The following is a 144,179-nucleotide window of genomic DNA, read 5'->3' as shown; positions in this document are numbered from 1 at the left end:
AACAAAATAGTAGATAATCACAATGATGGAAAACAGTGTTCTTTCTCGCTCTCTCTCCCTCTCTCTCTCTGTAATTTTCAACAAAACAATGATTATCTTTTTTTTATTTATTTTTTTACAAATACAAGAAGTTCTTTTGACGACATTACACAGATTCAAATATGGAGGGGCATATCACATTAAATCACATTAAATAAAGTTTTTACAGGTGTACTGTATAGCAACTAGGCGGACTGCAATAGATACGGAATACAATGAATTCTTTTTACATCTTCGATTTTTCTTACCTCTCTGTCTCCCTCTCTCATGTCTCTGTCTCTCTCTCTCTCTCTCTCTCTCTCTACCTCTCTCTCTCTCTGTGTCATGCCCATGGTGGCTGTGGCTTGAAAGTCAGACGTTACCACGTTTCAGACATCCGTGTAACTTAAATCTGATATGTGTGCGTTTCATCAGTATGTAACTGGACATTTTTTGTCCCTCCTTGAAAATATTAAGAAAAAACCACATTGTTGATAAGCATGTGTCTTTATCACAACTTCCTGACACTGGGGTCAGGCGTTATTTATCGTAACAAATATTGGAACATAAACAACATAATTAAGCTAAGATTTACAAATATGATAGCAAGCACTAAAAGTAATCGGGATAATGGGCGGGCTTATATAAGTTGATGATATCAAAATCATTTATAAATTATGTCAGTCCACCGATGCAAATAAAAGGCGAAAGTTGTTGATAGTATACAGTACTCAGTCGTTTTTATTTGAATTGTCATAACTGTGACTATCCGTGTTTTTACATTAAAGATATATGTTCCGAGGGGCACTGAATCGAATTATACATCAAAGTATTGTCGCTTAAACTGAAACATTCATTTAAACATCTTTCGGAGCAATCCTATCACGTGGGCATGACAACACTTGATTAGACCTATAGTAGTATATGGATTTGTGGTGTTCTTTTTAAAGCAAAATTTGATAACAATTCGATGTATCGGAGTGTCGAATAATTGACATGCAATTGAATGATACAAAATGTAGCATAAGCTGTACATGACATGAAATAACATCATGCTATGTAATGTCATATCATATTACATTATGATATTATAATCATATTATATAATCAATCACTCTGAGAAGGTTTTGACATTTTATGCAATCCAGTATTTTGACATTACTCATAATAACTGAAAGGAGAATGAAATCGAAGTGCAATATGATAATGTAGATTTGGGGAATAATACAATGAAAGTAAAATATATCAGCGAAGGTTGAGAAAAAACGGACAAACCTTCGAAAAGTTATGACTATCAAATGTTTTTGGTTCATCCATTTATGGATGAGAAGACTGCATTTTGTGACGTCACGTATAAGCAACAATATAACGAAAATGTAAAAGAACATTAAATTGATTTCGTCTAACATTAACATACTAGTATATTCAGGTCAATGTGATTATTTACTTGTCTTATTCCAAAGATCATAACATGATATATTAAAATCAAAAGTGATCTTGAGTAAGTCCAACACAATATTTGACTTACGATGAAAAATTACTTTGTATGTAACGATTTAATATAATGTGTGCATAGTTTCAAACCAATTCAAAACCTTGTTACATTTTTCATGCATTGATGAAAGATATCATGAACGACTATGATTTAGGAAGAGCACATGACTCATGTGTTTCCGAAAGTTAAGGGAATGATAAAATATGTCAGTCTGTCAGTAACAAGTCGAGGGAATATGCCGTTTTCATTAAAAAATGGTTGCATTTTTTGGAATTATTTTTCCCATTGATGTACACAAGTAACGTCACGAGATGTAGCAGTCTACTCATCTAGCAATCGGTAGCCATGAAACTTCAAAAATTTATAACATATTTGAATGAATTGCCCGAATTTCCTTCAACTTTCACTAATGTGTTGTACTAATATTACTGCTTTAACTCAATCTACATATTGTAAAAAAACAACAACTTATTCAAACATCAAAACAATAATTTATTGTACTAATGACACAAAAATTGCCAACCTATAAACTTCCCTCGGTGGACCATTGTGACTTAAATATAAAACATTATACATGCAGGTCTATACTCAAACGTGACTGTCGGACTTTAATTTTCTTCTGGCTTGAAGGTCATGATATGAAATCTGCTGCGAGAATAGGCCGGAATGAAAACTTCATTGTAACCATCATTATCAACGTCTTGTACGGACATGGCCCCGACCGTCCCTCTGGACTCAAAGATCACGTTTCGGGTGTAGTCCCAGTTGTTCACATCGTTGTAGTCTTCGCTCTCAAAGATGTATATCTTTCCGTCATCGTCTCCTGTGACCATGAGAAGTGGTTTTCCACTGATTGAAGAAAAGACACAGATAGATGATCAAGGATTGTGTTGTATCTTTATTCTATCACCAGTCCCTGTACAATATGTTTGAAATTGCCTTCTTGTAAACAGGACCCAAAAGAAGACCATTTAGCGACAATCACAGTCACTACTGAAAACGGACCACCCTCCGTATATATACATGATATATATATATATATTTCACGACCTAATATGTAAAACACTTATCTTACTGTATGGAATATGTTTATATTTTCATAGGGAAATAAAATAAACAAAAATGAACATCTTTCGGCAACTAACGTCACTCTTGGCAACGAATCACTTAGATGTAGCATGTACAGTTCAACTGTTCAACTGAAATTGGGCATTAAGGATTGATTTAATAGTGGATGGTTGATTCATTACACATTGTTGTAAGTTATCACATTAAAGTTGTCTGCAATCCTAGTTCAAGTCATGGTCAAGCTAGCGCGTAATTTCATGGAAAAAATCAATCCTGCAAATTTCTGGCATTATGTATTTGAAATTGACACTATAGATTGTTGATAATTGTTACTGTGATTTACAAATAGTCTCGTTTGCTTTGGCCATGATACATAACTTTGATATGAAAAAAAAAAAATTATGCAATAGAAACATGCCAGGCGCTTCCAGATAATTTTATACTCAAGAATTTTGTGAATGATTCTTCGCGATGTTCAGGGAGGTAAAATACCATACTATTGAACATGAAATGATTGAAAAAAAACACCGACAACAACGATTTGCTGTCTTCGTGAATAGGCGCGACACCAAGTCATACCCCTGTGGAGGTTTGCCGTTGAGAATACTGCATTGGAAATAAATATTGGGCACTGTACTCAACCATGATTCCGTAAGTGTTCCTCTTTATACAGCATAATGGTTACTCGGTATTATTTCGGCGATGCGGGATAAAAATCAATAATTATCCATGATTACACTGCTATACGGATAGTGCCATATACTAGTAAATAAGTGATGATAGCTACTGATAGCAATTTCTTTATCAAAATTGGTCAGAAAGGAAATATTTCAAAAATTCAGCTGCTTCTCTTCAAAACGTAATCACATACAAGATATGCTATAAATGGGATGACGTCATAATACTAAGTTAGCAAAACCAGAATGAAGCACATGAAAAGCTTATACGAACTCCGTATCTGTGGTCGTTGGGTGGACCGGAAGGACAATGCCTGGTGACCCTTGACCCTCTCGCGAGATTATTGGAACGAAGCCATCGGCGATTTGGTGACGAGTCCAGTTCTCAGTTCGGAAGTCGTCGGGAATTTCAAATGCCAGAAGCTTCCCATTAACCTCACTGCAGCATGGAGAGAGCAAAAGGACGTCCGACATGTATTCATATTTTTTCAGTCCTATCTTAAATTTATATTTTCCTTTACTTTTTTTATGACCCAGGATAATTTAACCTCTTCAATTCAAATGACGGAGAAAGCAAAGATGTTTTAAATAATGAAGTCCTGTAACATTTTTGCTGCAGAAATTATCATCTCTAAAATATTGGAAACTCTGAATTTAATAATGCATATCCTATAGGCCTACTGAGAAAGATTACCCTGGTAAAATTCACTATATTAACACAAAATCATGAAAAAAGTGTAGATATTTATAAACGTGAGAGAGACCCACATATTGACTTAGATCAAAATGTGTTGGTAATATAAGAATCTATAAAATATATGTTGTAGAACTTGGGAAGTTTTTTGTTGTTGTTGATGTCATTTTGCTTTCTTTTGTTTTCTTTTTGTTTCGTTTTTTGGTTTGGGGGTTCTTATTTCTTTTCTCTCTTTCTTTCTTTCTTTCTTTCTTTCTTTTTTTTTTGCATATTACATATTAATGTACCGTCACTGTACAGGCATGCTAACCTGGAAACATCGAACTGCACATTACTTGAATATGAGACCATTCTGAAGCAAATAATTTTCACACAACAATAGATATATAATGTACTCTTAAATGAATCCCACGAGGATTGGAACAATCACCCCCAGCATTCCCACTGATTCCCACTGATCAGTTACTAGCCATCCACTTAATGGAGTGGATATGAACGATTGTAGGGCATCCATGCCGAAGATACGCTCACTGACAACTGAAATACTGACAACGAGAAATGACAATTGCGAAAATAATACACACATACACAAATAACCCAGAGACAATCAAACCTCATGCAGTAATAATAGACGGCTTCTTGGACTTGGCCCGAGTTCACGAAGGTGGTACAATTTGTATGGAGCGCCAAGTGTCGCACGGCCTATTTCGATATGAAATCAGTCATTTCGTCGACAAAATGATCAGTTCGTTGACGAAATGTTCATTTTGTTAACGAAATGATCATTTTGTCGACAAAATGTTGTCATTTTGTTACAGAATGATCATTTCGTTGACGAAATGACTGATTTCGTAACGAAATAGGCCATGCGGACACTTGGCGTCCCTACAAATTGTCCTTGGTTTAACCATGGTTCAATATTGTACCACTTACGTGACTTCGGGCCTTAGTGCTAATTACCTGCTGGCTGTCACAAGCAAATCTCTCCTGTCATCTCGGTTCACGTCAGCAACCTACGAGAGATAACGTCAGGAAATTATTTCAGGACAGTTCGAGGTATTCTCAAAGTCTGAGTAGGTTCTTTTTACAATCTTTTCACCTTTTGTGTTTTAAAGATCATTACTGCCTGCGTCTACAGGCTGACGACAGCATTATTTCACAAAATACGCCTATTCGTGCTTTGCTTTTATGCAGTCTTTCTTTTGAAACTTTGAAAACTTTAAAATAGTGTGCTCATCTTATTTGAAGTTTTGTGCGGGCCTATTGGTTGAGGACATGCTGCGTTTTAAAAATCACTCAATTCCACTTCTTCACATTACAAAGGTATGTTTCGTAAATCGTCAACAAACTCTTTGAAATACATACAGCAATGAATTATTCTTTATTTTCATGCCTGAAGTATGTGCCTTATTGCCGAATAATTTTCAAAAATTATTGATAAAGTTTGACATTTTCTTCCGATTTGGTGTTAGAGTATTAGAAGTATAGCCAGTATACTTAAAATACGTAAAATATGCGAGCTAAATAACTGCGAGAGTTATAGACTGTTAGAGGTTAGCATTTCAGAAGTAAAAAGGTTTGAGTAAAAAAAAGTGTGAAGTATTGATGGCTGTCTAATAAACTCCAAGGTATTGACGCAATTTCGTATAGCACGAATGAAACATAAAATTAGTCTTGAGTGAAACTAGAATACAACATTTTGCCTATATAGTGATATTTTCATACCCAATGACACTATACTTCAAGCATTTTACCACTGGATTTTTACCGCTAAATTCTTCACTTTTAGATTTTTGTCTGCAACTAATTCATCAATTGCAATTTTTAATTACCACAGACACCTTTGCCTTCGGATTTTTTAACCTCTGAAATTTAACCCTCGGCATTATTCTCGGTAATATTTCTGTCTCTGACATTTCTATCTTCGACATTTCCATTCTAACCTTTCTAACTCTACTCTTTTAATCACTAACATCTTTTTCCTTTGCATTTTTTATGTTTGTCACGTACACCTCATTGTAACTCTGTAATTTGTAATTTGTACGTCTGACTGTGAATGCATGATAATTACATCCTGTTAACGACTCTCACAATGGTGTGAGATGACTCGAGGTAGTCCCATGATTTCCGACATTTCAAATTGTCAGTCTAATATCTTCAGTGTCAACACGATTAAACAATATCACGGTGTGCTTTTTCCCATCGTGAAGGAACAAATTAATGCGAGCAAGTTGTCATGATATAAAACTTACATAGGCATCAAAGTACGATTCTCCTTCCACTGAGTCAATCACTCTGGAATAAATTTTGTCTGGCTGTGACCAATCCGTTGTATCACCTGTTTGACAATAGATAATAATATCAGACACAGTATTCAGGGATGTCGAATATGTTGCATAAACGTTACGATTCATCGTAGGCCAAAATAGAGAACAAGGTCCAACCTTAATGACTATAATGTCTGCGATAGAATTACTCAATATTCTGAGGTATATATGCGATATTAGTATTAACCATCTATGTTTCACTTTAAACATTGCACTATTATGTTACTCAATATTCGTACCACGTCTAATACGGTCATTATACACTTATTGATTGCGTGAAGTGGTGTTTCAACTTTCAATTATTCAGTAACTTGACCTTTGGCAGTAAACTTGTTGTATACTTTCCCTCATTTTTTTCTTATTTCTCATATTGCCTTACATAATTTTCATGTCAAAATATTGATAGGAAAGTCAGATATCTAAGTTCATACGTGAAAAGCGATATCCCAGGCAGTCTCTCACTATTTCTCATTTAATTTCTCGACCATCTCTCTTTCAGCTGAATGTTTTGGCTCTGTATTTGATTCTTCAATAGATATAGATAAATGACATCCGGAATAAACCAGTTTAGTCACAGTGCCCCTCAAAAAAAAAAAACCAAAAATAGTAATAGCCCTATTTTTCGAATGCCTCATACACGTTTTGTTCGAAGAAGTGACTAACTAGAAATGTCGCTATGGCGACTGATGCCTCCGCCATAATGCATGATTCTCCCAATAGGCGTATAGTACAATGTCTTCACAATGTGTGATCCACGACAGTTTCACATAACTGGCAAAATATTGAAATGACAGGTTTGTAAGAAATGTCTTGAACTGGGTTTGCTATAATTTTCTAAGAGTGCAGGTACGCATATTTGGGGAATTTTGGGGAAGTTTATGCATTGAGTAATTTCCAAGGTATGAAGAAAGAGTGTGATGACGGTATAAAACAGATTTTTTTTTTTTTTTTTTTGGGGGGGGGGAGGCATTGAAACCTGGCCTTTGACCCTTAACCTTTGACCTTCTGGCTGGAAATTTCCCGGAGAATCTCCATTAGGTAATGCATAGATGTATTAAGTTTTGAAACTAATAATGCCAGCATTGCATAAACCCCTATATGAGGGAATTAGTAAAATTTGAGGAGTTGACCTTGACCTTTGACCCCTGACTATTGACCCATGACCCCTAAATTCCCTAGATAATCCCTGCCAGACAGTACATGCATATGTACCAAGTTCCACGAAGATACATTGAACCATTTGCGAGAAAAGTGATATTGCAACATTTTCACATAACCTTTGACTTTTTGACCTTTGACCTTATGACATCAAACTCTCTCTGGAGAATCTTTACGCAGTATACATAGTACATGTCCACACCAAGTTTCAAGAAAATACCTTCGGGCATTGCATAGATATGGGGGAACTTAATTGCAACATTTGTAGCATTTGACCTTGACATTTTGACCTTTGACCTTTTGCCGATGTCACTAAAATCTACTCAACTAATTGTCCCATCATTTATCATCCTTGGACCAAGTTTGGTGAAAGCTGCTTCATCCAGTTTTGAGTTATCACGTAAACAGATAAATTTTAGGATTTGACCTTGATATTTGACCTTTGACCTCTGTCTGATTTCACTGAAAATCTAATCAAATAATTGCCCCATCATACTTCATACTTGAACCAAGTTTGGTAAAATTCCAGTAAATATTACTCAAGTTATCGCGTAAACGAAAGCGGACGGACGTATGGACGGACGGACAACCCGAAACAATAATGCCTCCGGCACCATTCGTGGCGGAGGCATGAAAACAGAAAGACCACAGAAACGAGCATGTAAGACAAATGCAAATTATAAGTGGGATACATGCATTCTGCGAGTGCCTTGAAATTGATGACGCCAAGTCAGTTTGAATCATACTTTTTGTGCGACATCTCCATGTTCAGCAAACCCTACTGGAAAGGACACAGTGTCCCACTGTGTGTTCACAGTGTGTTCAGTATGTTCATATAGTCGACTATGTGAAAACGCTCAAATTTAACAGTGTGATGACTTCACACTGCGCTGTGGTGTTTACAGAGTGTTCACGCAGTAATGCTTTCACACTGTGACTTGATGACGCACATTGTGTTCACACTGTTATAATAATACAATAATGACAATAATAATAATAATAATAATAATAATAATAATAGAATCATAACAAGGTCTTAATTACCCAGGGTAGCCTCTTCAGTGTTACCACTGCTCTACCAGAGGGCCCTGCCATCATCATCAACCGATAGCGTTGCCAGGTACCCATTTATACACCTGGGTCGAGAGGGGCAATTGTGGTAAAACATCTTGTCCAAGGACGCCAGCACTGGGCGGGATTCGAACTCGGGTCCTCCGATCGGGAGTCGAGAGTCTGATCCACTATGCCACAGTGCCCCCAATGTTAAAAATCTCAAATTTAACAGTGCGAATAGATTTCACATAGATTTCACATTTTGTTCACACTCTGTTCACACTGTGGGACACTGTGTTCTTACCAGCATAATCAGAAAATTCACAAAGCTTGCTGTATTTTCTCTAAGATAAACTGTTCCACATAGTTTGACTAATTATCATTCTTTGTGGCTTATCATCGCGGCAAACTAAGCTATTTTGATGCACATTATGAATTAGGTTGGGTAAAGCAATAGCAATTACAAGATACAGGTCTCTTAATTCATCATTACACGCGATTGATTACGAATGCAATAGTCAAGTTTCTTTGAATGAAGTCAACCTTCAATCCAGTGCACGATCAAAACTTGAGTAAAGTACGCCGGAGTGATGATTGCCTAAAAAAGAAGCAAATGAAATGGAAGTGAGAAAGTGATTACAAATCTTGTAAGACTGTTAATAAATGAACGTAATTGTAAAACAACGAGACATAAACACACCGCTTGGATTTCTTTTCTTTTTTTCAGTGTAGTCCTATATCAGTATATACTCAATCGCTAGGGACATCATTACATCAGCTGAACCCGACTCTTGTTAAAACCCAGGAATTCTCAGGACCACACTCATCCACGAAAGGATCCACTGGAATGGGGTGGGGCAATGAACATTGTGTCCATATCCATTATAGGAACAAGTGCTATATAGCTTTAAAGTGGATATAGATTACCTTCCATATAACTGTTCAATTAGAGTCCATTAGGAAAATGTTTGTAAAGCAGTGGCGGATCCAGCCCCCCCCCCTTTAATTTTGTTTTAAAGAAAGAATAAAGAAAATGGGGGGGGGGGCGTGCGCCCCCACCCTTAATGTTGTAAAGGCGCCTCCCCTTCACAGAATTCTTGGATCCGCCCTTGTAAAGTCACTGTCTAACAACGTTTCTGGTTTAAAAAGTCTGAGCCCTATGTCTTTCATGCCATACCAATGTATCAAGTATTTGTAGAAATAAGTTATGACACATAGAATGATTGAAAATAATGTTTACAAAATTCCCTGTGAAGTGGATAAGTCTCCTGACTCTCAATCGGAGGACCCGAGTTCGAATCCAGTCTAGTGCTTTCTTCCTTGGACAAGATGTTTTAGCCAACATGTCCCTCTCGCCCCAGATGACTGTATGATATAGGTACTTATAAAATGGGTTCAAGAATGTAGCCAATTGGAAGCGCTGAAATGAGTCACGTGTGCGTGCATTAACTTCTCACTAACATGCACGGCCTGACGTCACAATGTTTACACTAGCAGTGCGCACTCAATCAGTTGTTACAAGTGCGTCGCACGTTACTATACACGCTGCCAATCCTGTATACAACTTCTAGTTCGGGCTGCCGGCCGGCCTTTCTTGTGTGCATAACATGTGTGGCGTACGTATACTCTTATACGTACAGTACTTATATGTGCGGGATTTCCGAGTGCGACGTGCGTAAATGTTTGGGACGAACATCTTCGGACATCTTGACTCTTGAGCGAGTGCTACATGTAGCTGACTGGTATTGACCTACAAAGGTACGTGAAAAATACTGTTAGTTTTCGACCCATTTTATAAAACAAATGATGCACAGGATTATGTCGTGGCGTTAGTGGAGATGCAGCTCACTCTCGGGTATTTACAATGTAGTGCAACACTTATCCTGTGCATCATTTGTATACCGGTACTAACAATGCTGGGGTAATAATGGCAGGGGCCTCTGGAACAAAGAGACTATAAACCTTGGGTAGAGAAGATCACACTAAAAGGAGAAAAACCTGTCATTTACCATGCCCAGTATATTTCTCACTGTTCGAATAATCTATATGAAAACGATTTAGCAATACGAGTACTGTGATACATATACGTGGATTTGTTATTTTACACCTTGACAGTGACAGCATATCTTTCTAACTGAAAGTTACATATGTCTGCAGAGTACGATTTCTCTTTAGTGAGACACCACACTGATAAACAGTATTAAAAAATGGTGTAAAATACTTTCCTTTCTTACGCCAAGTGGCCTCTTCAGTGTAAGATTTGTGGTACAAGTGGGCATTGTCATTAGTATAGAACCAAGCAAAGCCAGCTTTCCAATCAATTTATACATCTGGGTAGAGAGGGGCATATAGTTTGTTAAAGGGTGTGTACAGTTCTGGTCGAGGTGAAGATTTAACTTTTAACGTTTTGTGAGATATTCAGAAACCAAAGATGTCAAAGAGCATGCAGTTCTAAGGGGTATCAAAAGTTTATTCGATGAAAATCGGTATTGAAATGGCTGAGATATCCAAAAACAAGGTGAAACAAAGAGATATTAATAAAGTTGGGGCATGTCGCCTTTTATTATTAGCACTTTTTTGGATATCTCAGCCATTTGAAAACCAATTTTCATCAAATAAACGTTGAATCCTTCTTAAAATTACATGCTCTTGCATATTTCATAAGAGGCTTTTCATTATCTCACTTAGGAATGTTCAAGACATGAATCCCTACCTCAACCAGTACTGTACAGTCCCTTTAATATCTTATCCACGGAAAAAGTGCGTCTAGTTGGATTTGATATATTCATCTTATTCCTGTAGAGTCCGATGTTCAATGCCACAGTAAGCAGTGATTATGGTCTCACCTCAAATGTACCGTCTGGCGTTGTGAGGTTTGTGAGGGTAAAAAAGGCGTCTGGTCCGTCGTACATGTAGTGGATATTCCACGGTTCTCCGTTAAAAGGATCTTCAGGATGTTCAAGCCATACCATCTCGGCTTTCTGTAGACCGTCTACGAGGCAGGAACAAACGTCATTAGCACGTTCATTAAACTTATATAGATTTACCGGTATTTAATCATGTTGAGCATTAATATTGTTCAGATGAACGACAGCAATGCCATCAGTTCATTTCACGAAGATCGAAAAGTTAAAAAATTGACGTTGGCATGGTTGGTGTCCATGGTTACCAAGAATGCATGCTTTCAACAGTGATATGTGGCATCTATGGTGGCCTTACTGCAGAGCTACTGAAGGAAGAAAATATTGCAATCAGCATGTCGTTTTCCACTAGAATAGGTAAACGAATGGTATTCTAATAGCCTTATAGGCAATATTATCTTGTAGTCACTTTTTGAACCAAGAAGAGGTGGTGTCAGTTCATGGGGGGGGGGGGCATTTCATGAAGCAGTTTGTCTGACAAATTGGTCGGACAAATTTGCTCTCAGCCAATCAGATGCAATGATTTCAGCATAGCATATAACAGTTTGTCAGAAAATCGTCTGAATAAACCACTTCATGAAATGCTCCCCCCCCCCTGGTGACTATGTACCGCCAAAGAGCACATGGAAGTTGCAGTGTATTATAACTTGACTTCGTCGTGAAGCTACATTAAGTAGGAGTCAAATCCCCGACGCTCGTTTTTTTTTTTTTTTTTAAGACACTATGCGATTACCTCGTGTCACGTGAAAAAGGATGGTATAGTATTGGCGGAGATGAGGATTGGGCTTTTAACATTTGGCAAGATACCAAGAAACAACATACCATAGTTAAGAAATACTACAGAGCTTACTATTCTGAGTGTATAATTCAAATTTTATTTGATGAAAATTGGTATTGGAATGGCCGAGACATCCGAAAAAAAGTAAAACAAAGCGATTATAATAAAATGTGGGTCCCACCTTCTATCAGGATTGCTCTGTTTTGCATATCTCATGGAGTTATTTCAAAACCAATTTCATCAAATAAATGTTGAGTTCCTTTTGGAAGTACATGCACTTTCGTATTTCATGAGAGGTTTTATCTCACCGAAAAAAAAATGTATACACTAGAAACCTGCAGTTTGGTCTCAACCAAAACTATACGATCCCTTCAACTCTTGGAGAAGACATATCAAAACTAGATCAATAAGAACAGAATGATATGACTCACAAGTAAAGTCAAATCTGGCCCTGCCCGTGATCGCGTCTTTCCTTCCGTCACCATTGACGTCGACCCATGCTACGCGGTGATAGAACCACACCCCGATGTCGCACTTCCATGTTGTGATGTCGTAATACTTTCCTGACATGGATTGAAGCAGAAAAGTTTGAAAAGTTGTATATAAGTATATATCATGATGTACAGTGTATATACATAATTATATGTTCATCTTGGAACTTTCCACTACACTGACGAAGGCCTGAGGCAGGCTGAAAATGTTGAGAATAAAAAAAACCTTGTTGGATCCATGGCTTATTTGAGACTCGTTCTTTATATACACATTATATAATGTAATGAAAATCAAGTTTAGTTGACAGGAAACAACATTTAGAGTTATGATTGAATCCTTTCAAATATATTTTAATAAACATATCGGGATGGCTTTGGGAACATCATAATTCAGGTTAGCATCAAGCTTCAAGCGATATGTATAAGACCTACATTGGATGTTTGTGGATAGCCTTTCTGTGTATAGAAATGTCGGATTTCTGACCACAGCCGTACGTATGGTTTACTCTTGATAGTGCAGATCGCGCCACTAATTCGAAGATTAAACACATCTACGACATGTCACAAACATGTTGTGCAATGGGATTCTCTTTAAAGACTTGTAAAACATCCTCTCTCTTTTTTATTTTCTTTTTTTTTTTTGCAAACTGTAGAATGTAGTACATTCAGACTATGGGGTTTATTTTGGTGTCAAGTATTTACATAAACGAGCACCCATGTGAACAGATTATCAATTACCTGCATGCTCGATCAAGTTCAAGTTCAAGTTTCAAGTTTATGATAACATTTATTTTCCATCTTTTTTTCATGTAGGAAATCACATGCATGAAATTATTGTACAGGAAGGCAGAACCTCAAAAAAGCAAAGCTTGTGGTGAGCTGCCTTACAAAAATACATTACATCACAAACACAAACACAAAAAACAAACAAACAACGAAAACATGATAATAGTTCCCATGACAACATTGAAATGAAGATCATGGAAAAAAATATTGACGATACTTCATGAGTAGATTAGTGGTGCAATAGTAAGACTGTATAATACGAAATGCAACGTTTAACTCATCGTTAAAAAAAAACAGCCACCATTGTGCATAATAAGAGGGACCTTTTAACAAATATATGAAATGTTGGAAAGAGTAAAAACACTGTAGATTTGTTTTCATGTGGTTGTTGTTATGATAATATTGCTACCTATATAAACAGGTTTTCTTTTGAATTATAGCTGAAGGACCAACATCTGCATAATCTCAACAAACAGGTTACTACGCTGCGAGATACTAAATACTAGATACGAGATACGACGAGATACTAAAGCAGGCATGCTCACCGCCGCCATTTTGAGAATCGTCAATGAGTAGAACGTTCCCTCGGCGCTTGGACTGAAGGAGGAAACCCGTCGCCGACCATCTGATTCCAGAGATGCCGAAGACATCCTCTGACATCGGTATAGCAAATAAATGCAAAATAAAACAAACCTATTGATAAGACTGATATCAATACTCATGTAAATAAATAAAACGTGATTATTACAAAACATTTATGATAATGAATGCAATTTGGCAGTAAAACAATAGAGACAAAAACAATCGTCTCGTTCCCCCAGCTTGTTTAGCACTATACTTCTGAAGAGGGTCGTGCCTGACCCCATCAGGTGCCCGAACTTGCTCCTGTAGGGACATCATGGGTAAAGCATGTTGTCCAAGGATGTAAACTTTGAGCAGGATTTGCACTGAGGAATCCCCCTATAAGTTCAGATCAAATTTCCACTGTATCATCGTGCTACCAATGAAGAATATAACCAACACAGAGTAACACTTGTTTGGTGTCTATGAAGGACAATTTCGGACAAGTCGAAAAGTGAAATGCGCAGCGGTTACAATTTTATTAAAATCGAATACTGAGTAGGAAACTTATCTCTTTTCGAACAGTATATGCATGTAGTGAGTTGATCATGTCATCGCCTCAAATAATTTTGCCATATAGCTTGTTCATGTAATCTTGACCCACATTATTTTGTTTTTCAAACGTAATCCTTTACCAATCTAAATCCTAATGTATCTTATTGATCATTATTTTACCGTGTAAATGAGTTGTGTTACCCTTTTATTGCAGAATTGACTTTTTTACGCAATCATTGAGGAATGGTAAGTTGGTGACATTAGTACACTTATCCATATTCACATCAACTGTTTGAGATCTGCTAAAAAAAAGGAATTAACGAATTAACGAATCTTTAAACATTCATGTACAATAATTGTACTTGATTTTTAATCCGATTTTGATAAAATTTCAGTCGTTGCGGTTTTAATCTTCATTTTCAGACTAACGTTTAGCTGCTACGGAATTCCTCTTTAATACTCCCAATTGTGCATTGTGGGTCTGTGAGAAATCCGAAAGTTATCATGTAATACACACAACGTGTCAGGGACTGCAATGTATGGTATTGATTCGACATTTTCCGTTATCAATCATTATTCAATAATTTTTGGTCCGTCGAGGTTTCCAGGAACTTATCATCCTATTTCGATGTTCAATTAATTGAGGAGATGCTTCAGCAATATTGTTATTTGGAAACAAAATATTAGTATACATTGTATATGCATACTATTATATTCCCGGGGAAAAACAATTTTTGCAAACAGAATAATGACCTTCAAAGTGACTCCAAGGGCATAGTATTACTAAAGCAAACAAAATACTTCGCAAAGTCACTCAGCATATTGACCTCACAATGGCATTGATATAAGTTGGGAACTTTGATCTTTGCCGATTGGAGGAGAAACCACATTATTTATCTATCTATCATCTATCTATCTATCTATCTATCTATCTATCTATCTATCTATCTACAATCTACAATGTATCTATCTATCTTTCTATTTTTACTCACCCGGGACTAGGTTTATTTCGTTCGGCCAAAGGACACGCCCGGGTAGTTCTTCCACATCAAAGTTTCTTATGTCTTTCTCCTGGAGCTGCCGCCCAATGTCCCTTACTATGAAGTTCGAATCCAGCGTCTCAGGGACAGCAGAAAATGTGCTGATGCTCAGGTCGTAGCCGCCTTGACCGCCCGGCCGCGGCTCGATCGCCGTGAAAGCAGGATTACGGATACCGAACCAGCCGAGGTCCGTCACATTCCAGGTTCGAGTTTGCGCGGAAATAAGCGCGCAGCAGGTGGCTAAGCACAGGAAGGTTGTCGAATATAGATTACATAAATATGACGCCATGATTGATGTGGGTTGCGAACCAAGTGAGGAAAACAATACTACATGCATTCAACATAAAAATATATTCTGGAAATGATACCCTGAATGGTTTGTATATTAAGTACTGCAGCGTAATCACAGTTTTTGTATATTGAGTGTTCTGCACACGTTCAAAGTTCAGCGATGACCCAACCCATGCACGGTTAAATCAGTTATAGATTAACAGATCAACGAAAACGCAGAGGGTTCTCGTCACAGGTTGGGTTAATGGCAGATTTTCGTCCCTCTGTTTGCAACCATGCGGATTATCACAGTTATCAGGGCTATCTGTGATAGGTCGAAACTGTCTGTTGCGATCCAAGGAGACCTTTGATCCTTTATTGTATATCGATTTGGATACTTCCTTTTACTCCTGCGAACCCCACATCTATTCGCGGGCATGCAAAAGGTGACAAGATTATTTGAACAACGTACTAAAGGAATGTCTGAGAATGGAATGGTTTGATTTAAGGGGAATTGATTTTATCACTCTACTATTAGATTGTAGTTTCTCCATCTTTAAGGGGGGATTACCGCTATATACATGTACAAATTAATTCCATGACTGTAAAGAGAACCGGCATCAGAAAAATCAAACAATCCGCTCAAAAGTTTTGAAGGTTTAGATGTGCCACCATCACAGCTCCATCACATTTTAGTGCCACAAATACAATTGAACTAGTATTATGTATTTCGGGGAAACATTCATGTCCAATCTAGAGCACTCGACCGGGGACCCGTTCGAGCACATGACTGTATCCCCCAAGCCCGTCCGCCGTATACCCCATTAAGATGACTTTTCAGGTCAAAATGTTGTAAATATAATGACAATAATCGCGGGATACAATGAAATCTGACGAGAAATGAGGCTGGTAGGCCTTATTAACAAGAAATAAGACATGCATCCTTTATATTGTAGGAAAGATGAGGCCGCTGTCAATGAAAACCTTTGTTACCCAGAATAACCCCCATAGACCTCCATAAGCTTTTACCCGATTCTCTGATGCATTATTTCACCTTAAATTGCAATATTCATTTATATTATACCAGAAACGCTAAGAATTTTCATATCCCAAAAGTAAGAACATCATTATTTCAGAAATCTGTGTTTTATCAAGGTCCGCTTATATGGAACTCAATACCAGATGATATTCGTAAAGTTACCTCTTTTAATGTATTCAAACGTAAACTTAAGGAGAACTTTATACAAAATTATAATTCCTAAGTTTTTGACATGCTTGGCTGGCAATACATGTATTCTATCTAATGATCGTAACTCACTTTATTCGTATATTTATTGTCTTTGTAATGTAAATGTAGTGTATTGTATATCATGCTGTATTGCTTTATGTTTTGTCTTGCAACGGTATATCTGTTCATCTCATTTTTTTTTTTTTTTTATAAATATGAAAAATTTACCACCAATGCATTTTTTTAAATGGATTTTCTGGGTCGGCCAGATTTTAAGGAAACTTAATTCCTCGTTGGCTGCTTCCCTTCAGCTTTATGTATTCCAAAGTTATGTTTTTTTTCTCTGTGTGTGTCATGATTGCTCATCATTGTCTTTCTCTGTTGTTTTTATGCTGAATAAATAAATTCAATTCAATTCAATTCAATAATAGCAAGTTTGAAATAAAATCCGACAAGAAATGTTGCTGAAATGCAAGTCGGAACACTGAGGTCATCACAAACTGCTGTGTCCTACATTTAAAATGACTACCCATACACCCTCCTTAGCAAGTCCGAATAAAATCCTTTGAGTAACAATTCCAAGTTATTGCATACCCAAAGCATTTTTTTGCAAAATTTGACCTGATCGCGGGGGTGACCTTTGACCCTGTAAAAGATGGAACAGTGGGGACAGCAGTACCAACAGGTATAGGTGTCTAGATTTGACTATGAAACATGTACATATCGAATTTGGAAAAAAAAAAAAAAAAAAAAAAAGGTCAAAAAACACGGCCGGCATCGCGCACACAAGCATGCCTTGAAATGTTATCTTTTTGTGTAAAGGCGAAACATGCGAGGGAGCCACCATCGAAAAAGATCGGCTGCTTCGTTTTACCATAAAACATCTTCATGCCAAATTTGAAGTTGATCCAAAGAGAACTGCAGCCGGTAGAGCGCTCACAAGAAAATCCCTGCGGCGGACGCGGTGACGGCAGCGCGGCGAGGCCAAATCCCGAGTATCCTCCGAACTCTGTTCGGATACAGTTAGCAACAGCAGAGTTGGTACGGACCAATATAAAGCTGGGGTATGTTAGGATGAGTTATTTTGAAACGCATCTCATTTAAGACTCAATAAGCTTTCTCAGGGATTAGAGAGGAATTTATAAGAGTTTGAGCAGGAGAATCCCTAACACTAAAATGACATAGTTGTTTTTGATATACAAAATACAAAAGATATACACCGTAGAAACTTTCCTGCATTTTACAGTTTCTTGACAATTTGCCAATGTGGGACCTATGGGAAACATTGCCCCGATATTTTTAAATGCAAAAATAATATTATGAAGTTTCCGTCAAGTTAGTTACCTTTTCGTGTATAATGATTACTATTTTCTTCTTCGCGAAATCACGTTTCTACCGCGAGACAATGGAGCATGCTTTATACGGATGTGTAGATGGTAATCTCAGTCACAAGCATAGATCAATAGTTTTAACCCATGTTAGCTTTTTACAGGTGCATTTCATTTTGCTAGAAAGCACATTTCGATTGATAATAACCATTTTCAATGCAAATTGCAATTTTCATTGTCTCCTACAAAGTTCTCCTTTCCCCGTTATAAACACTAAAGAGGCTATACGCTGACCATTTTTTACATGTGAATATTAATTCAAGATGTATTATTTGAATATAATCAGTATCATCTTATAATCATTACTATCGTCATAATCATTTTTTTTTCAGTCCAGTCTACAACACTAAATGCAACTCACAAAGTATGCACCATACTCTAAAAGATTCAAAGACACCACACGCACGCACACGCACACCTATGCACACACACACGCACGCCGACACACACATTTAAAGAGAATTATGATGGGATGTGCAATACTGAATCATTGTTCTTAGTCCTTTCTCTGTACAATGCAGCTATAACTTACTGTCAGCAGAGGTTATGTAATCACTTAACCAAGTCTCTCCTCGGTTTACACATCACTACAGAAATTTGGAATTTTCTGAAAGCGAAGTCAAATTAGAGAATAAGTGTAATCCGAAGCATCAACTCATACAGAGTATTGGCCTAATTGCAATTATTTTGAGATGATGAAAATGTATTTTGGAGATCTCGTGGCTGGATCAACGACGGGGAGAAAGACAAGAAGAAACCCAACAGAATTTTATGTCACAGTAAAAAGAGAGCTGCAAGGGCATGACGTCATCTCATTTAAATAGCAAAATGTATTTTAACCTATGCGCTTTGTGCAAACATGTCACGTAATAAGTCTTTGATGGATTGATTTTCATGAAGCTTTCACTGTTTTGTTTTGTTTTGTTTTGTTTCCTACCACATTGAAAAAGGCGTGGGGCTCCTCATTCACTGTGAGTTGTTTAATGTGAAATGTTCGTGTCAAATGTCCTGTAAGTAGTAAACTCAGTGCTTTGGGAAAATTGGGGTCTATGTGTTGTATACCAGCTGGATACAGTATGTTGAATGTTGTTGACGTCTTTCCATAGTGATGTTGGCACACGGTATGATTATGTGTTTGACCTGTATGATTATAGTGTTTGACCTGTATGTGCCGTGGAACTTAAACAAGACAGCCGTTTATATAGGTCACCGTGATAGCATATGAAAAGATACCCTGCGAACAAGAGTCTCAACCGGCTCACTTTAACTGTTCAAGTTAAATCAATCTCCATGTAATTATTGCTCTTGTCACTGCGTGCATTTAAAATGGCTTCAGTACAAATACATGTACAGTGTCCTTCCGTTCTAATGCACACGGTTATAGTGAAATTTTCGTTACAACGAAGTAAAAATTCAGATCCCAAAATTATCCTCTATATATCCCTTTATATACTTCACTGTGCGGCTATAACAAAATTTCGATTAATGAAAGAAAACTGCCAGTCTCGAGGACTTTGTTATAACGGGGAGTCCCCCTGTATTGCATCATTTTGTACAAGTGTGTTATGGATTAACTGGTAGATATGAGAACCACAAACTTCCAACCAACTTACACAATACGGAAAGCATCACAGTGCAGGACTGAATTTGGAGGCCTATTCAGTCAATTCGGTCAAGTCAGTGCGTCTCTTATCATAATCAAGATGTACATTCTGGTGTTACCGTATTATTACATGTACATCGAAGTACAAACAAGTGAGAAACACATATTCTGTCCTCATCCTGAAATAAAGTGTAATATTTTTTCATAGGTACAAACAAACAAACAAACAAACAAACTTCAAAATAGAATTTGCACAGGTTCTTTACTTAAGACACTGGAATACTTAATCACAATAAAAGATAAGTTCAATCTGTCACGTTAAGATAAAAGAGTGTGAAATACGATTAGGAAGGATAGAACAAAGTGCAGAATTTAAGAGATATACTAAGTACAAAACAAAGACATAACATCAAAGGCAATCGAGGAGATGTGATATATTACACGTTTGATAGCAGCCCCCAGTGGGAACCATATTTTCCATTATTGCTTTGACAGAATGCATCAACGAATATCAGGGTTTTCATGTCTGTTTCTTTAAATAAAAAGCAGAAATATGATATTTAAAAAAAGAAAAGAAAATAATGTCTTCTTTGTCTAGGGTACCCTCATCAGTGTAACCACTGCTCTACCAGAGGGGCCTGTCATTATTATTCCCTAGCGTTGCCAGGTACCCATTTATACACCTGGGTCAAGAAGGAAGTGGTGGGTAAAAACATCTTGTCTAAAGACGTAAGCACTGAGCGGGAATCAAACTCGAGTCCTCCACTTGGGAGTTGGAAGTCTTATCCACTATGCCACAGCACCCCCATTAATAAACAAATACAAGGCTACAATCATTAACTGCATTATTGTAGCATACTACGATGACTGTCGTGGTGTAAAAGCGCCCCCACCACTCACTTCATTCGGCCATCCATCAAATAAATATAAAATAGAGAAAACCTCAAACATACTTCAAATCTTTTAACAAATATTATTTCTTGTAACTCAATAACGCATACACATGTATCTCAAAATGCATACTCATGCAAGGTCAAATTTGTAAGGTAATTACATTTTTTACTGCGATTGTAATGTCATGATGTTAATTTTCTGACATTTTTTCTTTTCAAAATGAATTTTAGCATTATTAGAAAGCATTGTCAGATATATGTCAACCACTGAGGGCTACAACCTTCATATATTTTATTCATAAAAAAAATTGTACAAGTATTTGACATTTATTACGATGTGCTTCTCAGGAAGAAATTGTACTGGAGAATTAACATACTTCGCATATAAAGTTGTACGACCTTCAAGAGCAAACTTCATAGCACGGTCTTCTGGGCCAAATAACACACCTCTGTATGAGATGGCACTGTTTCAAAATTACAGCTGTAATTCCCAAATAGTTCATGATCATCTGTTGCGTAAAGTGGTGCACACATGCACCTTATATCTAAGGGCTATAACCCTGAATTGAGCCCTCAAGATAATATATCCCTTTACAGGAACACGCATGCTGTACCCAATGACCACCTGAGTGTGTTTGTGTGTGTGTGTGTTTGGAGGGCATGCAACCTTGTGGCAACTGCTCTTTTCATTCTCAAACAGCAAAGTACACAATCTAAGCAGATATTACCCGAGAGGTGGCTTATCACCTCCCTGATATTACAGTACTGAGTTAACCCTGCTCATTCTACACCTCCCGGTAACTAGTAATATACAAAATACACGAATGGCAAGTACATGCATGTCGTGAAATTCACTGTGATGTCATTTCTTTGAACTACAATGACAGACATGCATAATTTATCATGTGAGCCTAATTCAGCATTCAAGTGAGCTGTTGCTCATGCATATTCTTGTATTCACATAGGTCATGACTTGATTTCCTCACGACACTGAATATAACACGAACTGTCTCATTTCTGAGTTTTGGTTACAAAAAAAAAAGAGGAAGACAAGTGCACACAAACAGATACAAATAATATATTTGGTCTTTACGCCACATACCTATATTTCGCTGCTTCTTGCAGCCACTTGTGCATTCTGTGAAGGGGGTACAGTAGACTCGAGGCACAGCAAACCCCATGGAACCACTGAAATGGCTTTCTTACAATCACAGTTTGTTAATATATAAATGTTCTTCAGAGTAAGGACGCTGTCTTGAGTCATGCAACATTTTGGAGACATAAATGTGAAAATCTGAATTTCCAAATAAACACCTTTTGACACATATACAAAATCGGGCATATACATAAATTTATATACATATTTCCTATGATGTAAAAATACATTTGAATATTTTCCCAGAATAGAGTATTCAGTGTTATCAACACTCTTTGAGAAGGCCCTGTTACGATCATAATTACTGTAGCACTGCCAGGTACCCATTTACACACCTGGATCTAAACTCAAATGGTAAATCTCAGAGTACAAGTACTAGAAAGCTCATCTCCAAAATACCTAGTCACAATTCATCCAGACTTCCTCATGGTACACTATGTTGTACAACCAAAACAAAGAGAAAGTAGCTGTAAAACTTTGAGACATTGGTCCTAGGAGATTTGAGAATGGACTCTTTACCATTAAATTCTGATGCAAAAATGGACTAAACAAAAACTTGTCCATCTGGAATTTATTATAAAGACTGTAATCTTATTCACTTCACTAGTACTAAGTTTCGTTGTTTCATATGTGAAAATTCTTTACCAAGAATAGGATTATTTGTTCAATAAGAAAATAAACACCATCTTCCTGCCTGTATAGCTGTCTCTTCATCAAATTACAACACACTGCAACTAACAGCTAAGTAGCACAGTGAAAACCTCATTATTCCGTGCACATGTTCACTTAAAATCCAGATCTATATACTGAATTGCATAGCAAAACAATGTTCATTCACCCGTCTTAAAGGAGCACATCAGTGTGGCACAAATTTCCCCTAAGCTCTCTACTATACCAGGCAAGCCACAGGCATTATTTATTTGCATTCCATACATATCTTTGATCCTTTTCTTTCACAAACTTTACCACAAAGAGAAATACAGAGTGAAATGGTACATAAGCAGGCGCATTTTTACAATGTGCCTGCAAAAGAAATGAGCTGCAAACAACGAAAGAAAATGTTGACTGGGAAGGGAGTACGACTTTTATTCCGGTTGAAACAAATGTTTCAAGTAAAAGTTATCAGAAATTGAGTCATCCAGATTGCATTCCTGCCAACCTTGAGACTTAATAAATCTGAGCAAACAAAGAAAAATTATTCAAAAATCTGAACTTTCAAAAATTTCATATGCTTTATTATTACAGATATTTCCAAAAAATCAGAACACACTGAAATCAACGCATTTTCTTTCAGTGAAAAATCTGAATATTCAGATTAAAACTGAACAGTTGACAGGTATGAGATTGTACACATGTGATTTCGCATCAGTATTTTACCACAACGCATTCACGTACCACCAACAACCTCAGACTACATCTGTGCCCATATGCATTCACTGGAGACAAGTTTTGGCGCCACTGTTGTCGAGCTTGGTTAAATAACTTTTAGGTCCTAAAGGGGGCTAACTGACACAAATGGGATGTACACCATATCTTATCGAGGGGATAGACTGTGCGAGGAAAGCTTTTGTTACATGAGTTGTCCAGTATTACATCAAAGTTATTGCTAAATACCAAAGCCTCTCCTTCACATACTTAGTTTCCCGGGCTGCTACAAGGTTATCTAATACCCACGGCTACATCTTCAGTGGATATCTAGTGAAATTCCTACCTTTAGAATACAAAGCCGTCCCTGTACTTTGTAGAAATATCTGACAAATATTGTGTCTTGCTAAAACAATGTCTCCTCCCATTTTTACATTGGAAAGTTCTCACGATACTGTCCTGTTGTAGTTAGGTTCTTGATTACATACATGTTGGTCCCTTCTACTAAAACAGCAGTAACTGCATTACTTTGACCTCAATCTGTACAAAACCAGATATAGAATGCACTATAGCAATGCATCAATTTTAACATTGTCAAGTGTGCTGCTACATCATCTCAACATAATAATAATAATGATTATAACAATAATGAAACAAACTGACATATAATAATAGGTATACAGGAAAAGAGAAACTGGTTATCTTGAGTATCACAATGTAAATGACCAGTCCACTTCTGACCATGCCGGATGGTCCAAACAAAAGAAGCAGTGGACGTACAACCATGCACTCTGTTCACTATAAGTCATACACAAAGGTCATAGGTTAGTGTGTGTTGTTTTCTTCATCAATGAATCCCTAAGCACATTGTTTCCTTTATGCAATACCATTATGACACCTGCACACACAAACACACACCCTTCATATGATGTACCTAAGATACACTGTAATACCTTTCACAACCTTATAAGAAACACTGTATGCTTAACCCGTTGAGGACAAGTCCCGAGTAAGATCGGGCAAGTATCTATGGGAAATGCGTGTTGTATCAAACTCAGTCCGTCCTCAACAGGGTTAAGATATATTGCGGCTATCTTGAGCTTAACAATCATCCACATAAGACACCTCCCTCAGAAGAAAATTACGATCTAGAGTTTCTGGTAAAACTATGTCCTATAAATCTTTACAAGGACTGCTGGCTTTGAAAGAAGAAAGATGAGTGAAAAGTAGAGAAAACTAGATATATCGCTACGGCTACTGATATGCCTCCGCCATAATGCATGGTTCTCCTAATAGGTCAATAGTACAATGTCTTGACAATGTGTGACGACAGTTTCATACAATTGGCAAAATATTAAAATGACAGGTTTGACACAAATGTGCTGAATGTTCACTTTCCTAGAACTAGGTTCAATTGGATGAATGATTAAAATGTCAGAGTGCAGGTATTTGGGGAACTGATGATTTTTACTTGACTTTTGACCCTTTTATAAGTTTATGCATTGAGTAATTTTCAAGGTATTGAGAAAAAGTATAATTTCAGTATCAAATGGGAAAATAGCATTATCTAAACCTGGCCTTTGACCTTTGACCTCACAGCTCCAAAGAGAATCACTGTTAGGTTGAACATGCATAAATATGTAAGTTTCATGATGATACCTTGAGTTACTTTCGAGATATGGAGGAAAAAGTGCAATTTAGCACTTTCACTTGACCTTTGACCTTTTGACCTTTGACCTTTTGGCAAGAAACTTCCCCAAAAATATATATTGGGTAATACATGCCATACATCAAGTTTTAAAAAAAAACCTTCAGGCATATTGCATTTTAAGGAAAGTAGTGATATTTTGAGGAGTTGACCTTGACCTTTGACCCCTGACCTTTGACCCACGACCCCCAACTTCCCTAGATAATCACTGCCCATTGGTACAAGCATATATACTAAGTTCCATGAAGATACCTTGAACCATTTGCGAGATATGGAGAAAAACATGAAATTTCAAAAAAAAATTCACAAAATAACCTGTGACCTTTGACCTTTGACCCTGTGACCCTAAAATCCACACAAAGTATTATCCCCCAAGGATATACCCTCATACCAAGTTTGATGTAAAACCACCACACGGCTCTTGAGATATCGACAAAAACAAAACGGGACGGACGGACGGACGGACGGACGACCCGAAAACATAATGCCTCCGGCCACTTCGTTGCGGAGGCATAAAAAGGGGTATATCTTCACTGAAAATTACATATACGTGTCGTTCTGATAGAAACAATTATGTTTCACACAACAACATTCTACAGTCACATACAGCTTCTTACTCAATAGTTCAGAATTGTAAAGGCATATCACAGAGATTGAAATACTAAGTATGTTCATGTCAGAATTGGATGTAATCTTTATAGGTCCATCAATCACGGTCTATACTGGGTGTAGAAATGAAGGACATAAGGGGGAAAAACTTGATCACACGCATGATATGACTATATTTATACAATGTATTAACAAAACACAATTTGTGGTATCTCTTTTTTGAATTTGAAAAGATGATTTCACCCTCTTCTGTCTTAAGAGGTGGAGACTATCTTTACAGAAAATACGAAGTCAGACAAATTGCAAGGCCAAACAAGCCAAGGGACTGTGGTCAGGTATGGGAAAATATTGATTTGCGGAAATATGCCCAGGTCTTCCATTACATTTGGATTTTCACTGATCAATACACTTGTTATGTGTTTTCATTAAAAATAATGTTCCTTGCAGCCTAGATTGTTCATGACACCAGCACTGGGCCCACTGTATTGATGAATGCTGACTTAACATGGAAGAAAATAAAGGTAGACCTCAGGGTACAATCTATACAAGCTCTAATATCACAGCAAGAAGAGAGTGAAAATCTGATGCATGCAAAGCTGGACGAATGATACACAAGCCATGACTGTTAGTCACTTCACCACTCTAATGAAATTCAATGAACCTATTGCACTGCAAGGTTGGTCACATGACTAGGATATTTCATTCAGTCTTGTTTCTTGGTCACATGACATTCATAGCGTGTTACCTTGGCAACATGATCTATCTCATTTTCTTGGTCACATGACTAGGACATCTCATTCTGTAAATCATATGACTAATATCTCTGTGTATAGGTCATGACTAGGATATTTCTTGTGACTTGCGTGTAGGTCAAACGATGACTTTGATGTCATGCGACCAACATCACATCTCATTAGCATAATTACATTTATAACCACTAATATCCCTATTTCATGTAATACCTCAAAGGTCAAAATTTTAAAGCTCTCTAATCTGGGGCTCCAACTTTGGTGAAAAATTTACAGTATTCTGTTTGATTAGTTGCATATTTCTTAGAGGCAACTTCCACATGGTGCTGCATTGCACTTTTAAGTGACTGACATTCATCTGGTTACAAAATAGCCTAATCTCACATGAATCTTTACAGCATTTTGACATCTTTTGTTCCACCAAGTTCATTCAAAGTAACTTCAGCATTTGGATGATTTTTTTCCCTCACATACAATAATCCGAACATGCTTTTCAGCACTAATATCAATAGGATAATTTTCCATATTAAGGTAGACTGAGTAGATGATGCATTGTGCTGAAAAGTCTTGGATGTTATATTATTACTGTGCCATGTACTTGCTAAATCCAGACGTAGGCAATCTGTAAATGTCAGCTCTTGTCAGCACTCGTCCTTGTATTTTGAATAGTAAGCAGGACCAAGGAGCTCCATGAACATCATGTGATCAGGGCGTCATCCTCATCGTACCACGATCTTCGTCTGAGAAAATGAAACCAGAGAGAGAGAAAAAAAAAGTACAGAGAAAAGTAATTGCAGATTTTTAATACGCTGGACATCGACATAAGCCTACAGTCGAACACACTGTCTAAGCACAAATCCACTAAAACTGTGAGTTTGTGAGTTCTACTGAGTGGCACCATGGTAAGAGCACACAAATCAAATCATACCGTGTATATGGATAAGGGCTTTCTACCAATGAACTGAAGGTGAGAACCATGATGCACTTCTAAAGACTTGTCTTATTCATATCACGACATGAATGATCTTTTCTTCTAAGCACATAACTTTAAGAAGTAAATTTTGTTAACAAAAACATAGAAAACATGCACAACATTCATTATCTCCTTACAGGGGCTTTAGGATGAGAGGCAAGAAATCAAACATTCTACAAGTCTCTCTACATTCAAAATAGCTCTAGACCCTCGAACATTGCTCCAGTTACTTGTTTTATGGTCCATGCCATATTCACTGCTACGTACTACTACTATGACTACCACAACCACCCCTACTACTACCACTAATGATGATGAAAACAATGAGGATTCAATCACCTTGTCTATGGTATGGATGTTCGAACCAGACAGGTTTTGAATTCTGAACCTCATGTTTACGAGTTTGATGTCTTAGCCACTTCACCATTGTGCTTTCAATCCAATCATAGGACCAACTTCTAATGCATCCACTCACCTACAACAGCAGAGGGCACCCTGGAGCCTGTGTCGAAGCTGCCACCTCTCAAACATGCTGGATTGTGTGTGGAAGGACCCCCGACCCGGGATAGCCTCATCGCAAGTCTCCGCCATGAAATTTTGCAGCCTGCCCTCAACAAAGCCTGTCCTCTGGTACTCCTGAAATCAAGCAAAACAAATGACATAAAAAAAAGAAAGAGACAAGACCACTTAATATCAAAAGGCAAAGATTTGCAATGTGAAAAAAAAGTCTGGAAGTCTAATCAAATTGTGTTGAGGGAGGAAAAATGGATAAAAAAGAGAAGAATTGACTTGTTTGTAAGCTAGCTTACCTTCATTGTCTCATAGGTGTCCATGATGACAGCAATTATGAGACTGAGCACCACGTAGATGAAGAGACTGATGAACGAGTAGAGATAGATGCGACTGAAAATGTAGATGACCTGATTGCGATCCGACATCTCCCGGAATGTGGCGTACATGTCGTCTCCATTGATCAACGAAAACATGCATTCTATGGAGATTTCCAGAGTGCGGAACTGAGGGAAGAATCAAAGTGAATTCAAATCAAAGTAGGAAAGCACTTAGACAGCACAAACCTTTACAAAGCAGATAATTTCTACCCCTCTGAAAATCACCCTATTACCTTTCTAGTGTCTCTATATGTTGTACATTTAGCTTCTTGCTGTGCCCCAAGCATACGTTAAGTGTGTTTAATGCACACCTCAAATTATATATACAACTTGAATCCCCCTTTTTGGCCCTATTTGCTAATGATGAGAATCCACCAAACAATTCAAAACAATTCCTAGATCCACAGTGGCCTAAACCACTACCAAACTTTAGTCACCTGTTCCTTGTGTCATTAACTTTTTCTGTAAGCTTCATCCAAATCTGTTCACATCTTTTTGAATTCTTCTGCAAATAGACAAACCAACACTGTAAATAACAATAAAAAAGTAAAAAAAATAACCTCCTTGGCAGAGATAGTAATCAGTATTTTCTCAATACTCTCTGCATTCCTGCCAAGCTACTAAATGTGACCCTGCATTACAAAACCAACAAAAAGTCGCCAGACATGGATTTTTAGTTAAGAGCATATTGTGAAAGAGCACATTTTAAGCTTTAAAATGATGTATAACTCAATTCAAAAGGACTCTCCTACCCCATTATAATAGTGCAAAGAAAGCACACACTCCGGAAAGTGCGAACTGAGAAAACAGGCTCTGAAGTAAAGGGTCTATTCAAGCGCTTAATCTTAACCAAGCCGTGCTAGCTGTGCGATAAATGGAACAAGTCGTTCCAAGTGTTAACAGGTTGTTAACCACCAGAGCAACACGAATGAAGGGATTATCAGATTAAGCTGAAATTGAGCATGCTTTATTAACACATTCTGTAGATGATTAATGCCAACTTTCAATGCAGTAACATCATTCTTTCTAAAGTTATTGGAGTTGAAAGTGAAGAGTATGGACAGGGGTTTTTTTAAGAAATGAAAAGAGGACTCTACGAGAGACACCTAATCACACTTTTTCACCAAAAAGTGCTCAAGAAAAACTGCTGAAAAACAAGTTCCTGTTCTTTTTATGATCCCAACCTTCAGTATAATGTAGAAGAAGACTTGCTCTTTCAGAAAATATGAAAAACTCAACATTGGCTGGTCTGACCCATTTTACCTATTTTAAGTCCTCACACAAAATCAGTGTGTGCGACTTTTTGTTAGTTTTGTGATGCACGGACACAAATGATATTTCTGCAACTTTGTTACCTCACACTAGCTGCATGGGCACCATAGATGGCACTGATCTATCTCATAGTATTGTGCTTTCATCACACAAAAGTTAATGGTATTTTGCAGGACTATACAGAGTGAGCTGTAAATTTTGACCATTACTTCATTACACAAGCACTGAGGGTGTTTCACTCCACAGTCCAAGATGGTATAATCAGTACATCATGTCTTCCAGCAACCACTTGGTGTTACAATCACTCTTTCCCTTGCATCATCTTTTTATTACTTCATTTTGATTCCAACATAAACTATATTTTCTTTCCCCTTGACTATGTTGTATGATGATAATGGACAACCACATGCATTAACCCTAAAAAGACTGGGCTATTTTGGTAGCTCAAAAGACTGGGGGGGGGGGGCCTAAAGGGCCCCCCCTTAAGATCTCGGCCGTGGATCGCGCGATCGCCGCGGAAATTTGCACAATGGTAGTGTGCAATGTAATCTACAAGATCGTATATTCAAATTTTCCAAAATAGTCTTCTTTTATTTTATTTTGATTAATTATGCTAATTTATGCGAGAAATCAGACTTTTTTATCTAAATCAGTAAATAAAGCTCCAAAAGTGCTCATTTTTGGTCTAGATATTCTTTGTAGCATTCTTAGCAAATATACTTGAAAAAAAATTTGGTATCAAAATTAATTTCTTATTTATTTTATTGTTTTATGAATTTCTTATGTATTTCTCTGTTTTTTCGACCTTTTGTTTTTGTTGTTTTTTTCAACAAAATTTGTGGCAGACCCTTTTTGAAGCATAATACTACTAAAACAAATTGATTTTAGCCATTGAGAGTTAAAATAAGCATATTTATATGAACCATGTGAAAAAACTCAATTTGTATTGACTTTGTACACAAAATCATATTTTTGAGCCATTTTCGGTCTCGCGTGCATGTACAAAAAGTTATGTAACTTCAGAACCGTACCCCCGGGCGTCACAAATTTGGTGTCAAAATGTGCGGGTAACTCGAAAGAAAAAAGTCATAGAGCATCGCGGCGAGAGCATCGCGTGTTGCTGAGTAATCGCGCGAAATGTCGAGGGGGGGGCCTTTTAGGCCCTCCCCCCAGTCTTTTTAGGGTTAAGATGCAAATACAGCTTTAACAAACAAAATGACATTTATCATTAAAATATTTCAAAAGATTTCAAATGGTTGCCATGGTTTGCAACCATTTGGCAACATTTTCAGCATTCTGTTAAAAAAACAACAACAACAACTTACAACTACAATAAGTAATATGTAACCTGGCTCTTCTGGAGAAAAGATTACATTTTTATCTTACATTACATCTTTACAATAAGCATGACAACTGGAGAGGGGTCTTCACCCAAATGTCTGTGGTACATGCATGCATCAACGTTCATTACCTTGGGATGGTATGGTCCCAGTACAATCCATCCAAAGAAGGCGTAGGCACTGTAGATGATGCCAGCACAGATCAGGAAGCGGACGACATTCGGCATGGCATTTTTCAACGTCACTATCAAGATCTGCCGGATGTAAAAATCAAATTCACTGGGTGTACAAGCAGAAACTATTACAATCAAAGTTATCAACTCTGATCAGGAAAAGGCAACTACATGAGAAATCAAGCACTGAGAACCTAGCCACGGCTTGCACTTATCACACTCTCTCTGATTTATTTGTAATGGGGCATGAGCAAGAAATAACATAAAGCTCGAACTGTAGCAGACCGAGCTCTTCACATTCTGCAGAAAAATGAAAACTATTGCAACAAATCCACAAACAATACTGCCTTACCACTAAATAGAACTTTGCAACCTTTATATAAAGGGAAATAAAGAGACATACATGAAAATCCCTGTAAATACAGTGTAAAGTTGAACTCTTCTATACAGTACACTCTACAGGTATGTAAACCCCTTTGTAATAAGAATGAGTTTCTGTTAATTTCCTAGTGTTCTTCCCCAAATTTTGTTCTTTGCACCTTCACCTTCTAAAACCTACCACTATCACAAAGTTTAGTAGATCATACTGGAATTACACTGTTTGAAAAAGAAAAAAATAACTGTATGTGGCTTGTGTAAAATTAGACAAGGTAAAACTACAACAAATGTTTCATTATTAAAGACAACTGAAGAGGAATCAGGGATAAACTGAAACTAATTTCTAAACCTCTCAGCAAAGGACGGTTATACATATCTTTCTCATGTTTATATGACCAAGTCTCAAGTGTTACTGGGTTCATTTGGGGGAGAAAAACTGTATTGACATAGGCTTACATGTGAATGTTTTGACATAGGCTTACATTGTGCAAGAAGGGGTATCGGTAAACCACTGCCAAACAAACTGACTGGATATATTTCATATAGGTCTATTACCCTGTCTTCAAACCATGGCACGGCGAGAAAATCATCATAAAACTGTAAAACTGTTTTTTTTTTAATTACATTGAAATAGATCCAGATAAATAATATCAGGTCGTTCTTGATCTCATAGTATTTAATACTATATTCAATTCTATACTTTTTCCTTCTAGTTCAACCTATTCTGATTTTTGTATTGTATTGCTCAGATTGTAATATTTCAATGGTCAAAAAAAAAATTTATAAAATTGTCAACTGTAATTTGATTCTTTTATGTAATAAGGACTTTCTTGTGAACCTTTTTTTCTTTTCTTTTTTCAATGCATTGAAGAGGCTACCATGTATAAAGAACACACAATAAATAGAATAACCACCAGCATATCTGACATGCCGAAGTGCTAATCTCCACGGGCTGATGTTAGCCAGTGGGAAAATACACACAAACTACCAACAAGATTACTGGAGCTTGGTTTGGCAAATGACATGCAATATCACACCCAAAACAATTTACTATGAAGATGTTGCAATTTTGTGGTCAACCTATTCATACCACCTGATTTCAAATCCTAATTATCACCAGGTGCTACTGTTTACATGAAGTTAGTGCAAACACCTGAACCTAATTCTTTCCTTGAAATCACTCGGCTGTTCTTGTCTAAAAATCAAATGATACTTACATTGTACTTGTTGAAGAATCCCAGGTAGCGCAGCACCCCAAACCACACGAGGAAGCAGCCCATACCAAGCAGAAGACTGCACGAATCGTAGTCGTTGGTATTCTGGAGTGGATGAAGTTACGGTGATACATGTGTCATCCCATATATACACAGAGTTCTGAGTACAATGCACTTTATTGGTAATTCATATGAAAATTATTCCTCTTAATTCATGCTGAATATGTAAACTTCCTCATAAAAGATAAACGTGTGTAAGGAAAACTTCAGAAGTAATGGATATTCAATCTCTTGATCGCTGTTCTCTATGATAAACAGGGATCCAACTTCTTGCTAAAGTACGTCTATGTACATGATCACTTCAGAATGTAGGGTGAACTGAGCTTTAGATTATGAAGATTGAGCAGCCAAAGGATCAAATCTCAAACGTATCTGTTTCACATGCGCACACTGCAGCTTTGCAAAGGCTTTCTGCATAATTCTCACACTGTGGCTCAAGCTCACACCAGGTATGTGTACTGCTCCAGTAGATTCAGCTTCATGAACACTGTAAGTCATGATTCTACTTGACCCTAGCTTCTCAATGGCTTGAAGAGAAGACTATTTTAGAAGAAAAAAAAAAAGGTTGCAATGTCAGAATATCTTGATTGGTAATGAGCAAGGGCCATGCTTTTATGCTGATGATGTGTACATGAAGAGCTGCCCAGCCTGAAAGTTCTCATATCGCATCTGACACAGAAGTTTGCCTTGAACAGTTTTGGCATCAATACTGTTGCAGAAAAAGATCTGCCCTTGATGTGCAATGAGAATATTAAGCTTGCATAAAAATCATGAAGAAACTCTTCCACATACCAGTTATTTATTTTCACCCCACAGCCATGAATTGTGCTGTTTTCATGTAGATTTCATTGCCATGCCACGGACAAATTCCCAGATATACGACGTCTCCAGAGTGAGCAAAGACAGTAATTATAACAACACCACCATAATCCTCACCATCACCAACATCATCATAATCCTCACCACCATCATCAGTACCACCATCTTCACTATCACCACCACCATCACCATCATCACCACCACCACCATCATCACCACCACCATCACCACCATCATCACTATCACCATCACCATCATCACCACCATCATCATCACTATCATCACCACCATCATAACCACCATCATCATCACCATCACAAACATCACTGTTGCCATCACCATCACCATCATTACCACCATCACCATCACCATCACCATCATTACCACCATCATCACCATCACCATCACCCTCACTATCATTACCACAACCATCATCACCATCATCACCACCATCATCACCATCACCATCACCACCACTATCACCATCACCATCACCATCACCATCACCATCACCATCACCATCACCATCACCATCACCATCACCATCACCATCACCATCACCATCACCATCACCATCACCATCACCATCACCATCACCATCACCATCACCATCACCATCACCATCACCATCACCATCACCATCACCACTGTATACTCACCCTGACCTCAATGAGAATCTTGAAGGCAGATCCCGCTATTGTGCAGATATCATTGACGATGATCAGAACATACCAGAGGTTGAGGAACTCCATCCTTTCACTTCTACTCAGCTTGGCATTGAAGTGCTCCTCGAAGAACTTCACAGTTTTCTAGAAGAGAAATGGGATCGCCACAACAGAAATCTATCACACTCATGTAAAGAGGGTGTTATCTGAAACCATTTCATGCTTTTGCCTGTTAAATCTAAAGACAATCATAACAAATATTCCACTTTCCCTAAACCCAAGTAAAATATGAATGCATATTATACTCATCGACCTAATTAAATACATGTACATTATGCAAAAGCCATCCCATGTTACAGCACCCTTCTCATTGGGAGTATGTGTCTTATTTTTTTTTTTTTTGTACAAAAAATAAGGACCACAACCTTATCATCCCACCCTTTATGGACTCAAAAGCACATGCTGAAAATGTGCAAAATTGTTCTACCAATGAAAATCCATGAATATACATCACAGGTTTAACCAGGTTGAACACACAAAATTATTTTAATACTCTGATCCTAAGATGAGTACCAAGTGCATACATACACTTCTCTGTTCATTACTGTACGCCAGGATTGCAGATTTGACAACTTACAAAACTGTCAGGAAGTCCCAATTTGCAAATAAATTAAACTCTCTAACTACAGTATGTCCCCCCAAAAAATTACAATCAGATTTCGCAGTGATAAATCTCAATACATTGTATGATCAAACTGTCTAAATGCTACTTCAGGGTCTTAAAACATAACATCTTAGTTTTACTTTGCAGAAAATCCCATTCAATTTGGTTAAGTGGTCACAGAGAAATGTGGATCATTGTAAAGCATGTCATGGGTTTGATTCTTCCAAATCTAGCACGTGAATGTCCTTGGAACTGCATATTGTGTGAACACAATGGACAGAACTCGGAGGGAGGGATTCCTGACATGCTCTACAAACCTCCTAATTTCTCTTTGACCACAGAAGCAAATCGGATGGGGTTTTCTATAAGATGTGGGTAATAAGTTGTAGTTTCATACCCAGAAATTGAATTCGGATTGATTCACTATTTTTAAAGTTATCATTGTGGAGCGTCCCATTGTAAATTTTTGGGGGACATACGGTATACAGTGTATGACATATACAGTAGACCTATGTATGCACTCTACTGCACTGCAATAGTAGACTCCCATCTGCTTGATTTTTTTTTCTTTTTTTTTAAAGATTACAGATTACCCAGACACATACTCTCTTGAGTTTCTGGGCCTTGACAATTGACCGGATGCAGAGGATAGCGGACAGCAGACAGAGTGAGATGACCAGTATGTCCAGGAAATAGGTCATCATGGCCCGGGGATTTTGAGACTCCTCTACACATAACAGGAAAGAAACAACATGGTGAAAGGTTACACAAATCCCTAAAAATCTATGACAACAATACAAACAATTACACAATGGACAATCAATCAGTAGCAGCTCCATGTTGCTCGGAATAAAAACACTACAACTAATTTACCTTTCTTGGCACAGTTAAGATTGACTGGAAATCTATTTTGACAGCTTCATTTCATCAATTTTAATAACCAGTACAATTATTAAAATTTACAGTTGCAATTGTATCAGCCTGATAATTAGCTGTAATTATCAATCTTTCGATATTTATGATAAGATTTATTAAGTATCTACTTTAATAAATAACTAGTTTAATAGATAAGATTTTAATCTAAAAATACAAAATGAATTTAAAAAATCAGTGCATGTCACCTGAGTACTACCTACAACGGACGCACATTGCATTTTTGATCTCACTGTGATGACAAAGTTTTGTTTCATCATCATCTGACTTCTAGAAGCAACACAGCTCTACCGCTGGTTGTCACTCTTCTCCAGCAGTATCAACTACATTTTTGTGCTGTATATTATATAACATCCCAAATGCTTTTAAACCAGTGGGACAATAACAAAGCTAGATCCCACAGAATGATGATTGGTTGAATGTGTATCCAGGCAACTACCCTCCCCCCCCCCCCCCCCCCCCCGGCTAAATACTGGTTAGTAATACGGTTAGAGTAAAGATTAGGTTTAGGGTATAGAGTTTGGGTTAGGGTTAGGGTCAGGGGAAGGATCCAGGGTAATTGCCCAGGGGGTAATTGCCCTAGACCCATTGAATGAACTCATCCAGTCAAATTTTGAAGGGAAAATTTAAAAGCAGAGGTTGACATATAACCTTATAAAAATGAAAGTAAGAATTCTTGCTGAACTTCTGACTGCACATCAATACTGTCAAACACTTACCATGACATATTGCTAAGTGGAGGTTCACACAATGTGATGCATCGAACAGCATCGTAACTCAAAAGACCTGCGAACTTGAAGTCAGTAATTTATGCAAAAATAATTGTTTTGCCTATAAATCAAAAAATAAAGCTCCAAGATTTCTAATCTATGGTGAACATATTCTTTTCAATTTCCTCAACAATGATATTGAAGCAAAAATTTGGCTTCATAATTATTTCTTATGTATTTTATTGTTTATCTGATTTCTTATGTATTTTATTGTTTATCTAATTTCTTATGTATTTTATTGTTTATCTAATTTCTTATGTATTTCTTTTTTACTTTTTGTTTTCGTTGTTTTTTCTGTCACTTTGAAGTTTTTTAAAGCATAATCAGGCTAAAATAAATCATTATCAGCCATTGAAAGTAAGAATATTTATTTTTATATGAATTAATTGTAAAAACACAATTTACATTAGATTTGTACACAAAATCATGTTTTTGAGCAATTTTGGGGTCAACAAAATTTTTTCAAAGGGGCATGACTTCAAAACAGTATGCCCACCAACAAATTTGGTCTCAAAAGTTGCGCGATACTTGAGAGAAAAAAGTCATAAAATGTCGCGGCAAAAGCATCACGCGTTGCGGAATAATCACGCGAAACGTCGAGGGGCGGGGGCCAAAATGCCCCCCCCCCCCTTGGGAATAGGGTTAATGGACATTATGTTTAAATTTCATAGAGGTTGTTTACTCATTTGTTTGGTGTTTTTTTACTGTTCCTCTTTAAAAGACTGTGTACTTGGTCCGTTTTGTTAGAAAAACCAGGTAAAAAGCAAGGGACTGGCCTTGATTTGAACCTCTATAAATACATATATTACGCTTTCTCTCCATGAAACCAATTCCTTTTATTCAAACGTATGAATTTTGGAAAGAGAACCCCCTGTGCATCTTATGTGTTCGCTCATGGCTGACATGTTCGAATAAATTCAAACAACCCCCTCCATTTAATTGCTGGTAGAGAGCTGGAAATGACAACAAATCGAAACTCTGTCACAAAGATTCTGACAAACTGTTTGAACATTGATTGTTCCCATCTTAAACCATTCATAAGAATATCTGTGAATATCTCTCTGCATAAATTACATGTGCAGGTGTATGCATTTCTACAAAACAGGAAGCAAAAAGATATTTTTGCATTCTGTAGGTATGTCAGATATTGTGACTGCAAGTGAATCTGTGTATTAAAGCGCAATAACAAGTACATACCCGTGTGTGTGTTGCCCATGACAGCTAGTAATAGATCTTAGACTCATAAAACAGTCTATTCTTACCAACTTCCTGAGTATTGTTGATAGTGCAGTTGTGGTAGAAGTCATGCATCACAGACAAAGACACCGGAACCCTTCCTGTGTGCTGTGTGTTATCGTAGGTTATCTGTTTCAAGTAGGATCAAAAGATGAAAAGTGAAAATGAATTATATCACCTAAGAGAGACTGAATGATCAATGCAGAAGAATATTTACAGTCTGTATCTAACAAAAAAAATAAATAAATAAATAAAAAAAAATTATATATATATATATATATGGGCCGTGACGCGAGAAAAGGGCCCTTAGCGGCGCTGCGCGCAAACGCTAGAAAACGGCGCGAAAGTTTAACAAAGCAATACGCGCAAAAAAAGATCAACTGGCTAACTACGCGGAAATGCATAGACGCATCAAAAAGTGACAGGATTTGGACAAAACATGCTGTTTTGAATGTCGTAATTGGAGCATTTAGGAGTGGAATTTCAGACAAAGGTTTGCATATCCAAATACGTCAGAGTTTCTTCTACAATATGGAGGTGAAAACTCATTTTCGGTATATAATGCTCTAAGGCCCTTTTCTCGCGTCACGGCCCATATATATATATATATATATATATATATATATATGTATATATATATATATAATTATATAATCATCAGAGATATGTTGATAAACCCTTAAGGACTGAATATAAATGAAAATAAATCACAAAAGGATAACAAATCCTAGGATATCAGTCTTGAGGATTTCTAGTAAAAGTGATTATTTGGTAGCCTGCTGGTCCAAGAGCTGAGAGGCAATATGCAGCTAAACATCTACATCCATGCTGACACAGTCCTTACTAAACATGAAAAAAAAAAATAGAATACACAAATATTCACTTAAAAATAAAACAAAATAAGATGAGTATGCTGCCATGCCAGGCTAATTCCTCAAGTTCAAGTCGTCATTTCTCCTTCTTTTTTTTGACAAAGTTGCATTCTTAACAATATTTCATTTGATGTGATGCAGACTCAACATAAACAAATTGCATACTGTAGGCCAGTTGTGATACAGTGAATTTTACGACAATAATCATAATGACATTTCTTTTCAAATATTCAGAAACTACAGACAGTAACATAACCCATTTCTGCTAGAAAGAACAATGTAACATTATCAAGAAATAACCCAAAATATGATACTTAACTTGGACTTCCCTAATGAAATTTCAATTACCATAAATCAAGTCAGCACTGAGCAAATGTACGCTGGAACAGACAGACAGTGACCAATCATAATGAGACAAATCTTACCACATTTTTCTTCATGATCTCATAGAAAGAAAACTTACCGTGATGTCACAAAAGAAAAAGACTTACTGTGATGTCACAAAAAAAGAAAAGACTTACTGTGATGTCACAAAAGAAAAAGACTTACTGTGATGTCACAAAAAATAAAAAGACTTACTGTGATATTGAATTTGATGCAGTCTGGAATGGAGAATGCTTTCCCCGAGTCCTTGAGGTGGACACTGCTAACCATGAAGTTGAGTCTGAGTTCTCGCATGCTGCCATAAGAAACACAAATATCAAATTAATAACCAACTAGAAATGTCGCTATGGCGACTGGTATGCCTCCGCCATAATGCATGATTCTCCTAATAGGTCTATAGTACATGTGGACAATGTGTGATTACATTTTCACAAAATTGGCAAAATATTGAAATGACATGATTGTCACAAATGCATTGAATGTTTACCTTCTTTGACCTGTGTTTAATTGGGTTAAACATGCATACATCAAGTTAAAAAAATAATCCTGCTGGCATTGCATAAGTATAAGGAAAATAGTAAAATTTTTTGAAGTATTGCCCTTAACCTTTGACCCCTGACCTTTGACCCCATGCACCCTAAATTCCCTAGATAACCACTGCCAGTCAGTAGATGCATATATACTATGTTCCATGAAGATACCTTGAACAATTTCCAAGATACAGAGAAAAAAGTAAAATTTTAACATTTTACTTGACCTTTTGACCTTTGACCTTTTGACCTAATGACCCCAAACTTTCACCAGAGAATCTTAATTGGGTAGTACATGTATACACTAAGTTTCAAGAAAATATCTTCAGGCATTGCATAGATATGGGGGAAATAGTAAAATTTTAAGCATTTGACCTTGACCTTTTGACCTTTGACCTTGAGCATGTGCACCCAAAAGTTGATAGGCACAACTTCACCCCCTAATACACATACATGCCAAGTTTCATTAGGATACCTTAAAAGGTTTTGGTAGTTACCCTGTCCACAAAAGTCATTACGGACGGACGGAAGGACGGACGGACGGAAGGACGGACGGACGGACGGACGGACGGACGGAAGGACGGACGGACGGACGGACGGACAACCCGAAAACATAATGCCTCCGGCACCACTTCGTGGCGGAGGCATAAAAAACTACATTCTATTGATACCACTAATGACATGAATAAACCACTCCCCTGGGTTCCAAAGGGGGGGGGGGGGGCATCCAGTATTCTGCCAGGAACAAACTTCAAACAACAGTCATCAATATACTGATCCATTGTATTGAAGGGACTGTACAGTACTGGTTGTATTAACTTAGCTCAAGCACTTTTGGTTCTAGAGAAAATCTGTAACGATTTGTTACGGGGGGCCTGGGGGCCCCCAGGTGGGGCATGGTGCCCATTTGATGGAATTGAGATTTTATCCCCCCTGGGAATGCTACCTGCCAAGTTTGGTGAAAATTCATCTTGGGTTTTCAAGAAGAAGAAAATGTACAATTTAAGCCATGTAAGAACCCCTTCCCATCCCCCTCCCCTGGGTCCCAAGGGGGCACCGCTGATGCTGTCATGAATAAACTTGAAACTACAGTCATCAATGTACTAAGCTAACTCATAGTATTAACTTAGCTTTATCACTTCTGGTTCTGGAGAACACGATTTTTTTAAAGATTCCTTTAATTTTGGGGGTTTGGGCCCCCATGGGGGCCCCCAGGTAGGGCATGGTGCCCATTTGAAGAAATTGAGATCCTATCCCCCAAGGGATTCTCCCTGCCAAGTTTGGTAAAAATCGGTCAAGGGGTTCTCAAGAAGAAGATGAAAATGTAAAAAGTTAACGCACCATGGATGAAGGACAAACAGCGGTCGCAATAGCTCACTTGAGCCTTCAGCTCAGGTGAGCTAAAAAGGTATCATTTTTTAATTGACTTTCTGATTTTCCTCAAAATTTCGCTGATGTGTTCTACTAATAATGCTGCTTCCACTAAATCCACATTGGTTTCCTTTAACTTGAAGTTTTTTTTTCAACTACTACTGGCTTGTCTAGACTTTTCTCAAATTAAGTGTTCTATTATTTTTGTTGCCCTAACTGATTTCATATACACTCAGCAAAAAAAGAAAGTAAACACTTTTTTGAGGTAATATTATGCGTAGAAGATTTTGATGAAAATCAATGTATTACATACCATATTAAAGGTAATTTAATTGGCTATTAAGCAAATAGGTTAATCAAAAAGTAAACTTTACGCATGAGTGAGCACATTCGTTTTTTTCCTCTATAGCACAAAATAAAAAATTGCAAAAATTGACATGTTAAATTTCATTTGCAAATGCCCTTCACGATAACGTAGGCAACAAAGATCAGTTTAACACAATGAGAGACATGAATTAAATAGCAAAAATAAGTTTTCGTTCTCTTTATCTCTGTATAATAACCTCTAAAAAAGCAAAGTGGGAAACTAAAGGGGGAAATAAACATTTTCTGTCAAGTCAAACTTCACATAACATAGGGAATGATAAGCATAAAGATGATTAAATGAGCAGAATTTCTTTATCTATTTCTGTTAATCTAGTGATTTAAAAATTCATGAGACAAATTCAAGAGTCAAACATTATTTACAATTTCGTAATTTGAAAAGACGTTCAAATTTCTATCAATTTATGTTACTTATTACTTCTTCTCTTATTTCATTTGAATTTAGATTTGACAAAAGATTCTTTATTTTCCTCCATTATTTTTAGCCTTCTTTGATTATTTTGGCTTTAAAGATATCATAGAGATCAATGATTTATATTTGCAACTTGATTCATGTTTCGCTTTGTGTAAAATTTGTTGTTTGTTCTTATTGTTCTATGGGAAAGCACATACGCATGAATGACAACTTGTTCAGTTTTGCAATCTTTACTTTTGTGCCCTGGAAGAGAAAAACAAAGGTGTTCACTTATAGAATGCGTAAAATTTCCCTTTTTGTTGACCTACCAGGTTGATAGCCAATTAACTTACCTTAGTTTGATAAGGTATATAATACTTAGCTTTCGGCCAAATATTCTATGAGAAATCTTAACTTGAAAAAGCGTTTACTTTCTTTTTTCGCTGAGTGTAATGTACTTTGGGTAGATTTCTATTTAGGGCTGTTTTTACAGTGACACCACTATTTCTGTAATAAAGCAAAGAAACATGGCAGACTACTTACGTGTCAAAATTAAGGCTCTGGTTGTGTTCCGCCAGGTAATCTTTGACTGATACATTGGGATTTTGTGCCAGGGAAATAACAATGTAATCTGAAAGAAAGCAAAGGAAGGAAGGGAGATAAAATGTTTTGAAGCGTAAGACATGTGATGGTAAATGATACAGTACTGCATTTAGAACTCTATATACTGCCTTATATACTACACCATGTGCAGCACTGGCAGACAACATTTATTTTCAACCCTCTAACTACAGCATTGCCATCAACTGAAAGTGGTATTCTCTTGAAATTATGTCTCATGCACTTCTCTAATTAGCAAGATGGTAAATTCAAACTCACAGCTCACACTGGAAATCACTGATGAAAATTGGAATTATGTGCAAATATCACCCTTTATACTGCTACCATTAAGTCACAGTTACAGACTAAAATCAGTAAAATGTGCAAGAAAGTTTATCCCATACATGGTAGCATCAAAAGGCTAGTTACATCATTTGGAGCTAAATTACAGCAGTAGCCATGGGGCTTTAAAGGGGATGGCTAGTAACTGATCAGTAGGAATCAGTGGAAATGCTTAGAGATGATGATTGTTCCAATCCTTGTAGGATTCATTCAAGAGTACATTATATATGGGCCATGACGCAAGAAAAGGGCCCTTAGCACCGCTGCGCGCAAACGCCAGAAAACCGCGCAGAAGTTTGACAAAGCAATACGCGCAAAAAAGATCAACTGGCTATAACTACGCGCACACGCATAGACGTATCAAAAAGTGACAGGATTTAGGCAAAACATGCTTTTTTTTAATGTCGTAATGGGGTCATTTAGGATTGGAATTTCAGAAAAAGATTTGCATATCTAAATGCGTCAGAGTTTCTTCTACAATGTGGAGGTAAACCTCATTTTCGGTATTTAATGCCCTAAGGGCCCTTTTCTCGCATCACAGCCCATATCTATTGTTGTGTGAAAATTATTTGCTTCAGAATGGTCTCATATTCAAGTAATGTGCAGTTTAGTGTTTCCAGGTTAGCATGCCTGGTCAGTGACGGGGCATTAAGCTGCACATCACTTGAATATGAGACCGTTCTGAAGCAAACAATTTTCACACAACAATAGATATATAATGCACTCTTAAATGAATCCCGCAAGAATTGGAACAATCATCCCCCAGCATTCGCACTGATTCCCACTGATCAGTTACTAGCCTTCCCCTGTAAACAAGGTATACGGTACACTTAATAATCTTCAGTGTAAATTCTGACACTACAAGACTGCTCTCAGTGTAAATTATGAGATTCAATGCTTTACCTCAAGCACATGTTTACCTGCTTAGATTTTATATGTTCAATATACCATGTTTCTGGGGTGAGACCTGAGCTACGGAAACAAGAATGGGAGCTGGACTGCATTTTTCATTTAAAATGCAATTCTGTTGGCTTAACAAGTAATCAAGCATCTCTTTGGTAACTTTTAGTCATCCTGCTAACAATCCACGAAAGGATTTTTTTTTCTGTCTGTGCTTCCTTCTTTTTTTTTATAGCAACTGCCACTACCAGCAGATTTCAGCACACAGTGGCAAAAGATTTTATATAATAATACAATAATAATAATGATAATAATAATAATACAATAATAATAATAATAATAATAATAATAATAATAATAATAATAATAATAATAATAATAATAACAATAATAATAATAATAATAATAATAATAATAATAATAATAATAATAATAATAATAATAATAATTATAACAACAACAATAATAATGATGTCTTATTTATCCAGGGTAGCCTCTTTAGTGTTGCCACTGCTCTTCCAGAGGGCCCGGCCATTATTATCACCCTAGCATTGCCAGGCATCCATTTACACCCCAGAATCAAGAGGATATCATTTTTTCAGTGTACAAGAAATACTCACATTAACAAGACTCCCGCAGACAAAAGTCAGCTTGAATAAAAGGTTGTTATACTGGTTTCAAATGATTCTATCAATGCGATTTCATATTTGACTCCATGCACAGTAATTACTTAAATGCAGCTTCCACTTTCATACAGAGAAGAATGTGATTCAACATAGTGGATTTATATGCAGTATCAGAAGGATGCAAATGATGACATAAATGGAATCCCAGGGGTACCAAATAAAGATCAACCATTTTGTTGAATTATTATTGTGTTTTTTTTAAGGTTGTACACTGGGTTGCCACAAAGTGGAATTTATTTTGGTGCTGGAGTTAGCACATGCTAGCCACTGCACTGCATTGCACTGCACTGAAGCACGCTATTGCTCACGCAGCGTACAATGCATGCATAGTGTAACATGCAGTTGCATGGGAATGACTATGTACACGCACACGCAGTGCATAAATTTCTCTGCAGCTGTCCTCGAGTGGACGTGAGGTGGCGCTACACAATGTGGTATCCCGGGGTACTACGGTACCCCAGGTTAACGCATAATGCATCAAATGTTATACATGAAAAGGAAGGGGGAAAAAAAAGATCTTCACAAATAAAAAGTAACATAAAAACCAATGGCTCCCAGAAATCAGAAAACAATTTCTTGGTTTCCTCCAATGTAATTCCACCTTGACTCACCTGTGTGTATGGTCTGGTTGATGAAAAACTGACCATCATCTGTCACTTGCACGGCTTTGTAGTTCTCCTGCCAGACATGGAGTTTTCGCTGCTCTCCCTCCAAACGATCGTAAACATACGTTCCTATTGCCATGGTCTTCAGATTGGCAAACTGAAAGAGGCAGTGTGCAATTGTGAGTGTGCAGTGTGAGGGAAGAAAGTTACAGCTGGAAATCAACTCTGAGCTACCATTAACATGAAAGCAAACAATTTGAATCACTTGTCTCAGCATACATCTGTATCCTCCTTGATACTCAACTCTGATCCATTTATAAATACCCAAACTTGGGCTCCACTGCAAGTACAGAGGCCACTTTGAAGGCACAGATTAGAGTGCAGACTGCAATACTGAAAAAGAAAAAGAAACTTTAGCAGAGACTTTACCTCTTCAGTTTATCTTAAATTCTTTTCATTTTGGCTAGGCCAATATCAGTGAATTCTGCTTGTTGGTGGATCACAGTATTTCTTCATAACTTGACCTCCTGATTTATGAATTTGCATAACTTGTTATTGCTCTTCTGGCTAGGGATGATGAAAGCGTGAAAATTGTTAATACACAACATAATCATGATAATACTTATATATTTCTGTGGTACCCACAGAGTTCGGAAGGCAGTATTGTTGTATCAGCATTCATATCAGATTTAAAGGGGATGGCTAGTAACTGATCAGTGAGAATCAGTGGGAATGCTGGGGGATGATTGTTCCAATTCTTGTGGGATTCATTTAAGAGTACATTGTATATATCTATTGTTGTGTGAAAATTATTTGCTTCAGAATGGTCTCATATTCAAGTAATGCGCATTTTAATGGTTCCAGGTTAGCATGCCTGTACAGTGACGGGGCATTAAACTGCACATTACTTGAATGTGAGACCATTCTAAAGCAAATAATTTTCACATGACAATAGATATATACTCTTAAATGAATCCCACTAGGATTGAAACAATCATCCCCTGCATTCCCACTGATTCCCACTGATCAGTTACTAGCCATCCCCTTTAACTATGATGGCAACTGACCTGGTAGGCCACATGATTCATGTGAGCGCAGAACTCGTCCTGTTGATAGAGGGCGTACAGACTGGCAGTCTGTGGGTACGCCAAGCTGTCAAATGCAGTGTCCCAGTTCTTCAAGAAGAGGTGCTCAAAGGCCTCGTGGTTACCCTTGTAGAACTGCGTCAGTGAGAACTGACTCGTCCCAAAGAGGATAAGCTGTTGAAGGGAGGGGGGACACAATTACAGTGAGAGAGTTTGCATGTTTGCATAAAATGATACAAAACATCAACAGACTTTAACCTGTTGAGGACTGGCTGATTTTGCTACAACAAGCTTTTCTCATTGACACTTGCCCGAGTATACACGGGACTTGTCCTCAATGGGTTAATGGCACAGGCTATCAAGTTTCTTCATCTATTCACACTACCTCATATCCCCCTATTATTATTATTGTTATTACTACTATTATTATCACTACCATTATTACTATGACTGTCAAAGTTGTTATTTAAATCATTATTAGCCATCATTATTGAACCATTTCCAAGATATGGAAGAAGTGAAATTTTGCTCTTTCACTAGACCACTGACCTTTCGACCTTTGATTTTTTTGGCAAAAAAAAAAAAAACTTCCCAAAGAATCGCTATTAGGTAATACACTACTCGCAAGATTCATGAAAAAATCCAGAAGGCATTGCATCAATATGAGGGGAAAAGTAAAATTTTGAGGAGTTAACCTTGACCTTTAACCCCTGACCTTTGATCCCATGACCCCCACATTTCTTAGATAATCACTGCTAGTCAGTGCATGCATACATACTAAGTTCCATGAAAATACCTTCAAACCATTTCCAAGATATACAACCGTATGGAGAAAAAGTGAAATATTAACCCTAACTAGGCCGGGGGGCCTCCAAGGCCCCCCCCCCTCGACGTTCCGCGCGATGTATCACAATCGCAAAAAGCTTTCGCCGTGACATTTCATGACTTTTTTCTTTCGAGTCTCGCGCATCTTTTGACACCAAATTTGCGACGCCCGGGCGCGCGATTCCGAAGTTACGCATAAATATGTTCATGCATGTCAGACCAAAAATCGCTCAAAAACGTGAATTCGTGTACAATTTCAATGCAAACTGTGCTAATAGGCAAATTTCATAAAAGCATGATTATTTTGGTGTTTTATTGATTATAATCAATGAATAACATATTTTCTTGTTCGGAGCGATGTCGCGGACAAATTCCATCGAAAAAACAATGAAAAACATAAAGTCGAAAAACAAAGAAATACATAAGAAATTCCAAAAAACAATAAAATACTTAAGAATTTTTCTGATATCACAATTTTTTTTAATTACACTGGCTAAGGACACTTAAAAGAATATTTAAACAAAAAATATGCCTGTTTTGAGCTTTATTTTGTGATTTATACCAAATAGTCTGATTTCATGCATCATTATGCATAAATTAGCATAATTTAGCATAAATGATAACTCTTTGAAAAATTTACTTCCAGGTATTTTAGATTACATCATAGGCAATGTGTGTGCCAATTTTCGTCGTGATCGCGCGGTCGATGGCCGAGATCTGGAGGGGGGGCCTGGGAGGCCCCACCCCCTATTAAAATAGCCTGGCCTAGTCAGGGTTAACATTTTCACTTGACCTTTGAACTCATAACCTGAAACTCTCTCTAGAGAATCTTTATTGGATAGTACATGTATACAACAAATTTCAAGAGAAAACCTTCAGGTATTGCATAGATATGGGGGAAATAGTACAATTTCACGCATTTCACCTTGACCTTTGATAAGCAGCAGATATAAGCAGCACATATATCAAATTAAAAAAAAAAACTATTTGGCATCAACGAATCTCAACCTCACTCTTCTTGTACCATTTTTTTTTCCTGCCCTGTACAAAATTCTTCATGGATATTGATGTAAGTATCATAATGTTCAACCCTCTTTTCATTCATTGCTTCCTTTTATTTGGGTGAAACAAAAGACAGAGGACAACATTGCCTCAAAAAATAATATTCTTGGTAGGCCTATTTACTTTAATAAGTTCATGGTCAATGTATTATGCTTGTTTGATATTACTATTAAATGATAATGCATACTTTGTTAATGTGTGTACACTATGTTATGTTTTTTTTTCTCTAATAAAAACATTAAAAAAAGTTGATACACACAATTTCACCCATTCATATATATACATGCCAAGTTTCATTAGGATACCTCCAATGGTTTTTCAGTTACACTGTCAACAAAACTGATTACTGATAGACGAACAGACAGAAGAATGGACTACAATGTATTTGTGGATGGAGGCATATAATGAAAAATAGAGAAAAGACAACCTGTCTAAAACATCATTTACAATGTAAGTACCAGGAGGGTGTTTCATAAAGCTGTTCGTAAAGTTACGAACGACTTACGAGTGACTGGTGATCAGTTCTTTTGCTGAATTATGGAAATTCTGATAAGTATAGCACATCAGAACTGATCACCAGTCGCTCGTAAGTTGTTCGTAACTTTACGAACAGCTTTATGAAACACCCCCCAGTTAAACCAAATGACACTGCTTTAAGCTTTTTGAAGTTACATCACAAGCTTACTTGTATTCATGGACAAGGGAAATAGAATTTAAAAGTTTGGAAGGCATTATTCAATGTCCTCTAGACGAGAAAATCCTACTAAGAAGCAATGATGGACACGACTGGCCCACAGTAATCACTAGTCTTCAATGGAGGACTTAGTGAATTAGACTAAAATCCATGCAAATCCATCTTTCTGTCTTCGCTAATACCTGATTAAGAGTGGTTCCACCAAGGGGGTACTTATAGTATACCTTTCTTGGTCCCATGTACACCTTTTGATGCAGCATGCATAAATTTATCAGTATTAATGAGATTTTGATGATTTACAAAACTGTATTTGCAAGACTGCCTGAATATACAAAATGTGACCCACTACAACAAAAGGATCCAAAAGTTGAGGGAGGTCTATTTTCTGAAAATGACACAACATTATTCCCTTACTCTTCCGCTTTAATTTCATAACACAACTCATAAAAGTACTCATTTGCAAAGATAATTATTTTATGAAACCATGTCGGGTGGTCTAGGAAATCAACGTTTCGAGAAAACCGCCTTCAAAGTTTTCTTTCCAACACAATCGTGATCAACGGCAGGTTAGGCAGTGTTCACCTGAGAGATACAAACCAGAGACTCCAACCCAAAGCACCTTCTGGGGCCCGTTGCATAAAACTTACTATTATGGTAACTTTGCCATCCAATGGTAACTTCCATGGAATTCTTGATTTTGATTGGCTGTTGAGTATTGTTGCCATGGTAGTTACCACTGGATGGCAAAGTTAATATAATAGTAACTTTTATGCAACGGGCCCCTGATCTGGAGATTCTCCCACCTGAAACCCCCAGCAAATGGGAGACTCCAAGTTGATGTGTGCGAAGCGCGAAGTTCCTAGGGTTCTAGATGCTCTCTGGTGCTATCGCAGACTTATTTTTTCAACATACAGTAGCAATAAGTAAGAAATCCTTTCCAACAGGAGACACAGAGCCAGGGCGGGAGAAATTAACTCTCAAGTGGGAGACCGGGAGATTTTGCGAAAATGGGTTTTCGGCGGGAGATCTCCCGTCAAAAACGGGAGAGTTGGAGTCTCTGACAAACTATATTTTAATTTTTAATGCAGCCTCCTGAAAGAATTAGGGAGACTTGGTTGTGTGTACATCAAGCCGACCTCTCCTATCTGGACACGTCTGGACCGGCACTCATCTAGATAAGAGAATTGGCTGGATATGATTGGGAGGTTCAATGTTTAATACATGCAGTGGCCGACCTGGTAATAGTACCTAGCTATGTATGTACATGTAACCTTTTGCAGGCAGTGTACACTGAAACTCTTTCGTTGAGCAAGATCAGTCCAAACTTTGTGTGTAGTTAATATGTGATTCATGCGAGTATGTGTATAGAAATTACGTTTGAGTTTGAAATCCCCCTTTTCCCCATAATCATCAGATTTATTTATCTTTTTAAATCACGCCAAGATGGCATCCAGATGTTTTGTAAAACATGATACATTCGCGGCATGAATTTTTCGCGAATTGGAGCCGACGGCCTTTTTTGCGGTATGGAATGTTCACAAACTGCCACTGGCATTCAATGCAAAGTGTAGATGAACTTTCGCATGCATTTTGATTTCGCGAATCTTGGCGCTCGCGAAATTCACAAAATTAAAATGCATGTGAACATTCCTCGTTTTACAGTAATAAAGAGATCTGAATAAAAGGAGGCCAGATAGGGGAGGTCGGACTGTAATCATCTTTCCTAATGATGTTTATCATCTTTCGAGAGCATCCAGCTACCCCACATCCATGCATTTTTCATATTCATCACCACTCCTTATAATTCAACATCCAATAAATGTTTTTATCCAGATGTGTATGACATAATATCATAAATTCACATAATCCTAAAACTTGGGCCAATTGTTTCTATTTCTTGGAAATTGTAAAAACAGTACATGAATCTAAGAATACATGTACATCGTTCTGTACAGACATTTAAGATAAATTTCCAGCCCAACATGCACTAAATCTTTATGTATCTGTGAAAAAGTTCCTCCACAACCTTTGATTAACCACATGTGGTACCAGGGTAATGACTGTCACAAATTGGGGGCACAATCATACCTAAAAGTACACTACATGTATTAAAAAGTGTCATTTAAAAGGAAGAAATAATGATAAAGACATGAAGACAGCTAATGGAAACTTCTGATTAATCATCCATTACACTTGGCTGTATCCCTTTCTGAAATTATATCAAAAAATGCAAACCTCTCAACGCAATATCACAAAAAGGTAGAAGTGCTCCAGTTTCACTTTCTGCCATCTTAACCCATTGAGGACGGACTGATTTTGCTACAACACACATTTCCCAGACACCTGCCCGAGTATACTTGGGACTCGTCCTCAACGGGTTAATGTGATATTTCTCCCCCTCTCTCTCTCTCATTCAAGATCAATAATATCACTCTCAGTATGTGAGTGTGTGCTTACATACATGTACACATATAAGATACATGTATATTGTACTCATGCTGACACATGTACACAGCAAATATAATTGTCGATTGCAAAAGTACAGCAAATATCCACATTTCCTGGTATTTCATCCCCACAGTGTACACACAGTAATTAGTGAAAAATGTACTATAAAAAATTCACCTGTTCCATTTTATGCCACACAACCATTCCTACCATCAAAATTTATGCCACAATTGAAGTCACGTTGTTGTGTACATTTCGGTGAGCTTTAAATCAGAGTTTAATGTCAGTATAGTTTCAAATGTGATGATTGCAGGAAAGTTTTTGATATAAAAAATTTCTTTTCTTTGATTAATTAACACTATAAGATGTTTAAAACACCATTTATAAGCTGTTTAAAACATGATTACTGTATCAGATAGTTTCAGATAGAACCTTACAAAGCATGACAGATGGCATCTGCTCATGCTTCTAGATCATGGTGATCAGGATCAACCCTGGTCAAGATAAATGCCAACCGTTGTTTAGATACAATGTGATCTCAGAATGTCAACATCTGTGACCCTTTGTCCGGTACTATTGCGCACAACCTGACTTGAATGGCTCACGTGAACATTTACAGAAGTTGATACGAGTATTCTTTCAAGTAAGTAGAGTAGAAGTCATACTTTGGCACAAATGTTTGAAATGATCTTGTGATGGACGGGACACCTCGAACCAATACGTATACATGTATCTATAGGACAAAATTTTGAGCATTTAGTTTGACAATTAAAGGGAGCGTATCTTTCCTGTCAACTTGCTTGAGCTAGCAATTTTTGGAGCCTTTGAGTGATGACAAGGGTTAGACAGGCATAAAATGAAAGGGCAAGGTTGCATAACCCGGGGGTCCCTGATTCTAATTCAGTCCAGTCAGAGCCGACAACAGTGGAGGCAGAAGTGTCAGAGGAGACCACCCCACTAAAACGGCGGAGAGAGAGAAAACAGTGATATAATATACCTTTAACTGAAAAACGAAAGGAGGAAATCATTAGTGGGATTCACACTGGTGTGAATTAGGAAACAAAATCCCTCGAGATGCATAGCAATCCAAATCTTGAGAAAAACTGCTGGGTGTAAACATAAAAATCCCGCAAAATAATGCAATCACCATGACCGCAATCCAAATCCCAAGATATTTTTCGATTATTTTGGAATTATCATGTAATAATTCGAGATAATACAGTCAAAACTGTTGATAGCGGCCACTCAAGGGAGATGAGAAAAGTGGTCATTATAGACAGGTGGCCACCAAGGTGTTTAACGTGGCTTATATCTTTCACAGGGAATTGTTTTTGTGGCCGTATAAGGCAGGTGCATGGGGTCACTAAAGACGCTTAAGTGGTTGCTATTTAAAGGCAGGTTTGACTGCAGCACAATGATTCCCAATACGACAAGTGTGTGAACACTGGAGAAAAAAGGGGGCGTTTCTATTCCATCATTCAAACCAGGCAGCATGATTTATCCTGATCGGCACCGTTGTAGTCTCTCAATCTGAACATGTGCAAAAAGTATTTGGATCGTGATCATTGTTGCAATATTTTGTCTGTGTGAGTGCGACTACCTAGTTCCTCATGAGAAATGAGTTCGACAAGAAATACAGGTTTCAACACTGTCACTCACGATCTCCATCAACAGAGAAGATACAATGTAGTATTAAACAAAGCTTTCATGTTCAGCTTTGAGTGGCCAATCCTGGCATTCACAAGAAATCTCATGACAGTGGGAAGCCAGCATATTACTGAACACTTCAGTACCTGGAGTCCACTTTGCATAATTTATCAGATTGTGCAAGACTCAGGTAAGCTTTCTGTCTTTTGGGGAACACCCTGTTTTGTTGTCTGACAGCACATCTGTGAAAGACTGCTATTGTAGACACTTTCATATCTCATAAGCTATCATCAAGTTGTGGTTTTCATTGATAATCAAGCAATACGTCCAACCCCTTGACCTCCCGCAAACAGGTTTTCATTGATAATTAAGCAAGCACAACATCTAGACCCTCCACAAAGAATCATCACGGTACATCTATTACAATGCAACAATAATTTCATGTGAGGGATGGTATCCTCACTATTATATGTACCTTTCAATTATTCACTGGAAATTCTAATAGTGAAGATTTGTGCGTGCAGGTCAATGGGAAACTTGTGAGGTGATGACATCACAATGCTAATTTCAAATGATATCAAAAGCAACACATTTTGTAAAAACATATGACACATTGAAATACGATAAATTTCTATTCTACACGCACACGTGACACTTTGAAAAATCTAATATTGTTGGTCTGTGTTTTTCTATGTTTGTTGTTTTTGGTGTGTTTTTTTTTTTTGTTTCAACCATCTACCATTCAGATTGCTTTGATATAATAAGTTAATTTTACTCCACTCGTACAGTCAGCTTCTAAATAGGGAACAAAATAACAAAAAAAGTCTCTCTGGGAAAGCCAGTTAAGTCTCGGTTTCCTACGTCTGGTCCTACACATACAATAAGTGCACAATTTCCTCTTCAGTGTGCTGGCATGGGTCAGACACCAGCTGAAGTGTCAGGCTACATAATATTATACACATTATACACTGTACATGTTGATATTAGTGTCACTTGGAAGGAAGTTGATGTTTTATCTGTTCCTGACCCGACAGATTTCCTTGTGTAATAATATATTGTTTGAAGTCAAAAAAAAAAGAAGAAAAGAAGAAGGTACAACAGAAATAACACCTGCTCCCAAGCTACAAAGTAAAAATTTAGAATTAGTAAGTCTAACCATTTGACTTCTGCAAGCTATTGAACATCGTATTTAAAAAAATGCTTGTATGCTTGGGGGTTACTCTGCACCTGCTCCCAAGCTACACAGTAAAAATTTAGAATTAGTAAGTCTAACAATTTGACTTCTGCAAGCTATTTCACATCGTATATCAAAAAAATGCTTGTGTACTTGGGGGTTACTCTTACACAGAAAGTCATGAAATTGTATGGTGTTTGTTTTTTAATTATGCAAAGTGAAAACATTCTGCACCATCTGTATATTTTTATATCATTCTCACCTACATAAAGCTCCAAAACAGATTTTCCAATTCAGTCACCTTTCCTCCAACCATTAAACATTTCATTAATCATATATCCATACTGTCAGTGTTAGTCACCAATTTCTTTGTGTTACCGTATCTCCCTCTAAAAATAATGCTGAATGCCCGATTTAAACTTATGATCACGTTTTTTATTTTCATCTAATAATATTTTTCTTTTGACAGGGTGCCATCTATTGCCAATAGTTCCAATATTTAGATGTTACTTTATTAATGGTAGGAGTATGAATGACACTAATATGCTCACAATTCCCTAGTCAGAGACTCACACCCCTCTAAATAGATCTCTCAAACAAGAGATTCTCCTGCCAGGATCCCCTTCCAAACCGGAGACTCTCATTTGCTGAACATATAATATGCACACATACCATTAAAATAATGATAATAACAATAAATAAATTGTTATGAATATAAGTATTCATTTGTGTAACATGTTCAGCCCACGTGAGGCAGAGGAAGATTCAAGACCCTTGGGACTATGACACTCGAGGGGAGGAATAAAGTTTTGTTGTTACTCTTACAGTATAAGAAAGAACTAGTTTGTTAGTGATCTGTTAGTTTTCAGTGATGAAGCATGTGACATGTTGAGTTACAGCGTACCATAATCTTTTACTCTCCTCCATAACAAAAATCAATAAAATGAAAATAAATAAATGAGTAAATACAGAAATATATATATATTTATGACAGAATTTTGAGTACTGTAGTCAAGTCAAGAATTCTCAGTTGTCAAGTCTAGGATTCAGGAGAATTCAATATCAACACAACAACAACAATTACAACATCTTTATAGAGTTGTCTATGACTCATCAGTGTAATCCCTCTGGATTTATATAACATATTAGCAGTAAAAACAAAACAAAACAAGACAAACACAGCACAGCACATACAATCATATGATAAGACAATGGAATAAACGTTTCCTGTGTTCCCACAATCGTAGCCTCCCCCGTCTGCGAGTCATGTGATACGTTGTATCTCACAGGGCAGACACACTTCTCACTGTGTCGTCAGCAGGTCAATGGTAGCATGTCAATATATATGTCACCACAATCCACAGTATCCACTGTATTGCCAATCCAAATTCTCTGAGTGTAGACACAAAGGCATATTTCTCACATAGATATTTTGATGAATGCAAACAGGCATTTAAGGCCTTGGAGTCAATTGTTCATGAAGCGTCACAGCAGAACAAATTCATTATGTTTGTTGTGTAAAAATGTAGAATTCAGTATGCAAACTGCTTGATGAGAGTGCACGCTGGTCATATATGCATTTCTATGAGAATTATGGTAAAACTTAAGACTACACAGAAGGCAGTATAAACATATGCATCAATCCATACACAGTCGTGTTTTACCCCATTCAAACTCCGGTCAAAATTCAGAGCCTCCTCGAACCATTTCGAAAGTCTTTTCAAGAAAATGATTTCTTGCCTGTTTGTACTGCTCAGGAGGCCTGCCAAAGGCAAGCCCTGACAGGTTCAATTTTCATGGTATCACAAAAGCGAATTCTCTGATAAATGGCACGCACTTTTGAATACCATGCCTTATTTACGCTTTTGTAACTGCAAATTTATGCAATAAATTCGAAAATGTGCAAGATGTGCAGTGTTTATTTTCGGGAATAAGTCATGATATTTGCTTTGTTTACATTACTGGCAGGGTGATGAATTTCAGCGATTGACTTCTAGGAAGACTAAAAACCCACTTCTTAAAATCTGTATTTAAATTACACAGGTGTACATGCTTCAGCTGAGGCTCTTTAAGGCTGCTACCTACAGGAGACTCTGAAACCACCCTGTGTAGGTGTTTTTTTTAACCAGATCAGATCGGATCTATTTTTTTGTAATCTGTACATTTATATTGGGCTAAAATGCTGCTCGAGGAAGCTTGAGAACCCAATTATTTACTTAATATCAATAAGGTAAACATACTGGTACATCTCAAGATGAAAAAACCGACAGACATAGTGACGACATCATGTCTGGCATTTATAACATATTTTCCTGTTAGAGGGTCTAGATTTTCTCCTTAATGGCAAGTTTATTGAATGAGTTTTAATGGCACCTTTATAATTTGCTGTTTTGACATGAGTCAAAGTCATTGTTTGATGTTCGCTACATGTTTCGTTGATGTTCATTACATGTCATAATATCAATTTTATTTTTGTGTCAAGTCTGCTCTGAATTACAGTTAGTAATCCATTGGCCTGAATTCACGAAGGTGGTATTGGTACCATGGTCCAAAAGCCATGGACAATTTGTATGGAGAGCCAAGTGTTGCATGGCCTATTTTGTTACAAAATCAGTCATTTGAATTTTCGTCGATAAAATTACCTTTTCTTCAATAAAATGACTGATTTCGTAACAAAATAGGCCATGAGATACTTGCCACCTCATAAAGCTCGCACCAGCTCGGAGGTTCAGGTAGCACAGTGGGCATTGGGCTTTGATTATCAATTCACTGTCAGTGGTATTAAAAGATCAATGAGCTTCATCAAATCGAGAGCCACTTGGTACTTGTGGCATAATGATTGAGGAAGTGGAGGCCTTAGTCCTGTATGTCGAGGTTGTATCTCTATTGCCCTTTTGTGGCTAATTTAGAGAAAAAAAATAATTAAAATTCAGCTTTTGTCCTGAGTTGTAGATAATTAAAAGAAAAAATAAGAAAGTACAATTCAGGTTATATCCTTAATAAAATTCACAAACTCAAAAGAGTAGATACAGTTGTATGTCATATAATATGACAAAGAAAATTTATTGTAAGAACTTGCATTCAAAGCAAGGAAGACATTGTTTATATCTATATGGTTCATTGGCTAAAATTAGCCTTGAGGATTTCCATTGCTGGTTGTCAAAATGCCAATGCATCACATGTCAGATTGTAGCATGCATAGATTTCCCTACAAATGAAAATTAGTGTTCACTCCATGATAGAATATATTCCCCTGGACAGTAACTGTACTTTCTTTTTCATCAGTAATAGTTGACTGACATGTCATACCTATAGCATTGCAGGGGAATTTGTACTCTTTTCTGCCCAGAACCATGCATGACTGGAATGATCTTCCCTTTGCTATTACATCAATACCATCCTCAGATAAATTCAAAGTCGCTTTAAATAAGTTGTAAGTTGCATTTCTGCACCCGACCACAGCGTCATGGAACATTCGTTCTGTTGCTGTGTATCCGTAATGATGATGACGATGAATTCCACCCTGAAAATTAGTTGTGTGTGTAGCAGGAGAAAACTGAGAGGTACAGGACAGACAAAGTTTTGAGTGAATTCCAATGAAATCTGAAAAAAGTTATAATGATTTTATTTTGGTAGTTGTGATTAATCAAACACAAGGTGGCAAAATTCTGTGATGTCACAAGCGAGCTCACTCCTGATTTTTCTCTTTTATACAGTGGAATGGGAAATCTAAACGTTCCCATTTCAAGTAAATATCCAATTTCATCTGTGCATCCCAATACAAACATAACATATTCTACACAACGACTACACGCAAAAGTGTATTCTATCATCAATAATGCTCCCAATAGATTTTATGGATTTTATTTTCTTTGCACAGAGCAAACTGAAGATCAGCTCACATGCTACTTCACTAGCTCTACTTTATAGTGATCTATGATCTGATTCTGATAAACAGATCTACAACGCTCTAAACAACATACCTTATCAAGGTCAAAGTCAGGTTAGATGAGATGGGTAAACTCTGGAATTGTTGGCTCTTCAGTGGTATCAGACACATGCTTGTACTAAAGAAGAATAACTGTCAAAGCTGTGTTTACTAGTTGCTATATGTTTGTTCAACAAGTGGATATCAAGGCATGACTGGTATTGTGGGATAGCAGTGTAAGTTGTGTGACCCCTCATGGGTTTGGGCTCATGCTGTAGTAATATTTTGTATCATCTTTACAAATGTCCAGCTCTGTGAATGAAGTATAAAATACAGGGCTTTTCCTTGATGACCCTAGTCTTTCATCTTCTTCAAACATTGGAATTTGTGATCCAGAATAAGGAGGGGTCGAAAAATGCATGATATTGAAAGGCTTGAAGAAGAAGAAGAAGAAGAAGAAGAAGAAGGGAAGAAGAAGAAGAAGAAGAAGATGGAGAAGAAGAAGAAGAAGAAGAAGAGGAAGAAGAACAAGAAGAACAAGAACAAGAAGAACAAGAAGAAGAACAAGAAGAAGAACAAGAAGAAGAACAAGAAGAAGAACAAGAAGAACAAGAACAAAAAACAAAACAAAAAAGTATGGAAGGTACAGAGATGGGTAAATTTTAGATGGACAGGAAAATAGATACAGCCCTTCTGAACACCGGTCAGTTTTGCTTAAAGTATGCCTTCACGCATATTTTGCCAGATTTTCAAAGATTTTGCACCTTTCCTTTGTTCACATTATGAAGTCATAACATTCATTTCACATCCCCCATCTGAATTAGCAGTATGTCCACTCTCACCAACTTGTTTTGTCAGTGACTGAAAGATCATTCCGACTTGCTGTAGATCCATATCTTTTACATCTTGCATTCATGTAATTGTGTTATCACAGTATATCAAATCACGTTTTGGATGTTTTTGTTGAACATTGTTGTTGTTCTTGTTTTCTTTGTTTTGGGGACAGGCATTGGAAAGGGGGAATTAAGATGTGATATGAACACGGAAACTGATTTACATCAGGAATATCATAAATGCTGACCAGCAGAACACATACTCCTTCAAAAGTAGAGAGCAAAAATACAACGGTAATTACATGACATGTACAAGGGAGAAACAGTCTCATCTCTCTGAAAATGTGAAATATTGAACATACTTACACCTGCAGATGTTCGAGACAAACCTCTTGCAAATTGTACCATTTACTTCTTTACATAATCATCTACTTCAAAGACTGAATGCTTAAGCTGTTTTGGTTAGTTGTGCTTTGTCTTTGGTTTTGTGTCAGTAGCTTGGCTTATTTGTCTGTGTTTCAATATTTCAGATATTCAATAGGCCAATGTATTCATGTAGTAAAAGGACTGTGCAATAATACACCATATTTTATCAGTTTGCTTGAACACTTGCTGAGTGCGCAAACGTTTGCTGACAATATGAACATCTGCTACAAAGTGTGCAAAATTTTGCAACAAGCATGCAAACTTTTGCCACAAGTGCAAGGTCACTACATTTTTAATGCAAAATCTACTTCATATTCGAGTAATTACGACCTACTTTTTATAGTTTTTGCCTATGCTGGATAATGATGAAACAGATAATAATGATAATGGCTTTATTTCATGAAATACCAGAGAATATTGCACTTGTCAGAGCAAACATCGCTTTTATCTTTGATTCATGCAATATAAGCAATATCATGTGCAACATTCCCGGTATCCCATTCATTGTCATCCAATATATATTTCTGAAGATGTTACATTACCAGCTATATAGTCTCCTCATCTCTAAGACCTACAGGTTGAAGGAAGAAGTCTAGGCTAAGAAGAATGGACTTACCTGTAGTGTGACAAGGACGATCTTCAAAACCTGCAAGCCGAGTTTGTACGGTTTGCGCCCTCGCTTCTTGTACTTGAGGTAGGGATTCATGAAGAAGTAGCGAAGCTCCCACCGCATTTCATTGACTGCCCGGATGTTGGCAGGGGAGGTCCTGAAGACGTCCTCCTCCTGCGAGCAGTGGTTGTGATTTTGGTGGTGATGGTCATTTCCCCTGTTATTGTGGTCACACTCGCAATGGGTCTGAGCGTTGATGGAGTAGCTGCTACCCCCTGTGCACGCTACTGTTTGCGCTGCTAACGTGTTCATGTCTGGATCTAAAGTTAGATGAAGCCATCAAAGCAAGGAACAATTAACAAACTAGGTCTGGATAATTCACATCAGTACACAAAGCATAAATCTTTACTAGAATACTACAACTAGTAATGCATTCAAAGAAACATAAGAACAGTTTTCCAAGTTCAAGAAATCAACATTATATCAAGGATTAGATTACAACATCTGTACTCAATATGCATTGATACACAGATTGTTACTAAAAAAATTTTGTCTTTTTGGAATATTTGACAGATTCATGATCATCTTAACTTTGTTGACTAATGATGACTGAAGTACTGAAAATTTTTAAGCAAAGTCATAGCACTGTTCATGAAAATATATAAAAATGTGACCCGCTGCAACAAAAGGATCCGAAAGTCAGGGAGGACAATTTTCTGAATATTACATGCCCTTATTCCCTTACTCTTCTACTTTAATGTCATATATAACATGACTCATAAAAGTACTCGGACTCCGTTGCAGAGATATCAATGATTTTATTAGCGCATTTTATTGGGAAATCAGCATTTCGAGAAAACCGCCTTTTCCTTCCGAAGGAAGTTTTCCTTCCGAAGGTATCATGATCAAGGGGAAGCAAGGCAGTTTTCACCTTTGACAATAGAAGGTACGCTCTTAGCAACCTCCGCGATGTTCATTCAAGCTTAGCGCCAGCGGTCTATGCACGACCAATCAGTAACCAGAATGCCACGCACTGACTAATGAGATCACTCTCTCGTTGCTAGGGGCAGAGTCTAGCTGCGGCGCTAAATCCAAATCTTCGTACATGTTTCTGTTCCATTGAAAGTCGGAAAATCATGGCCCAGAAAACGCTATTTTCTTGCCTTTCCTTTGATCACTTAGCTTCGAAATTTCAGCAGATGATAGAAAATACATTGGACTACAAAATTATGTCAAAAACAGAAATCCGAACTTTTTGACGGATTTTGATGATCTGACTTCAAACTTGATTTTGTCGGCTCACCCGTCAGCGACTTTAGGATCCTTTTGTTGTAGCGGGTCACAAATGGTGTCCCAAAGCTGATAGTGGCTGAGCAATTTTAAAGACAACATGGATCAAGCAGACTTCTTTCAACTTGCTCAGATAACACATCATACCCCAGTTTCTACACAGATTTCCAACTCTTGCTTTTATGACGTGAAAGATATCATGCCTTATTACAAGTTGCATAAAATTTAAACCTTTACTTTAGGGTTATCTTACTGATGTTGTGGCACTTACAGGGGCGTTACCAGCATTTTTTCAAGGGGGGTGCGTTTTGACACTAATATGTTTACGAGATTTTTTGGACAGACATTTGGAATATAGGAAGCTCTCAATCCCTAGACTTTTACTGTGTGTTTTTTTTTTTTTAGGGAAACCAAGCGGGGAAAGGGCACCGGCGTAGCTAGGATTTCATCTTGGGGGGGGGGGGGGGGGGGGGGGGGCGGGGGGGGGGGGGTTAGTATGCGAGGGAGCGAGCAAGGGTGGGGGAGGGTGTGGAAGTGCCGGAGGGGGTTGTACCCCCTATAAATGGATTATGGAATGACGGTGTGAAACGACAAATTACTGGTAACGATATCACTGAGGAGAATGGCATAACGACTACATGCGAGCGAGCGGAGCGAGTGAGCTTGAAAATTTTGACATTTTACAGTCCAAAAACTGCCGTTTGTAGCCATATTTTTGTGCTTTGTAAATTAAGGGGGGGGGGGGCGTACCGGGCGCAACTGCTGGCAATTACTGGCAGCAACATCAGGAGAATGGCATAATGATTAAATGCGAGCGAGCAAAGAGAGCGAGCTTGGAAATTTTGACATTTTACAGTCCAAAAACTGCCATTTGGAGCCATATTTTTTCGCTTTGGAAATAAAGGAGGGGTGGGGGGCGCAACGGGCGCAACTGCCGGTAATTACTGGCAGCAACATCAGGAGAATTGCATAACAATTAAATGCGAGCTTGAAAATTTTGACATTTTACAGTCCCAAAACTGCCGTTTGTATAGCCATATTTTTTTTGGCTTTGGAAATTAAGGGGGGGGGGTGGGGGCGCAACGGGCGTAACTGCCGGTAATTACTGGCAGCAACATCAGGAAAATTGCATAATAATTAAATGCGAGCGAGCGAGCGAGCGAGCTTGAAAATTTTGTCATTTTACAGTCCAAAAACTGCCGTTTGTAGCCATATTTTTTTGCTTTGGAAATTAAGGGGGGGGGGGCGCACCGGGCGCAACTGCTGGCAATTACTGGCAGCAACATCAGGTGAATGGCATAACAATTAAATGCGAGCGGGCGAAGAGAGCGAGCTTGAAAATTTTGACATTTTACAGTCCCAAAACTGCCATTTGGAGCCATATTTTTTCGCTTTTGAAATAAAGGAGGGGTGGGGGCGCAACGGGCGCAACTGCCGGTAATTACTGGCAGCAACATCAGGAGAATTGCATAACAATTAAATGCAAGCTTGAAAATTTTGACATTTTACAGTCCAAAAACTGCCGTTTGTAGCCATATTTTTTTTTTTTTTTTTTTGCTTTGGAAATTAAGGGGGGGGGGGGCGCACCGTTCGCAACTGCTGGCAATTTTTACTGGCAGCAACATCAGGTGAATGGCATAACAATCAAATGCGAGCGAGCGAAGAAAGCGAGCTTGAAAATTTTGACATTTTACAGTCCCAAAACTGCCATTTGTAGCCATATTTTTTCGCTTTGGAAATAAAGGAGGGGGGGGGGGGCGCACCGGGCCTAACTGCTGGCAAATACTGGCACCAACATCAGGAGAATTGCGTAACAACTAAATGCGAGCGAGCGAGCGAGCTTGAAAATTTTGACATTTTACAGTCCAAAAACTGCCATTTGGAGCCATATTTTTTCGCTTTGGAAATAAAGAAGGGGGGGGCGCAACGGGCGCAACTGCCGGTAATTACTGGCAGCAACATCAGGAGAATTGCATAACAATTAAATGCGAGCTTGAAAATTTTGACATTTTACAGTCCAAAAACTGCCGTTTGTATAGCCATATTTTTTTTTTGCTTTGGAAATTAAGGGGGGGGGGTGGGGGCGCAACGGGCGTAACTGCCGGTAATTACTGGCAGCAACATCAGGAAAATTGCATAATAATTAAATGCGAGCGAGCGAGCGAGCGAGAGCGAGCGAGCTTTAAAATTTTGTCATTTTACAGTCCAAAAACTGCCGTTTGTAGCCATATTTTTTTGCTTTGGAAATTAAGGGGGGGGGGGCGCACCGGGCGCAACTGCTGGCAATTACTGGCAGCAACATCAGGTGAATGGCATAACAATTAAATGCGAGTGGGCAAAGAGAGCGAGCTTTAAAATTTTGACATTTTACAGTCCCAAAACTGCCATTTGGAGCCATATTTTTTCGCTTTGGAAATAAAGGTGGGGTGGGGGCGCAACGGGCGCAACTGCCGGTAATTACTGGCAGCAACATCAGGAGAATTGCATAACAATTAAATGCAAGCTTGAAAATTTTGACATTTTACAGTCCAAAAACTGCCGTTTGTAAGCCATATTTTTTTTTTTTTTTTTGCTTTGGAAATTAAGGGGGGGCGCACCGTTCGCAACTGCTGGCAATTTTTACTGGCAGCAACATCAGGTGAATGGCATAACAATCAAATGGGAGCGATCGAAGAAAGCGAGCTTGAAAATTTTGACATTTTACAGTCCCAAAACTGCCATTTGTAGCCATATTTTTTCGCTTTGGAAATAAAGGAGGGGGGGGCGCATCGGGCCTAACTGCTGGCAAATACTGGCACCAACATCAGGAGAACTGCGTAACAACTAAATGCGAGCGAGCGAGCGAGCTTGAAAATTTTGACATTTTACAGTCCAAAAACTGCCATTTGGAGCCATATTTTTTCGCTTTGGAAATAAAGGAGGGGTGGGGGGCGCAACGGGCGCAACTGCCGGTAATTACTGGCAGCAACATCAGGAGAATTGCATAACAATTAAATGCGAGCTTGAAAATTTTGACATTTTACAGTCCAAAAACTGCCGTTTGTATAGCCATATTTTTTTTTTGCTTTGGAAATTAAGGGGGGGGGGTGGGGGGCGCAACGGGCGTAACTGCCGGTAATTACTGGCAGCAACATCAGGAAAATTGCATAATAATTAAATGCGAGCGAGCGAGCGAGCGAGCTTTGAAATTTTGTCATTTTACAGTCCAAAAACTGCCGTTTGTAGCCATATTTTTTTGCTTTGGAAATTAAGGGGGGGGGGCGCACCGGGCGCAACTGCTGGCAATTACTGGCAGCAACATCAGGTGAATGGCATAACAATTAAATGCGAGCGGGCAAAGAGAGCGAGCTTTAAAATTTTGACCTTTTACAGTCCCAAAACTGCCATTTGGAGCCATATTTTTTCGCTTTGGAAATAAAGGTGGGGTGGGGGCGCAACGGGCGCAACTGCCGGTAATTACTGGCAGCAACATCAGGAGAATTGCATAACAATTAAATGCAAGCTTGAAAATTTTGACATTTTACAGTCCAAAAACTGCCGTTTGTAGCCATATTTTTTTTTTTTTTTGCTTTGGAAATTAAGGGGGGGGCGCACCGTTCGCAACTGCTGGCAATTTTTACTGGCAGCAACATCAGGTGAATGGCATAACAATCAAATGCGAGCGATCGAAGAAAGCGAGCTTGAAAATTTTGACATTTTACAGTCCCAAAACTGCCATTTGTAGCCATATTTTTTCGCTTTGGAAATAAAGGAGGGGGGGGCGCATCGGGCCTAACTGCTGGCAAATACTGGCACCAACATCAGGAGAATTGCGTAACAACTAAATGCGAGCGAGCGAGCGAGCTTGAAAATTTTGACATTTTACAGTCCAAAAACTGCCATTTGGAGCCATATTTTTTCGCTTTGGAAATAAAGGAGGGGTGGGGGCGCAACGGGCGCAACTGCCGGTAATTACTGGCAGCAACATCAGGAGAATTGCATAACAATTAAATGCGAGCTTGAAAATTTTGACATTTTACAGTCCAAAAACTGCCGTTTGTATAGCCATATTTTTTTTTTGCTTTGGAAATTAAGGGGGGGGGCGCACCGGGCGCAACTGCTGGCAGTTACTGGCAGCAACATCAGGTGAATGGCATAACAATTAAATGCGAGCGGGCGAAGAGAGCGAGCTTGAAAATTTTGACATTTTACAGTCCCAAAACTGCCATTTGGAGCCATATTTTTTCGCTTTGGAAATAAAGGAGGGGTGGGGGCGCAACGGGCGTAACTGCCGGTAATTACTGGCAGCAACATCAGGAAAATTGCATAATAATTAAATGCGAGCGAGCGAGCGAGCGAGCTTGAAAATTTTGTCATTTTACAGTCCAAAAACTGCCGTTTGTAGCCATATTTTTTTGCTTTGGAAATTAAGGGGGGGGGGCGCACCGGGCGCAACTGCTGGCAATTACTGGCAGCAACATCAGGTGAATGGCATAACAATTAAATGCGAGCGGGCGAAGAGAGCGAGCTTGAAAATTTTGACATTTTACAGTCCCAAAACTGCCATTTGGAGCCATATTTTTTCGCTTTGGAAATAAAGGAGGGGTGGGGGCGCAACGGGCGCAAGTGCCGGTAATTACTGGCAGCAACATCAGGAGAATTGCATAACAATTAAATGCAAGCTTGAAAATTTTGACATTTTACAGTCCAAAAAATGCCGTTTGTAGCCATATTTTTTTTTTTGCTTTGGAAATTAAGGGGGGGGGGGGCGCACCGTTCGCAAAAGCTGGCAATTTTTACTGGCAGCAACATCAGGAGAATGGCATAATGATTAAATGCGAGCGAGCAAAGAGAGCGAGCTTGGAAATTTTGACATTTTACAGTCCCCAAACTGCCATTTGTAGCCATATTTTTTCGCTTTGGAAATAAAGGAGGGGGGGGGGCGCACCGGGCCTAACTGCTCTCAATTACTGGCAGCAACATCAGGAGAGTTGCGTAACAATTAAATGCGAGCGAGCGAGCGAGCTTGAAAATTTTGACATTTTACAGTAAAAAACAAACAAACTGCCGTTTGTAGCTATATTTCTTCGCTTTAGAATTTAAGGGGGCGCATCGGGCGCAACTGCTGGCAAATAATGGCAGCAATATCAGGAGAGCATAATGATTACATTCGAGCGAGGGGAACGAGCTTGAAAATTTTACATTTTACAGTCCAAAAACTGCCGTTCTTAGCCATATTTTTTCGTCTTGGAAATTAAGGGGGAGGGGCACCGGGCGGAACTGCTAGCAATTACTGGCAGCAACATCAGGTAAATTACATAACGATTAAATGCGAGCGAGCGAAGAGAGCGAGCTTGAAAATTTTGCATTTTACAGTCCAAAAACTGCCGTTCTTAGCCATATTTTTTCGCTTTGGAAATTAAGGGGGGGGGGCGCACCGGGCGCAACTGCAGGCAATTACTGGCAGCAACATCAGAAGAATGGCATAAACATTAAATGCGAGCGAACGGAGCGAGCGAGCTTGAAAACTTTGACATTTTACAGTCCCCAAACTGCCGTTTGTAGCTATATATATATTTTTTTTTCGCTTTGGAAATTAAAGGGGGGGGGGGGAATGCCCGGTGCGCCCCTCCCCCCGGATCCGCCACTGTAGTCAAGGGTGTGGGTTTATGTTCATGACTGGGGGAGCTATGACCAGCGAGGTGGCGTCGTGGAAAGGATGTCCAAAATCTGCACTTTCGAGCATTCCCTAAACTAATTGTTCGTGTTTGTTTGTGTGTGTGTGTATTATATACATGGAAAAGTTAGGAATTAGCCCAGGTCAAGTCTTTTTATTGGCAATGCAAGACATTTAGTATGTAAAGCAACACTGCAAAATCGATGATCTAGCTTTGATGTAACGAAGCGTGAGGTACAAAGGTGTACATTCTACATCACATTGCGCAACATTGTAGCGACTCTTCGTTCGGATGTACTGAGTACACTGCTTATAATATGCAGAATGCCAACCAGGAATCACGCTAAATCACAATCTTTTGTCGGGTTAGGGTTTTTTAAACAATGTTTCACATTATACCTATTTAATTATGGTTAAAAGAAATCAAAGAAAAAATATCTTATTTCTTGATCACCCTTTCATTCAAAAAGCAGTTTACTAACACTTAAACTACTATTTCGGTAGTTTTTTTTTTTCTTTTTTTTACCAGCGGATTGGGAGGGGGCGCACCCCCCCCCCCCCCCATCCGTAGTTACGCCACTGCTTTGGGGTGAAATAATTGGACAGATTTCTTAAATTCTAACGGAAAAGCAAGAAAATCTTTTCATAGCGGGAATTATGATTATAATATTGTGGGGTGGGGCAAATGGTGCGCTTGCCTTCCAATATTTTTATGGGAGCAACATTTTTGTTTTCTTTCAAAAGCAAGAAAATCTTCTCTCATTACGGGAATTATTAATTATGGGGGGGGGAATTAAAATATGCTTGCCCCTCCAATATTTTTTTGGGGGTAACATTTTGTTTTTCTGTCAAAAAAAAAAGAAAATCTTCTCGTCTCTGGAATTATGGGGGGGGGGATGGGCAAAGTGATATGCTTGCCCCTCCATTTTTTTTTTCATTTTTTTTTTTTTTTTTAATGAGGCTAAGGCTCGCTCTTGGGCTGGCAATATGGATTGGTCAGAAGTAACGTATACATAGACCCTACATACTTGTAAGTAGCACACGTACGTGCAAACGTGTATAAGTGCTCCGTATCGCACGGATGTACAGTACGGTCGATAAATAGTAAACACTGTAGAATACTAATAGATATGTATAAAATCAGTGCTGCCAGAACCAGGGGTGCGAATTGTTTTTGCCGACGATTTTCTTCTTTGTGTGTGTGTGTGTGTGTGTGTGTGTGTGTGTGTGTGTGTGTGTGTGTGTGTGTCCCTGGTGTCAAATATAAAAAAAAAAATAGAAAAGAATAATTATTTAGCGTCCGGCGTTGAGGTCGTTCGCAGACTGATTTTTTTTTTTTTTTTTTAAGGATCTGAAGGGGGGTGCGTTCGCAACCCAACGCACCCCCCCTGGTGACGCCCATGCACTTATCAGTTCAAAACCCGAGGATGGATTTCATTCACAAGTTTTCAACCCCTAAAAGGATGATGCACTGGTCATCATTTCTTTGATGCCAAATTGATGCCATCTTCAAATTCATGAAATTCTTCTGTCGAGATGTTTTTTCATTGCCTGTCCAGAGATCAGGAGGTCGTAGGGTCGAATCCTGCTCGAGTATGTGTGCCCATGATTTCTTTTATCATAGCTACTACTGTTAATGATTTCTTTTATCATGGCTACTACTAAAACACTGATCAATTCAGAGCTCATTTACGTCAATGTACATGTAGGACAATTTGTCAATCAGTTGCAATGACGGCATCTTGGTGGAGACACCACTTCTCATGAATGTCTTCTGCCACATATACTGTAGAAACAAAAGACAAGCTTGCTCTGTACCAACTCCCTTCCACTGATGAGCTTTCACTTCACCATCCCCTCCGCACATCACTGAGAAAGCTGTCAGTTCAAAGTCATCCCTGCATGCACATATTCTCTCCAGTTCTGGGGAAAAACCCCTGTCTTCTGTCATTCACCCACCACATCTTCAACCAGCAATACCTATCAAAGTGCAATTGCTCAGCGGAGTATGAAGTCTACCCTACACCAACTCTTGCCTACACACCACAAGATCAAGAGGGAAAACAAGTCAGGTTGCCCTTGTGATTGTATTGCTGCTGAAACAGCGACCCACCTGGTGGGTGAATGCTCAACATACAAAACCCTCACAGAGATAGCTTCCCCACCAGTGGCCAAAACGATGGGAAAATCATCTTGCCGCAACCACAAAGAGACGCTTTACCACTGCCCACTCTACTTGGATTCTGTTGTAACTCTGGTATCTCCCTCTCAGACTGAAAAAACTCCTAAGCTCTGTTTCATAGTACATTCTAAGCTGTCTTCTTGACTAACTTCACTTGCTAAATGTACTGAATATTCAATCATTTATTGTTTGATTTAAAAAATACAGAAAATCTTCCTCCACTGGCAAGGTACGGTAACAGAGCATTACACGACAAGAATAACAAACAGATCACCTATATAAACAAAATTACAAATGATTAACAATTCGATGATCAAACTATACATGTATGTCGTAACTAATTAAACTGAAATACTGTATTAATGAAATGATGAGGTACTTGTATGTTTGAGACTATAAAAATAGAACATTATAATATACGGTTGATGCATTGAATCTTTTAACATGCTGATGTCCGACTAGATGGCAAATATATCAAAATTGCAGTCATAAATACACAATTGCACAGACCCTAAAAATATGTTGGGAGTGGAACATGTGTGATGTACCAGTACATAATGTACATATACAGAAACCCAAGGATCACATGTGTGCAAGAAGAGCAGGAATAAGAAGAAAAGAATAGAGGTAGAGAAGGATGGAGAGAACACTTGGGGGGGGGGGGAATTGTGCAATCATCATACTAGTAAGCCTGTACCAGTGTCAACTATGAAAATATCATGTGTTTCAAGACAAATCTGCAACCTTGGCAGTTCTCTATACTGGAGGAAATCAAGCAAAGAACCAACAGTGTACACTATACATTAATATAGGCAGCAGCACACAACGTACCGGTAATCGCAAAAGGAGAAGACACAAGAAGCTCGCCAACAGTGAGAGGTTATGAGTGCACCAATATGAAAGTGAATGCTGATACAAATGTATATCGTCGTTGGGGCGATAAGACCTCGTACAAAATGTCAAATGTTCAGGAGAGCCAAAAAACATGGCGGCCAAAGCACTGTGGCGAATGGGACAGCCTTTCCTTTGATATGCCGTGGTGGCTTCATTTTTGGAGTAAGACAGTTGGGATTTGGACAGGACATCACTTAACCAATAATTTTACCATTAATCCAAAAAACTTATTTCCACCAAAATTGCAGATACAAGGTCTTATCACCCCAGCGACGATATGTACAATGCTCCCCGATATCATCAAAAGTGATAATTTACAATTACAGAATTACTTAGTATTGCACTAGTGTTATGGGAAGTGACACAAGCTGTAAATGATGAATGAAATTGCCCCTGCAGCAAATAGGCACCCTGCACAAAGCCTGCCACAAACAGGGTATTTTACTAGCATTTCCTGTGATTTTGATACAATTCTATGTTGGAAATTTGAGATTTATAGACAATATGCTATCTACATCGTACATGGATACAAATGTACACTGTTTATAGTAATGTTCAACACTAGTCACTGCACTGACGAGTGCTATAAAATGAGTCTATTTACTGAATCGGTACTTGGAATTTGCCATTCACATACAATGTAGTGTAGCCATGAGATGTGGTATACAAATAATGAATGTTTATGAGTGCAATGGACAGAATATTTCATGAGGTGAAAGATGAAATGATCCATTCAACGAGACGCAGCCGAGTTGAATGGATCAAACATTTTATCTTTCACCGAATGAAATATTCTGTCCATCGCACGAATGAAAAACATTTATTATTTGTTTTATATAATGCCTAAAATAGATCCTTGTCATTTGATGTTTTATCAATTTAGAAACAAAGAGAGAATCTAAGATCGCTTTACGCTCGAGCGCTGTCGCATACACACTGCAAACGCAAGCTTCTTGCTAGCGCGCTGTAGCATATTATACACACTGCAAACGCAAGCGTTTTACACGTGTGTGTGCCGGGCTCTCATCGAGCGTGCAATGGACCAAATCGTATGGATCCAAAATTGCACGGTAAATGGAGCCACAATTGCACGGATGATGATGTCATAGTGAAATGGGCCGAATGATCAATGTCAAACAGCCAATCAAATGACAAGGATCTCTCCAGGCGTTATATAATATGTACTAGTCACTAGTGTAGTGTGTTGGTACATAAACCTGAATAGTGAATGGTCACGAGTGAAATGGCACAAGATTGCGCATGAGGTGAAAGATAAAGACATTCTATTCAATGAGGCGAAGCCCAGTTGAATAGTGCGCATCATCTTTAATCGAGTGCGATCTCTTGTTCCACTACATGAGGAAAGACCAAACACTATATTTGTTTTAAACAACACCCCTGACGTCAACAGAAGTAGTCCACACAGATTCTTGAATTTAGCACGGAAATAAGTACAATGTAGCTGCACAGTCAGTGAGCTGAGTGTACGTACAAACTACAAAATATGCGAAACTGATTTGTTGAAGTTGTTTACGAAAATAAGTGACAAAATATATACATGCTTGTACATGCAATCTTAAGCATGCTTGTGTAATTGTTGAGTGCGAACGGCAAATGTTTGTTTATCATGACATCAGAGCCATGCATTGAAACAAAAACTTCGAGTCAATGGCGAGTTTAACACCAGAATCAAGACAATGGAAATTGGTGACGTTGCCAGGCGCTATCCATTTTCTGCTGAAACAAAATTGCACAGCTCCAAGCGACAGTGTGCGATGGTAGTACCATTAACTGAATGTTTATGTGATGGATAGCTCTACATTCTTTTTAGGTGTTGTACCCGAACTCTACTGCTAGTCTCACAATCACAGTCACATTCATCTGCTCACTCACCTCAGACAGACACATACTGTTGTCACAGACACATTGGCCCGAATTCACGAAGGTAGTACCAGGTACAAATGAAACCGTGGTTTAAAACCATGGACAAAAACCATGGAGCACCAAGTCCAAGTGTCACACCGAATATTTCGTTTTGAAATTGGTCATTTCGTCGACAAAATGACCATTTCCTTAACAAAATTAATATCATTTCATGGACGAAATATTAATTTAGTTATAAAAAGGTTGCCATTTTGTTACAAAATTATCATTTCATCGACAAAATGACTTAATTTCTTAACGAAATATTCCATGCGACACTTGGCGTTCCATGGTTTTTGTCCATGGTTTAAACCATGGTTTCATTTGTACCATCTTCGTGAATTCGGGCCATTGCATTACATTAGGTCTAAATTATATACCGGTATTTATTTAGAATCAAGAATAAATTTACTAACGTTGGTAGTAGTAGAAATCTAAATTTACACTCTTTCTCTCTCGGTAGCTCTCTACTCTATTGAATTTACTACTTCTCAGTCATAAAACAAAATGCCATTTACATGTCCTTACCACAACTATCATCTCCTGAAGTACAGAAGTCAAAACTTGTGGTGTAAACAATTGGTGGTGGTACCAACAGGACTTCGGGGCCGGAGTGTTGTCCAGCAGAATTCGGAGCAGCACGTATCGCCGCGGAGGTAGACCCACTCTCGTCGTGAGAACCAACCCGCTCCTGTCGGCGGAACGTATGTCCGCGATCTGGGTGTTTGTGTGCGTGGGACTGACTACTCGAGCGAGGCTTCTCGTGGTCGCCTGCTCTTGCAGTATTGTGCCTTTCTGAGTCTCTTGAAGAATTGACTGAACTCGCCCTAGCAGCCCTCATTGGTAATAAGCAGATTATCGAAGGTACATAATGTTGATTAAAAAAGAAGCCCGCTAACTAGCTGTACTAGAACATAGTCAAGTGGTACATTGTAGTACGGATCAAATACTAGTACGATTCCACCGTACACGTATACGCAACGCGTCACACACACAGTATGGTTCACATGCGATCGAGAGTTGATGATGAGGAAGTTTGTGTCATGTGATGTGGCCGCCGGATCGCCTTGACATGCGCATTTCCAGATATCTGTCATACATGCCATTGTGTTGTTGTTGTGGGCGTCTTCACTTTGTTATTGTTTTTGTTTTATTGTGCAAGACAATTTCTTTTTCTCTCTAAAAAAAAGGGGGGGGGGCACTTCCCGGTTTTATGAGTAACAAGAAAAAAAAATTGATGGGAAAAGTGGTGACACCCTATGTATTCCTATGTATGGGTGCAAAAAAGTCCCTCCCCCCCCCCCCCCCCCCCACCCCTCTGCCGGCCCTGGGTCAGTTGTATCACAAAACATCCAAAATTCCATCTAAAATTTGTGCAGTATGGAAATTCTGAAATACAAGGCGATTCCACTATTTTTCTCTATAAACCATAACCGAAGAATTTTTTTTCTAGAAAAAAATATTTACTATAACTTTTTTTGTGTAGGTCCCATGTAGGCCTATATACATTTTTACATTATTTGTTTCTATCCATAGCTCACATTTAAGAACTATTTTGAAATGCTTAAGCTGGGTTTTTGTTTCATGTGAAAATGGTAAGTACAGTGCATTATGCCTTTCATTCATTTCATTTCATTCATTTCATTTATTTCATTTCCAACAACATTTTCATACACAAAATAACACAACATCAATACAATGTCGTAACAAAGAAAAATATGTGAAGTTAACAATACTAGGCCCTACGCATGAAAAAAAGCAAGAGAATATTGAATCAAAACTAAAGTTGCAGGAAATGGAGGAGACATGCTAAAAAGCTAAGCTTGTATTTTGCAGTCTCCTCGTGGACAAAAAGACTAAATAACATCAAAAGGCCATTAGCTGGACATAAACGGTGCACAACACATACAGTCCTATACAAATAAACAAACAAACAAACAAACAAACAGACGGACAAACAAACACAAGCAACCTCTCTTGTAAAGAGAAAGATAGAGAGAGAGAAACAAAATACAGTGAAGGAAAAGGAGGAAAAGAGGAAAACAGGAAATGGATGGGGAGGAGCCCCCGCAAGTATTTTTCCCCCGGGAACGGAGACAAATACTTTCAGGGAACTGGAGGAAGTGGTGAGCATAGGCAACCTAGGGCTGGGGAATTTCGCGAAACGCCTTTGAACCGCGAAAATAACAACACACAAAAATAACAACGCGCAAATAAGTAAGTTCAGTTAGACCCTCGCAACCGCGAAATTAACAACACGCGAAAATGTCCTCCAAGTAGCAATTCGCAAAAATATCTGTACGTGAAAATTTCAGCTCGTACAGTGCACTCTTGGTAGAATATTTTGAAAATTTTCAAACAATCAAGTAGTGCCTAAGATGAGAGGCCTATGTTGCATAATGCATGCACTAAAATTGCAATGAAAAAAAAATTATTAAAAAAAAATAATTTCTGTTATTGTACATTATGTATTCAAATATGCATATAAATGTTATCTATCTTTATTAAAAATTAATTACCTGTTCTGTGATTTCTCTCACTACCATTCAAATTATTATTTGAAAAGCCAATATCAGAGCATTGCAACCAAGCAGAGGAAGGGTCCACACTCAGGCTTTTGAAAAATTCAACAAAATATTGCACATTCCACACTTCGGTTGGAATAATCATCTCAAACATCTTTGATAAAAAGTAAGATGACAAATTAGTTATTTTCATTTCAGTTGCAAAGAAAAAAAAAACATAAACAAACTCAATTCTTTCATTATTATGTTATGTGACATTTTTTTGATTAATTTTTCTCAAGCTGACCCCACTAGCATGTGGAAAGGTCCCCCTCCAAACCCCTTTTCACACGCATGCCATTGTCAGAAGAAGCCTTTAAAATCATAGTATGTAGTAAAGTAGTGGTAAAGATCACAACTCAAAGTAAAGGATTTGAGGTTTGCCAACAAGTTCTTGTAGAGGGCAGCAAACATAATATCTGGGGTATGGAGATGTAATCTCTTTGGTTCTTGGTCAGGTAAATCCACTCACCTAGCACATTCTCACACCTGTTCAACAAAGTGGAACAGCCAGAGCTCCAATCATTCTGTTGACGGGCCGGCGGAGCGTTTTCAAGAGTGGGGCCCACTTTCAGGCTTCATGAGCTAACAAGCAAAGAGAAAATAAATACATGAATAAAAAATAAAAGGCCTTCAGTGCAACTTCTGATGCCAGACAAGCAAAAAAAAAAAAAAAAAAAAAAGGTCTTCGGCTCATCTTTCTCATTTCACTTCCGGAGGGGGGCCCAAAGTGGTGACACCTTATGCATTCCTTTGTATGGTGCAAAAAAAGTGGTTGGACGAGCCCCCCCCCCCCCCCCCCCAACTATATGAAAATATAGGATCTAAAACAGAAAAAAAGACTAGTATAAGCCGCCACACCAGTCTGTTCAGAATTAATTAGGCAAGGCTTTTCATTTTGGAGTTAGAAATTGTGCCATTTGACGCACACCTGTAATGCAATCTTATTTCTGATCTATGCCTCCTGGAAGATTATGGTCTGAATTGATGTCAGTATCGTCTGGGGCAAATTATTTTTTGATAGGGACCCATTTTTTTCTCTCTTCTTTTCTTTGGGGGCCAAAGTGGTGACACCCTATGCATTCCTTTGTATGGTGCAAAAAAAGTGGTTGGACGAGCCCCCCCCCCCCCACAACTATATGAAAATATAGGACCTAAAACAGAAAAAAGACTAGTATAAGCCGCCACACCAGTCTGTTCAGAATTAATTAGGCGAGGCTTTTCATTTTGGAGTTAGAAATTGTGCAATCTGACGCACACCTGTAATGCAATCTTATTTCTGATCTATGCCTCCTGGAAGATTATGGTCTGAATTGATGTCAGTATCGTCTGGGGCAAATTATTTTTTGATAGGGGCTCATTTTTTTCTCTCTTCTTTTTTTTTTCTCTTAAAACAACAACAAACACTTCTGGAAGAATGCAATGGTCCTGCAAGGCATCATTTTGATATTTTTAGCCCAAATTTGGTCAAAGGTGAATGAGTGTAGAATATATGACTGCCATGTTAGTTGATGGCAGAACCTCTAGAAACCTCTTTGCATCAATTTGAAAAGAAATTAGTTGTAGGATACTGCTATGTATCCAACATATGAATCCACTGTTTATCGTTAATCTACCTAACCCTTTTTCCTTTTTCTTTTTTTCTTCTTCTTTCTGGGAGATGCAAGAAAATGACTGATGGGCGGGAGAGCACGAGATGGGTTGCTGGGAAGACTCAATCATGCCACAGGTGCGGAACTTGGTAGGACTCACACACACACACACACACACACACACACACACACACACACACACACACATATATATATATATATATATATATATATATATATATATATATATATATATATATATATATATATACATACATATATATATATATATATATATATATATATATATATAATTATTTCAGGTCCGAGGTGAAACAAGTGAAGAGTTTGTTTGCAAAAACCGATAAGTCCACATTTGCCAAGTGGAAATATTTGCGATTAAAGGTCAAGAAAAATAAAGAGAATAATAAGAAATTTTTTGCTTCTTTTGACCATAACTTCAATAATGTACCTTTTATGTATAGTGACCAATATATCATTTAAAAGGTATCATTTTGTACTTTATGACAGAGACCGTACATCAAAATCTTCAAAAATGGACTTTTTTTTTTTGCGAACAAACTCTTCGAGTGTTTCCTCTTACAGATCTGAGTGCAAAAGACAGTAAATCTGCTGCCTTTTTTTATGCAATTTACTTTTATGTCCCAGGAACATATTTCTGTAGATGATGATGTTAATAGATTTAAAAGATGTCATTACTGAGTGTTTCTCTGTCATTTTAGCCTTTGTGTATAAATCGTTTTGCTTGATATGTTTTTATTTACAAGCTAATAAATTTTATCAGTTCCATTAAATCTTTCTCCAGCAAAGCTAGGCAATTAATCCGTTGAAAATTAGTCCCAAGTAAACTCAGGCAGGTGTCAGTGGGGAAAGCCTGTTCTAGCAGAATGAGCTTGTCCCCAATGGGTTAAAAGTGAAATTAAGAGATCGATTTATTGACAAGATAATGATATTTGTTTTCTTTTCTTTTCATTTTTTTTCTTTTTTCTTCTTTTCTTCTCTTTTCTTCTCTCCTCTTCTCTTCTCTTCTCTTCTCTTTTCTCTTCTCTTTTCTTTTCTTTACTTTTCTTTTCTTAAGTATACAAGACATGTTTGGCCCATTTTCTTTTTTTTTTTTCCTTCTCTTTCAAGGCTGTTGTATCTTCAAGCCTTATGCTTATTTGACGACAGTCTTCTGCACTTACACTCCCAATACATGGGCCATAATTCAGTCAGATCATTCACTATATCCCGAGTGGTTCCCAATTGACGTGTTCTCTTATTCTTTTCTTTAATCTGTACATGTATGTATCTCAGTTTTATATTCAGATATACACACTGTACGTTCTGTTGTCTTGTAAACAAAAAGTAATGACTGTGTTTCATTCATGATATATATTCCTATACAATTCCTAATAAATTTATTTGAATTTGAACTTGTAATATTGCGGACTTGTAGCAAAAGCATCCCAGAAATTAATGAGTTACCAAGGTCAATGGTTGTTTCAGGTTTATTCTGGTGATTTACAACTCTACATCAGTCATGTCAATGTTGAAATGCCAGAGGTAATAATATCATGTGACTATCCCAGAATTTCATGGGTTACCAAGTTCAATGGTTGTAAATTTTCAGTTTTATTCTGGTGATTTATAATGCTACATCAATTTTGAGTCTGGGTTGAAATGCCAGAGGTAATACAGTGTCATTTGGCTATCTTCACGTCACAAAAACAATGGAAAAGCAATCACCAAGCCTATTAATGCAGCAAACTTTCTACATAATGTGAAAAAGAGCAAGTAAAAAATGCAACAAAACAAAATATACAGTAATTTTTAAGATAACAGACCACAAACCTACATGTCTTTGGCTTTATCTAGTAAAGAGTCACATGCCCCATTTGTAAATTATGCTTTCTTTCCCCTGCATTAGAATGCTTTAAAAATCATAGCATGGAAGCCTCATTTCAGTCATTAATGCAGTGAGTAAAACAGTTACTTTTGCCCCCTAAGTAGTCGCTATTGCTCAGTAAAACCAGCATTCCATTATTTAGGATATTTGGGGAGTTTTCCAAACTTTGGGGAGGAATTGTGCACAGGAGACTTGAAAGGCCAAAACATTGATCTAATATTCACTTTGTAGTTGCAGATACAGTGTATATTTAAATAGTGAACTTAAAAACGTCAGGACTCCTTTTCCCAGTCCAAGCGTGTAAAACAAGGAATGTTCATGTGCATTTTAAAGGTACTGTTTACCTTTGGGATCAGTGATTTTAGAAATGCTCAAGATATCACTTTTTATGCATATGTGTACCACCAGGTAAGTTGTATCACAAAACATCCTACCGCATAAAGTTTTTGCAATAAAGCCTAAAATATAAGGAGACGGTTCAGTCTGGATGCATTTTAATTATAACTATTGTTCACATTTTGTATATTTAACAATACTTAACATTGATTATACTGGTTCAAATTTTTACATTGGCTGTTTCCACCCCTAACTCACATGTAAGAACAATTTTGAAGCACTAATGCTGGGTTTTTGTTTCATCTACAAATGGTAAATTATGTCTTTAATTTCACAAATTTCGCGAGAGCCAAGATTCGCAAAATTAAAATGCACACGAAAGTTCTTGTCTACACTATATGCATTGAATGCCAGTGGCAATTCGCGAAAATTTCATGCCGCGAAAAGGGCCATTGGCTCCAATTCTGAAAAATTTCATACAGAGCTACCAAGTCTTACGCATTGTGAGTGAGACTCAAGCATTTAGGGTCTGTCTCACGATATCATGCATGACACCCATTTTTCTCACGCATTGGGAGCAAAGCTTTAAGGATTAAAGTGAGAGTTGCAAATGAAGGCATATTTCCCTTTTGTCTTTCAAAATAAGTAAAAAATAGTCACTTAAGTAAGCATCAGCTTGCAGCAGTAAGAGCTAAAAATTGAAAAGCTCCCTACCGTGGGAGGGCGGACACTCCCCTCCCACACTCTCCCCTCGCTCACGCACATGCGCGCCTGCCGAGATGCTGAGTCATGAAAATCTCACTCATAAAATTTTTTGAACTTGGCATCTATGTTCATACAGTATCTATTATATCTATGCAGTCTCAAAACCATGTCAAACATATACTCAGAGACATCACACTTGACATTTGTTGAGATGCAAAACATGATGTGTTGCATTTAATCATTCTCAGTTGATGACACCTTCCATATAAGTGCACAATATGAGCTTGGTATTAAAGCAGAATATCACACTTGCATGTCATGATTCATTACAATACACAGGTGTTCATATCACAGAGTATGTTGTCTTCAAATATATTACAATTGTATATCTGACATGTGCCATACACCATATGCTTGATGCAAAATTTCTACCATATACACTGTGACAGTTTTAATAAAACACATGCATACATGATCTATAAAATTAGCATATCAGTCAAAATTCAGCATGATTGAAAATCAAAATATGGAATGCCATGTTAGGTAAGGGGTTGGATACTGGTTGTACAATGAATACATGTTGTTTTGTGTTGCAAAATGGGCATCAATTCATACCAAAAAATGATTTACAGTACTCTGCTAAGATCTTTTACATCTGTATGTATATTCACTACATGACATAATTGTAATTCACCTTCAAAATAGAATGTTTCTTTCACTGAGACTGAACATGGGTAGTTATGAAAGCATGTTACATTGTATCAAACACATCATGATAGCACATCAGCAAATGGGATTTCTTGGAGTTCACTCTGTCAAAGGCATAACATAACCAAAACAAAAAGTGATAGAAACCAGAAAAACACTATGACATATATAGTCCCTACCACACCATCACCACAATTCATGTTCAAATTGCCATTGTTAACATGATAGTATGTGTGAAATCATTTGCAAAATTAGAAGTGGGAAAAGCAAAGTGAAGCAATAAGCATTTTACAAACATGTGACAAGATACTGAATTCTCGAAAACATCAGTCAGTCTCATAACGAAAAATCTCTTCAATGTGGGAAAAGTTTAAATGTGACAATTTTGATAACTGTCTGAATAGCTTCGGCCAAACAACTTGTCATGATATAAAAAAAGTATATGTATAGCAGAAAAGCTGCTGAGAACTGCTTATCCAATAATGGCGAGCCAGAGGAGTAAGTCAGAGTGCCTTTGACAAAGATTCTGCTAGGATTGAAAGCTCAGGCCTGTTTTGACAACAATATAGTAGAGTGAGTGTACAGTATAGACTACATAAAATCACATTTTAACTAACCCTTTACGTAAAGTGAACATTTCAATTATGACAATATCCCTAACAGCAAATGCAAAGATGAAGAATGCAATGAGACAGGTTGAAGATGAAAAAAGTCATCTGCCCAAAAGCCATGTGCACAAGTACATCCGAAAATTGAACAGATAAAGATAACAGTTGTTTGGTCTTGGCTGGTAAAGAATTTAGTGTGACATTTCACATATACGATTACATCGTAAGCTAATCTGTAAAGTGAATCACATCAGAAAGCAGCAAGCAATAGATAATATAACCTGGATCAGAAACAGCAAATTAATAAGTACACTGACCTATAGTCTAAAGTCCCTCTCTGTACCTGATCAACAACGAATATTTATCACTATCTATTCAATTTACTGACAAGATCAATGTCAATGCATTTACAAAAATGTGTTAAAAAAGGTGATTATAATGGTGATGGGTCGAGAGATCATGAATATGACAGTAAAAACTAATTGCTCATTTCCCCGATCAAACTGCTTTCTTTTCCCTAAAGATGGAAAGGAAAAAACATCTGAAGAATAACTCTTTAGCGATAACATTAACAGATGACCCAATACAACTGCCTGCAGGATATATTCACATCGGCTGACATAAATCTAGGCACTGGAGCACGGAAAATACATGCCAGGAAATATAAATAAATGGAACGTCATGTTTTCAAAAGAACAGCATGAACACAGAAGCACATATCCAAGATAAATATAAACACCATCTTGCATTGATTCTAACATGGATGTCAATCATAAACTTATACCAATGTGAATATGTACCTTGTATGTCAAAAGGTGTGTACAACATCAATCAATGCATTCATCTACATGTACTTCAAGGTGCATATCAATTTGTCTCTAATACTCGCGATTATTACAAGGTCTAGTCAAGGTTTTATTGATGTTAAGCACGATTCAAGGTGAAACCATCAAGCACAAAATTCGTCAATCTCCCAGTATATCCTCAAAACTTCTTGGACCCTACACTGCATGTGTTTTACAGAAAAGCAAAGGATTACAAAAGACTACTTAAACAGCATACCTTCTTCCAATAAGTTTGGAAAGGCCCACCAACCTCTTTCAGGAATGTGAAGTGAAATAGTATTTGGCCCTGCATTTACATTGGCACCAGAACTCTGTCAACCAAGATTCCACATCTCATTGATAATGTGAAAATCGTTCATAATAAACACATGCAAGTAACAATCAGACTTAACACATCCCAATAGTTCTTCAAATTATCTTGAAAAAAGACTACCAATAATCTGTCCTATACCGTAACACAAAAAATTAAGATTTGGTATGTGAAGCTTTAGTGCGGAATGATTCTCTCATATCTTCGTAACAGAAACAGACCATGATCGATAATTGCTTCTCCATCACTGGGAACATGTTCTACATTTTTTATGACTGTTTTAGTTTTCACAGTTTATGAAAGGCACACAACTTATTTGATATAAATGTTATTACAGCCCACGCTATATCCCCATCATTGCATATTATACAAACACCTTTAACTGGCCAAATAAATTGTTACTAAGTTTTGAAATGCTTGTTTAGTTCACAATATCAAGTTTTACTTCCATCTCCTTGGTGACTGAATAGTTTGATGATGCAGCTTTTGCTAATTCAACTGAAGATATCACCCAAACTCTTCATCCTCAGTTCAATACTTATGCATTACAAAAGGAGAAGAAAAAAGAGAGCAAAAGGGGAGAAAATCAAGAGCTGGAATTACTATGTGTGAATATTGGAACATTTTTCCAATCTTAAAAGTCCCAAGTTCAGAGTGTCAAAATTTATATCTTCAAGGCACACATTTCACACATCTAAGTTTGAAAGACTAACATTTGTTTTGTTTTTTTCCCCAGCATTCTTCCTTCCACTGCTTGAAAAAAGTACATCTCAAAAGTTACCCCATCATGAAATAAAAGATGGTAATTAGCTAAGAGATTCCATCATTTTTTTTTTTACCTAAAAATGTAGGAGGATGATGGTATGATTCCCAAGAATTGTATCAAAACCCAAGAGCAAGAGAAAAAAAAAATAATAAAAGAATCTTTGGGCTCACAAAGACCATTCCATTGTTCCCTGCTGCGAATTGAAAATTTTTGAAAACAGTCTAACAGGACACAAAACATAAATCTGCACTGTCTCAACAACATCTACTGAGAGTATGTGTGGTATCCACATCACATTCAAGTTTAGTGTAATGCAGTTCAATCCCATAAACCGTGGTCGAATTTTCATCTCAATAAGACATGGAATAAGAAAGTCATGGTGTTTTAAAGCTCCATGTTTCATCTTATAGTGATATTAGTAACAACCACATATGCATAACTAGATGAGGTGATGATGTCAGTAACTCACAGCTCTTCCATTTACTTGCACATCAAAAACAAACAAAACCATATAATTTATGCATAATTGTGTACATGATTTCTTTGGGTCTAAAAATGTAATTTAGAAAGTACAACTCTTTCCACAGAGTCATCATGGTATGTTAATGCAACACAACGGCAACTCACTGTAGAAGGAGGAATGTTAACATGCATTTTAATTTCACGAATTTCGCGAGTGCCAACATTCGCGAAATAAAAATACACGCGGAAGTTCTTGCCTACACTATATGCATTAGACGTCAGTGGCAATTCGCGAAATTTTCATGCCGCGAATATATTGTGTTTTACAGTCACTAATATGAAGGATCCACGTCATCTTTTTTATTTTATGTGTTCAAATGCAAGGAAATCTTGTGAGGACTTGTATGTATTTCAACAGGAGACCTGTAACAACATGAAAGCATTACCTCATCGAAGTTGCATTTATTCATAGCGGTGGCTACCTTTATCACTGTTCAAAAAAAAAAAAAACATGCTAAACTATGAATCCTCATTTTTCAGATTAGGTCTGATTTTGTGAAGCAAAGCCTGAAATACTCTCCTCTTCCCCCAAAAGTAATGCATGAAGATAGAGTTGCACGAAGATTGACAGATCACTCAGCTGTAAATCAAGACTTGCAGAAGAAGCACATAAAGCAGTCATAGGATTGCTGTACATTCATCTGACATTTACACCTACAAATCAATGCATTCTAAATAAAGTGCATGGCAATATTACCCCCGACACGATTGAGTTTTTGTTTGTTTGAGTGTGAAAATCAGATAGCCAGAGGAGTGTTCACAATTGCAATTGTACATTCTAAAACCCTAGGATGGCATGCATTGTACATGGAAACATGCCTACATAGAACGCCCACAATTCATACAGGTTTCCTCTTCTCCACACAAAAGTGCCACACTTACACGGCTGGTTTCTGAGGTATAAAGACTTTCTCCGAGACATCGCTAAGGCCAAATGAATAGACAAGAGATACACTCAGACATCAAATTAGTGACAGAAAGGAGCGCATACAGCATGGCATGGGGCCATTTGCTCAAACCAACGGCAGAAATTGCTCCTCCCATATTCACCATAGTATCAGTGTGATCCACGGAGAGCAAAAATAATTCACAACAAACAAAAAGCCTGGTCATAATATGTTTTAGCAGCTGCAGAGGTGGCTGCCTCTCCCATGTTTTCAGCTTGAAATATGCTTAAATACCTTTATTAGCCAGATATTTTTAAAGCAAATATCGAGACCAGGGGTACTACCATTTTCTTCACAATTTTCATGCCAATGGTACATTCTGCAACGACTATTTTTTTCTCTGTAATAACTAACAAAATTACCAGTTTGCAACAAATGCATATTTTAAAGGAAGGCCAAAAATTCAGTGTCAAAGGCAGCATCACCCATCACATTTCATAATCATATCTCATTTCTGTTGACTCTCATACATTTCACTTTTTTTTGTTTCATAGTTTCTATCTAAAGAAATTTACATCAAATATTCACACCATTACTATATGTACAAATCACACTAGATTACACGCAACATATAATTTACAACACCTAAGAGCACAATAAAACAAAGAATTACTGGAAACATTTCATCTGATCAGCACTTCATCACTAGAATATAAAGAAAACAAATTAAATGCAGAGATTACACTCTTAAATTTTGGATTTTAAAATGAAATCACTGGTTGTGATTAGTGAACACTTTCCTTTTACATGTACATGTAAGTCCATAGTCTGGGAAAATCAACAAATCACATGTCTGGTTAACACTGGTAAGAAAGAGATGCAAGTAACATTATTGTACAGTGCTTTGGTTTTCTTTTCTTACATGGTTTCTCTATTTTATAATCTATATTTCTTCTCTTTTTTTTTTTGCATAGTGTATTATGTGGACCTCACCACAGACATTTAACACAGCACGTTATATTACCCTATCCAACTTTGGGGTATGACTGGATGAATGATACAACATTCCTTGTAAAAGTCAGTATCGTGATTTACTGCATCACAGTACAGAGACAGCGAAGAATACTTTGTAGGAGGATGGAGTTCAACATTTCCTGCTCACTTCTGACTTCAGAGCTTTGCCTAAAATGTCAAGTGTTGATCTGATTCGCCATAGAAAGGTATGACATGAGTCCACATCAAACACTTACGTCAGGTGAGAGCGTGGCCTTGAGGCTTTGAGAGATTAGCCAGAGAGTTCCGCACAGGCTTTTTCATTCTTCTAGAAGCATCGAGAGCAATCAAACGGACAAGGAATCCTTGCTCAGTTTACACTTGAGACTCTTTGTGATGTCAAATGAATAGTATAATACAGATATGGACAGCTTTTGGGGGGCATTGCCGATATCATCGCCCCACCCGAGGGATCTCAGCAACATGTTATGACCCGAGGATCTTGCTCCGAGGATCACAGCATCGAATGGAGATCCTGAGGTGCAATAACATCTAGACAATGCCTTAAATGTTTTATATACCAATTAGAATTTGATAAAAATTTTCATACCAATTGCAAAATGTCATGCTGTAAAATTGAAAACAGATCACAATTACACTGGCCATTCAACACACTATTACATATTGTGCACAAATTGCCATCGTCGCTGTCATAGACATTTGCATCTACAGTGATTGGATTAAACAAGGGTAACCTCTCTCACTACAGAAGCTAAACATTGATAGTGTATGTACATTGATATTCGTATCACTACAAACCAAGAGAGGGCAGTGTAGTACTATAGGGCTGTTTAGTAAGTACTATGAATAGTTTAGGTAATATGGGGCAGTTTTCTACCATTTTTTTTTTATTAAAGGCAATTATGGAATTCATGCCTCCAATTTCTGCCAATCAGAATCGAGGATTAATCACATGAGGTATATACTGAGAAATAATTAGCCATTAAAGAGTTATTACCAGTATATACATCTCGCACTGCACAAAATATGCAATTCCTTTTTTCATGAACTATTAATATTGCATCCTACACATCTGAATATCTTCAATGACACAAATTCATCATGTCTTCACAAAATTCCATTAACATTACATGTCTTTACATACCTCACAGGATCAACTTACTTGTAAGATGACCTCTTTCAAGTTCAAGAAAAGTTCTTCATGCCATTTTTTCATTCTCAGAAGTGTTTGCTGTTTAAACTATTCTTCAATATGCAGAGGAAAACAGAAGGCATATCTTCAAACAAGGGTTACAAACTATCAGAAGAGAGGCATCTAAGAAATCTATGCTCTCTCTCCTTGGCATGACACATGTGGAGTCCATCTTTGATTACATTAAAATAGACCATTTACGCAGCATGATAAAGCTCCAAAAACTTTGTTCAGTGTTTGCACCCTGCTAGTTTTCTAGTGATAATAAACGGTATATTTATGTATGTATTTAAAGACCAGCAGGTTAAACAAAACAAAACAAAACAAAACAAAGACCCAGACATAATAAAAGCTGATCATTTCACTGTAATGGGAGCTGACTACATACCACAGTGTAAAATATTAGCCTATGTTAGCAGAACACTACTCAACATGACGGTACATTAATCTGTCTCACATTTCCCTTTCCTCCAAATATTAATAACATTAAAGGACAAGTTCACCTTCATAAACATAAGGATTGAGAGAATGCAACAATGTTAGTAGAACACATCAGTGAAAGTTTGAGGTAAATTGGACAATCAATGCAAAAGTTATGAATTTTTAAAATTTTTGTGTTGGAACCGCTGGATGAGGAGACTACTACAGCTTGTGAGTCATATGCGTACAACAGTATAAAGAAAATATAAAGAAAATTCAACATATTTTCACTTTTTTCACATAATAAAAGAGCACTTGACTTGGCTCTTTCTAAAGGCAGGGGGAATAATATTACCCATAACATTTGTCGGTAACGAGTCGGGGGAATGTGAACTTTTTTCATAAGATGAAATTTTGTGAAATTCTCTTTATATTTTCCTTATATTGTTGTACGCATGTGACATCTAAGTTATTCACACACTGCAGTAGTCTTCTCATCCAGCGGTTACTGCACAAAAAATTCATAACTTTTGAACGGATTGTCCGATTTTCCTCAAACTTTCAATGATGTGTTCTACTAATATTGCTACAATCTCTCTATCCTTATGTTTATGAAGGTGAACTTGTCCTTTAATACAAGTTTATATCATTGCAGGGAAAAATTGGACAGATTATCAACTCCAAAAATATAAATAATTCTTACAAAACAATTCATAAATCGGTCAACTAATACCTTGTAGATTGTCATGTCTTTAAAATAGAAATCCACACTAGTATGTCGTGGCAGATATGAATGCTGTTCTTATATTTCATTAACATCTTATTTCACATAATAACATTTTCCACATCTTATACTTGAGTTATCCCTTTATTGTGTAAATGTCAACAGACAAGATACATGTGTCAGTTAGCTTTCTGGATTGTCAGGAGATAAAAAGTGGTTGCCTTGAAATACATCTGACCCACATAATGAAAGCAAGGGCTCTTCACCCTTGCGTTGTGCTTGACACAGTTTCGCGACTTGACAACTGAATGCAAGGTCAATACAGCTTGGCTGAATGCATTTGTACCAACAACACATGCTGTGTGATAATATACAAATATACCAGGCCTGAGAGGCTCTGGTTGAAACTATGCGCATGAGGTGACTTCAGTAGCACTATTTTCTGAGGGGCACAGCCCCGAAGAAAATAGTGCTACTGAAGTCACCGAAGGCACATAGTTTCAACCGGTGCCTCGAAAAATTGGCCTGGTATATTTGTTTTATATCCCTCCCAATGAATTTAAGAGTATTCGACTGCTGGTATTCTGTAATTTACCTCTTTTTTAAGGGAATCTTGCTTTACTTTTCAAGAAGATTGACTAGTCATTTACGCTCGCTCGGGAAAGCAGCTCAGCAGGAGGGCAGCGCGTACGCGTACTCATGAAGAGACAACTGCGCGCTCAGCCGCCGCTGAAGTGTACTCGGTGCATTGCTGTACAACGTACTGGTAAACATGCGCAAACTGCAAACTCACTACGCGCTTCATACATGCAATACGCCTATCCGATCTGTCAACAAGTAAGTACGTTCGGTTGCCAGTGCGGTGATGTGTGTGCTCGAGCTGATCAACGATGTGACTGTGAGCTGCAGTTGATTGTGTTTTCTGTCGTCTTTCTACCTAGCTGTCATGTCTGTACGTGAATATGGACTATCATTTCCTGTTAAAATGCAAGTATACATTGTAAATTTGGGTAGCATTCAGTAACAGCGTATAAGGTTAGATTAGGCACTGGAAAAATTCTAGCAATTAAAGCATCGAGTGCCACTGTAAATTTGTGTGATTCGTACGGTGTTCTAACATAAACAGTGAACAAGTTAGACTCTAACTTACTCGTTAGACACTCTAGAAAATAATTACTAGGAATGAGATTACGGGAAATAGGGCCTACTGTTAGACAGGTAGAACTAACGTATAGGCTTAACTAGCGCTAACGTTTAGAGCAGGCCTACTACTAGTATCTACTGCAGTTTCGTTTGTCAACATCTTTTGGGTGGGTCGCTCGAGTTTAATACTAATAGTGAACTGCGAGACCAACTTTCAAACGGCGAAGCATGAACTCCCCAAAGGCCTACGGTACATCGAAGAACCCTAGCTTGCTTATTGTTGTCTAATTATAGATCTACGATATCGCCTACTCTGTTGTAACGTAGAATGAGGGCTTTATAAGAGTCTGAGTCTGAGTCTCTCCAACGTAACCCGTGTCGCATTGAGTGTATGCGTGCCTTGGAATTAGTTGTGGTTCTCGCGAAGTGCAGTGATCTAAGGCGCCGCGATACCCATTCATTTGTACATGAAATCTCTCGCGAAGCGAAGGTGCTGCGATACCCATTCATTTACACGTGAAATATTTCGCGTCACGACGCGAAGCAAAAAAGGCGTGAAAATCACCAGCGTGGTATAGTTTTTACCATTTCCCTAGGGAGTACAGTCTTTTTCGCGCACTTGTATGGTAGAATTATGTTTTGTTGTTTACAGTGCTCTCGACCAATCAGAGGACGAGATGCATTTTGTGAGGGATATAATATGGATTAACATGAGTCTGAGCAGAATATGAACACTATTCATAGCTACAGAAAGATAACTATTTTTATAATACTATGTCTGCCTCCAGCCCCCCTCCCCTTAATGAGATTGAGCTATTCATTACTTTGACACCTCATCTACTCCACACCATACAGCTTTATATATCATGTGCATGCATCGTACAATGTATCTCACTCCTAATGAATGATCAGTAAATAAGTGGTACACAGAATACATACATTGTAGTTGCACAGCCCATGATGATTATATCTAATCTGTGTGTTTTCCAACCTTGTTTATCAAAAAAAAAAAAAGAAAAAGAAACAATCCTGAATATCTTCCAAGATCAGCTAAAAGCATGATTCCTCTGCCACACAGGGAGAAGACCAACCTTGAGGGAGGTTATCACTATTGGGATTTGGGAATTCTGGATTTGGCACAAAGAAAATTGATTTCTTGAAAACAGCAACTACTAAAAATGTATAATGTAAATTGAAAGGGTAAGCTGGTATCAGCTGTATTCACTGCTTTAATATAAAAATACAACTGTAAATCTTTGACATGGGTAAATCACTCTTGTAGTACATCTATCATACATGTTTTTTCTTTAGTTATATTAAAGCAATTTTACTTCAGTAGCTTGTTCTTCGTCAGTTCTATTACTGTACTCAGTGTACTCAGTCACTCATTAATATTTACAAATATATCATACATGCTGTGACAGAATCACTACTTGTACACACAATTCTGAAACACATGTGCCACGACAATATTAAAAGGACAAGATCTGTGTCTACTTTTAGAATGTCTTTAAATGCCTAAAAATCAAAACAAGATTTTTGAAGAAAACAATCCTAATACTATCATATATATATTCATATATATATACATGTACCAACAAATCTATTGGGTAATTTTGCATGATCTCAAATATTAGTAGCGAGCTTGATTCCCTTTGCAAGCACAGGTCACACAGCACATTTTGTTTTCTTCATATTGAAGTCAGTAGTCCATTTTTTTTTTCTCCACTGCAACCTCTTTAATTTCAAGACACTCCCTGATATTGTACAGTAGGAAAAAAAAAATCTTTAAAAAAGTTACAAAAATCACCACTTGATGAAACTCCTCTCTCCTACAAGTATAAGCACGAAGCAGAAGAATCTTATTGTAGCAGATGCAAGTCCCAGGGAGAGAAGGGGATTGGGGAGTTGAATTATAACTTCCAGGCATTTGTCATCATCAAAATGAAGTAGGAATCCTTGTCAATTGAGGCACTCACTCCGGCGTAGTAGTTCTGAAACTCTTCACTTGTAATCTGGAGGTTGGAAGGAATGACACAGAGAGAGAGAAAAAAAAATATATATATGAAAATCAACAAGGGTTCTCCCAGTGGTATTATACACATGTATCTAGATACAAAAAAAAAATCATTTGCAAATGTTGAACTTTAGCACAACAGAGGTGAGACAACATCATACAGACTTGCGCAGCAGCAGGTGCTCACAAAATATATCTAGCACATATTGTACATGTACTGTAATTTGTTGCCATCGGAGAAGAGACATGACACCAATGCCCATTCTCTGCGAGGAGGCATTCTGTATCTGCTTTACAACATTTAAAACCTAAACTTTCCAAAGATCACCTTCAATTTGAACATAAGAGTAGTGCTTACGAGCAATGACCCATGATGTATTGCTTGTTAAACATGTATGAACACAAAACATGGTCTGTACCTTTGACATGTGAGGTAATGGTCTTGACACAAACTTTCAATCATAGTCTAACGTCCAGGCCAGAAAATTATTTTGTATTCCATTTACCTATTTAAATCATACAAATTTGTAGTTTTAATTCAAGATGAAAATCCACAAAAATTAAAGGCCAATGGTTTTGAAGAAAGGGCATTCTAAGTCTTTTTCTGCCCCAAACTGTTTCAAAAGTTTTAATGTCTGTTGGTGGTGGTGTTCTTTGTTTTGGGGGTTTTTTTATGGTGGGGGAAAAGGGAATATATGTTAAAAAAACAGTGGGTTTATCTGCTATGAAATCTGAAAACAAAATATAAACTAGAAAACCACTTGGAGAGTGCAGACCTCAGCCAAGCCTTTTGAATGCTTCAACTCATTTCCACCAAATCATACACACACTGCACTGCAAATTGCCCAATTTCGCAATACAGAAACCTTTACATCGCACAGCATGCTGCGCTGTGCCTTGAGCAGAACACATGCTTCAGTGTTTATGTGCAAACCTCAATGTGTCCCAAGTTCATTGACCCTATTTGCCAAAAGACCCCCCCCCAAAAAAAAAAAAAAAATCCTCTAAAAATCATAAATGCATAAAATTTCCTGGATCACTACCAAAATTTAATCATGATCTGTTCCTTGTGCCACTATCAACTTTTCCTGTAAGTTTCATCCAAATCTGTTCTCAACTTTTTGACTTATTTGGCAAACAGACAAACGAGCAAACAAACAATCACTGATAAAAACATAACCTCCTTGGCAGAGGTAATTTAACAGACAAACAAACAAACAAAAAAACAGAATATAACACAAAACAGACAGCTAAAAGCAAACTATCACAAATCCTGTTGACAATGAAATTTTCTTCAAGGAAGGATGATAACAGTGTGATGAATGGCTGTATGGCAAAAGAAATAAAATGAACATAACACAAAGGGCAATGAAAAAGCTATCAATCAAAATGCATGATACACGTGCAACTTGTGGCACACATCAAATAAACATACACTGACAGTAGCAGAGCATGTCTCCTTTGAAATGACAGAAGAAGAGTAAAATGACACTTCTGGACAGAGAATACAGTGTAATGACTTAAACTGAAAATCCCATGCATGCACGTACATTATATGGACCTAATACACATCCCCAGAACACAGATTGAATCATATTCTGGTTCACTCTGTATACTGTAAAACCAACAAATTTTGCCTGCAAGAATATTTTTTCAAATTTTGTGAGGAGCCAGGATTCGCAAAATTGAAATGTGTGCAAAACTTGTCTACACTACATGTGGTATGCATTGAGTGCCAGTGGCAATTCACAGAGATTTCATCAGCTCCAATCGGCAAAAAAAATTCATGCGGCAAATATTCGTGGTTTTACAGTATACACTCAGTGTATAAGAACAAGAAGAAGCTTTCTATTAAAACCACTGCAACACACAACCCTTTGAAGATGTGCAATGTACATTGCAGTGTACAGAAGTATGTTAGCAGTGTATCTTGAATAGTATGTATTTCTTTGCAATCTGAACAATAGATACTTAAGCATCAATGCACACACAGCGAACTTCTATAATTAATCACCAAGGGAAGAATTTCCCGGACAATAGTTCTGTTGCCATGGAAACAAAGAAAAAAAAAACATTTCCCTGTACTCTGGGAAGCTTTCTATGATGAGTAGGAAAGATGTTGAGACCTGGTAACCACATGCTAGGCATATTTTACATTTGCATTCATCTTGAGAGAGTCCATCCATTTCTTGTCTGACATTTTGCTGTCATGAAGACTACATCAATTGAGCCTTCTCATTCTCAGTCTCAATGCATATAAATGTGCCCTGAGAAAAGATATGTTCTTACAAAATGATCAGCCAATATCCATTGGGCTATTGTAGCTCAGCCAAGCATGGCCAATTTTCATCACTGAATAATAATGGACATAACAAAAGGAAAGACAAAACAGATTTTTATACAGGTATATTTTATGCCTGATGACGCATTTATAAATGTATCTGAGTCCAGCAGAGTTAAAGAGATGAGCTCACAATACACATTCCAATGTTTTCCTACCCACCCCCTCCACTGTGCATCCAAGCTATTCATTTGCACCTGGGCAGTTCAGGCGGCTCTTGGCTAGGCGACTGAAAATCGTGATGAAAAGCACTCATGTTAATATCGCAGTAGTGATGGCAACGGGAAATGAACCATTCCATGGAACAGAGTTAGCATGCTGCCATTACTTCAGACCAAGCATGTTGTTGAAAGCAATAATCAATTTCATGAACATTTTTTTTCTCAATCTCTGAGGTATTCTGTGGAAAAAAAAAATTTAATCATTTCAATGTATTTCCATCATCCCTTGAAGGCAAATTCTCTGCCACAGGCAAAATCTATTTTAATGACTCACTTTGCTGCTTTAACATTCTGTATCATGCAAAATTTTAAAGTACTGATAGACTTACAAAAGGATCTGTATGTTTTACTGGTTCACAATCTTGAAGAAAACCCCAAGAACTTCCTGTTACTAAACTTTTCAACATAAAAATAATCATCAGTCTGTATGTAATGATCACATGAATTTAGAAAATCAATAGCAACTTGTGTAAACACTACAAGGTATTGAATCGAATTACAATTTATGTTAAACAATGTATTTATCCAAACCATATTGTTCAACAATTATATTTTGTTTCTATTCAAAAATATTAAAAAAATTCCCCCCTTTGGTTGTTGAGAGTTAGATCAGTAGCTCTTTGGTTCTATAGGCAAACATTATACAGCCCTGAAATGATACAGACTTCATTTGAATTTATACTGTGCATGACATTTTACAACTAACCTGCATAAATGATGACACATAAATATGTTTCCAACACTGTATGTGGTTGTATTCATGGCCAGTGCAAGGGGGAGGGGGGGGGGGGGGGGGGGTATTACCTCCACCCTCCCCCCATTTTTTTTTTTGGGGGGGGGATATACAACTGTAGTGTGTGACTTTCTGTTTAGATTTTCTGCAATCTTGTCTGTATGTGATTTGTGTGTGCTCAGTTCAGTTCACAAACTTATGTAGAATGATAACCTGACACAGTCTTATGGTACACTACCAAGGGCAACCAAAGTTCAATGTTAAAAAGTAAAATATACATTGTAGAGTATTACCTAAACTGACCCAGTCAGGAAAAAAGGAGTGACATTTAAGAGGAAATTCAGTTAATAACTTAAGCTAACTGATCAAGTAAGTAACTTAGGCATTGCATCAAAATTATACCTTGCAGGATCCTGCAATATCCTGCAAGGTATAATTTTGATGCAATGCCTTACATTGCTGTATGATACAAACTGTAATATTCTTAAAGGTATTGTTTACCAATGGGAGCATGATTTTAAAAAAGAAAAATGTTCGAGCTATCACATTTGATGCATCATGTTTAGGTCAGTAGTATCACAAATCATCCTACGATATAAGAATTTTGCAATAGAAAATGATAAAATATTTAAGGGGATATCACTGTTTTCTTACTAAATCATAACTGCAATTGGCTAAGTCTAGAAACAATTTCATTTTAGCTATTGCTCACATTTACGTAGATATTGTATTAAACAATGCTTAACATCAATTAAAATGATAAAAAATTTTACACTGGTTGTTTCTATCCCTAACTTACATTTTAGAACTATTTTGAAGCACTAGAGCTGGGTTTTTATTTCATCTGCACATGGTAAATAATGCCTTTAAAGTGTCCAAAAACACCAAAAAAAAAAAAGATCAAAAAGATAGTGGAATGTAGTGTGGCAGGGAGAATGATATCCAACAGAAAATAAAACTTTGTAAGTCTCATCTACTTTCAAAAAAATATAATGATTGACATTACAGTATGTATTACATTAAAAAACATGGGGAAGAAAGAATTGTGAGATTAGCAACAAATACAGTCTTTTGACATCATAAAAGTTCGGATTCATAAATCAATACGTGGGTTGTATTTCCTCACTATAACATCCTGTGCTGTGTATAACTGCTTTACTATCTATAGTTCTAACCTCATGGAATTGATACAATCACATTCATGAGGTCACTGCAATGCTCACACAGAAATTTACGCATAATGAGTGGTTGCCATGGTGATGAAGATTAGGCCTCATATTCACAATGTCTGTGACTCTGAATGAGTGCCGTCATCAGACAGGAAATGATGGCTCAGCTTTAAAGGAAACTTGAATGTCCATACGTTGTACATAATAATGAAATTTGAACGAATATTACTGTAGTTAAATGCAAAAATCCCATGCAATGCATTACATCAATTCAAATGCATCCACAGTATCGCTATATTGTAGAAATGTTAAAATGCCCTGTGGTACACCAGATGGCTATACGCTGCAATACAACCAAAAAACAAAAACAAAACAAAAAGAAAAAGGAATTTTATAATGTCCTTGTCTTATTGCCATGTTTCAATGGGGTTACGGAACAATTGTATGTTCATGTTTGTGTAGACACCACAAACCACTTTCTTAAAGAGAGTGTCCTATACTTGATGGTACTCCCTGATTTAAACTGCACAAAATAGATCTCTTTTGACCTGTGAACTGGAAGTCCAATAATTTATGTCAAATTTTGTATCAATGGATATAACTTGTTTTTTCAGAGGATTTTTTTGATGTATACATGTAGGTTAATTGCAATTTAGAATATGAGGTCATCATCGCCAGTCTGCGTGTAAACCTGAGAACTTACATCTCACTGTTATGGGAGAACACATACCACACTCAGCTTTACAACTTTCTTATTTCAGGTCAAATCTAAAATAAAATCTCTTGCATTCTGAGTTTACAAGTTTATCGTATAATTGCACTCTTTAGTTAATACAGTTATTCAAATGTTATTCTAACATAGTGTGTATTGCAGCTTAATAAAGTCTACACAATACATGTGTACATAACATGAAATGAAACAATAACACCAGTTTTAAGCCGCTCGGAAAACATACATGTAACTACTCGTCAAATAATAAGTGTCAATAATCACCACATTCCATGAAGATATAAATTTGCCATTGCCATTTACAAAATTAGAAGTGAGGAATAGAAAAACCTATTTCCTTATTTTACTTTTCTAAATGCTCATTTTTTAATGGTCATGGCATTTCCTAGTTGCTTCATGATATCTACTTGTACCACTTCAAAGTGGATGGTATGCAGTTCACACACGTGTAAGGTTCATGACACATTATTAACAATGCTCTTGTATATCTTCATGTTGTGTAAAGTGTCACACTCTTTATCTACATTGTACAAACAGAATGTTGGCTATTACAAAGCCGAGAGGAAATTGTCTAACTAGTTCCAGATCCCTGTTTTGAAAGGAAAGCTGTGACTTTTAATCATATTATTGTACGACTGAAAAATGCCTCTGGTAACACTTTGTGGTGGAGGCATAAAAACTGCCTTGATGTGTGCAGTCCATTTACAAAAAGAATTGTGTACAAGTACTGTAAGCCAATGTTTGTGAACATAGTTGTTATTTAAAACCTGACATAAGACATGCATCATTTTGAATGTGTGGGACTGAGTGATACATCTTATGCTTCAGCTTGGACTCTAAACAAGATAAACCATGGAAATGTTGGCAGTTACAGTACAATGTACATTGTAAGTCAGAAATTCATAATAAGCCTGTGCCGTGTATCAGAGAGGAATTCATTTACCATGGGGACCGAGAGCTACTTGGGTCTGCTTGGGCAAACCAGCCCGAGCAGTATACAGACAAGAGACCGCTTTTACTGTTAAGTAGGATTTACATTGTAGAACCTCATCAAAGAGGCTCTGAAACCTGCCTGCAGTATGAACAGGGTACTAGTCTATCAGTTGTACACCTGGAGTTAAAGCATAATGTTTTGACAAGTGTCTGTAAATTAGTGAAATACTGGTACACCTGTACATTGACAGCATTTCTTATGAATGCTTGATGCCCGACAGCAACCATTATCACATCAACATATTCAACGGACTGACTTGACGAATAATGTTCCCGATAATGATTTTGTAAATTGTAGCCATCATCACAGTCACAAAGGAATAGATATGTGCAGAAAAAAAAAGACTTTTTCATGCAAGGCACTGAAGCAATGACAAACCATGCACATCGCGACAAAACAAATACAGGTATCAGTTTTGAATGGAATATAGCCACTGTCAATTGCTTGAAGTTACTGGTGGGTAGGCATTTTTGGTAGCATATAATCTTGAACTTTCGAACATAAAAGAGAGAGGGTCGTAGGATCAATCTAACAATATAATTGAGATGATAGCTCATTTCTGATACCTTTATAAACTTATAGGTACATTTGTAATTCTTTCATAAAGATTTTCATGCTACTGAAAAGAGTGCATCATCACTGGATCAGGTGTGCACACATACAATACGGTGGGCATGCAATGTGTGTCTGTTGAGGCGTTGTGATCCAAGGCGTTTGTGTCAATTGCATTGGTCCCAGTGAGAGCTAAATGAGTGAAAACATTGCTGTGAAGTAATAAGTGTCTGTTGTATGAGGATGATTTTGCAGCACATGCGTGGACAGAGGTGCTCGTCAAAGATAAAATCTCACGGGGCCAAGATGACGGTGGAAAAGCAAGAAGAGGAGGCAGGGCGTGGCAGCGGTGGTATCCATGCCCTAGATCTTCCATGCATTTTTCATCATGAGGATAAAGTAGCTGTCAGAGTCGAAAGAGGCACTGACACTAGAATAGTAGTTCATGAATTCATCCAAGGTCACCTGACGATGGTTGAGGAGGACAACAAAAGGGCACGGCAAATTGAGGAAAAGGTTAACATTGTTTTACGTAATGGAGATGAAATGGACACTGATTGGACAGTATGCTTCACAATTCCACACCCCTTCTACCCCCTGGATTTAATGAAGGATTTTAATCTTAGCAGCACATGTTACAATCGCATGTAACAGTGGCAGGTCCAGGGGGAGCACATTGGCATGCCCCCCCCCCTTTATTTTTTTGTTAAAACAAAATAAATAAAAAGAAAAAATGGGGGGTGCATGCGCCCTCCTTTATTTTTGTACAGGTGCCCCCTCTTTACAGAGTTCCTAGATCTGCCCCTGTGTAACAATTATTGCAATTTTGACAAAACAGTGGTACCATATCACTCTCATGTCCTCCCAAAATTCTCCCTTAATTTTTTTCCAGTTTCTAACGCACTCCATTTTCACTTCTTCAGGGGCAGCAAAAGTTAAAAAGAAAAAGTGCCTCAAGAGTGAAATTGATTGTCAAGAAAGGTGTGATATTTTGCATTCAATATTTTTCAAATGTTACAGTACAACTTATGTCACATGCCTCCTCATGCAAACAATGGACATGTGTCAACAAAGACATACAGTAATATGATAGTGATGTCCCTATACACTCATGTATCACATGTTGTATACATGTGTCTGGCCAAAAAAAAAAAAAAAAACACGAAAAAAAAGACTTTTATTGTCATAACTTTGATAAATGTGACCCGCTACAACAAAATGGTCCTAAAGTCGCGCACGGTCGAAGCCGTAAAAATCGAGTTTGAAGTCAAAGCATCAAAATTCGTCTAAACTTACGATTTTCTGAATTTGACATATTATTGGAGTCTGACATGTCTTCTATCATCTGTCGAAATTTTGAAGCAAAATGATCAAAGGAAAGACCAAAAAATAGCGTTTTTCTGGGCCATGTTTTTTGGCGTTTCAACGAAGCAGAAACTGGTTCGAACATTTGGATTGAGCGCCACAGATAGGCTCCGCCCCTAACAACGACCAGAGCGATCTCATTGGTCAGTTTGCTGCTTGCCGCTAACCGAAGCGTGAAGCTCGCACACTCCCCAGTCGACTGGTACGTGGTGGCGGGGTACGCTATGCCCAGCCGCTTCTCCTGCCATCCTGGTCGCTGATTGGTCGGTGAGGATACCGCCGACGCTGTGTTTGAATGAGCATTTCGGGGGTTGCTAGGGCTTACCTTCTATTGTCCAGAGGTGAATACTGACTTGCGTGTCCCTTGATCGTGATTGCATCGCAAGGAGAACTTTTAGGGCGCTTTTCTCGAAACAGTGATTTCCCAGAAGTCTCGACATGCTCTCTTTTAAACATCGATATCTCCGCAGCCGATTATTTTTATAAGATGTGTTATATATCAATTTAAAGCAGAAAGATTTGGAAATTGCGTCATGCAATTTTCAAATAATCGACCTCGCACGACTTTAGGATCATTTTGTTGTAGCGGGTCACAAATGTCCGATTTTACTGGATTTTTTTTTTGATCAACCTACAAATTTAGCTTTGATTTCTCTTTATTCAAATCTGTGCTAAATACTCACCTTTATAATTGCTAATTACATGTGACTAGAGAAATATTTGACAGATTTTGTTTCCATTTGCACACGCATAGAGACTATCTTCGATGGTATTATGCGTTCTAAGAACTGACTAATTATCATTATTATTATTTCATTTCACAGACCTATAGATATTTGATATTTCTATAAGGGGTGATGAACAACAGACTACAGTTATCATTGATTTATTTTTTCCCCAGTGAATGCTCAATGTCGAGTGCATTTATAAGCTAGCTGCTTGTGAACATTACAAAGTTTCATTTTAAGACTGTTCATATTGTTTCTTGGAACATATGCCGATGGATGGAATGTTGTGGGAGAGAATGGAAATGAAAAGTTGTAGCACTCTTGTGGCACAAATGTACTGACACATCTCTCAGGATTACATGATTCATTTACTACCAACCATTCACACTTCTAATTCACATTCAATGCAATGTTTTCTCAAATTTGACTTAACTACAGTACTTTTTACTGATTCTTTGAGGATACAGCTACTATTCAGACTACCTTTCAAAAGTGCTACTGATAACATGAATTTGCATCGACAATGTACATTACATGTACAGTATATTAAGGCCATTATAATAAGCATAACGATGTTCAAAGTTAAATGATCTTGACCTCTAATGAAGGCCTGATCTTTAATCCTTTCAAAACAAAGAGCATTATATCTTTTCCTTACATTACACTTAATAACAATAGATCACTAGGATTAATAGTCTAACCAATGCCCAGAAAATGATATTTGACATTGAACTGTCACCCCTGTCATTTCAGGCCACTAACTGCTCTTTCATTTCTATTTTTCTTATACCTAATATCACCACTGCACATGACAAGCTGAAGTTGCATGTACAACAGCTGAGAAACAACAGCTTTCATCAAAGTACAATGAACTTTGATCTCTGACTTTTGACTTAAATGACCACTTACAAGTTCAGTGAAGGCAAATAATTGTGGATATCCATACATGTAGATTGTACATGTATCCCTATCCCATCTTCATCACCACTGGACATTCCTAGCTTGAGTAATCGCTGGAATATCAACCTTTTTTTTCACTTCTTTTGCAAAAATGCAGCGACTTTGGACGTTTGTCCATTCACCACTACCATTTCATGTAGCTTCCCTGTTTATTTCTACCAATTCTGCTGACTTATTACCACTGTACATTCCCTAATTAAAAAATGAAGCTTCTAGCTGAAAATTCTTAATTTCTATTCAGAGTTCAGTGACCTCTGACCTATATGGTCTTTGGAAATTTCACTGAAATATCTTCCCAGTACCTGTACCTCTATTATACAGTATACTGGTACCTCACTTTAGAATACACTGTGCCATACCATACTGAGCGATGTACCAAGAAATTCCTTCACTGTTACATTGTATTTCAGGTATATTGCAATAAACATGGTATTTGATAGTGGGACAAACCAACAGGGATTCAGGAAACATACAATTGTACAGCTGCAATGTCTCCAACTCCATTCTTTGCTTATGAATCACTTTTAATAATGGCAGTATAATCTTTATTCTATTGAGATGTGGCACATTGTCACCTGAAACATCATGTGTGTATTCATAGTACTTAAAGGACAAGTTCACCTTCATAAACATAAGGATTGAGAGAATGTAGCAATATTAGTAGAACACATCATTGAAAGTTTGAGGAGAATCAGACAATCCGTTCAAAAGTTATGAATTTTTGAAGTTTTTGTGCAGTACCCGCTGGATGAGAAGACTACTGCAGTGTATGAATAACTTAGATGTCACATGCGTACAACAATATAAGGAAAATATAAAGAGAATTTCACAATATTCCATCTTTTGAAAAAAGTACACATTCCCCTGACTCGTTACCGACAAATGTTATGGGTAATATTATTCCCCCTGCCTTTAGAAAGAGGTAAGTCAAGTGCTCTTTTATTATGCGAAAAAAGTGAAAATATGTTGAATTTTCTTTTACATTTTCTTTATACTGTTGTACGCATATGACTCACAAGCTGTAGTAGTCTCCTCTTCCGGCGCTTCCAACACAAAAATTTTAAAAATTCATAACTTTTGCATCGATTGTCCAATTTTCCTCAAACTTTCGCTGATGTGTTCTACTAATATTGTTGCATTTTCTCAATCCTTATGTTTATGAAGGTGAACTTGTCCTTTAATTTTGTGGACTCCATGAGCAGCTTTCCCTATATACATCAATTAATTTGCATAATGACTACAGAGCTATCAGAAGACTTTGTAACCGTATGATAATTGGAGGCGACCCTATAGGGTACAATGGGAATCATCCTGTACCAACGTCTCCTACATGTATATTATTGAGTCGGTAATGGCATATTCACTTTTATAAACATAAGTTATGTATGTTTGTAATTGTTCCAGCCGAAGGGACGTTCTCCGACCCACCACATGCCTCACAAACAGGGTCCCCATTCAGCCCATAACATATACATGTACGTTTTCATTTATGACCAAAAATATCAAGTTTTGTTGTTGTTGTTCTTGTTTTTTTTTTTTTAACTATTGAAACTAGATCAAAGTATTCTATGCATGCCTCTGTCATGCCTCACCGAGGTTTCCATGATTACCGGTGGCCTGCATGAGGTTGCCCCGAATGCAGAATTCTGTTTATTGTTATAATGTGTTGTTGTACGTCGGGTTGACTGGGTGACTTGTTGCGGAGGGTGGAGGGGGGGGGTGATCCATGGGTTCATTGACTTGACGTCGATGCTAGACCATAGTGTACTTACATTGATTTCTCATTGCAATTTTGATTTAAGTTTCAAACTTTATTCTTAAAATCTCTAAAGATTCTCTCTCTTCCTCTCTCTCTCTCTCTCTCTCTCTCTCCCTCTCTCTTTACCAACCGCGGGTTTTGCCGGTATTCAGTGGTAAAATTTACGAGAAACTTTGCTGTTCATGTCACTCTCATTACCGAAATCGTGATATTGTTCTCAGTTCAGTTATAAAGTTTACGTTTATTTTCTAAAGTTAATGTTAGAACCGATAAATTCAGAGCTGGTTTATTGCCGTTTTGATTCTATGTTGCTTTGCGTAAGGCAGATAGTTACGGTCGATTATTACTCTTCAATACTTTTTTTTTCTTTCTTGTGTTTTTGTGTGTCTATGCTCTGCAGTCCTGCAGATCATGTCAGTAATTTTGTTTCAGTCACTCCTCCTAATGGTCAGTTACAGCACTTCACGCACCGATGCACCTCATCGTATACATCCCGTGTATACGGTGTGCACTGCACTTCCCGTTGCACCATACTTCATGATAGGCCATTACTGCGTAATGTCACTCATTGTAAATGGATTTTGATTTTGGAATAGATGACCAACAGCTAGTCAACCACACAAGCCAGTATTTCACTATCAATGAATTCAACAGTCAGTTTTTTTTCAATAAGGCAAATCAGATTTGTGCTAATTTCAGTTTAATTCACCTTAATTCAAGAAGCTTAACTAAAAATTTCGATACGTTTGAATTATTTTTAAGTTCCCTCAATGATTTTCCATTCTCCGTTATAGGAGTCACCGAAACATGGTTGCACACCAATTCCCCGGACCTATTTGGCATTGAAAATTATAATTTTATTCGTAATGACAGAAAACATGGCATAGGAGGTGGGGTTGCCATGTACGTTAATAATCATATTAGATTTAAAATTTGAACTGATTTGGGTATTCAGGGAGCAGAAAGTTTATTTATTGAAATCTTAAATGATAATGAGAAAAATATTATAGTTGGTACTATTTACCGTCCTCCACAAAATGACGTTCAATCTTTTATTGACAACTTCGACCAATGTGCTAACGAAATTTTTGGAGAAAGAAAATCCATTTTTTTGATGGGAGATTACAATATAGATTTATTACAACCTACCCATTTCCATGACATATTACTTTCCAACTCACTGCATCCCCACATCAATAAACCCACCAGAATAAATAACACCACCAACAGTAAAACATTAATAGATAATATACTGTCTAATGTTATAACTGAAACCTGTATGAACGGTATCCTTTATTCAGATATATCTGATCATTTACCGATTTTTATGATTAATGATAAATCTGTAATAACTCCAATACGTCGCCAACCCAAACAATATTTGAAAATGTATCGAAATGAAACGCCACAAAATATTGAGTCATTGAATCAAGATTTATTCGAAGAACAATGGAATGAAGTCTTTGAACTCCAAGATGTTAATTCTTCCTATGAATTTTTTTAAACAAAAACTATTAGATTATTATGATAAACATATTCCTTTAACTCCCAAAGTAAATGGAAGGAAAAGAGCCCGGCAACCGTGGATTACTCAAGGTCTTATACATTCCATTCTTACTCGAAACCGTCTTTATAAAATATCTCTGAGGAAACCTACTCCTGAAAACGTGAAAAGGTATAAAACATATAGAAATAGATTAACTTCTTTGATTCGAGTTTCACGTAAATCATATATTTCAAATAAACTCGAATCTAATAAGGATGATAAAAATGCTCTTTGGCGGATTGTTAATGAAATACTCAAAAAGAAACCTACGGAATGTCCTGATAGCATTACCCATAATGATAAAGTTATTACTAATTCTGATCAAATTGCAAATATTTTTAACAATTTTTTTGTTAATGTTGGTCCTTCTTTAGCTGCATCTATTCCCATAAATGATATCAAAAATTATAAAGATTACTTACCTGAAAGTAATCAAAACTCATTGTTTTTTACTCCAATAAATGAATCAGAAATTATTGATATTGTTCGATCTCTGAAATGTAGTAATTCCTGTGGGCCTGACAAATTAAGGGTGAATTTTTTGAAAAAAATAATCTACCCCTTAGCAGCCCCTCTCACCCATATATTTAATTTATCCTTACTTAACGGTGAGTTTCCAGACTCTTTTAAAATCGCCAAAGTTATCCCCATTTATAAAAGAGAAGATCCATCACTGGTGAAAAATTATAGACCCATCTCATTGTTACCTGCAATATCGAAAATTTTAGAAAAATTAGTTTATAAGCGTCTCTCCTCGTTTATGATTGAAAATGAAATATTAAATGTGAATCAGTTTGGCTTTAGGAAAGGATTTTCTACCGATTATGCTATAATTAAATCTGTTGATAATATTATTGATGCGCTTATTAAAAAGGAGCACATAATTGGAGTTTTTATGGATCTTAGTAAAGCATTCGACACTATTGATCATGACATTTTGTTTGAAAAATTACATAATTATGGCGTGAGAGGGATTACTTTGTCATGGTTTAGAAGTTATCTAAGTCATCGAAAACAATATGTTGCATTTAAATCCAGTCATTCGTTCCATTTGAACGTGTCATGTGGTGTCCCTCAGGGATCTATCCTCGGGCCCCTACTTTTTTTGATTTATATTAATGATATCATTAATTCCTCTCCTCGTTTAAACTTCATTTTATTTGCAGACGACACCAATGTTTTTTATTCCCACAAGGATATTGTAACATTGGTGGATACATTTAACATGGAATTGAGTAATATTTCGAAATGGTTTAGAAGTAATAAGCTTTCATTGAATATTGATAAAACATGTTTTATACATTTTCATACGCTTCAATCTCAACCCACCCTTCCTCAAAGTATTTCTATTGATGATATAAACATTGCTGAGAAACATTCAACCAAGTTCCTAGGAGTGACCCTAGATAACAATCTAACTTGGAATACTCATGTCCAGAATATTATAACAGCAATATCTAAGGCAACTGGTGTGTTAAGGAGAATAAAATACTTAATTAATGATCAAACTTTAATGATGTTATACAACACCTTATTTCTACCATATGTAATGTACTGTAATATTGTATGGGGCAACTGTAGCAAAACCAAATTGAACACGATTTTTCTTCTTCAGAAAAAGGCTCTTCGTATATGCACACATTCAAATTTTTTGGCTCACACTGATCCCATATTTTATCGCCTAAAAACCCTAAAGGCCCATGATATACATTCATATTTAACTGCTATATTTATGTACAAACACATTCGAAATTTATTACCATTTTTCCATAATGCCCTAGTTACTAATGATCATATTCACTCATACCCTACCCGTCGTTCCCATGATTTTCATTTAAGTAATCCAAAGCTTTTACTTGCTCAAAAGTCGATTAGATATCACGGTCCGGATACATGGAACACTCTTCCTGAAGAGTTGAAACAGTGTGCCTCCTTGTTTTCATTCAAAGCAAACTTAAAGAAGCATATTTTATCACAGTATACTTCAAATACGAATTAAGCCCGAATAATTTATATGACTTATGTTGGTCTCCCGATAGTAGCAACATCGTAAGTCATTCCCTCTTCCAGCAAACCAATTTTATCATTCCAAATCCCAGCCAATCTGCCCCTGTGCACTCTTAAGCACTCGCACGCACATTCACCACCTTCACACATCAGAGTTTATTTTCCCCTGCTATCCTCGCAGCAGAATTTGTATTGTTTACCAATTTACCTACCTACCTTTTCCTCGGGCCGGCCATCTTTTCAAGCAATGCTTACAATGGCGGCCCTCTGCATTATCATTTCCTAAATATAATATTGTTATTGTAATCCCAGCTGCATAGACATGCATACTGTAATATCATTAATTTCCTTTTATATCATTGTTTATGCAAGTCAAACGACTCTGTTTCAAATATACTTTGTATATTTCCCATGTTCACGATTATTCAGTTTATGTACAATGTATATTGATTTGCAGAAAATAAAGTATCTATCAAACAAAACAAACAAACTTGGTGCCACGCAAAGGGCTATCCAAAGCTGCATGCCTCGAGTCTATTACAATGCAAAAACAGCAGATCAAATGAATTGCTTTATGTCATGAAACTCCAGGAAAGGGTTGTATGTAGCCATAGGTAGATTCTCAAAAGAGATCTATACACTGAGCTTTCTGGTGGAATCATGAACTACAAATGTAGCTTCCAGGTAAACAAACATGAATGTAACCACTCTTTGATAATGTTCAAAGCAAAGTGGTATGAGAAGTTATGACTGACTCAAGGTCACAAATATATACTAATACTAGAGTCAGCCAGACAAAACAAAATTCTATTTCGGTTACTTGAGCTTAATGTCTCAGAGTCACATCTTCACAAATAGTGAAGATAAATGGCACCTCAATCACAATATACAGCTCATCAACAACAAGCTGAATTCTTTAGGAAGCCATCTACTCTCCTAAAAGTCCAACTTCCACAGTCTACCCATTTAGGAGTAACATGTATACATGGCTTTCAAATGGAAGAGCACTGCAACCTTTTAACATTCAATATAGTGAAAACGAAGGCAAGTTTTATGCAGTACCAGGAAGTTTTGTGGCATATAGTGTATCGTTCCAAAACTGAGAAAAGGTCTGCTATACAGACAAACTTCTAGACAACACCAATACAAGATGGAATGGACAGGCTGCAAAGAAAAACTTCATAACAGGAGAGAAAAAAAATATGGACTATTAGCTGGGGATGGCAGAGATTGGAAATGAAAGTTGCAATTGCTACAAGAAAACAAAACAAAACAAAAGAAAAAAGAAGAAGAAGTCTTAGAAGCCATTCCAACAAGTGCAAGCAGTAGACCAAGGTTTCTGAAAGAGTAACCACTGGTTTGCTACAGGGCTCCACTATGAATACATGATACTGTCAGTCTATGCATTCACTTTATTAGTGTCTCTGGAATGAAATCATATTCACATTTTTCTCTCTGATAGTGTGAGAGATATCATTCGGCATCATTTTTATCATTAAAAAGAAAACACTTATTATGCGCTGAGTTTGCAAAAAGGCATTACTAATATTTGAAAGCTATCAAACATACTTTAAGTCTGTTTCTAAGGATCAATATGAAATGTCACATATGCACTGCCATACAGATTTAATGAGGACCTGCATCCCAAAACATGATTCATACGGCTCAGTCCCAAACATTTAGATTAGTGGTGGATTTTTTTTTTATTTTATTTATTTATTTTTTTTTTTTTTTTTTTTTTTTGGGGGGGGGGACAAAATAAGAAAGAAAAAGTATCTTATTTGTCATCATTGCATACTGACAAGATTATGTATCATACTTAAAGCAGCTCAAAGGTACATGTACCTAAAACCCTACCACAAATACTTCATAACTTTTTACACTGAAATCCATGTTACCTCCAAGAATGTATGAATGTGAGTCCTCATAAAACTATAAGAATCAACATAAAAGCTACCTGTGGGTAATGCAATTTGGGATGTACATGTACCAGTAAGTTTTCAGCAAATACAACAACACACAAACAATTCTTCCCACCTTGCCATCTTTGTCGTCGGGTGTGTCAAATGTATCCAGGAATAATCTGAAGATCTGATCTTCCGTCATCTCACCACTCTTGAACTTTGGATGACTTTTGACATTGTACACTCCGCGGAGGTCATCCACGGTCACCTCATTGTCTCCCGTCTTGTCTAGCTTACGAAAGGCCTTGTGGATGATATCTTTCCTTGCTTTTGACATTGGAGGCTTTAAAATGGACAAAAACAGACAAACAAAACAAAAGTCAGTATATCAAAGAGATTACGGTTCTCCATCCCCAATATAAGTGAAATATAATATTCATGATGTTTCTTTCAACTGTCAACTTTAATGTTTGTGCACATTTTAATCATATACATCAATGAAAGCTTTTTTTTTTTACCAATAATCACACCACATGATTGCATGATACTGAAATCAAGCAGTCAAATATTACAGGTGTACATGTTCAATGAAGCATCCTGAAGGCTAATTAATTGAAGGGTATCAAGACAATATGACAGTAATGAGTATATGAGAACAATAACCATAGCATGTAATGATACTCTCTTATACAATTACAAATACTTACTTTGTTAATACACTTACTGAATTCATGTTCAAGCCTAACAATAACAACATGCAGACACACACACACACACACACACACAACAGAATAATACTGAGACACCTGAAACTACAGATAAAATGAAAAAAAAAAATACTGTCTTTTAAGTGCAATCAAACCTGTCTTTTACAGTAACCACCTGCCTATGGCAGCCACCTGTCGTATACTACCACTAAAAACAATTCCCTCTGAGAGGAAAAGCATGTTAAAGAACCTGTCTATGACAGCCACCTGTCTATAATGGCTACATTTTTGTCTCCCTTGAGTGGCCACTATAGACAGGTTAGGTTTGACTGTACTGGGCTATGGTATACAGTACTTTGAATAGCACACACTGCATAGAAAGATCTACTTCATGGGAATATAAGTGCCTCTCGACATTAAATTTGTTATAACTGGCATAGTTACAGGATTAAAGTAATACTACATACCGTAACCAGTAATTTATTATTTGTTCAACTACTGTACTCCACTATTGTTGACATCTACTTGAAAATTGAGTTGAGTTTCCCTTAGACACAAGAATAAGGCAAGATGTAAGTTTAAGGCTAAACTAACATTACTTAGAAGGTGAAAAATGTTTTAGTGTCACTAGGTGCACCAAAGACAAGCTACACTACTTTGTATGTCCAAAAACTATTTTAGTCGAACTTAATACACGGCTACAACCTATTTCCCTTTAGAAACTCAAATTTGTTGAACTATTTGCATGGTTGATACTTCTAGCAAGTTGAATTCAAGGTTTACTTACCCGTAATTTGATGAGAAATTCATCAAAGTCAATGGTCCCACTCCCATCACTATCAAAGATTTCAAAGATCTTTTTCACTTCCTTCTTTTCAAGATTTACTCCATAGTCTCTCATGCCCTTTGAGAATTCTGCAAAGTCCAGTGACCTGTTGCCATCATCATCCATAATCCTGAAAACCCTACAAAAAAAAAAAGTCAGAGGTTAAAACATATTAAAGCCTGGACACCTGCAGCAGAAAAAAAAAATTAATCAATTGATTAACTTGATACTGTAAAAGTGGTTTCTTTCGCGGTGGTTTTATTTTCGCCCTTTTCTCGCTTTGAGGTTGAACTGCAAATTTAACATCACGCAAAAATGTTTTGAGAAGTCACGCGAAATTAACCACGCAACGAAATGTTTTGAACTCGCCGCTTGTTATAAAGCTATTGCGCACATGCACACACAAAGATTCCGTGCATTGAGTGTATTGATGGTCAACACACACACAGCAAGCATGTTATAAAGTACTCGAGAGACAGGATTTCAGGTAAGCCTACACTTATTTTAATTTCTATTTAATAAATAAAAGAATAATTGGATTATAGTTTGGGTTTTCATGTGCAAAATAAAACAGTTTTTGCTGACTGTGAATTCACAGATTTTGCCGACCGCGAATTTAAACACACGCGAAAAAGTCGGCACCGATGGAAACCGCGAAAGTATCTGTATGCGAAAGAAACCACTTTTACAGTAAATTGATTATGTTATAGATCCATATAGTAGAGGCTACTATGTAATCCCGTGAGATTTTTGTGCCAAAATTGATTTTTTTAGCTAACTTTGTCAATTTGGGGGTGCTGAATCCAAAAAACTTTGGTTCCATTTTTTCCGATCACGTCTTTAGCCGCCATTTTGAATTTCAAAATGGCCGCCATAGCAAACTGTATTTTCATCCATATCTCATTAAGTGAGCATTGTAGAAGCTTCAAATTTGGTGCAAAATGTATGGTTGTGATGTCAGACACTCTGGTATTTCTTTTTCTGATATTGTGGATTGTTTTGATACAATTTGTAGGCTGCCATCTTGAATTTAAAAATGGCCGCCATAGCAAACAGTATTTTGAACCATATCTCATACAGTGATCATTGTAGAAGCTTCAAATTTGGTGCAAAATGCATGGTTTGTGATGTCAGACACTCTGATATATCATTTTCTGTTATTGTGGCTTGTTTTGATACAATTTATAGGGTGCCATCTTGAAATTCAAAATGGCCGCCATAGCGTTTTTACCCATATCTCATGTTGCAATTATTGTAGGAGCATCAAATTTTCAATAATGCACATGTTTGTGGTGTCCAACGTTCCAGTACAGCTGTTTCCTATTGTTGATCATTAGATAGGCCACCATCTTGAAATTCAAGATGGTGGCCATAGAAAAACATATAATACTGTGGTAAGCGCCTTAGATGAATTTGCCAAAATTGTCTTAGTTAGACCGAATTCATTTTCAGGTCACGCAGAACGACAGCCATCTCTTAATTCAAAATTGCCGCCATAAATTCAGACTGTAAGGACGAGGTTCCAATGACGTCATCAAGCCATCCTGAGGGGCAAAAACTGTGTGTGTGTGGGGGGGGGGGGGGGGGGGGAGGGGTCCCATACCACTTCCCATAAGTGTGGGCAAGTGTGTAAGCGTTACATCCCACGTCCCATAATAGCGCCAAGCGGGTATGTGGTTCGCTTACACGTGATTTGTTGTGGCCTCTCAGGCAAGACATTAGGGAGCTTTAGATTTTCGACGCGCGGACGTTCAAAGGAAAAAAACATGTTCTGAGCTTGCGCAGTAGCGCGCGTAAAGTCAATCTATTTTTAGCTTGCGTCGCCTGAGTTGTTTACTACGCGTACTGGGCTATTTTCACGTCCGCACAGTTTGCGACGTAGAGAGCTTCTTCATGCACTGATCATATGGGGGCACGATTTTATTTTTTATACGTTGCGTCCCAGCGTAATCTAAAGCTACTTTTCCACACGACGCACGGAGAGGAGAACGTCCAGCGCAAGCGTCGGCTCAAACGTCCGCGCGTCAAAATCTAAAGCTCCCTATTATTTGGTGTCGTGGAACCTCGTTAATAGTTATATTTAATCCCAGTTATTGAATATTTGTACAAAAGTAAGCATTGATACGATTAAAGGTGATCTTCAAAAACTTGATGCTGCCTCGAGAGAATGAAGACAAACAAGGAAAAGTCTCGCAATGGCAAGAAATGCCATGGTCACCCTACCAGGCATCCCATTCACAAGCTTGTTTGTTGACCACAAAATGAAACAACTCATCAGGGAGCTCATAATTGCTGGATGTATTTCTGGAATAACACAGAATGAATAAGGAATGCCAAGGAGTAAGTTTTTCCTGATTGCCCTTGGTGGGTCATCCTCAATTATCAAGACTTCCAAGATGCTTACTGCTGTACCACCAATGACTCTAAAACTACAAAGGAGCAATAATAGCTCAGTTCTGTGGCAATCTCAAAAATTGTCACTGCATTGAAACTGATGAATGTGGTGTTTGGCAATCAGGTATCGGAAACATTCAAGGAGGATATTCTAGAAAGAGATGAAAAGGGAAGATTTTATGTGTGCTAATTCAGTACTAAGAATTGATCTGAAAGAATTTAAAAATAAAATAAAAAAAAAATCTGTCTGGGATAATATGAGAAAGGCCAGACATTCAGCTCTTGCAATTGAAATACACCATGTAAGATTGGATCAAAAGTCATTAAGCTTAAGAGAGGACCACTACCTTCTTATAACACTTCTGCCGGTACAACAGTCTGATAGACCTGTCATTATCCAGTCATTACTGGACGATACAATTTTCGGAAGTTATAAGTTCTACTGTTCTATTACATAATTCCACAATCACTCTTCATCTTACAATATTATGGCCTTCTCCTCATTCTCACTAACAAAGGTTCATATTTCATACCCATGCCTTAGAAACCCACAAAACAGCCAAATAATCAGCCTGAAAGTTGAAATACCGATCAGTCAATTCCATCTGACATAGAACGGGGAAAACAAACAAACAAAGGGTTCATCAAAGATTCCATGGGGGCTGTCACCCGTCACAATGAGGAAGCAGATATTCTCATTCCATTGCATGTATTAGATGTTACTTAAAGAGCAACAGGGAATTTCAGAAGAGATATTGATGATTATTACTTATAGACACTGACATTTTCATTCTCCGAATGGATGTTTGCTTTATACTTTTAATACTGCATCGCATGTTGTCTGCTTCATCACTGGAAAAAGGGAGATGATTAAGTACATTGACATTGTTGAGAGATCTGCAAATTGTTGCGAAAAACAAAGGTCTGCTTGGTCATGCCTTTCATGGCACAGGCTGAAGTTGAAAATTTGAGGATGTCTCAAAGAGCAGATGGATCAAGAATTCTCTAAGCCTTGAATCATGCAGAATGTGCAATGACACAGTACATGCCTTCCAGAAGTTGGGCGTGGATGACTTCAGCCTGGACAATCTCCCGCTTTGCTCTCGTAGAGTCTTGATACAACACATCCAGAGAACAAACTTGTAAACCTTCACAACCTATTTTGTGCCTTTACTTACAGGGGAATATATATAATATGGTACATTGTAGTTATGTCCAGCGGATATACATAAACTGTGCAGTTAAATGTTTTGAGCTTCCTACACCAACGGTAGCCGCAGAATTCATTATCATGTTCATAATAATGGCAAGAAATGCAAAAGTCATTGTTTCTGGAAGAATTTAGAACCAATTCTCCCCTGTGTACAGCCCTATATACAAATGCTGTGACTTTAAAAACACATGCAAGGAATGAGCCTAGAAGACATTAACTAAGTAAATTTCCAATAAATTTTCTAGTACACGGTTAATATTGTTTATTTAAACTCTACAACTAAATCGTCAAAACGGGGGCATTTATAGTCACTCAGACACAGTTATTGAGGCACTTTTGAAAGTCATTTGCTTTGACACCAGAATCACATGATTTCCCATTCACACAAGTTTTACCCGAATGCAATGCTCTTAAAGGAATGTTTCCCATGGCAGTCATTTTGCATTTCAACGTGACAGTGTACCTACAGGAAGCAGTCCCTCCTATGCAATAATAATAATATTTATTGAAGTGATTGACTTACACATAGTTCCTACATGAAAGTGCTCCATATGCTTGAGTTTGCAGGGTAAAGATTTTACAGCCCCAAATATGGGTCGAAATCCATCTTGAATTTCAAGAGTGGCAGCCATTGCGAATAATCCACTATTACAGAATGAATACAATTATGTGTGTGTGTCTGTGTTTGTATAAGAATGTACAATATGCCTAAAAGTTGCTTGTAACCACAGATATCAGCTGAAAAGTAGCCATTTTGAATGATAAAATGGCAGCCTAAAAATGATCTCCAATTTTAGGGAGGGGATCAAAGTACATCTGACTGTTCAACATCATGAGCCCGGTTTATGCCCAAAATGTGAACTTTCTGTATTGTTCAAAACATGAAATATGGGTCAAAATATACATTCTGGTATGTCGGCCATTTTGAATTTCAAAATGGCCACCTATAATATCAAAATGGACCATCATTTAAGATAAAGATGTTTCAGAAAGTCTGATAGCAAACGCATGCTCTTTGCCCCAAGTTAAAACCTTACACAATGCATACGATATGAGATATAGGCCAATTTACATTTGCTATGGTGGCCATTTTGAATTTCAAGATGGCCGCCAACAAAAATTATCATTTAAAACAAAAATGTATATATTAGCATATCTGACATCGTAAGCATGCTTTTTGCCCCAAATTTATACTTTCCATAATTCTTACAAGCTGAGATACAGGTAAAAATACATTTAGCTATGGCGGCCATTTTGAATTTCAAGATGGCAGCCCTCAAATTGTATTAAAACAATCTACAATATCAGGAAATGGTGTATCACAATGTCTGACATCATAAACATGCTTTTTGCATCAAATTTGAACCTTCCATGATGCTCACATTATGAGAACTGGGTCAAAATACAGCTTACTATGGCGGCCATTTTGAAATTCAAAATGGCGGCTGAAGACATGGTCGAAAAAAATGGAACCAAAGTTTTTTGGATTCAGCACCCCCAAATTGACCAAGTTAGCTAAAAAAAGCAATTTTGGCACGAAAATCTCACGGGATCCAATATTTGGACATAGCAGACCGTACTAATATCAGAATACTACTTCACTACAAATGTATGGTGCATTTTTCACTTTTTTTTTTGCAATATGACATAAGACTAACAGATGTACACAAAATTGAATGGACAAACTGCAAGGCATACTGTTGTTGACAACATCAAGATAAACATGTAGAGAAGTACACACGTACAACAATGTTGATATTTATCTACAAAGACCCCATTTCCTTTACAGTAAAAAAAATGAGGCCGGGCAGAGGCCAGTCTTTATTTTACTGTGAACACTTAAAAGGCCAAATGCGACCTTAAAATAGATGCGTATTTGGTCAACCTCTGGAGGTACTGTAGTCTCGTTCCCGTCTTTTCTCACTGTAAACACAAGCTGGGCCAAATGCATAACAAATTTGTGACCCCGGAAGTGCAATAGGATCAAGGTTGCATCGAATGCCAAAGAATGAACGGGAGGGAGGGATATGAACTCATAGAAAAAAATGTCTTTTCAAGACGAAATTTACATTTATGGGATTAATGTGGAATTTTAACAAGTGAACATATTGTACAACTACAAGGTAAGAAACATACTGACTGTGTATACAACCACACGCGTGTGGACGTTTGTGTACATGTTGCACACACGGGGGGCTTTGCGTGGCGGGGAACACGAAGGTTAATCTAGAAGGTAGGCTCATCGCGTGTTGAAGTGGACACACACAGTGTGTTCCCCGCTACACAATGGAGCTTCTCCGTGTGTGTGGGTGGTATGTACACACGCGTCCACGAGTGTGGCTGTATCCTGCGACTGCATGGCAAAGACACACGCATGTGGTTGTATACATTGCCAATTATAAAGTAAGCATTTTGCTGGTAAAATACGAAACTTATACATAGAGGTGCAAAAATTTGTGTTTCTTTCACAACATACACAACTATAGTGCGTTCATCCTCGACCATTTGAGGGCAGCACTTTATCGGAAGAAGATAGTGAGATAGCACTCTTTTGACTCAAGGAGCTCCCACAGTATACTAACTGTGAGTGTGTACAAGGACGGAGCCCCCCGGGTTAAGAAAGTTCTAACGGTTTTTATAGATCTACACTACACAGCCTAGCTACCTTGTACAGGTTACAGAGTACAGTGCACTGTGCAGTGACTTGACTGGGTTGTGCTTAGACGTTGGATGTCTAATACTCTAACGTTACTCCAGTCAATACCAACCTTCCTAGACCAAGTATTCCGCTAGACCCCCTCGATAAACACTGTAGACGCAATTTTTCTATAGGGTCCACATTTGGGTTGTTAAGCGCCTTCTCAGCTTTCTGTTTCATTTCCCTGTCGTGTCTAGCCGTTGCAGCCATCTTGATAGAGAGAGTGGTCAACAATAAATGGTCAGAGCGGCCAGCGGGGTTTAAACACTAAAACAGGTTGACCGCAGTGTCTGCACTACAGCTTTCCAACTCTGCAGCTCTGACTGTGCTCTATCCTCTGCTGATCCTGCGAACTGTGAGATCAAGCTCAGGTACAAGTTCTCTTGCCTAGCTTCCTTCCTCTGGTAAATGTGTTCACAGACTTTGCAAAATTACTGAACGAATAGCCGACTCAATGACAGTGCAGTGTTGTCTACAGTCTGAAGTCGAAGTCCTACACACCAAAGAGAATGCGTGGGCCTGTAGTGTTACTAATTCCAACGCGACGGCGTCCACGTTCGTTGAATCAAACTAGATCTACCAAGACAATTTCGAGGGGATCAGTTCCTTGATGGCAAAGTTTTCCGCAGAAACAGTTGCATGTCAACGGGGAATGTTCAAGCAACTAAGCTCACCTGCTCGTCTGTCTTTAGTACAGTTTGTACGCAAACAAGCTGGAATCATAAAATGTATTTCTCCGTGAAATGCGCTGGTTTGTTGTACTTGTCGCTTGGTTAGGAATGTGTGATGTGCACGGCGGCGCGGCGGCGGCGCTAGCGTCTATCTTCGCACCGGGTCCGCGTACCGAAATCGCACGTTGGATTGGTACACAACTGCGCGCCCGTCGCGGGTCTGTTGTTAGGTTCGCTATGGAAATGGGATGTTGGTGATGGGAAACCATAAGAGGGGTTGGCCGAGCGAGGTGGGGGGGGAGGGGGGGGGGGGGGGGGGGCTCATCTTTCCGCTGTACGAGAATCCTATATTTAACGTTAGATGGCGCTATTAGGGAGCGACCACCCACCGAAGGGAGCGACCACCCACCGAAGGGAGCGACCCTGGATCGACCCAAAGGCTCTTCTGGAGCGACCGGTGTCGTATATTCTACTAGTATAATTATGAAAACAGTAATGATAGTAAAGCATTAAAACTATCATAAAACAGCAGACGGCCGGTTTGCGCGATTTAGGGGGTACTCGTAATCTGATGGGCGGTTTCGGGCGATTCAGTTACTAAGTAGTGGGATAAAGAGCATCTTCACAGCCCTGCTTGGGTGTAATGGCTCTTAGCTTATACAAAACAAAACAAATCAATGATAAATGGCTTTTTAGCACGTCCCCTCCATTTCCTGCAACTTTAATTCTAATTCAATTACACAAAACCATGTGAAAGTGATGCCCAGTATTGTTAATTTCTGAGTATTTTTCTTCGTTTTATACATTGCATTGATAATGTGTTATTATGTGTAGGCCTATGTAATGTTTTGTATTGTTGGAAATGAAATGAAATAGATAATTCAATAAAATGAAACGATGATTGATTTCTGATGTGTTTCGTACATAGGCCTTAACTTCATCCAATAGAAAGTGACATTATGACCGATGAGTACGCTTGCGTTGGATGACTAATTTATACAACCAAAATTAGTTTGAAGTTCTAAAGACTATTCTATCAATTTGAATTCTTGATTATGATTAACAATTATATTGTTATTAAATTTAAACTCATTTTCGGACCTTTTGATTTCAATATATCACCACGAGCAGTGCATCATGGAACGTCATATTATCTGAACACTGAACTAGAATGTTGAATAATGATATACTTCATTGCTTAACTTGAAGAAAGGGAGTAACCATTAAAAAAAGTATATGCCTGCACAAGACCAAAACTTAATGATGATAATGATATTAGTGCATGTATGCTGGAAATCGACGGACAGTTTTAAGGCCATGCGATCAAAATTAACAGAGATTAAAGCGTGGATGAGTGGTGTGCATTTCTTTTGGGTCGACGATCTTTATACGCTTTTCAAAGTAAGGAGCTACTAACAAGTCATTAGCTGACAAAGGCGTTGAGTTGCCTCAGTCGCTAGCGCGTCTGATCACGATCCTATTTATAAGGGCCCGGGTTCGAACCCGAGTCTGGACTGAGCAATGTACGTGTGTAAACCTTATACCGTCCCCTCTAGAAAGAGGAAAACGCTCTGTCCCTCGGATAGGACATAAAATGGAGGTCCCGTGTATGAGAGAGTAACAACTCATGCACGTAAAAGATCCCGCTTTCATCGCAAAGAGCAGGGTGTTTACCCGTTAAAGTGGTCCCATCTCATAAAATCACATCCAACTGGACCTCATGGACCCCCGTCTTATAAAGACTTGTGTGGAGTGGTTGATATAAATCAATCGCAACTTTATGATTGAATGCAAATCCGGCTTATAAAAAAAGAACTGCAATTAATCAATCACAGGTTGCGATTGATTGCAGCTTTCAAGAGATTTGTGATTGATTGATTTCTGTCACAAGTTTTATAAGACAGGGCCCTGCTTAAACGTATAGCTGAATATGGGCTATCCAGCCATCTTCTCAGATGGAAATGAACACGAAACAAACAAACGAGCAAACAAAAAACAAGAGAAAATAAGAAATAAAAACAAAACAACAAAAATCAATCCATCTTCCACCTGGTATCCACTTCTTTGCGAAGGAATTGGTTAAACCGAAAATGAAATAAAGGTTCGTTATTCCGGATATCGCTAATCCGAAGATGAAATAGGTTCGCTATTCCGAAGCCGAAAATGATGTTAGACTTGCAGTTTCTTTAAAGGTTTGGTATATAATAGTCGTGTTGGCCTACTCACTTTTTAGTTCTTTCTCCTCTTCTTCTTCTTCATCTTTCTCTTGGTTCAGTCAGTCCAACATTCCTATACGCAGTGGTGGATCCAGGGGGAGCGCACCAGGCGTGCCTCTTTATTTTTTATTTATTTATTTTTTATTTATTTTTTATATCATTATCTTTTTCTTCTTCTTTTTTTTTTTTTTGTGGGGGGGGGGGGGGTAAAACAAACGAAATAAACAGAAAAAAAAATATGTTAAGGCGCGCCTTCCTTACGGAAATCCCCGATCCGCCCCTGCAACCGTCACTTATTTCATTTATACCGATTAATGAAGTTCGGAATAACGAAAATCACTACTATTTTCGAATAGACATGAAACGGATGATGATGATGATGATGATGATGATGATCCACAGCATTTGTATATGGCGCCATATATCTGTCATAGAAACATTACAATATTACAATATAAAACACAAAGGAATACGATTTAATAGGGTCTAGCCACTCCCTCCCCCGTCCCAAACACACACAATTTTTTTAACCTCGGAAATGGCAACATTTTGTTTTGTTTTGTCTTGTTGTAATGTTTGTTGTGCTTTGTCATTCATTCCACATTTATCCACATTTCGTTATCACGTAAACGGTCACCGTTTCTCTCGCTTTTCTCAAGTTTGTCAATGGCGCACGCGGAAATGGCTTCGTTGTAACGAAATTTCGCTATAACCGTGAACGTTATAAACGAGTAATTCCCTACGGACTTATTATTCTGGGGATCTGAATTTTTATTTCGTTCAATAAAAAAAAAAAGAAAAAAAAAGAAGAAGAAATGAAATCGGTAAATATGAAACACCGGGCTGGTGTTAATTGTCCGGTGCCCATTTGACCCCCCCCCCCCCCCCCCCAAAAAAAAAAAAAAAAATGTCTACCCCTCGCCCTGGTTGATGATACAACCCCCACCCACAGAGAGAGTGTTCTGTGCCCCCACCCCTCTCCCCTTCGACCTTTTCTCCCCCCCCCCCCCCCCCCCCCCTATACACGTACATCGTACACACGCTGAACGCTGTCCTGTCGGGTCACCTGATACATTTTGTTGTCAGCTGACATGACATTTGATGTTCTGTGCATGATTACCGTTCTGTGTGTATCTGTGATCAAAGAGCATTCACCACTTCACATCGTTATCGAGGAGAAATTGCGTTATTGTGTGTCGATCCGAAAGGAGATTAATCGTCTTATCTCACCTACTTTATCTGGAAAGAATCGGAAAACTCAAGAACATACAGAACCCGGACTTTAGATCTACCTCCTACTCCAAACAACTGAGATCGAGTAGCCGACGTTTGCGAGTCGCGTACCGTCATCGCCAGACATCGGCATCAACACTCACGACCTAACCCCGCGGGGCGCTAGCTCCTCCTACACGCCACAGATCTACCGCCTTATCCCTTAGGCCTACCGGTAAATCCATATACCAATGGTCGCAGCTACCACTCACCACCGTGCTGCAGACGAAACTAGGCCACAAAACAGAACTCAACTCTCCAACGCTGGCTGTGACTTGAGGCGAACCTGTACATGGTGTTTCTATGACGTCGTATGATCACAAATTTTGATGATATTTTTAATGATATTTTTAATAATAGATAGAGTCGAGGCCTACTTGTAGTAAACCAAGGTCAAGGAGGTACTGGTAAAACTTTCTATAGCACAGTAGCAGCCCTCAGCTTCCGTTACATTCCTACAATCCTAGCTTGGCATAATGGAGTTCAACTATAAAGTAAACTTTCCATCAGATTTGGAACAGCCCAGCCAGGTTGCTGTGGGAGACGCAAGTGATGCCACTGATGGCTCTGTCTCCAGCAGGTCAAGGAAGCGGATGAGTGGAATTCCTGTTGTCTACCTCCTAGGGTGGCTCGGCTGTCAGGACAAGCATTTGGCCAAGTACAGTGCACTGTATGAATCAGAGGGCTTCATCACTATCCGTTATATAGCCAAGACAGACTACATTTTTTCTTCAAAGCAAAACATGAGAGCAGTGTCGGTGAAAGTTCTAGAATCCCTTTTTGAGTTAGACCTGCAAGAGAATCCAGTCTTCTTTCATGTGTTTAGCAATGCAGGTGGATATGTCTATCGCGGAATCACCGACATTTTGTGCGGACCCAGCCCGGGACAATTTGCCCAGTTGCAGGTACGAGGAGTGGTATTTGACAGTTCCCCATCTCGTCCAACTATGATGACAGCCTTCAGAGCGATTTCATCTTCACAGCCACCATCTCAACACTGGCTCATATCTCGCATCAAGGCATTCCTGATCTGGGCATTCTTCATGATCTTGGGCTTGCGTGCAAACTCGCAAAGGTTGACATATTTTGATGCCATCCTTCGTGACAAGATCGCCTGCCCTCAGCTCTTCCTCTACTCGGAAGCAGATAGCATCGTCCCCTGTGAAGACATCCAGAAAGTGATCCAAGGGAGAAGAGGTCGAGGGTTCAAAGTTCGTGAAGTGATGTGGAAGGATTCTGAACATGTTTCCCATCTACTAAAGCACCGTGATGAGTATAAGGCAGCCTGTATTGAATTTGTCAATGACATCTTGGGAGGTTGTGACAAAGAAATGGACTGAAAATGGTCTGTTTGGCACTATGACACTCTTGATTTTCTTTTTTCTCAATTATCCCCGAGATGAGTTTGACTTGTGTTTTTATTCTTCATACAAAATTTCCTCTTATCTGATTGGGATAATGTCACGTATGCAACTTACATGTACTTTGTACTAGTACCTCATTGATTTAGAAACAGAATGTATTCTTTCTATTGGCACAGGCCTATCTATTGCAGCTTGTACTTGTTCATGCAATTCAATGTGATTCAAGTACAGGTCAGTGTGCTCTAGAGTACTGTATACTGGGCTTTGTGCAAAAGTCGCTGGTATCAGGGCATATGTAAATGTTATACGGTAATGAATCAACTTGTTTTTGTTTTCTCTTTCCCCGTTCTCTGCTGACTACATGACCTTTCTGACATATTGTACAGCAGTGAAATAATTTTTAATGTCTCATATACTTTGATCAAAATTTATACTTCTTATACCATGGTATATTGAGTTACTTCCTGTCCACAGCAAATCTTTCTATGCAAAAAATAAAGTTTTTGACACAATGTTGCATAAATATATTATAAAGCACTACCCCATAGGATGATGTGGCTTTGATGCACATTTGTTTAGTTTTTGTTATGTTTTTGGTATGAGGGATAAGCCAGCTTTACTGTTCAGGTTTAGACAAAAAAAAAAGTGTTTATTCTTCAAGTTTGGCATTTTTGTGTTCCTTTGTGGCATGAGTCTGAGACAAGTTAAATCTTTAAAGTGCCCATTGGAACTACGTGTTTTGTTTATGTATTTATAATTGATTAGACAGAAAATGTGTACACGTTGTATGTGGGTGAGGTTCAGACTTCTCTAGACAGGATTCTGAAAGTGAAATACTAATCATCAATAATAACATAATGGCTTTTGTTACAATCTGAAAAAAAAAGGACTTTACTTAAGCCTAAAAATTGTTAATTTCTGATCCAAGATGTGTGGTCTTGTTCTATAACAATAACATGTATTTTGCACAGGGTCTTCATCATATTGATATTTGTCATTTCAGTATTTGATGTACAGTGCTGTACTAATTATTGCTAAAAATATTTGGGAATAATCCATGATACAATATACATCATAGCCGTTCATGTTTTGTGGTTACAGAGAAAGAAAGTGCGTGTATAATCTAATGGTATAGTTTTGTGCAAACAGGTGTGATTATCTGTTAGGTTTTTTTTTTTATTGCAGTGAAAGCAGTATTGAAGGACGAGTTCACCTTGATTCATACGTATGGATTGAGTGAATGCAGTAATATCAGCACAACACTCAGTGAATTACACCCACAAAATTTAATGTTTTTGAAAAAAGAAACACCTTCCCTCAACTCATTACTGACGTTTGTTTGGGCTAATATTATCTTCCCTGCCATCATAAACATGCAAGTCGGGTGCTCTGTGATTATGCAAGGCAAGTGAAAATACAGTTAAACTCGCATAAGTCGATCTTCTCGGGACTGAGCAAAACACATCGACTTAGGCGAGTTTCGACTTGTGCGTAAGTCGAAAAAAAAATCGACTTAACAACAGTCACACCACACGTACATTATGTATAATGTACATGTATGTTGTCTACTCTGGAGCCGAGAGCTGGAGAGGTGTGCCGCAGCACGGGTCGCCCGGCAGGGCCGCGGCTAACTTTGCATGGACAGTGCATTAGCATTGGCACAGGTCCGATTACTTTACACCCTTGTTAAACCTTGGGGAAGTGAATATGAACGATATTTGAGCAGTGATTGATTCCAGTTTACCATACCGTGGCTTGAAATGCGTGTAGAGGTGTACTTCTGATTTACCCGTGCCCGTAACTTTCCCCCTACTTTCCGCTTTGAAAACTCAGCAGCTTCATCCATCCACTGCACAGCGCAGACTGCAAACATACACAGACTATACACAGCCCAGTCGCTGTACGCACAATATTATACAAGTGTACACAGCCCAGTCGCTGTACGTACGTAGCGCTAGCGCGACAGGGCTGTGCCAGCGGACCTCCAAACACGAAGAGAGTTGAACAATCGCATGCGATCGCTTTGAATTTTGATACTTTAGATCATTTTTTGTCACCTGTCTGGTCGGGCTAGTTCTTATGTAAACAAACACAGTAATTTATTGCACAATAAAATCTTATTCGACTTAGGCACAGTGAATTTAATGGTTTTTCCGTGAAAGTGTTCTTGCAATTTCATCGACTTAGGCGAGTATTCGACTTACAAAATTCGACTTGTGAGTGAATTATTACACGTAAGTCAATGGGGAAAAATCGGGACTTTTTAAAATCATCGACTTGCGCGATTATTCGACATATGCGATGTCGACTTAGGCGAGTTTAACTGTATGTTGTAACTTTGTACCGTTTCATGCATGTGACATCACAAGTTGTAGAAGTCTTATTGCTGCATTTCAGTCCTTGATTTTATGTACATGAAGGTGAAGTTGTCCTTTAAAAAATCATTATACATCATCATGATAAAAGTTTAAAGCATTCTGAGAATGATTACATGTCTAACATCAGGTCACAGCACTACTGTCACTATGTAAACTAAATCCAGAAGAAAGCTTATATGATGCCACATTACATTTTGGACTCTGGGCATTTTAGTGTTTCGCCAGTGTGCAATGACAGATTGTTCAAAAAATAAAAGTTTTTTACATGTATACCTTCAAATGATGATACACTGTACATTGTATGTACATGTAAATGTTCAAGACATTTTTTTTTTTTGCATGTACCTTCAGATAATAATATGTACTTACAGTGTATGATACATGTAGTTTATATTGACCAAAAGATCGGTCTGTATCCTGTCAGCGGAGACTGCAATTGGCTGCACAGAATCCCTAATATGGATAAGGCCCGTGATATGTTAGCGGAGATTGCAATTGACTTCACGGAATCCCTAGTATGAATAAGGGCCGTAAGAGTTTAAAAAAAAAAAAAGATTTTAAAAAATCCTCCAGTCAGAGATTTATCTGTGTAGTTATTATACACCTTTCATTGCGATCCAAATTCAGATCTAAATTGGTTTAAGTGAATAGGCTTAGTGGATAAGACTAGAGACATTCATTCAACCACTTGGTCCGTGGTTCAGGACTCTTGGCTTGCAGCCATTTTGCTCATGGGCTAAGGCTATTCATCCCCATTGTTTAATCCTTTGGAGGGACTTGCAGTCATTAGCTCTGTGGTTACTGGTTTATAGGCATACACTGCTTACTTAGCAGTCGCATTAAATTAATCAATTCATGTATTTAAAAAAAAATGCTGCTGTATCTTCATAATAGAAAAGCTGTAGGAACATGGCATTGTATACGACAACAGTGTACTCTGATGTATCGCAATATCATGGAATTGATCACTGTATCTTAGAGTGCTTATCTTTCATTGATTACCAGCAAAACTGTGAGCTCGCACCATACTTTGTGATTTCTGTTGTCTCAGAGGGATCTAAACCATAGATTGTACAGGTATAATTTAAAGAGTTTTAGATGATTTTTGCTGGTGTTATGACTGTCTACAGTGGTGACCATGGGATGGAATTCAGTATGTTCCCAACTACATAAATTTGTCTCCCATTAGAACAAAGTTTTCTTCTGGACCAGCCGTTTTCTTTCATTTAATCAAAACTTTGTTGCAGCCAAACAAATAAGTACGGTATACAAAGGCATTGGTCATTAGCATTTGACCTTAATGTTTGCTTTGTTGTAAAACAAAATTTGGTTATGACCATGTTCATTATAATGGGAGCACAGTGTATTATTCTTTTTTAATGATTTTTGTGACTCACATGGAAGTGCAGATATGTCTTGGAAACATGGTATGTTGTATTTGTCATTAATTTGATGCAATAATTAATTACTGGAGACTAATACTAGCAACTTGTTGACCAAAAGTTTTAGTTCTTTTTTTTTTGTTCATTTATTCAAAACAACTTCGTGATAAAGACCTGAAATATTCAGAATTAAACGGGTAACTCTCTTTTCACTGTTTATCTCATATCGTGCTTTCAGTTCATTTTGTTGTTCTTTGGTGCAATATATAGACAAGAATGACATACATGCCTTGTAAAGCAATTGTAATTGGGAATGTGCTTTGCCAAAATATTATATATAGTTTTTTTGCCTGCGTGAAGTCAGAAGTTAAACTTCGTTTACTATATAAGACAATTTCACTTTTTAATGAGCAAGTATTACATATTGTTTCTAGATTGATGGAGTACTGTGATGACAGACATACATAAATTATGAGCACTTTGTGGCCAGTTGTGTGGAGCCTTTGATTACCCAAATTTGCTTGGTATAATAAATACAAGTTATACCATACATGCAAAGTCAAGCAACCTCACAAAAATAAGCTGTCGATGTTGTTTTGATTTGCAACCTTCTCGAGATTTGATGAGAGAAATGTATAGTGTAGATGAGAAGTGTGAAAGTTGCAGTTTTTATATATCTTTTTTTTTTTAATTTCACCTCCTTTTTTTTGCCAGTTTTGATGTGCTCAAAAGAATTTTCTTGTTCTCTTGTGTTTGTGTTTTGGATTGTGTGCATGCATGCATAATGTGTGTTTGTGTTTGTCTGTATGTGTGTTGGGGTACACATAAGATCACACTGCCTTTTGATACAATCCCAGAAGATGTCTTTTTTGATTGATGATGAGTTTCTTGGTTGCTTGGTTGCTTCCTTGAATGCAGTGGCGATTGTACTATTTGTAGTGATAATACAAAGTGTTAGTGTCTGATGGACTTTCTGAAAATTGTCCTGTAATGTATTCGATATACAGTCTGACCTCTCCTATCCAGACATGTCGGGACCAGCTCTAATCCCCATTAGGGATTTGGCCAGATATGGGCAACTCAATGATGAATACACACAGCTGCTGAAAAACGATCACCAGTAACGTGCCCTGATTACTGATTTTATGAAAAAAAATATTTTTCATATTCTTGCTGTGATTTTGGTGTAGTGAATGTCTGAATGCATGTTGTTTAGATGAAAACTAGATGTGAAAGTATGTATTAATTATTTTGAGAATAATATGTAATTCATCTGAGTTTGTGTAGAAATTTTGTTTCAGTTTGAAATTGTTCTATTCGTCGAAATTATTACATTGAAAAAAAAAAATTACCCCAAGATCACATCCTGATGATATATCCGGATAACGGGGGGCTGGATAGGAGAGGTCGGACTGTATCTGTAATTCTTGATAATACTGTCAATCAATCCGGTATATTTAACCTGTTCTATGCAGGAACCCGATGGCCTGCGAACTATGTCTATGGGGATTTTAGAATTCATTATGAAACGGGTTAATAGTTAAGATATGGAGAGGGGCAAAGACTGATGGAAGGAGAAAAAAAAAGCAATGGGAGAGAGAAAGGAAGTTAAGTGGAGGACAATTTTTGAAGAGAGAAATGCATTAGAGATAAATGGAACTTAAATTCTAAGGGTCAGTTTTTAGAGGCTTTGCCTTTTTTTTTTGACTAGTTAGTCACAATGCCTTCAAATTTGAAATCTATCAATGAGATAAGGAAATGCTTCTCTTTCACAAAATATGAATGACACAGCATGCAGTCCAATGGATGTAAATCTTTATTTAAACCCTATATTGATATGGCCCGAATTCACGAAGGTGGTTTAAACTTAGACCATGGTACAAATTTAGACCATGGTCTAAAATAAGCGTTGAATAGGCGTACCAATACATGCGCGCATCAATGCACGTTTTTTTACTGGATGCCTGTTAGCGTACACAATCTGTCAATCATATCTACGCAGAAGAAATATACATAAACCATGGTTTGAATTTAGACCACCTTCGTGAATTCGGGCCTTTCTGTTTCAGTGAGTTAAATGTGCACAAATTTCACACACATAAAGTATGTATGATTTATATGGACAAGAAATTAATGTGGAATGCAGAGGGTTGAAAGCAATGACTCAAGGGGGAGAGTTGTGTGTGATTGCTTATGTGGAGGGTGTTGCTGTCAGTTGACGAGACTTCTTACAGCATGAAATAGTTTTAAAAATAGCTGCAGAATGTCATCCCTCGATTCATACTATACACTATAGATTAAATGCAGTCCACTACTGTTTGTACTTTACTAATTAATGTAGACTAAATGCTCCATGATATAGTACAATGTACAATGTTTAATGTTTGGATAGGTACATTGTGTATAACTTGTTGTAAACTGATTTCCATACAAATAACATGATGAATAGATTTGATAGATACAGATGATTATGATAAGATAACAAATTAAAGATGACGATGTTTTTCTCACATACTTTGATTTAAATGTTAAGCGCTTAGAAACTACTGTAATAAGCGCTATATAAATGTACATTATTTTTATTATTATTATTATTATTATTATACTTTACCAACCATCTCCTAGTATCTTGTTTTCATTTGTATTTTCATTAGCTCCTTGGCATAGGCCTATATGAGCACAAAATATAGCATATATAGACATAATGGCATTTGTATATTATAATAAATTATGTACAAGTTCTTTCACATTGATGCAGATCATGATAATTCAGAACAATGTCTAGTACTTGTGTACATAAGATTTACAGGAATATCTTTAAAGTACCAGTAATAGTGGGATGATATAATGGATGCAAAAGTCAAAAATAAAAAGGAAAGAAAGAAAGGGGGAAAATGCATTCGTACAAACTGTGTTTTCTTTGACTTGGCACAAGTGACTTTACCGCAGTTATTTGCAAAGCATTTCTACTCATAAATTGCATGACAAGATGATGTAAAAAGATTTGCACCATGGATATTATTGATTTATATCCAATTAGAGCAAAAGCCCACGCGATCAAAGTTGAAATAAGTTGGATGGATTCTTTGCAGGAAGCCTGCAAACTACAATGTATAAGGGTATTATCAGGATAAAATCGACAATAAGAGGTGTAAGATTGTGATTGGACAACCAACGTACAACAGCGTGAAAACTTCAGTGGACTCGAGAGGGCGCAAGACCATGTACAAGGATTTCCGCAATGCAATCAATGCAATGAACGACGAAACGTGAACTTTTCGACAACCCTCGCCGCGTGGTCCGCTTTGATTGGCTGCCACATGACCCTCCTATCCAAGGGACCAATCAAAGCTCGACATTTGTCCAGGTTTTCACGTGTTGGGTTCTCCACCACAACACAGAAGTCGTCGTGCCCTACATCGCCGTCAAATGTGTCTATTCGTTCAATGACATCGCCGTGAACGGGAGGCTGAAGGCTGTTTCTTGATATTCTTTCTTAACTGCAGAACCATGAGGGCAGATCTGATAATCCTGTGTGTGGCATTTGCTGCAATTGCAAACGCAGAAATTTATTTCCAAGAGCAGTTTGATGGTAAGTCCACAGCCACATTGGGTCATTGTCTATGATATCCTTCATCCTTTGCTCCGGGCGAGCTCTGCCTGTGGGCCGCTGGCGTGTGCCCATCCCACCCACTCGCTCGCTCGCTCATCGCAATGTGAATGCCAAGCCGTGTAGGTAGTATAGATGTCTAGTAGGTAGTGGTAGGTCTAACTGAACTGTTCTCTGTTAGTGAGAGGGTCTAAAAAGAAGAGTGCAGTGACATGGCGGGGCCCGTGTACAATTTATGCAATTTCGTGAAACGAGTGTCTTATTTTACTGCATAGTCTAGTGTTCTAAATAAAATTACAACAGTGCTGACAGTAGGTACATACGACACTGTTTTGGTTTCTGCGATCTGAACTGGTGAATGGTAATTGGTACTAGTGTTGCCACATCAATCATGATCATCTCATCATTTATTCATACATTGGACTGTCCACTGACCACTGGCACTGACTGGTAACTAAAGTGGTATTGTCTTATCTTGCTTCAGTAGTTCAGGTGACACTTGACATGACAGTGACTGGTGTGCTTGGTCTGCGGTGAGTGCTGGTAATGCCAATAAGACCAACACTAACCAGTAAGCACTCAACTAGCTAGGTGGTCTACAACATTCTAATTTCTATTTCAGCATTCTAGAAACCTGGATTAGATGGTCTACATTCTATCATCATGATCATTGAGAATCAACCTATCAATCATAGAAGCTAGATGCATTGTTAGAATAGAACCGAACGAAGGGTCTTGGCTTAAAGTGCCAGCCAGGTACGGCGTGACTTTGTCGCGGTGTGAGAGCATCCCCACTTGCCAATGAATACTTGCACTGACTATATGATACTGGTATCTAATTCACATTTCACCCTTTAATTGTAAGGCCCAACTGTTCCCAGAATAATTGTAATTGTAAATTGATTCAGACTCTTTCCACCAAATAATTATGTGAATACTAGGTTCCAAGTGAACATGTGTGCACAGAATATTCCACTTGGCTCTGTTTGCAGTAGATCCCCTGCGTAATTTTTATTCATGTTTTTCTTTCATTGATCAGCGAGCTGGGAGGACAGATGGGTCGTCTCAACACACAAGGGAAGTGACGCTGGCAAATTCAAGTGGTCTGCTGGAAAATTTTATGGAGATGAAGAGAAGGACAAAGGTAAATATCATTTTCATAGAAATTTAGAATGCTTGTTGAGAACACTATTGATGTCCTGTTTCTGAATGTGTGTATCCACAAAAATATGTACAGCATTCTGCTCAGATTTCCCATCAAGAGTCGTAATAACTTCTGGAATCATACTGTGATAGTTATTGCCAATTGGTATCTATTCTTCTTATACTGTTTTTTCTGCCACTGTGTTGAATCTGCATGGAATCATTGATGTTTTTAAAGTTTTCCTTCTGTTTCCTCCTCTGTGGTCAAATGTCACTAGAGAGCGTATGTGTCTCCTTTTCAGCAATGTGCATTATTCAGTAATTGCTCCAGGTATTTGTGACGTCATAAATTTTTGTGTGTGCTTTCTTTTGGTTTTAATTTCCTTGATCTTATGAGTGAAACTTATCCTTTTAAAAAAAATCTAACAAACAAACATTTTCAAGACATCAACATTTGACAGAGTGATCTCACAATCTGTTTTTCTCTGTAAAGGTCTGCAGACCAGCCAGGATGCCAAGTTTTATGGCATCTCAGCAAAGTTTACCGAGTTCAGCAACGAAGGCAAGGACCTCATCATTCAGTTCACCGTGAAGCACGAGCAAAAGATTGACTGCGGTGGGGGCTACGTCAAGGTCTTTGGCGCAGACCTAGATCAGGAAGACATGCATGGCGAATCACCATACAACATCATGTTTGGTAGGTCCCAGCTGCAACTGGACAGCACAAGAAGCTCAATATTAAGGATTCATTGCATTCATTTTAATGTTTAAAAAGAAATGATAAGAGTGGATTTATATTGGGTTACAGTAGAACAGAACCATCTATTGTAACAGATGCGAGCTGTCCTAATTGCTAGAGATGGGTTAGTTCACCAGTCTCAGCATTGTACAGGATAAATTTCAGCAGATGCATTTTATTTAGGGCACTGCTTGAGAGTTAAAATGCAATTTTTAACTGCCTAGATACAGGGTGCTACATAACTTTTTTTTTTTACCACTTGTCCGGTTGGGCGAGCAGATTTTCACATTGTTGCAGAACACTTGTGTGAATATAAATTTTACTTGCCCGTAGTAAAAGTCCAATGATATAAGAATAACACTTGAAAGTCAGTTGTAAAATACAATAATTTGAATGAAGGGCACACATTGATTCCCACACTTGGTTTGATCGATTGTTTGTGTTGCATTGCAATCGGCAGAGCTCTACACCATCCCATTTTTTTGTACTGGTCCAACAGACGGGTCAGACCAGTAGGTACCCAAATTTTCCATTTTATGCTGGTCAATTTCTGAAAAATACATTGTAGCAGCAAAGATTAGGGCTCTGGAGTAAGATTCTATGGTAATTTTCATCTTGTGTTCCTTCTCCCGAGTTTTCTTCTTGAAGATTGTCATGTGTTATGCTTTAATACATATTCTCTCTTCTATTTGCTTTATGTCACTTCAGGGCCAGACATCTGTGGACCAGGCACCAAAAAAGTCCATGTAATTTTCAACTACAAAGGAAAAAATCTTTTGATTAACAAGGACATCAGGTGCAAGGTATGTAATTAATGCAAAATATGATGTCTATAAGAGAATGGCAGGCTTTAAGCAGCTAGTTATGCCATAAACTGTATCGCTACATTTTGAGATTTGCCTGTGCAGTTGGGGTAATTTCAGTTGATTTGAATTAGATAGATTATGAGTTAAGTCCAAATGAAGAGATAAGATTTTTGTTTCTGGTTACCATGTTTTCTTCCCATGGGGCAACTTTCATATTACCAGTTCATAATTTGAGATGTTACAATTGTATTAGAAGTCTGCATGTACGTACCATCCCCAGTAGAGTCACTTTGTGTCAAATAAGGTTGCTGTTGCATTCAGTTGCAAAGAAATTTTAACTTGTGCATCAGAAAATACTGTTATATGGGGATACGTTTATGGTGCAAGGTCCGTCTGTCGTCATTTGTACGCAGGATGACGAGTTCACCCACCTGTACACCCTGATTGTGAAGTCGGACAACACGTACGAGGTGCGCATCGACAACAAGAAGGTTCAGTCGGGCAACCTGGAGGAGGACTGGGACTTCCTGCCACCAAAGACGATCAAGGACCCAGAGGCCAAGAAGCCAGAGGACTGGGACGACAAGGCAATGATCGATGACCCCGAAGACAGCAAGCCCGAGGTCAGTTGAACATGGATCTATGGATATGTTCACTAGATTTGGGATGAAACTGTACATAGCAATATGTGAAGGATGGATGTAGAAGTATTATATCTGCACATGTGAAAGCATTTTGGCAGGCATTCCTATGTAGTTTGCCCACTTTGATGGTGATAGATATAATTTTCTGCTGTTTTGGGATACCATCAGTCTATTTTCCTTCTCAATTTGTATGAAAATGATGTATTTTTTAAGGCATGATAGTTCAGAATGATTATCACTTCATTAGTTTCAGATGACATGGTTTCTGAAGACATTGGTACCACGATTTGTGAAAGATACCACAGAGAGTTGTAACTTGTACCCACAATAAGCCCATGTAACTGTGAAAGCCTAAAATAGTAAGAGAGGGCTTACATTACCAACAAAATGTGATAATTTTTATTCTCTTTGTTATTTTCTTATTGCTGAAAGCAACAATATGGAGTACTGGTAACCATGTGGGATGCACAGAAACCATGATAAGTGTTTGTTTGTTTGTTTGGTTGTTTTTTTGAGAATCACAAAAATTGTTGCATTCACTGTAAACATACTTGCTGATTTATTTGTACTCGTATCTGTCCTCCCATGTTATGCCTTTCACTAATATTTTATTTTTATTGAGTATCATTTGTTGTTGTTTTAACATGTTCACTACAGGGCATGAGCTGTGTTTGCATGTACACCAGCTCTTGGCCCACATGCATGAAAATGTGACTAAATTTCCAAGAATAGGAGACACTGTTAACATGAATGTATGAGTTAACCCAGTTCCACCTCCTCCTCCTGTACCACTAGGACTGGGACAAGCCAGAATTCATCCCTGACCCCGATGCCGAGAAACCAGAGGACTGGGATGATGAGATGGACGGTGAATGGGAACCACCAATGATCAACAACCCAGAGTACCAGGTGAGAGCAGTAAACAAAACTTTCTATCATACTGGCTTGGCCTGTAGGGTAATATCAGAACTAATACCCAAGCACCAGCAAGAAACATGTTACAGGAGTTATACATGCAAATTACAGTCCCTTGCAGGGCAATATCTTCCAGTATACATTACATCCATATAGTATTGTGTAAGTAGAATGGTTGCAAATGTACATTTGTGTTATTGTACGTACTGGATACGCACAGGATTTCGCAGCATTGTGGCAAATAACGGCAGTTTATTTTTCATGAGAAGGCAGGATTACGTTTCCTTTTATGGAACAAATAGCAAAAACTGAAGAAGTGGAATCACTTACTGACTGTTTTCCGAAAGAAACATTTTAGCTGTGCTTTTATATGGATGATGTAGTAATTTTATTTTGCTTTTCACAGGGCGAGTGGAAGCCAAGGCAAATTGACAATCCAAACTACAGCGGCAAATGGGTGCACCCAGAGATTGAAAACCCTGAATATGAAGCTGATGAAAACCTCTACAGATATACCAGCGTTGCCGCACTTGGATTTGATTTATGGCAGGTATGTAGCTGTGGCTTGTCAGAACAATTCAGAGGAGGAATATCTCCTTTGGTGATTGCATTTTTTAAATATATAAACTTTAGATATATACATGTATGTATGCAGGAGGTGTTCTGCTCTTTGTAAAGACATGAAGTACGTATTGTGGGGATGCAATCACTTGTCTCTTCCAGAAAGGTCTGCATAAAACTAAGTTTGGTCATCCATATTTCACTTGTAACTCAATATGGTAGCTTTGAACCAAACTTTGAATTTCTTCAAAATGTGAGATTTCAATGCTTATAATTAGACCCTCACATTGCTCAGTTATGCTGTCATATTAACTTTTCTGTTGTTATTGTATACAGAGAGAAACAGACTCAAGATTGTCTTGATATCCACCTTTTCAAACGTCAACCCAACCTTACAAATATAAAGCCCTGATCATGTACAACCTGCACCTTGCCCAAAGTGTGTCATTTGTGCGTGTGAATATTTGATCTCTTTGATCTCTATGAGAAAACTTTGTCTACCCCACTGAATTCTAGTTATATGTCGGCCATTTTGTCATGGCTGGCATGTAGATTGACTTATATAGGAAGTGATATCAAGGAGCTGCTTTAGCTCAGTGGATAAGACCATGAATTATCAATCATGATGTCCCCTGGTTGAGTCCCCTGGCTGCAGCAGCTGTACCTGTAGGCAAGGCACCTTGTCCACACATTGCCTCGTCCTTTAGAGGGGACTCGAAGCAAACGGTCAGATGAGCGCTTACTTAAAACATTTAGTGCCTCTATCATGATACCATGAAAGAAAATCAATTCTAATTAGTTTATATTTCTAATCAATGAGAGACAGTGACAGATGTCTTATGATGAAATGGCATTTATACCAAACCATCTTTCGGGGCTGAGTTAAGTCCTGCTGAGAAAAATGCTTTCTGATAACATCTGTTACAACATTCCCGTTATCATCACCACTCCACATTACAGGGATGGTAGAGTTTTGTTTGAGATGGGGCTTCAAGTTTTCAACTTTTTTTCTTTTTTTTTGCGAGGTAATGAGAAACCTCCTATGAAATACAAGCATACAATTCTAATGCCCCAGTCACATAGACATCCCGGATCACCCCAGACCACCCCGGACCTGTGTGCGCAATCTTACTAACGTGTGTCGACACTCCATCAAGGTCTAAACTATCCCGGATCTCCCCGGATCACCGTGTAGATCCTTGAGCATCCGAGTTTATATGTGACTGGGTCATAAGAGGAATTCAAAGTTTATTAGATAACAATTGGTTTTGAAATGGTTGAGATATCAAAAGACAACCAAGTCGTAATAAAAGGTGGGACCCACCTTTTTGTTACGACCACTTTGTTTTACTTTGTTTTTGGATATCTCGGGCCATTTCACAACAAATTTTCGTCAAATATACTTTGAATTCTTCTTAGAATTGCATGCTCTTTCATATTTCATAAGAGGTTTCTCATTATCTTCCAAAAAAGTTGAAATCTGAATCCCCAATCTCAACCAAAATTACACCATCCCTTTAACTTTTGGAATCTAAGGTCACATGCAGACTTTCCTATTAAAAAACATGAAACTTTCTTCAAACTTCTTGCACAGCATGAAGAGTTGTGTTGATTAATACTAATGTCGAAATCTTGCTTCATAGGTAAAAACCACATTGAGTGTGATGATCACCCTAATATTGACTAGTCTTGGTCTAAAGTTTGTTTGAATGAGTCTTTTGCAGCATTTCAAGGAATTAACACACTGTATGATCATCTTACTTTTCTACTCGATCTTCAGGTAAAATCTGGAACAATCTTCGATAACGTCCTCATAACAGATGATTTATCAACAGCAGAAGAACAGGCTGAAGAACTATTTGAAGCTACCAAAGTAAGTGTCGCGACAGGGAATAGATTTCTTTGTAGTGACAGTAAAGATACAATTTAAGATAATTGGGAGACACAGTAAATTTCACTGTTTATGCCTACAAAGGGACAACATGATAGCATGCAGAACAATGGAGCCCAATTAGAAGCATTCCCCGTTAGGAATGATTTTTCAAAGAGGATATTGTTGAAGCTCGTAGTGTAAAAAAAGGTGTTTTGCAGTATCAAACTGTTTGGAAACCAAGCATCATACATAGGCTGTGAAACAACCAATATTTTGTCAGTGTTGATGGGATGGAATTTTCACTACCTTTTTTCCCTTGTTAAAATGGGTGTTTACTGATGCTCGGCTTTGGTTTGTAGACAGAAATGCTTGCGGGTCAAAAGGAAAGTGTATTTTTCATACTTTGAGCTCTCAGAGAGCCAAGTCAGATATTTCATGCCGCCTTTCCTCCCACATTTCTCTGTTCCCTTACAGATAGTGCTGAATTTTGTCTTTTAATGTGAAACATGTATAATATGTCTGAGCACATTTTACAAGAGGTTTTGTTATGTCTGTTTGAGTGTTTTACTTGTTTTACTTTTGTTTTCCCCATACTGATGAATGCTAAATAAAAGAGGTATGAATGAGCACTGCCCTCCACAGAAACTGTGTCATAGCATGATATAAAAATGTCCAAGTGTTCATACCAGTACAGTGGAACCTTGTTCTGATGATGTCGGATATAACGAGATATCTGATGTAGCAAGGTGTCTGCAGGTCCCATTTCCTTTATGATCTTTTGCTTTATCTCTTTTATAACAAGCAGCTCATCAAAACGAGGTTCCAATGTAGTGTAGTCATTGTCTGTACATGGCATGTGTGAGGAAGTCAGCAATGATGATGACAACAGACCAAATGAAAAGACAAGATCAATCAGAGAACACTCTCATTTTCTCATTAGAACTTCAATGGGGGGGGGGGGGGGGGGGGGGGGGGATGTAGGGGAGTAAGATTTGTCTTGCACCTGCCAGAATGGGTAGATTTTGACATCAGAGGGAGTAGAATGAATTGAGGTGGTTGTACAGGCAACTCCCATTGTAAAGAAGTCCTTGGAATCAGCAGTTTTCTTTCATTATTTAAAATTTTGTCATGTCCAAAGGAAAATTTGTCCCAAAGACTAACCCATTGAGGACGAGTTCAGAGAATACTCAGGCAAGTGTCTATGGGAAATGCATGCTATAGCAAAATCAGCCCGCCCTCAATGGGTTAATGATGATAATCATTTTGAGGTCTTAAACAGTGTTTGTTGTAATGGGAGCACCCTGTACATGTACTACCATTGTCCTCACATACAACTGTCAGTTCTAAGAGCTTTCTATGCATGTTTCTTTGACTTGTAGAAAGGAGAAAAAGAAATGAAGAACAAGCAGGATGAGGAGGAGAGGAAGGAACGGGAGGAGGAGGAGAAGAGGAGGAAAGAGGAGGAGGGAGAAGAGGATGAAGAGGACGAAGATGAAGAAGACATGGATGATTTAGATCTTGATATGGGCGACTTTGAAGATGAGGATGCGGAGGACGAAGAGGATGAGGAACATCTCAAGGATGAATTGTAAAATCTCAAACTGTGAGACTCTCTGCGAGACAACAAAAATTGAAGCAGATGAAGACATTCTCCCCAAACCTGTCGTGCAAGAAGTGGTGGAATTCCCGTTTGAGAAGACATTGGAGTGTCAGCTAGACATGATACAATCATACAAGTCACATCACCGTGGTGATTGCCCCTGTGAAATTGCTGGAATGATATAGCAGTGTTGGATCTTTCCTTTGCATCATTTTCTCAAACACCCTGCAGAAGTACCCTACAAACATAATGCTTGCTTTGAAAAAAAACAAAAATGGATCTGACGTGGTAAAATTTAGATATTCGTGCAAACAGCTACATGATAAAGAATGTGTAAGCTCAGGGTAGTATTAACATTTCAATTCCTTGCACTTTTTGTTTCATTTCCTTTTTTACATCTTGCTTTGAATCAGACTTTACTGTCTTTTTGATAGGAACACTCCTCTCAAGATTGGAGAGAAGATGTTTGCTGAGTAAGATTGGACAGTATGTTTGTTCAGTGCAAGTTCCAAGTCTTTTGCTCATTTAAAACTCTTTTAGCTATCACTGCAAAGAGATTGTGCCATACATAATATTTCCAAAGTTCTGAATTGTGTGAGCCACCACATGCTACTTGCACGCATAGTTTTGTCTTGAAGAACATGGCAGACTTTGCAGGTAATTACATATTACTCTTTGATGGAATATATTTTTTTCCTTTTCTTTTCAGAAGCAATATGTCATTATAAACTTCTTGATGGAGTCATATCAGAGGACAGATTTCACTGACAGATCCAGTGATCAGATTTGTTTTTTCATTCATTTTGTAAAAGTGGGACAGACCCTTGTGCATGAAAAAGCAAGTCAGGATTGCTAAAGTGTAATGTTTAAATTATTGTATGTGAGCAAACAGGATCTTTTGGCTTCATTCTACATTGCATCAGTTGATTATATTACAACACAGTAATGTGTTGATTTTATATGAAAGGGAGTAGCAATGAGTTTTGTTTACTTTGTTTTGAATAAATTTGGTTTCTGTTTGTAGGCAATCAAATCTCAATTTTAGGAATATTACCTCCATCCATGTGAGAGCTTTTTTAAGTGTCTTGAATTTACTATGTTTGTGTTTGCATTATGTCTCTCTCTCTCTTTTTCTTCATGCAATCATGTTGGGGGACTTGAAAAACAAGTATACCCATTTTGATCATGTCCCAATTTTTTGTTCTTTTTTAATAATTGGTATGTCCAGTGGGAGAATTTAGCAATACTTGTAGCCCTATTTTGTCTTCAAGGTATGATTATTTTCCTGTTGACATTATTCTATGTTGAAAACACATCTTTTAACATAAATATTTATGTGCATTGTTGTACTTTTACAACTTCATTGTGAGGTGCGAAGCGAATTCTCGCTGGGTAGTGCTGCATCACCAATTTTGCTCACGACCTTCAGTTCTGTTGAATCAATTTATTTCTGAAGATTATATGGAAGTGTTTTTCATAATAAATGATATTGTGTTGATGCGGCATTTTTCAGTATTGTGTGTGCTTGTTTTTTTCATTTTTTTTCCTCTTTAGTTTTAGTTTTTGAAGCAACTGACACTTCCTCTGAATTACAAATTTACTACATGTACTGTCATAGTTGAGTGTGAGGGAAACACTGTCTCCATGCAATTTTGCTCCCCCACAATCTCTTGTGATGGCAAGTCTCTCAAAGTGTATAGGAGAAACTGGATATAATGAACACTGCTGTAGCGAGCTATCAAGTTAGTACAAGGAAACTTTTCGGTCCCAACTTTCCTTCCACACAAGGCTATGAAAAACACTACTCCTATAGTGAGATTGGCTGTTATGAAATAACTTTTGTGATTTCCAAAGAAAGACAAGTTAACAAAACCTGTCATTGTTTGGTAGAGTGAAATCCTTGTGGCTAAAGCTTATACACATATACATGTACTGTGCAATTATGTTCGAAGATTCTGCAGCTCAGCGCTGCATATTGTGTGTGTGTGTGTGTGTGTGTGTGTGTGTGTGTGTGTGTGTGTGTGTGTGTACGCATGTATGTAGGCCTATATGCACACATACAAATATGTAGTGTGCTAAAGAATGCAGCCCTGTGCATACATGTACAGTATCATCATGACGTAGCAGGTGTGAGGCAATCTGATGCTGTGATTGTACCAAGGAATTCCCACTCTTCACACACGCTCACATAATGAACAAGTACCGTACTTGTGTAAAATGTGTTACACACAAAACATGCTAACCAGAACAACATACATCATACACGTACTACTTCAGAGATGATCATAACATTATTGCACGCTAACTAGACATTTACAAATTCAAACATTCATTAAAAATTAATTCACTGATGGCCAAAAATGTCTTTGACCCACAAAGGCCTTTCTCTCACACACATTGTCAGGATTATCAGTATTAATTGAAATGTGATCTGTAATCCCACGTGCCCAAATTAGCTTTTTTTTTGGGGGGGGGGGGGAGGAGGGATGATGGGTTTTTTTTAATACCAACTGATATAACAAGATACCTTATTGGCTATAACGAGGAAAAAATGGCTCAGTTTTGACCTTGTTACATGTACAGTTAACAACAAAATTATTCATACCCCTGGGAAATTTTTAGTTTTCAGCAGATTTCTTACAAGTAAAGGATGGATTGACAGTGATTGGGTGTTATATCTCATCATTTCTATTGTTATGCAAATGAGGTGAAACTGGAATCAATGTCAATTTATAGAGGACGAATAAGAGTAAAAAGTTAACACCCAATTACCATCACTCCATCCTTCACTTGTAAGAAATCTGCTCAAAACTAATAATTTCTCAGGGGTATGAATAATTTTGATGTTAACTGTATATCAGTTTCCCCTGTATAGGTGCCAACAAAAAGATACCTCAACCACAAGCTGAGTATATCATTTTTATTTTTCATTTTGTTGAGCAAAGAAAATGGGATTCCATCGGGATTTGAACCCAAGACCTCCGGAATCGGAGAACAAGGCCCACCAATTTTTCCTTCAATTTGATGAAATCCAGTCAAAATACATGTACGTGTGTAACTACTACATGTGTCACTGAATGTAATTATACCCCCATCTAAAACTGATCAACTGGTGGTGCATTGTTCAACATTATCAAAAGATACATTTTGCACATCTCAAAACTGCAGAGGTAACTTGTGCAAAATGTTAAATGCTAACAATTTAGGGATTTATAGCTCAAACCACAACATGCTTTTTATTGAAAAAAACAAACAAAACATTTCCATGACAATGCATTGTTCAACATAAAAGGGAGAGAAGGGGATTCTGGTTGTAACTTTTTGCAAGATGCTTTGAAACTATATTATGTAGCATGAAAAGGCATGCAATTCAATGAGGTCAAAAGTTTATTTGATGAAATTTGGTTATGAAATATCCGAGATATACAAAGACAAAGTGGTCCTAATAAAAGGTAGGAACCATGTCTTATCAGGACCACTTTGTTTTACTTTTTTGTTGTTCTTGTGTTTTTGTTATCTCATCCATTGGGATTTAAAAACTAAACTTCATGAAACATACACTGTACCAAGTTGTACTTCCTCTCAGAATTGTACTTCACTCTGTAATATTTCATAGGTGGTTTTTAATAATCTCACGAAAAGTTAAAATCTGAATCCCCATCACGACCAAATCTATACATCTCTTTAATCAAGGGATAGTATAGTATTGTTTGAAGTGAGAATTCTGCTTTTAATTTTTTGCGAGATACAGAATATTAACAAACCACTTCATGAAATATTGAAAGTACTGTATATACAGCTGTAATTCTAAGAGGAATTCAAAGGATACTTGATGAAAATTGTTTTTTAAGTGGCTGAGATATCCCAAAACAAAGTACATTGTACAGCGGACTCCCGTTATAACGAACACAGTTATAGCGAAATTCTGGTTACAACAAAATAAAAAGATTTAGGCCGCAACATTATCCTCTCTATTTGTTTTTGAATTGCTTATTTATTTTGTTGTAATGAAATTTCAATATAATGGAAGAAAATTGCTCTTCCCGAGGACTTCATTGTAATGGGAGTCCACTGCAAAACAAAGCAATCCTGATAAAAGATTGCTTAACTTTGTTTTGGATATCTCGGCCATTTCAAAACCAATTTTCATCAAATAAACTTTGAATTCCCCTTAGAATTACACATTCGTATGCTCTTTCATATTTCTAAAGAGCTTTCATATTACAGTGGAAACTCAATATAAAAAGATCTGATATAATATACAAAGTCAAATAATCACCTATGTCAAAGGTCTTCTTCTCTTCTCTTCCCTAATAAGTCAAATTTTCTCTGAGTCGAAGCTATTTCCTCAATCAAAAAAGATTCAACTTGGGCAAGGTTGACTGTACCTGATTTAACAAACAAACTTTTATGGTCCCAATGAATCTATTTGTTTTGTATTGTTACATATTGACTACTGATATTACAAAATATCTGATATAAAGAAATTGCCTTGGTCCCAAGGATCTCGTTATACCAAGTTTCCACTGTATCTAAAAATTTATAAAAAAAAATCATCATAAAATAAAATGGAAACCTCCAGCCCATATCTCAGCCGAAACAGTACAATTCCTTTAACAAAAAATGTGCTTTACACATCTGATATACAGTGACCACCTCGCACATTTTATGTCAACTGCTCAAAAGATGTGCTTTGACGTCTAAAACTAGAGGTCACATGTACCAAATCAGTCCAATTCACAAAAACAAAAATCCACTATTGGTGTATTTTTGTATAATTTTTATTCAAAAATATTGTGAACATATCAACATATTCTACACTAAAGAAAGAATGAATATGACACAACTGAATAACATAACAGCAGAAATATGTGCCAATTTTCAAGTGAAATACACAAAAACTGAGGGAGTAAGCTCAATCCCCAACATTTTTGCATGCTTTGTACAGAAAGATGCTGTTTCCATGCCAATGCATCATACAATATTGACAAAAGATATGTCTTCCCATCTACATGCTACAGCTGTCACATGTACCAAATTTCATGCCAAATGCTTAAAAAAAAAAGAAAACTATTTGTACGATTTCATTGAAAAATGCTTTTACCATGACAACACATTGTCTACAATCAGAACAAAAACAAAAAATGCAGTTTGCACATCTTCACACTACATGTAGGCCTGTAGTGGTCACTTATCAAATTTCTGGCCAACTGCTACAAGTACCGGTATGCCTCCGCCATAATGCATGGTTCTCCCAATAGGTCTTTAGTACGTCTTGACACTGTTGAGATGACAGTTTCACTTCATTGGCAAAAAAAAAAAAAAAAAAAAAAATGAATAACTAAATAAATGAAATGGCATGTTCGTCACAATTGTGTCCCAAGAAAATCACTGACAGGCAGTACATGCATACCAGCTAAGTTTCACAAAGATTCCTTATGAACTATTTCCAATACATGGAGGGAAAAAAGTTGAATTTTAGCATTTTCACCCAACCTTGGACCCCATGGCCCAAAATTTTCTCTACAGAATCTATATTGGGTAATTCATGTAGGCCTATACACTGACTTCAAATACCTTTAGGCACTGCTGAGGTATGGAAGAAAATAGAGAAATTTTGAGAATTTGACCATTGCCTTTGACCTTTGACCTTGACTACATGCATCCAAAAGCTGACAGGCACAATTTTGTCCACTCATACATATTCCAAATTTCACAAGGATACCTCAAACAGTTTTTAAGTTACACTGTCCACAAAATTTATTATGGACAGAAGGACAGACAGACAACTCGAAAACATTATGCCTCCAGCAACACTTTGTGGCGGAGGCATAAAAAACGATGAAGTAAACTCAATTCACAATATTTGGTTATGCTTTTTATTACCAAATGTTGTTACCATGGTAATGCATTTTTGCCAACATTGTGGCTGACAAAAGGTATGTATGTGTTTTGCATGTATCAGAAATTCATATTGGTCACATGCACTTAATCTCAAGTCAAATGCTCAAAAAACTAATGGAGTTGGCTAAATCTCCTGGTTAGTTATATGATTTTCATTTTAAAGCAAGTGTTTCATTGGCAACAGATATACACATCTACATAACACAGTGGTCACATACTATGCCAAATTTCAAGACAGATGCTCAAAAGCTGAGAGAGTTAACTCAATCTACATATTTTTTGATGATTTGTATAAAAATGCAGTTGCCATGGCAACATATATATCAACACTCTTGCACAATAATGATATAGCAATCATCTGTTCCAAATTCAAACTCAAAGCTAAAAGAACTGAGAGAAGCTCAATGCAAAACACTGTGGATGATTTTCACAAAAATTTGCCATTTCAGTGGCAACACATTTACATTGACAAAAACCTTGACAAGAAATTTTTGAAAATTCATAACTTTAGAACAGAGTGACTGATATTGATGATCATAATATTTATCACTATACAGATAATTAATAACACATTCTCTCTTCTTTTATATATATATATATATATATTAAGCTGAGGAGCCCCATTGTCATAAGGAAACATGTTACGAACGTCTCATAAAGTTTGGTTTTGTTTCAATTTATTCCTTAAACCCAACTCACAATGTTTTTGTAAGATTTAATAAAACACTGCTATTATCATGGCAACATATTGTTCAACATTTGACAAAAGATGAAGTTTGTCCGTGAACCTACTTACAGCAGTTACATGTTCCAAATTTCAACAGACATACTCGTAAAACTGAGGGGGTTATATCTCAAACCAAAATATCATTGTATGCTCTTTATTGAAAAAGTATTGTTACATGGTTTACAACACTGACAAGAGAGATGTTTTGCAGATCTAAATTTTACATTGGGTACATGTGCCAAATTTCAAGACAAATGCTCCAAAACCAAGGGAGTTAGATAAATCCTATGGTAAATTTCATAAAAAAATGTTGTTACCAAGGCAACAAATTGTTTCATAAAATTTTGTCAAAAAATGAAATTCGCACATCTACACAACACGGTCAAATGTGCAAAATTTCAAGTCAATAATTCTCAAAAACTGAGGGAGTTAGTTCAATCCACATGTCTACGGATGACTAGTATAAAAATGTTGTCGCCATGGCAACAGATATACATATAGGCCTACTAACATTCACAAAAGAAGATGACATATCATGGCCATCATATGTCCAAAGTTCCAACTCAAATGTTGAAAAACTTTGAGAGCAGCACAATCTGTACAATTTTGTATAATTTGTTGTAGACTGTTGTTGCCATGGTAACACATTTCTGAACACTTGCAAAAAGGGTCTTGCACAAAAACCTCCACATTGTTCACATATAAAAAATGCCAAATTTCAGTTGAATTGTTAAAACTGAGGGTAATTTGATCCACAACATTTGTACGATCTTTTTTTTTCTTCAATTTGATATAACCAGGTAACTATACACGGAACTCCATATTGACGTAAAAGGTGTATTGCCCATCTACTGTACAATCGTGTATCTGTGATAATGGTGAAACAAGCGAAATTTTAGGTCATTTACTCAAAAATTGAAAGAGTAGTTCAAGCCACAAAATTTTGCAAACATTATCAACTGTCCACCCAACCTCAGAGTGATTCCTACAATATCCTCATACACACTACGTGTGTGTTGGGGGGGGGGTGGGGTGTGTGGGTATAAACAACAGCATTGGTTATATATAACAAAACAGCCAAATCCTTTAATTTTCATATTTGAACAAATACAAATTCAACCAAGAAACTTGGGGGTCTCGCTCTCACCCGAGTATAACAAGTTAGCCTTCCATGCATTCTTGCAGACTCGTACCTGAGAAAATTGGAAACTTGGGCATGGGGTAGCTTTGACAGCTGGGGACATGTGTTCATTTACATATTCCATCACATTTGTAAAAATAACTGCAAAATCAGTGCAAAGTACAATTGTACTTCTCAAGTTGGACTATGCGGTTTGAAATTAAAAATAAATCAAAACAAAAACAAAACTCAAAGCTCTATCACATCTGACTCCAGAGAATGTAATTGAATACCAGTATTCCCTAATCTTATAGGAGGTTAGGGCCCCAGGGATCTCCAAGGAGAGCATGGCGCCCATGTAAACGCATTGAGATCCTATCCCCCCAGGAATGCTGCTTGCCAAGTTCAGAGAAAATCCATTA

General features: G+C 37.6%; 5 protein-coding genes across 5 annotated transcripts; 2 read left to right on the top strand and 3 right to left on the bottom strand.

The window, feature by feature from the left end:
* Positions 1-2,121: 2,121 nt before the first annotated feature.
* On the bottom strand, positions 2,122-15,911 carry LOC139728147 (uncharacterized). The gene is made up of 9 exons (XM_071639113.1): positions 15,575-15,911; positions 14,012-14,119; positions 12,621-12,752; positions 11,337-11,482; positions 9,034-9,088; positions 6,205-6,290; positions 4,913-4,965; positions 3,533-3,697; positions 2,122-2,362 (listed from the first exon to the last, which is right to left on the bottom strand). Exons 1-9 carry the CDS (start codon positions 15,909-15,911, stop codon positions 2,122-2,124), a joined length of 1,323 nt encoding a protein of 440 aa, XP_071495214.1.
* An 11,270-nt stretch (positions 15,912-27,181) lies between these two features.
* Positions 27,182-72,640, bottom strand: LOC139728139 (mucolipin-3-like). Its single transcript, XM_071639105.1, has 14 exons — positions 72,252-72,640; positions 59,785-60,098; positions 46,114-46,305; positions 45,053-45,203; positions 42,457-42,544; positions 39,430-39,529; positions 38,005-38,107; positions 35,645-35,766; positions 34,370-34,519; positions 32,835-32,936; positions 31,198-31,320; positions 28,374-28,580; positions 28,040-28,200; positions 27,182-27,331 (listed from the first exon to the last, which is right to left on the bottom strand). Exons 1-14 carry the CDS (start codon positions 72,562-72,564, stop codon positions 27,289-27,291), a joined length of 2,169 nt encoding a protein of 722 aa, XP_071495206.1. The 5' UTR covers positions 72,565-72,640; the 3' UTR covers positions 27,182-27,288.
* Positions 72,641-89,599: 16,959 nt separating this feature from the next.
* LOC139728137 (calcyphosin-like protein) lies at positions 89,600-115,589 on the bottom strand. Its single transcript, XM_071639097.1, has 4 exons — positions 114,903-115,589; positions 108,489-108,666; positions 107,128-107,337; positions 89,600-89,983 (listed from the first exon to the last, which is right to left on the bottom strand). The coding sequence occupies exons 1-4, from the start codon at positions 115,040-115,042 to the stop codon at positions 89,882-89,884; spliced, it is 630 nt and encodes a 209-aa protein (XP_071495198.1). The 5' UTR covers positions 115,043-115,589; the 3' UTR covers positions 89,600-89,881.
* A 3,561-nt stretch (positions 115,590-119,150) lies between these two features.
* Positions 119,151-120,406, top strand: LOC139728115 (transmembrane protein 53-like). Its single transcript, XM_071639074.1, has one exon. It carries the CDS (start codon positions 119,468-119,470, stop codon positions 120,329-120,331), a length of 864 nt encoding a protein of 287 aa, XP_071495175.1. The 5' UTR covers positions 119,151-119,467; the 3' UTR covers positions 120,332-120,406.
* Positions 120,407-127,503: 7,097 nt separating this feature from the next.
* Positions 127,504-137,511, top strand: LOC139728136 (calreticulin-like). Its single transcript, XM_071639095.1, has 9 exons — positions 127,504-127,707; positions 128,765-128,869; positions 129,362-129,565; positions 130,316-130,410; positions 130,827-131,036; positions 131,853-131,966; positions 132,379-132,522; positions 134,314-134,406; positions 135,786-137,511. The coding sequence occupies exons 1-9, from the start codon at positions 127,626-127,628 to the stop codon at positions 135,996-135,998; spliced, it is 1,260 nt and encodes a 419-aa protein (XP_071495196.1). The 5' UTR covers positions 127,504-127,625; the 3' UTR covers positions 135,999-137,511.
* The last annotated feature ends 6,668 nt before the right edge of the window (positions 137,512-144,179 follow it).

The sequence above is a fragment of the Diadema antillarum genome, unplaced genomic scaffold (assembly GCF_040938485.1).
Source record: "Diadema antillarum isolate AM-2024a unplaced genomic scaffold, OU_Dant_1.0 seq00000166_RagTag, whole genome shotgun sequence".
Taxonomy (NCBI): domain Eukaryota; kingdom Metazoa; phylum Echinodermata; class Echinoidea; order Diadematoida; family Diadematidae; genus Diadema; species Diadema antillarum.
Note: the sequence above shows the minus strand (reverse complement) of the source record. Positions and strands in the feature narration are given on the sequence as shown.

What these genes read in the sequence shown, in the direction of transcription:
- LOC139728115 (XM_071639074.1), top strand. Translation starts at nt 119,468, where the DNA reads ATGGAGTTCAACTATAAAGTAAACTTTCCATCAGATTTGGAACAGCCC.
- LOC139728139 (XM_071639105.1), bottom strand. Translation starts at nt 72,564, where the DNA reads ATGAGGGCTGCTAGGGCGAGTTCAGTCAATTCTTCAAGAGACTCAGAA. An exon ending in TTCAGGAGATGATAGTTGTG is followed by an intron (nt 60,099 to 72,251) that starts GTAAGGACATGT and finishes ATCTAACTTTAG; the next exon opens with ATCCAGACATGAACACGTTA. An exon ending in CAACAATACTCAGGAAGTTG is followed by an intron (nt 35,767 to 38,004) that starts GTAAGAATAGAC and finishes TGTTATGTGTAG; the next exon opens with AGGAGTCTCAAAATCCCCGG.
- LOC139728147 (XM_071639113.1), bottom strand. Translation starts at nt 15,911, where the DNA reads ATGGCGTCATATTTATGTAATCTATATTCGACAACCTTCCTGTGCTTA. An exon ending in CGAAATAAACCTAGTCCCGG is followed by an intron (nt 14,120 to 15,574) that starts GTGAGTAAAAAT and finishes TACCGATGTCAG; the next exon opens with AGGATGTCTTCGGCATCTCT. An exon ending in AATCGTACTTTGATGCCTAT is followed by an intron (nt 4,966 to 6,204) that starts GTAAGTTTTATA and finishes TATCTCTCGTAG; the next exon opens with GTTGCTGACGTGAACCGAGA.
- LOC139728136 (XM_071639095.1), top strand. Translation starts at nt 127,626, where the DNA reads ATGAGGGCAGATCTGATAATCCTGTGTGTGGCATTTGCTGCAATTGCA. An exon ending in TTGGATTTGATTTATGGCAG is followed by an intron (nt 132,523 to 134,313) that starts GTATGTAGCTGT and finishes CTCGATCTTCAG; the next exon opens with GTAAAATCTGGAACAATCTT. An exon ending in AACTATTTGAAGCTACCAAA is followed by an intron (nt 134,407 to 135,785) that starts GTAAGTGTCGCG and finishes TTTGACTTGTAG; the next exon opens with AAAGGAGAAAAAGAAATGAA.
- LOC139728137 (XM_071639097.1), bottom strand. Translation starts at nt 115,042, where the DNA reads ATGGCTGCAACGGCTAGACACGACAGGGAAATGAAACAGAAAGCTGAG. An exon ending in AATTTCTCATCAAATTACGG is followed by an intron (nt 107,338 to 108,488) that starts GTAAGTAAACCT and finishes TCCATTTTAAAG; the next exon opens with CCTCCAATGTCAAAAGCAAG. An exon ending in CCGACGACAAAGATGGCAAG is followed by an intron (nt 89,984 to 107,127) that starts GTGGGAAGAATT and finishes TCCAACCTCCAG; the next exon opens with ATTACAAGTGAAGAGTTTCA.